A 144,179-nucleotide genomic window follows, 5' to 3' on the forward strand; every position below is an offset into this window, starting at 1 on the left:
TTCTATATATGAGAAATCAGTGTGTTGCTTACTTAGGTGGGTTCTCTTCTCCAGGGCTTTTCACAGACTATACCCAAGATGCCCACAAGTCAGGATAAAAGATGCCCTCAGGGCCTGTAATCATCTCAAAGCTTCAGTGGGTAAAAATCCACTTTCAAGCTCACCCAAGTGGTTGGTGTCAGGATGCTGTTCCTTATAGACTGTCACATTGAGGATTTGAGTTCCTAGTTGTCTCTTGGCTAGAGGTGACCCTTAGCTTCTTGTTATGTGAACATTTCCAACATGGTACTTATTTCAACAAAGCCTGCAAGTCAAGAAGCTATATTTATTTATTTGGCTGTGCTGGATCAAAGTTGTGGCTCACAGGCACTTCAATCTTCCTTGCAGCATATGGAATCATTTGGTTTTGGCATGCAAGCTCTTAGTTGTGGCATGCGGGATTTAGTTCCCTGACCGGGGATCAAGCCCGGGGCCCCTGCACTGGGAGCTTGGAGTCTTGGCCACCAGACAACTGTGGAAATCCCAGAAGTCACTTTTTGCCTATCTAATCTTGGAAATGTCATTCCATCATTTTTGCCATGTTCTTTCTGTTAGGAGCAAGTTACTAGGTCTTTCAGTTAGGAGCAAGTTACTAGATCTAGTCCATAGAAATGAAGATCAGGTGCCAGAGATTACTGGAGGCACTTTCAGAAGCTGCCTACTACATTATGAAAGAACATTAAACTGCTGAAATAAACTTGGGCCTCCCAAAGTCTCTCATGAATATCCTGAAACAGCCTACTTTGTTTTATTTGATGTCTTTATCATGAAGAAAGTAACAGTCTTTGGAAATCTTGTTCAGTAAACATTCATTGAATATCTACTATGTATCTGGCATAGCATAATGCTAGAGGAACAAAGATAAATGACATGTCTTCTGGCCTTAAGTTAAGGAAGAGAAGTATAAGCAAATTATTGCAATATTAACATTATAAGTGATAAAGGCCTGTACAGAATGCTCTGATTACAGGGAGAATAGGAAAGAGACATTTTGTCCTAGGTCACATCAGAAAGTAAAAAGGGTGCAGGAAGGTGCAGAGAAAAGTGAGAAGATTAGATACAGATTAAGACTATGTAGAAATTAATCTTACTGATCAGCAAAATACACAAATAACAAGATATTATTGTACTTCTAATTTTCTAGACTTTAAATAACTTTATGTCTATAGGGTATCAATCTGACAATAGAATGTATTCATTCTATTGAAATACATCTGATGCAAGTCAATGCATCATTTAAACATTCAGATCAGAAGACAATACTACAAAACCATTAAACCTGAAAGAGAGTTGACTGAGTAAATCTGACATTAATAAATATATGAAATTAAAATATATATATATTCTTCAACACCAGATGCCAAGCAATAGTTTACAGACATAACTGCACAGCAACATATACTTATAGATTTAATTTGAGACTTAAGATGCCACATTCACTCTCAAGGAAATTTGAGATTGTGAAATGAAATGGCGTTGCCAGTTTTTGACATGTAAGAACACGTCTAGCTCTGCAGGTACACAAAGGAATAAATTTTAGGACATGTTATGCCTAAAACTAATATATTACATAACCTAGAACAATTAAACCAATTATGGCTAATGTTTGGGAAACTTGTTTTATAAATGTCAGAATTAGACCAAAGCATATACTGTACTATATCACTAGCACCCAAGCCATCTAGAACCCACAGCTCAAGTAGGACATAGTCCACATAAGCATGCTCTTAACAACAGAACCACATCACTGCTTTTTGCCAGTTGCGCATAGTTTTTAGCTAGAAGTGTGGTTATCATCTGCTTTTGTCTACTTTCTAGAATTCTTTAGCTCTTTCCTATGTTGTAGAATGAAATATATCAATTAAGAAATTTCTGTTTCGATAACCAGAAAAGTAAAAGACACATTGAGAAGCTTTCCTGATACAAGATCGTGTCTTTAGCATAGCTCAGCTTGTAAAGAGGTTGAGGACTGAGACCTGAATTCAATCTTAATTCTGCACTAACTGGGTTTGCAATCTTGGGTATGTCACTTAACTCTTCTGTGGCCCAATTTTCTCATCTCATTATGGTGCTGAAAGGGTAAAAGGAGAGTGTAAATGGAAAAGGTTTTAGAAATTTATGAGTAGTAAAAGGAAAAAGAACTGGTACCAAATTTGACTCATCATCTAAATAATTATCATAAGTCTCTACTTCAAAAGAAAGTACTTGATATTCAAGATAACTGATACATTTATAGAAGAATCAGTCAAGTCGCTCAGTCATGTCTGACTCTGTGACCCCATAGACCGCAGCACACCAGACTTCCCTCTCCATCACCAACTCCCGGAGCTTGCTCAAACTCATGTCTATTGAGTCAGTGATGCCATCCAACCATCTCAACCTCTGCTGTCCCCTTCTTATCCTGGCTTCAATCTTTCCTAGCATCAGGCTCTTTTCCAATGAGTCAGTTCTTTGCATCAGGTGGACAAAGTATTAGAACTTCAGCTTCAGCATCATTCCTTCCAATGAATATTCAGGCCTGATTACCTTTAGGATTGACTGGTTTGATCTCCTTGCATTCCAGAGACTCTCAAGAATCTTCAACACCACAGTTAAGACGTTCATACCAATTTAAGACAATGGTGTGCCTTTTTCATCACAACCAGAGTTACAGTCTTTTATCCTCTTTTAAAAGGTTAGGTATTCTCTTAGAATGTGTTAACTTTTCAGATTTTTTTAAAATTTTATTTGTTTACTTATTTCTGGCTGCACTGGGTTTTCATCGGTGGGTGCATGCTTTTCTCTAGTTGTGGAGAGCCCCAGGGGCTACTCTCGAGTTGCGTGCTCGGCCTTCTCATTACGGGGGCTTCTCTTATTGTGGAGCACTCTCTGTTGACATGTGGGCCTCAGCAGCTGCGGCGCGCGGGCTCTGGAGCACAAGCTCAATAGTTGGGGTGCACGCCCAGGCTTAGTTGCTCCACGGCATGTGGGATCTTCCAGGACCAGGGATTGAACCCATGTCCCCTGCATTGGCAAGCAGATTCTTAACCACTGGACCATCAGGGAAATCCCTAACTTTTCAGATTTTAACATTTCAGAAAGGTGGCAGGAAAAAAACATCATAATGGAGAACAGAAAAATAATACCCATCAATAGTAATTTTTAAAATTATTGTACTTGGTGTTTTTTTTCTCTTAGACTTCATTTTTGGCCAAGTGGTACCTAGTACAAACATATCTTACTGATCTGCGTTTCAGTTTTCTATTCATTTGTTCCTCAATTTATCCACTGAATAAGTGTAAGTATTGCCTGAGGTCCTACCAGGTGCCAAGCAGTGTTCCAAGTGCTGAGGTTTCAAGCAGTGGTGAAGAGAACAGTCTGTGCTCTCAGTAAGTTAATGGGGGGATGAGGATAAATAAATATTAAAAGTGAATTATGCTACGTCTAACAATAAGTGCTAGGGAGAGAAAAAAAAAGCAGAGTAAAAGCTTCCAGAATGGGGGAGGCAAAGAGGGAGATTTTACAAATTTAGAGAGTGATCAAGGAGAACTCTCTAAAAAGAGGACATTTAAAGAGATCAGAGTGAAGCCAGGGTGCAAGCCTCGGAGATTTCTGGGTTAGATTATTCTGGGCAGAATTTTGCTGATGCATGGAGATAAGATGTGAAAGAGAGAGAGGAGTTAAACATAACTCTAAGGTGTTTGTTTTGAAAACACCCCAGGGGGAGCAAGTCTGGGGAAAAATCAAGAGCTCATTTTTTTTTTTATTGTTCTCAGTTTGAGATAACTTTTAGACAGACACCAAGAGAAGGAGTCACTAATGGGCAGTTAAGAATATAAGTCTGGAATTCAGGGGAAAGGTCCAGGCTGGAGAAAATACATTTGAGAGTTAGTAGATTATAGATGGAATCTAAAGCCATTAAAGGGGGAGTGATAACATCACCTGGGAAGTAAAGATAGAGATGAGGACACAGATCCTTTCTTTCATTATCCAGTTGCTCCTAGATAGCATACTAAATACTCTAAAATGAAGTGGAGAAGACAAGACCAGAGAATCCAGAAATAGTTCAAATTGTTTACATTCAGCAGATATTTATGAGCATCTGCTATTTGCCAGACTGCTAGTTGTTGGGTAGCAACATGGTAGCCAGGCATGGGCAGTGCCTTCCAGTAGCTCACATCCATCAAGATGACAGGAATAGAGATAAATCTGGGTACATGTTGACCAGCAATAAAGAGGAGTGGCAGCAAAGTAACAATGGAAGTACGAACTAATTCCAAGGTCTGAGAAGGAAAGGAAACTTCCTTTTAATCTCTCTCTCCTGCAAAGACAAAGCAGGCCAATGGGAACCCCAGCAACAAGATAACAGAAAACACAAATTAGAAAAGAAGAAAAAAGTAGGATCACAGGGAAGAAAAACATAAGGCAGAGATTGAATAGCGTCAACCTTAGCTATAAACTAGTTTATGAAAGTGAAAGTATAAGTCACTCAGTCATGTCTGACTCTTTGGGATGCCATGGACTGTACCTGGCCAGGTTCCTCTGTTTATGAAATTCTCCAGGCAAGAATACCAGAGTGGTTTGCCATGTCCTCCTTAAGGGGATCTTCCCAACCCAGGAATTGAAGCCAGGTCTCCTACATTACAGGCAGATTCTTTACCATCTGAGCTACCAGTTAACTAGCTTATACCTGGCCTATATTTTAATCAGAATTCAAATGTCCAGAGGCAAACAGGGGCTTACATTTTATTACAAAGGACAGGTTTCACTGAGTTGTACAAATACCTTCTCAGCATATATAGTATTTCATCTTTAAATCAAACAACACTCCTTAGAATGGTATGCTGGTGAAACTTTCAATCATATTTCTTAATTCAACTTCAGATGTTGTAACAATAGAAAAAAAATGTCCAATATTTCTCAATACTGAAGCAACCTTCTGATACAAATGGAAGTGTATGGTTGGAGGAGGTCTGGGATCACTGAAGGAAAAATGTTGCCAGAATTTAAAAAATAGAGAAAAGCAGGAGGAGGAAGAGGAGAAGGAATAAAACAGTCAACTATTACATGAAGGTAATTCAACGATCCCTTTCTGGGGGACTCCATGGATGCTTTATGGAACCAAGCAAGAGATACAGGGCTTTGTATGGCACCTACTTAGGTTCATTTTTGACAAGTTGGTTGTCAGGTTTGGAATGACTTCACCACAGGGTGTAGGACCCACCTTGGTCGGAAAGTTGAGTCTGACACTCACTAACATACTTTTCTTGAACCCTGGCATGGAGTCCTAGCCATTCTTTTGATTAAATATATATGTATAAAGCCACAGTTAAGTTGGAGAGCCATTTCTTGCAACTTTATCCATGAATGTGGTGGTGCAGATGGAGTAACTCATACTGAGGTCATGGTAGCCAGTTTACACTGCACGGCATAAGATGAGTTAGGTGAGGGCAGAAGTTCCTCCCTGAATTATATATGTATTGGGAGCCCTAAGTCTCTGGATAGGGAGAGAATGAGAACATGACCTTACTAGCTTAAGTTTGAGAGGAGTTAACAGTCTTGGGATCTATCTGACAGAGTTTTGGAGTGCAGGATCAGGAAATAGAAGTACCAGTGTGATGATGGTGAGGCAGGGATAAGAGCTCACATACTTATTAAAAACATATTTACTAAGCTCTTATTATATATCAGGACTGTAGTAATATCTGAGAATAAATAATGATCAAAATTCAATGCATAGTAAATTCCCTTCCAATAGACTTTGCAGTCTAAAGTAGGGGTCTTCAAAGTGGAGGTACAAGCACCCCACAGACTGAACAAGGCGTGGCAATCAGGAAGCTACAATGCACAGTGAAAAATGCTCTGATGGAAGCCCGGATACACAGACAATAGCTAAGGCGTGTCTGTCAAGAGCGTGTGAAAAGACACCCTTTGGGAGATAGGAATAAAATAATAAACTATATATTTACTTTTGCCTTAAAATGAGAAAAAAATTAACATTTAATGTATGACAACGGTTATATAAGTCCGTATGCATGCGTGCTAAGTCTCTTCAGTCGTGTCTGACTTGGTGCGACGCTATGGACTGTAAGCACGTCAGGCTCCTCCGTCCACGGGATTCTCCAGGCAAGAATACTGGAGTGGGGTGCCATGCCCTCCTCCAAGGGAATCTTTCCAAACCAAAGATTGAACTCAGGCCTCTTATGTCTCCTGCATTGGCAGATGGATTTTTTTACCACTAGCACCACCTGGGAAGCCCATATAAGTCCATGATTAAAAATAAATACAAATTTGGTGGCTCAGATAGTAAAGTATCTGCCTGCAATGCAGGAGACCTGGGTTCGATTCCTAGGTCAGGAAGATCCCCTGGAGAAGGAAATGGCAACCCACTCCAGTATTCTTGCCTGGAGAATTCCATGGACAGAGGAGCTGGGCAGGCTATAGTTCATGGGGTCTCAAAGAGTTGGACATGACTGAACCAACAACAGACATTTTGATAGTACGGGTTTAAAACATTTTATTGATAGGTAAACACAATAAAAACAATTCTGTGTGGTATAAAACTTGAGATTTTTGGAATATCAAGTTACATTTGAAAATTTTAAAACCTGGAAAGATAGATTCAGATAGGGTGACAGAGAGTTGAACCAGCTCTGGCCTTGAACTTCCAGCAGAAGAGTGAAAAGTAAGGGAGACATCTTTGCTCAACTCTTCTATGCCTCTGACAGATGCTTTTTCACATACCCCTTGACAGAAAGGTATTCATCAATTTATGTATCTTGGCTTCTGTCAAAGCAGCTTACCGTTCTGCACAGTAGCTGTTTCCCGACTGTATCATTTTACATGGGGAGGGAATTCTTGAAGTTTTTTACACCAAGCATAACATTGCAAACTGCAGTCAGTGTTTGTGGAGTACAATGGCAATCAGATATTTAAAAATCTTAGTTATTTTGTGTATGTTTACATTATCTAATTTGTGTATAGTTTCAATATCTTAATTCTTAAGGAAATGGGCAATGGGCAATGGCCCAGTGCCTGGAACACACCTGGAAAGTGATAAACATCACATTGTAAGTATGTAAAATAAATTTACCTGCATTAAATAGGTGGCTACGTCGGATCCATGGGCTTTGGGTAACAGAAATACAATTAGAGTGCACGGGGAGAAAGGTTTAATTTCTGAGACCTGACATGAAGAAAGCATAGGATACTAGGATGATGAAGGCCTTAAATTATCCAAATATCAATGAAAAACATTAAGGGTCTACTCATGCCCCGAACACAAAGCACTTTGTCTTATGTGCTTGTATTTGTCTAGTTGAAAAGATGTCACTTACTCCCTCACCTTATTTCCTACAAAAAGTCTTGAGAAATGGAGCTGGCAGTGATCACTAAGGCAGAATCAGGATCCCTAAGAAAAATCACGGTAAATCTACCAACAAGGAGTTAAGCTATAGCATCAGTTTCCAGCGGTTTTTTTGTTGCTGTCCTATTTCGTTAGCTCTAGTACTCTCCCTAGACATTTAACCTTTTCATCTAAAACCAAGAACTGGCTCCCTTCCTGAACCCGTGAGGAGGCAGCACCACAGTGGGCGTCTGCCGTCCAAACACAGCCACACAACCCTGCCAGGCCTGGCACTGAGAAAAACAGAGTTCAGGGCATCGGGAACTTCACCGGTGCTATTGCGCAGGCTCTGCGTTCCACGCAGGCTTATTAGGAAGAAAGCGGATAAAATTGTCCAGAGACACGTGAACCAGAGGGGACCAACCCGGACCACTGCTCTCCCTTGCATCGGATTCTGGAATTTACAATCACGAAAGTTCTATTGTTTCACGATTGGCTCCCAGGCCGCATGACATCATAGCGCTAGATTCGGCCTCCGGGCGGCGATTGGCTGGCCGCGCCATTGTGACGTCACGGTCAGCCCACGTTCTGATTGTAGATACCCGGCGCCTTCCTCTTCCCATCGCGGCTGCTCCTGCTGGCCGGTACCTCCCTCCAGCCTCCTCCCGGCTCGGCTGGTCCCCGGGCTCCGCCGCCACCGCCGCCTAGCCGCTTCTCCGAGCCGCCGCTGCGCTCGGCCTAAGAGGTAAGCGGGCGGCTCCGGAAAACTTCGGCTGGCCGCCGCTCGGCCATGACACCCGCGCCGGCGCGCGGCCGGCACCGAGGGATGCCACCCGGCTCTTGGGTTCTGAACCCGGTGCGCACGAGCGACTGCCGGCCCGGCCCGCGCTGCGCCCGCGTGGCGAAGGAGCCCGCCGGACCCGGGTCTCAGGGCGCGACGGCAGGCGCCCCGGCCGTTTCTGCGAGATGCTGTCTCACCTGTTTAGCGGTGGAAGCCGCCGGCAGGCAGTGTGCCCACTGACTGGCGCGGCGGGAACGCACCCGGCTCCCCTACGCGAGGCAGGACGGGTGGGCTCTGCGCTCGGGTTCACCCGCCCGGGTTAGATGAACGCGCGGCCGGAGATCCAGGGAAGAGCCCCGAGACCGATCGCGCTTCCTCGGAGAACAAAACCCCCGTGAGCCGGGAGAACCGCCGGGCGGTCGCGGCGTGGGTCGGTCCCCTCGGGCCTTTCGTTTTCTCTCTTGCCCTCCCGTCTCTGCCCCCGATCGGGAGGCGAGCCCGCTAGCCTCGGAACACTTTGGGTTTTATTAAAACCAGATAACTGTAGCCAGCGGTCCTCGGAGAGGATGAGGCCGGTGGGGAAGCGCGGGGGCGGGGACTCGGGAACAACCTGGGCTACTCTTGAGAGAATCGGGGCGCGAGGGCGGTGGGGTCGCGGGCTGGAGCGGCTCGCGGCCGGGTCGTGTCTGCTGCGAGTAGCAAGGAAAAGTCCTCTTTTACAGTTTAAACGCAGATAAGACTCGCCCCCCACCCTACCCCAGCGTTCGCAAGCCCGCCTTGGGGTGGAGGGAGTCGTGCCTGGAGCAAGACTTGTTCTTCAGAATTGTGTCTTGCCACCAAGCGTTCCATGCCTTTGCACTTTTAGGGTGATGGTTTCCCCTGCTCACGACTGTAGTTGAGCTCAGCTCTTGGCTTCTTGATTGCAAATTTGGATAATGCACTTGGCCCACTTTGGGGTGGGGGTGGGGAGTCCCGAATGGAAGAATCCAGTGCGTGACCTACGCACTGGGCTGCGGAACCTGGTGTTTCGACGGGAGAGTGGTGGGGAGCCTTAATTCTTTAATAGCGGGACCGGTGGCAGGAAGTGCTTTCTTTACTGGGTGGCACGGAAGAGCTCGCGTTGCTTGTTACGTTTTGTAACTTGTTTCCCTAACCACTCAGTAGATAACCTGTTGGTTGCACTTGTTTTGCTGTTGCTCAGACAACAGCACTTGGGGCCGAATCTAGAGATACGGACACAACCGGTTTGGCATTCGGTGGCTGTGGATGAACAGTTTAACTTTCCATCCGCGGTGAGGGGACAAGCGCATCACTGTTTCAGTCCGCTTGGATGCTGCCCGGGATTCTCCAGGGAAAGTTCAGTACTTGAAAGAGAAATGTCATTCGTGTCCCTCTTGCATTCTTACCCTAGATTGTAACTTCTCATCGACAGGAAGTTTTTCTGGACAGATTCTCTTTTTCGCATTTTCTTTTTTGTTTCTAACTGAAGACAAAAGGAGGAATGTTATTGATGGTAACTGATGACTAGTTTTACAGAATATAGAACAGAACTTAGCTGAAAGTGAAAGTGTATTACAATTTGATAGTCCGATTTTTTTTTTCAAGAAGAGAACCTCATTACTTCAGACTCTGTCCTCAGCTTCTTGACTCAATTTCGAAATCATTTCTGTTCAGGGTTTCATGTTGCAGAATTGTTAGGGATTCCATGAGATGATACAGTTGAAAGTGCCCAGCATGGGGGCTTGCCAAATAGTGCTTTGATAAATGTTTCTTCTTCACTTATTTTTCTTCTTGGGGGAGGGAAGTGAGGTTTAGGGGATGTGGCCAGGAATAAAGCTGGAGAATCTCAAATAACTGGGAAAATATTTAAAATTAGATTTTCACAGACACTAATTCCAGTATTCTAGCAAAGCTGCTTTTGAAAATGAGGTGAGTTATCTCTTTCCCTGGGATCAACTGAGCTTTTTCTTTGGGGGGAGGGGTGTCAGAATTCTTAATTTGGGGGTGTTTGCAAGGATCTCTTTGCCACTACCTCCTCATTTTCTCTCAGCATAACTGTTGATTGTCCTCCTGTTTGTAGAAGTGAGTATCAGTCCTTGGGTGTCTTATTTCCAACTTGAATTACAGAAATCACGGCAAAGCTGTTTTCCATCTTTTAGGGTGACTTTGATGCCTAAGTAGATAGTAGAGAGTATGAATGATGGTTTTACTTTTTACTCAGCCCCTTACTCAGCCACATTCTGTCCCTCTCCTCTAAGAAAATTTCTAATTATTTTTAAGCCCTCCTTTATGCCTACCAACTCGTTTGTTACTGATGGGAACAGTTACTGTTTCCATTAGTTACCCAGTGGGTTTTTCTTTGCATACATTCAGTTTGAGGTATTACTGATGTGGGCACCTTCCTATTAATAGTTGCTTTCCATAGATGATTCTTACAGCCTCCCTGTGGGAAGTGATATCCCCTACCTCTTTTATAAAGAATTGAGAACTGAGGCCTAGAGATGCCAGGTGACTTGTCCAAATCATGTAGATCTGCCTCCTGCAACTTACCTGCCCCGTCCTCTGGCCTTGTGCTGCTCGGATTTGTTCAGTGGGCTCTGCCCTTTATGTAACTCTGTTACTCTGTAACTTAAAAATCTAACCTCATGATTAAAGGTCCATCTTCAAGCCATCCACTATGAACAGTCTGCCATCTTTCACATCTGTAAAGTCTGTTCCTTCCTTTTAGCCCACATTTGATTCACTCTTTCTATTAGTTTATTGGCTTGTCAGTTACTGAGTGTGCACTGTGTGTGTGTCTTAGGGTTGTATACAAAGCTGAACAACACAGTTTCTGAAGTAGCTTATACTTTAATCCTTTTACACCTGAACTTAATCTGCACCTTATACTAGAAGGGGATCAGAAGCAGATTTCTGAGGGGGGGGTGCTTGTCTCACTGTATCTGGGAAAGCTTTATGGCAGAGCTTGCCAGGTCATCAGCGCCTCGCACTGCCCAGTTGGTTAGGATGCTTTTTGTGCAAGAGACAGAGAACCCAGTGCCAGATGGACTTAAATGACCACCTGACCTGAAAAGTCCCAAAGGCAGAACTTATGTTCTGTTTCTCTGAAGTCTTCTCAGATGTTTGTTAGGTCCATAGGCTGATCTTGCAAGATGACTGCCAGTTACAGTCTAGACCGCCTATTGCCATATTCACATATGGAAACTGCCACCACCTTCCAGAGAGTGTCCTTGGCCTTGATTTAGGCCTTGGTTACTTGAAGTAATAACTAGAAGAGTGGAAATCTGATATCCTGGGACCTATCCCAAACTGAGGAAGTGCATTTAAGTTTCACCTCACCTACCTGGCTGCTAAACTACACCTTCAGGGAAAGTCTCTGTGGATATAGGGGTGTGCCAGTATCGGCTATAAGGGCCACCAAGGATGTCAGGCCCCATCAAAGAGAGGATTGAATTAAATGAAATGAAACAGAACAGAATCCACATTTGAATTTCACCTTACCCATCATAGAGGAATCTTACAGGTGCACAGAGGACGGGCATTCTAGGAGAGAAAGTTTAAAGAGCAGACAAGTGCATCATTGGACATTAAAGCAAGTAGCCCAGATGCATGAAGCTGACAGGCAGAAGTGGGAAGAAAGGTTAGTATGACAAGTTGTTGATCATAACGGTTAACTTTTATTAAACTATTACTACGTGTCAGACTCTGCACTGAGCCCTTACATGGATTTTTCTCAAGTACTATTAGTTGGTACTCTAAGCATTCCCACTTTACAAGTGAGGAGATGGAGGCTCAGAAGTTTAGATGCTTGCCCAAGGTCACAAAGCATTCTAGCCTGGGTGGTCTTGACTTCCTAGGCTAGTGTCTTTCCTGAGATGTTGTCACAAGACCACTGAGACTTTTGGACTGGAAGGAGTGTATCATGAATGTTGTGCTCCAAGGACATGAGTGTTGTCAGAGTGCATGGGATGGATTGGTGAGGATGGACATGGGGCATATGTGGGTAGACTGGGAGGCTGTTGGAGCAGGCCAGGCAGCAGTGAGGCCTCACCTGGAGCCACGGCCATGAGCACACACTGGAGCAAGCTAATCGTTTGAGAATGTCTCTAGGAGAAGATCTATGCAACTTGAATACCAGCCGGATTGAGGGCCAGCAAGAGGAAGGGTGCTCTCAGGTGTGGGGGTTAGAAGAACTGCAGTGTCATAGAGGGAGGGAGAGGAGGCTTTGTACTCCAGTGGAAACATCTCAAGGGCCCATGATCCATCCAGACAGGGCCTTTCTCCCCCTCTGGTCCCCATTCCTCTTTGCAGCCAGTGTTTGTCTGCCACATTTGAAAGACGTGTTTCCACCACATCTCATCCATTTTCAGGCAGTTTTTCACCTTTTAACATACCTGGGTAGTGATGCAGCTTGTAATCAGTGGCATGGTAAAATCACACAAGCCCTCTTTCTCATTTTAATATTACTGAAATCAGGGTGCTTGTGGATGAGAAAAGGAAAGTCTCAGTACTGGTGAGCTCGTGGAGTCAGCTGCTGGCAGAGTAAGAACCAAGGCCTCTAGGTCCTCTCATCCACTGAATTACCTAAACTCACATAAAATGAACATTGCCTCGTAATACAGGATTATAGTAAAGCATACACATATTCCTTTGTTTATTGAAGCAGAAGTAATCTGAGAGGTTTGGAAGGTACAGTGGTTTGGGTAGGGTGCCCTGTCCTTGTATGGAACCCGGCTGCCCTGGTTTGTTATCCTAAACCTGCCTTCAACCTTAAATCAACTCTGGGCCTTGGTCCTTTATTTCAAACAGTTATACCAAGGTGAATTTCAGGATCCTTTCAGAATGAAAATTTTTTATTTTCGCTTTTGCAGAGAGCAAATCCTTTGCTTCTGTTTGATCAGGGATAGAGAATCAAAGTTGAAATCCTTTAGGTCTTTGAAAGGTAGATGTCAGAAATCAGGGATGGCAATTATAGTTTTCTCTTTAAGAAGTTAAACGTAACCGCTGGAGTTACTCCGGCCTAGCAGAGTTAGTTGTTCAGAAAGGTAGACCCTCCTCATGCTGGGGTTTGTGTCATAGAAGCGCCTTCCCACCCCACCCTGATTTCAACCCATAAATGTTACCATTACCAAGCCGCTTGGTTCCTTCTGGCATGTTTCCTCCATGAGGATACTTTTATTTGACTCGAATACATTTGCTTTTAAAATTGTGTGGCCCCTGGATTGAAAACAGTCATACTTGCTGAGGTTTTAGGAAGATTGAACCCTGTCCTCCCTGCCCGCTCCCCTTCTTGTCCCATTTGAGCACAGTGATGTGTGATAACTTCAGTGTTCCTTGTATCTTGTTAGACTTCAGTACCTTTTGTTTGATGTCTTCTTGCTGACTGGGGTTTAGAGAATAGTTTTTCACTTAAGATTTCTAGTGCTGGGACTCTCATGCTTTCTCTGATTAGAAAACTGTTTTCTTGAAACAACTGCAGCTTCAAATGACAATCCTGATACTAAGTTCACACTCTCTTGTGAGCACATGCTGGTTACAGGTTCCATCTCTATGTTACAGTTCTTCCCCCGTTGTCAACACTTGCACCCTGTCAGAGCTAACCTCTGATACGTGCATACTAAACAGACCTAATTAGAGCCACACTGCAGAGTTGGCCACTCTGGTCTTTATCTGAGTTATCCAGAACCCTGGAGTACCTGTTCCTTTTGTCTTGGCACGGCACATGCTCCTATAAAGTAATTGTTGTCAATTTCTCCTTCCCCAAAGAATAGTTCTCATGACACCAAATTCAATAATTATTCATTTGCTTCACTGGGAAGTTTCGCCATGTGCTGATGGCCCTTGGGGGTAGCGTTTAGGGTACCTCTGCTTCAGGCTTTGGCAGAAAAAGTACATTACCTTAATATTTATAGGCGCTGTTGACACTTGTATCTACCCTGTTTTTGAGCTGATATGTACCTCTGTGAAAATTTGAGTTTTCCTCTTACAAAACTTTGAAATGTTTACTATGGATCTAAAGTGCATTTATTAAAAGTATCTACTGCTGCTGCTGCTAAGTTGCTTCAGTCTTGTCCAACTCTGTGGACAAGATAGCAGCCCATAGATAGCAGCCCATGAGGCTCCCCCGTCCCTGGGATTCTGCAGGCAAGAACACTGGAGTGGGTTGCCATTTCCTTCTTCAATGCATAAAGTGAAAAGTGAAAGTGAAGTCGCCCAGTCATGTCTGACTCTTAGCGACCCCACGGACTGCAGCCTACCAGGCTCCTCCATCCATGGGATCTTCCAGGCAAGAGTACTGGAGTGGGTTGCCATTGCCTTCTCTGAAAAGCATCTACTACACACTTTTAAAAGTTAGCAAACCAGTAGGAAGGGGACTGAGAAGAGGCCTTTCAGGTTAGCAGCTGCAGGGAACCAGGGGTCCAGCTCTGCCCTGAGAGCCGGACAGGCATTGGTGGGCCAATCACTCCACCTCTTTGAGACTTCCGTGCCTACTTTGGGGCGGAGGGGCTGTTGAGACTATTAGTATTATACCTAAAAGTTAAGTAGGGGACTGACTGAATTTGATGAGCATCATTAAAAAAAAAAAAATCTCTCTATTGACTAGGACGTTCACTGAAGCATTGTCTATAATAGAAGATTGAGGATTGAGTCAGCTGAGTGATGTTCTTGAGAAGAATGAATGATGCTACAGTTGGGCAGTATAATACTTTGGGGCTTATGAAGAGGATGAGGCTGATCTGTGGGGTGCTAAATATACTACATGTTAGGTACTTTTCTAAGGTGCTTCACCTCCAAGGCCCCCCAATGAGGTCAGTACCCCCAGTTTTGCAGATGAGGAAATTAAGGCCCAGAAAGGTTAGGTGACTTGTTCAAGGCTTCCCAGCTAGCAGGTGGCAGAGGCAGGGTTCAGATCCAGCCTGGTCAAAGGCATCCAGCATCAGTTTCCTTGTCTGGCCCCGGGCCCACCTGGGTTTGATCTATAAGGTGTGTAAAACCTGAAGGGTGTGGGCTGGGAGGGAAGAGCACCCTCATCCTCTAGGGAGCCTCCAGATTGTTTTGCTTTCCCTTGGGTAGAGATGTACATCGTGTGTGTTTTGAGAACATCTAGGTCCTTCTGACACAGGCCTGATTAAAGGCTGCTTGTTCAGGTTATTGAGACTAACACCTTCCCCACCCCTTTAGTTCTCTTGGGATTCTTTCTCTTTTAGGACTTCTTAGTTTTCTTTCTGGGTGTGGCTCTAAGTACCATAATTCCTAAAATATGAGGATCACAAAATTCAGAGTGGTTTATATATTAGCATGGAATTTAACCAGGTGGTGAAATAACCGTTGGCTGTAGGGGAGATGATAGATAATTACTGGGTTGTGTTTGCTTTTGAATATACCACATTGTAGTAGGCTTTTTAAAGTACATTTTAACTCTGCCTGTTCCTCTTATCACCCTCCTCGCACCCTGCACCCGAACAATTATAAAATGTGGGAGTTTAGATTGAAATTTTTTTTATAAAAAAGAAATGTGTTTTCCTGTCATATCTTTATTTATGTTACACTGTTTGAATTAAAATCTAAGACCTTTTCTCTCGAGAGGGTGCATAACTTATCTTTGTTAATTATGTCCCTCCATTCTCTCTTCATTTCAGCTGAGGCTATAACACTGCCTTTGTATATTTTGTATGAATTATCTTGGAGAACATGGTAATTTATTTTGAATATTCAAGTAATCACATCAGATAAGAGGCTGCAGTCAGATTTAGAATTACAAGCAGCTGCTCACAGCAGCTGATGTTGCTTAAAAGCCTCTTAAATGTTTGTCTCCTGGCCACGTGCAATTGCAGTCTGATTTGTATATTAGAAATGGGGTTGAAGTAGAGCTCAGTCTCCTGAAGTCGGGTCTTTAAGGGACCAGTTAGAGACTTGCAGAGGATCACCTGTCCTCATCAGTGCAGCTGTTGATTGTCTGCAAGTCTGCTTCATCCAAGAAGGTGGTTGCCTTGTGAAACAGGTCAGAGCTTCTCCAAATAGCCCCTTAAATACAGTGTTTCGGGACTTCATGTCCTGGAGAATGCTTTATATACTGTGCTTGTTATGGCAGCTCCTTTCTGTTTGCTTTGCAAGACATGGTAGGTTTGGAAGAGGCTCAGTGACCCCAGAGGAAGGTGGCTCCAAATGCAGAGTGATGGTGGGTTCCCTATATCGGGCCCTGGTACAAAGCTCCATGCTTGAGTTTAACATCGTTTTGCAAATGGAACTGGCATGTTATAAAAGACTTCCAAAATTCAAAATGTAGGTGAATCGTTGCAAAGTACTGTTGGAAACCCAATCTCAGTGGGTGATTGCCTTGCCCACAGATTCACGTATCCACCTGCCCACCTGCTGTCCATCTCAGACATTTATTTCTAATCCACTTCTGTCTTCTGAGCTCCAGATTCATCAGAAGCTCCAACTTCTCATCAGCTGATTCACTTGGTCTCCCTCCAAACCTGTCTCCTGTCTGCCAGCGTGACCCGGAGATCCCCATCACCAGTTTGCCCAGGCCATCAGTGCCAGGGTCCTTCTCCCATCAACCACATCCTTCCTCCTTTCCTCCATCCGTCACTCGCCAAGTGTTGTCTATTCAGGCTCTGCTGTGTCTGCTGTCACCCTGCCTGCACAGCATGCCAGCCCTTGCAGGGTACCTGGTTTTCCCCGGCTCCTTCCTGCCTTTCTGTGTTCAGGTCCCAACCTGGCTGTCACTGAGATCTTCTGACATGTCAGTGGGATCCGTGCACTCCATACTGAAAGCTTCGCTTACTTTCACTTAGAGCCATCCTTGATCCCACTTCACTTCCTGCCTGCACCTCTCACTCTGAACACCCCACATCTCCCCACCCGTGCCCTGTCAGCTCCATCTCTGCTCTGCACCGTCTGTGTCCGGATGCTTCCCTGATTGCTCCCCACTGACAAAAACACACGAAAGCAAAGCCAGCTAAACAGAAAAGGCCCTGTTCCTTGTAAGTCAGACTCACACACCCTGGAATCTGATGCTATTTACTCAATTAGCTATTCCTACCCCTTCCGGCTCTTGTAACCTTGGTTATAGCCAGCTGACCTCTGTGTGTGTCAGCCTCCTCATCAGGGGAGGACAACTAGTGCTTTCCTCCCTTCTCTGCTCCAGGTCTGGCGTGTTCCCTGTGTATCCTTGGTACCTGTGTGCTGTCTGGCATGTGGTAGGTATCTGGCAGTTATTTGCATGAATGTTTCTCTCTCTGTGTACCTTTTGGGTATAATCAGCTCTGTAATCTGTGCGTATGGCTTTGTGAAGGTGAGTATGCCTCAGTAGCCTGAGAAGCTTGAGAGTTTGTAACACTGCACAGATGAGGAGCCCCCGCGGGGAAGCCAGCTCTGGGAGATAGCAGCCGTAGGGGGCTGGATTCCCTGCTTAGGGTTGCTGTACTCCCACCCAGGCTGAGGGAGTAGAGCAAATTGCGAAACGTCCCCCCGCCATCTGCCAGGAGCAGAGGATGCTGTTTCAGTGTGCTGTGTTAAAGGGCCTTGCTTATTTGCATGTTACCTTGTAGAGCTTTTAGGTGGAATAAGCCAGGGATTTATTGTGGCACTGTTTCCAAGGAAGGAAGAGAACCCACACTGGTGTCTAAGCACTCGGCTATTCCCTGGTCAAATAATGGTTGAAACTGACACTCTCTTTTTAAACTAATTTTGGTTGGCCTCAACACTGAGCCATGGAGAAGGAAATGGCAATCCACTCCAGTATTCTTGCCTGGAGAATCCCATGGACAGAAGAACCTGATGGGCTGCCATTTGCGGGGTCGCAAAGAGTCCGGCACGACTGAAGTGACTTAGCAGCAGCAGTACCAATGCTGAGCTGAGGTTAAGGCAGCCGGTGTAGGTTGGACGGAGCCTGTCTGCTTCAGTTGCCACGTGGTCATTGATTCATTCACTGACCATACGCACTTCCTCCCCATTGTGTTCTCTGCTGCCCTCTGCTCCAGTGCGAGGATCCTGCAGAGATGTATGACAGTACACCTACTGACAGATCGTAACCCAGTGGGAGAGGTGAGGTGTGAACTTCATGCAATAGATCGCTATTGGTGCTGTGGGTAGGGCTGTGTGTTGCCATTAGGTTTGAGTGCAAGTGACAGAGATCCCAAAATAATCACGGCCCCACTAATGGCATCTCAAAACAAGGTGTTACTTGTATTTTGCACAGAGGGCTGGGGAAAGGGTACGGGGTGACCAGCTGCAGGCTCCTAGCTCACTGTGTGTCGGGCTCAGAGGCAGCAGGATGGAGAAGGAGACAGAGTAGAAGGGGCCCAGGGTTCAGTTGTGTTTTCTCTTAAGGGATGTTCCCAGAAACCAACCCCCGACAGTGTCGCTTATGTCTCCCTTCCTGCTGCTAAGTCGCTTCAGTCGTGTCCGACTCTGTGTGACCCCATAGACGGCAGCCCACCAGGCTCCCCTGTCCCTGGGATTCTCCAGGCAAGAACACTGGAGTGGGTTGCCATTTCCTTCTCCAGTGCATGAAAGTGAAAGATGAAAGTGAAGTCGCTCAGTCGTGGCCGACTCTTCACGACCCCATGGACTGCAGCCTGCAGGCTCCTCCATCCATGGGATTTTCCAGGCAAGAGTACTGGAGTGGGGTGCCATTGCCTTCTCCGATGTCTCCCTTAGCCAGGACTTTAAACATACAGCCACACAAATCCGCAGACAGACTGAGAAATCTCGTCTTGATTCTGAGTGGCTGTGGGCAGCTCAGAGTCCTGCTGCTGTACCCGGAATCCTGGTGACCGCCCCCCGGCCTGTACTAGGGTGGATGAGAGTGACTGTGCTGCCCACGTGGAAGTTGGAGTCTGTGGAAGAGACCGACAGGGAACAGATACTGGTGCCATAGTGATGAGCACCGAGCACAGTGTGGGGTGCTGTGGGCAGACAGGAAGGGACCCCCTAAATCAGACCCAGGGGGCCGGGGAAGGGTGCCTGGAGACTGAGCAGACATCTGCCTGCTGGAGAGAGGAAGCAGGCATTCAGGCAGAGGCTGTAAGGCAGGAGGCAGGTAGCACATGAGGAACTGATTCTAAGGAGAAGCAAAGGAGGAAGCAGGGGCCTGAGGCCGCACTGAGGGATCTGAGCTTTGTCCTAAGAGCCTTTAACTGGTTTTGAGAGGAGTAATCTGGAAAGATGCTTTTTGGGAAGTGGGAAGCAACGCCAAGACCAGAGGCAGGGACCCTCCATCAGAAGGGAGTGCAGTAGTTCAGCTGACATGATGTTGACCTTGATTAGACAGTGGCTTTCGGGATCGAGGATTTCCTAGAACTGGGAGCAGATTTAGAAATAGTTTGGGCTGCTCTTCACCTGACAGCTGATGAAAGCAAGGCGGAGAGGTCAGATGGCGGGGCCGGGCCGCACAGTCAGCTGGCGGTGGCGCTGGGTCACCCCTCTGCCTGAACTCTCTGTGTCCCTGCCGAATGGCCAGCTGGGGCCACAGGGCTTTGTTGGGCGTCGGAGAGGGCAGGTGGTGTGTGAGCTGGAACGTGGCGTGCGTCTGCTGGGGCGAGCACGGTGCAGGCACTGGGAGCGGCGCTGGAGCGGGTGTGAAGCAGAAGTGGGTGAGCTGGGTGCTCCCAGTTCTGCAGGTTGAGATCAGTGGTAGGGGACTTCAGGGAGGTCGGGTAAGGTGAATCGCTCAGGAGTGTTTTGAAATCAAGGAAGGCTTCCCTGTAAGATTAAGTGGTTTAGGCTGAACTCTTTAAGCACTGGGAACCAATTAACATTTGGTATTGAAGGACTGACTTGAGCTTGACGGCACAGTCTGCATTTAATGTTGGCCATGCCCAGGGCCTCATATAAGGTGCTTGTGGTCAGCAGAATAAAGTCCCTCAAAGATGTGTCCCAGTTTCCCATCACTGTGACTATGTGGAGAATTAAGGCTACAGATGGAATTAAGGCTGCCAGCCAGCTGAAGTAGTGTCCTAGGTTATCCAAGTGGGCTCAGTGTAACCAACCCCCAAGGATCCTTAAGGGGCTTCCCTCGTGGCTCAGCTGGTAAAGAGTCCACGTGCAAGGCAGGAGACCTGGGTTCAATCCCTGGGTTGGGAAGATCCCGTGGAGAAGGGAAAGGTTACCCACTCTGGTATTCTGGCCTAGAGAATTCCATGGACTATACAGTCCATGGGGTCACAAAGAGTAGGACATGACTGAATGACTTTCACTTTCACTTTTCAAGGGTCCTTAAATGTGGAAGGAGGGGGGTGGGAAAGAATGAGAAGGCTGGGGTATGAGGAGACTGGGCCCAATGTTGCTGGCCTTCAGGACGGAGGAGGCAACTGTGAATGGAGCGATAGATCGCAGCCTGTAGAAGCTGGAAAAGGCCAGGAGAAGGATCCTCCCATAAAGCCTCCAAAAAGCAGCAATGCACATGCCTGGATTTTAGTCCAGTGAGACCCGTTTTGGACTTCTGACCTATAAGATACACTTGTGTTGTTAAAAGAACTTCTGGGGCTTCGTCGGTGGCTCAGACGGTAAAGAATCTGCCTGCAGTTCAGGAGACCCAGGTTCGATCCTTGGGTCATGAAGATCCCCTGGAGAAAGGAATGGCAACCTGCTGCAGTGTTCTTGCCTGGAGAATTCCATGGACGGAGGAGCCTGATGGGCTGCAGTCCATGGTGTCACACAACTGGACATGACTGAGCGACTAGTAACAACAACAAGCCACTAAGTTTGTGGTCCTTGGTTGCCTGACACAGCGGTCAGTGTGTGCTGAGTGAATGAGTTGTGCTTTAAGAGATCAGTGTGAAAGCTGTGTGTATTAGATGCATTGGATGCGGGGAGGTTCTGGAGGCCAAGGAGTTCATAGGAGGTGGTTCTGGCAAAGAGGTGATAGGACAGGACAGGGTGGGGGTAGGGTGACTGGAGTCATAGGGCTGGCCTGGGATCCGTGCAGGGGGGAGCGTGCTGTCAGGACTGGGTTCCTGGAAGGTGATTGGGCAAGAACAGAATCACCTGGACGGAGTCAGGAGGCAGGGAGGCTTGGCTTGTTGGGACTGAGGTGCAGACACACCATGTGTTTGTAGGTGGCACGAACATGTGGAAACAGCGCTTGAGTGTGGGGTTGGGGATACAGGACTGGGTGTCATTGGTCATGACTTATCTGTTTCCTTTCTTTAAATTTTTTTATGGTGAAGAAACTCAGCAGCTCTTTTGAAGGATTTAATAGCTCAGATTCCTTAACGTTAAGAAGTTTTTCCTAGTGTTTTTTGTCTACATTTTGTTTTCTGCCGCTTGAATTCTATGAACCTTTAAAAAAATTTTAGTAAATAAAAATGTTAATACTAAATTATTGTTTTAAAAAACTAGAAATAACATAATCATATGACCCTTGCATAGTTCACCTTGTGTCGCACGTCATCTTCCCAGAAGCCTCTGTGGCTCCCGTTGGTCTGTCACCCACCCAGTCACTAGTGGTCACATGGTTACTATCCCCGCCTCCAACACACACACCCTGGGTTCTGACCCTATCAGATCTCACCTGCTGAGCTGAGGAGCATGGAGCCTAAACAAAACTTGGCTTGTCCTAGCAAAAGGAAAATGGATGGTACTTGTTAGAACATTTCCACATCTTTTCCTTTTTGTATCAGTTTGCCACTGAACTGTATATACACTTGTTTTAGATTTGGTTACGTCCTGAAAGTTCTTGATTTCTGAATTCCTTTGTTCTTTATAATGAACTTGGTTGTAGTGATTGAAGTTACAGGTGTATTGACGTTAGAGGTGTCTTCCTGTAGCACCACACTCATTGCCTTCTTACCTGTCAATTGCTGCCGTCTTCCCTCTCTGATCACTGACCTTCTACTTGGTGGCAGTTGCACCATGTAATTTGCATTTACAAGTTTTCAGTGAAGATTGTACTAAATTCAACTTTGAAAAAAGTTTAAAGCCTATAAGATGAATTGACCAATAATGGTGGCGCTAGTGGTAAAGAATCCACCTGCCAGTGCAGGAGACACAAGAGACAGCGGGTTTGATCCCTGGGTCAGGAAGATGCCCTGGAGAAGGGCATGGCAACCTACTCCAGTATTCTTGCCTGGAGAATCCCATGGACAGAGGAGCCTGGCGGGCTACAGTTCACGGGGTCGCAGAGAGTCAGATATGACTGAAGTGAGTTACCATGCACAGTGTCCGTAAACCACATGTGAAGAAAATGAGTTTAATTTCAGGGAGTTCCACTTCATTCTCCAGAAAAGGAAATAAGATTATTTCCTCCTTATTCTTAGAATGAAGATCCCATTCTTTCTAAGTTAAAAGTAAACTTTCTCTTTCTTCCCTTTGCCCATTGATTTGGTTAAATAAGACTCGTGGGTGCTACCTCGTTCATTGTCTTTCACGTCACTTGGTTCCCTGGTAAGACAGAGCCCCCACAGTATCCGGGAAGTGTAAGCAAGAAAAGCAGAGGTAAGCCGCGTTGATCAGGAGGTGGGAGAGGACGTGCCCCTTCTTGACATTTCAGCTACCGTCCCCTCAAAACAGTCATACTGTTTCTTTTCTCTTGAAATCAAATTGTTTCCCTTAATGAGACGGTCAGCTTGGCATGCAGTCATTTTCTCTGATGTATTCCAATCTCAGAAAACAAACAGAAAGAACATTTTATAGAGGAACCTGCAAATAGCTCTTCTGTGGCCGTGACCTGCGGTGAATGCCCTGAGCTCTGGTCTGAAAGCCCTGGGTTTCTTCACAGACAGATGGGAGGGCGTGATGCACCTTAATAGCAACCGAGTGTTCAGTGGCACATGGATTTCGTTCTCTTGTTAGCACTGCTCTCTGTCAAAGGAAAAACGATGGCAGTTATGCTTGGAGCTCTGAAATGTCACTCTCAGATTCTTATTTTGAAGAGAAGGGCGCGTCCTGTAAATTTCTCCCTCTTAATCGTATTTATTCTGTCTGTCTCTGCTGACCTGCTTTTCTCCATTCAGTGGGGACCCTGCTTTCCTGTTGGTAATTACATTCCCCAGGTGATGGCAGGGGCGTACCTGCCACTTACACACCGTTTAGAGGAAGAAGAAAGTGAACCCTGGACAGGGAAGACAGGCTCCCTTGAGTAGGCTGGGAAACCTCCTGCATGAAGCTTCCTTGAGCCCATTAGCATCATGAATCAGAGAACTGAAGACCCGGTGACAACTGGACAACTGAGGTGATAGGCAAATGGAAAGTGTGGTTTTTTAAAAGATGTTTTGTTGTGGCAGAAAAATGCTGATTCTGAGCTCTCTCTTTCTCTCATATATATATGATACATATGTAAGTACTTAAGCACTTTAGCATCTGTATGCTGGCTGATGAGTTAATCCATTCTGTTTGTAGTACTACCTAATGTGACTTCACCACAGGATGCTTAGGTCTTCTTATTACTTAAAATTTTAGGTTTAGGTGACTGAGTTTCCATGAAGAGTATCTTCATTTGAAAGGAAAGTTAGTATTGTGCTAAAGAAACATTCAGAGTTTTTCACCCACATGCTAATATGAAAATCAGCCCAGCCTGCTATATACAGTCTGATTTACTGGGAAATTGGTAAGAACTTACTTCACAGAGTGCTTTAACTTATATATATTGTATGTTTTATTCATTATTGCTAGCTGGTGCTTTTTGAGGTATATTTGGGAATTTTGCATTTAAGTTGAGAAGCCAAATTTATAATGCCAGTTTAGAGATGAAACCTTACAGAGGAGGAGAAATGCTGTATGCAGTTTTTAATACAGCAGCTCTCAGACTTTTTGTTCTTAGGACTTGCACTTTTAAAAGTTGAGAAACTCGGAGAGCTTCTGTTTGTATGGGTTTTACCTGTTGACATCCATCCTATTAGACATTGATTTTGAAATCACTTTGGATCTCTGAAGGTCACCTTCATATGTGAACTTCATCGGGTATACTGGTTTTGGTCAATTTAAGGTCTGTAAGTACCATCCTTAGGTAGGGTAATATTTCAAAGTAAATTTATGTCCTCTGACAATGCTGGTTGCTTGCATAGATGCCATACTGGAGGACTGTCAGTTTTTAAAATAAAAATCCAGAGCAGAAAGGAGTAACTTAAGAAGGTCTCAGTGTGGTGTAAATACCTTTTTAGATGTTCACTTTATTTATTTTTTAAATCTCATTCTCTTTGCCATCTGTACATTATTGTATTTGGGCCTTCAGATTGGCTGTCTTTTGGAATAGTTGTAAAAACAGCTAATTTCTTTTGTGTTCATGTCTGTTTGATTGATACTTCTTAACTTTTTTTTTTTTTTTTTAATACTAATGATTTTGCTTACCCTCCGAGCTATCAGGGAAGCCAAGCGTCGCATCCTCACATCTCCACCTTGTTTTTTTAACCATTTAACCTTTACCACTTTCTTCTGTTACCAGAAGGTCCTTCTGGCCTTTTTGTATGTCTGATCATGTAGCGTTCTGCTTTGGGGAACTGTCCACACACATCGCCTGCCCTGTCCTTTACTCTGGGGACTTCTTTGAGGCTGTTTATACCCTCGGTTTCTGTGATGTCTTGAGTCTGGTGCCGCTGTAGAGGGAGCTGCTCGCTTCCACGTGCTCAGGTGTTTCTATGGGGTATGTTTCGCATTGTCCAGTATAGTAGTCACAAGTCACGGGTAGTAGTTACTACAGCACTTGGAAGCTAATGCAACAGAGGTTTTCCACTTACTTTTAATTTACCTTTAAATAGCCCTGTGTGGCTCCCGTCTCTCCAGAGGATACAACTCCCAGGGAATCTGAGCGCTTCCTTTTTACTGACTCATGCCTGCCTCCATCTTGACCTCAAGAGTTTCTTGCAAGTTCACCCATTCATTTTTATAGGAGTTTTGTGTATATCTTACCTGTCACTTTTAGAAGTGTTTTTTAGCATGTAGGTTTCAGCATCTGTAGACTGTTTTACCACCAGAAACAGAATTAAGAAAGCAAAGGCTGTTTGAAGTTGGCTGCTTTTTATGAAATCTTGAGACAGTTCTAGGTGGCGTTCAAGGGTAGAATAAAGTTAAGAGAAGGATTTTAGGTTGGGGAGGCTTGAACAGAGTTATCAGCTACTAAAAAATTGAAGATAAAGGGGGAAGCAGAGTTGAGCAGTCATTTCTTGAAGGAGGCAGGCAAGTAGGAGATGCTGCGCCTCCTTTTATGGATTGGAAGGGAAAGAGTAGCTTTTTTTTTTTTTTAAGTATTTGAATTTTTTTTGACACAAAAGTCATATAATATTAACTTTAAAAAAAAAAATGTTTTGGCCTCACAGCATGGAATGTGGGATCTTAGTTCCAGTTCCTGATCAGGGATCAAGCCTGCCTTGTGCCCCCTGCAGTGGAAGCGTACAGTCTTAACTATTGGACAGCCAGGAAAGCCCCTGAAATTAACCATTTTAAAGTGGACAATTCAGTGGCATGCAGGTCACCCACACTGTGGTACCCCAGCCACCTCTGTCTAATTCCAAATCATTTTCACCCCCCAGAGGAGACCCTGTGCCCATCAGCCATTCTCAGCCCTGCCCTTCCCCACCCCCAGCCTTTGGGCAACACTGATCTTTCTATCTTTAGACCCTGATACTGGGAAAGATTGAAGGCAGGAGGAGAAGGAGGTGACAGAGGATGAGTTGGTTGGATGGCACCACTGACTCGGTGGACATGAGTTTGAGCTGCTGTAAGGACAGGGAAGCCTGGCATGCTACAGTCCATGGGGTTGCAAAGAGTTGGACACAGTTGTGCAACTGAACAACAAAGTCTGCATATTTCATATAAAGCGGATCATACAATATGTAGCCTTTGACGTCTGTTTTCCTTCACTTGGCATAATTGGAGTTTCATCCACCTGTAGCAGGTAACAAGCACCTTGACATTTGAAGGAGAGAGAGTTTCAGGGAATGCATACCGACAAGCCTGAATCTCAGCAGAACATGTCAGTTCAGCTAGTTAGAGTGTCCAGATTAAGGCTCCACAGGGGCAGATGTGGCGGCAAGAGTATCTGTGGGATGGTTGACTGAAGACACACCCCAGGAGCCAGCACTGGGATGGAGGGGGCAGGCATCGAAGTTCTGGATCTGGTGATAGTAATCACCACCAGTGAATTGGCTGCCAGTGGGGTAAAGGGGGAAGAGTGGGTAGGGAGGAACCTCCCTTGAGAGGGGCAGGAGTGTCCTGTTTCTAACCGGGATAAATTTGGGAACATAAGTCAGAGCCCATCTGTAGCAAGGGACCGTCTTTCACATACAGACCGGGGCACTGTCCCGCCTGCTGCGTGAACCAGTGGACAGACCGCACTTCTGAGCCAGTGAGGTGGAAGCCATGTCTTCCCTTCCGAGCTGGGTGACGAAGCAGTTCTGCTGGCTTGGGGGCTTTTCACACACCCAGAAGCAGGGGATTGGAAAGCAGACCCAGCCTTTTTTGCTGCTGCCCTTTGATGAAGGTCTTAAAGCTGAGTCAGCTGCCCTGGTTGGTGTTGGGAGCAGTGATGGAGACCTCAGTGTTGCCAGCGGGGCCACGCAGAACCAGGCTGTCTTTGCCCAATGACATGAAGGTCAGAGGACTTTCAAATCTTCCCATCTTGTCCCCAGTCTGCTCTTGAGCCCAGCGACCATGCACCACTCATCCATCCCACCTTATTATGGGCCCAGCGCCAAGCTGTCCTCCATGTGAACCTTGCCCTTAAGGGCTGATCGCATCTGGGCAGTGATTCGAGTGCAAACAGAGGAGCTTCACCAAGCCTGGGGCTTTGGGGGAGAGGAGTCAGGGGAGATTTCTCTGAGTGAGGACTTTTATGTAGAGGTGAGTGTAGGGGTCCGAGGGGCAGGAGGCAGAGGGTACTTACCCTGCACAGGGCTTGCCTGCAGAAAGGACAAGGTGGCGGGAGGTGGGTGTGGTCGGGCCGTGGGCAGGGCAGGGCGGGGAGGGCAGGCTTGGGCTGGAAGCCGGGGTGAGCCAGTGATGCAGGGGCCCTAAGCAAATGAGGGGTTGTGGGTTGTCTGCAGAGAACAAGGTGCACAGTCGTTGAGAGGCTTCAGGCAGTAGTTGGCCTGCCGGTTTTGGTGGCTCTGGTGCAGTGCGGAGATAGGGGGCAGGGCGCGGCAGGAACAGGGTGGATAGCTGAGACTGGCCATCTGGGAGAGCCGGTGGAAGAACACGGTCTGGGGTGGTCGTGCGGCTGGGAGAGGTGGATGTGTGTGAGGCGCAGGGGGAAGCATCAGCGCACGCAGAGATGGTGGTGGTGCCCAGGTGCACCGCCGCTCACCCCCTGTATCCTTCCACGCCTCCTTGCATGCTGTGCTTCAGCTTGAAACAGCCATCCACATTCGGCCTCCTAGGTCTTTGACTTGTTAACCCTTAATAACCTGGCCCCATGCCACCTGTATGAAGTCTGCCCCGATTCCACCGAGAATCAATTCGTTTAACATTTACAGAGCGTTCACATGTTTCAGTATGCTTTAAATCATTGCTGTCAGCTTTCAGGTGAAGGCAGAATCATAGCCCATGTGACCGCTTCACCCTTCTCAGGGCGTCGCAGCCCCCTTTTCCCTCTGCTCTTGGATCGTGTCTTTGCTTTGGCATGAAGTGAGGCGAAGCGTTAATCACTCAGTTGTGTCCGACTCTTTGCGACCCCATGGTCTGTCCATGGAATTTTCCAGGCAAGAATACTAGAGTGGGTTGCCATATCCCTTCTCCTGGGGATCTTCCCGGCTCAGGGATCAAACCCGGGTCTGCTCCATTGCAGGCAGATTCTTTACCATCTGAGCTACCAGGGAAGCCCTTTTCCCAAATCCCTTGGCCTGACCACTCCCACTGCTCTTTTAAGGATGGGTCCTAGCTCCACTCCTCTGCGGACGTCTCCCTGGGTGCCCCAGCCCCAGATCTCTCCCTCCTCCCCTCTGTGCTCACCCCTTTGGTGCTGCTTCTCTTTTACCAGGCTCCTTGTGGTCTTAATTTTCTACATGTATGTGATTCCAGATAGACTGGACAGTTGTGGATTCCTCCCAGTCCCCTCCATCAAGAAGAGTGTATGTAAATGGCTGGGATGCTTGTCCAATCCACAGGGGGCTCCTATCCTCAGTTCCTGTGATAAATAAGATGTGGGCACTGGAATAGATAAGGTTTGACATTTGGATGTAAGTATCATGTGCCTGGTTTGTGATGCAGTAATGGCTATCTTAATCTAGAATTTGTTCTGAAGAGTAATACCCGAATGATTCTTCGGTGCTGTAGTTTTTCTCCATACATGGTTTTGTTCTTGAACAGGACCCTAAACCCCTGAGAGGTTGGTCAGGAGTAAATAGAGAGCGACACACATAGCATCCTGAAGGACCAGCTGGGCACCAACCTTCCTGACAGAAATCAACCCCCTGCTGGGATCTTTACCTTGGAAACTGGGCCTGGGGGCAGAACAGAGTCAGGAGACCTGGTAACCTTTAGCATAGTGCCTTTCTATCTTTTTCAAGGGAGTGGGGTTATTAGTGTCCAAAAAATAGTCCTTGGCCTCAGGTTAATCTGTACTCCCAGCCTTTGAGGGAAAGTGCTTATTTATGTAATATCCCACGGGCTCTCTCTGCTGTTTGCATGTCTCTGAAAGTTCTTCTGTGTCAAGCTATTTCCACTGTTTCTTGATCCTCTTCGTAGATGGAAACATGCTGATCTGACAATAGAGCATTCCTCAGCTTTTTCTCTTGGTCTAAGACTAGATCATTATCCCAAACTCATTGCTGTAGGTGTCTTTATTTTTTATATCTTCTACCTGCATATCCTTGTTCTAATAGACTGGACAGTTGTGGAGTCAAGCATATTTTTAATTGCATCAGTTGGTGTAATATCTAGAGATAGATCCATAACTGATTATATGTGTCGTTTTTGTTGTTTGTTGTTCTCCAGTCACTAAGTCTGGCTTCCCTTGTAGCTCAGTCAGTGTAGAATCTGCCTGCAATGCAGGAGACCTGGGTTCAATTCCTGGGTCAGGAAGATCCCCTGGAGAAGGAAATGGAAACCCACTCCAGTATTCTTGTCTGGAAAATCCCAAGGACACAGGAGCCTGGCAGGTTACAGTCTGTGGGGTCACAAGAGTCAGACATGGCTGAGCGACTAGGCACACACAGTCACTACGTTTGTGTCCAGTTCTTTGCAACCACATGAACTGCAGCGCGCCAGGCTTCTCTGTCCTTCACTATCTCCCAGAGTTTGCTCAAATTCATGTCCATTGAGCTGGTGATGCCATCCAGCCATCTCATCCTCTGTCGTCCCCTTCTCGTCCTGCCCTCGATCTTTCCCACCATCAGGGTCTTTTCCAGTGAGTCAGCTCTTCACATCAGGTGCCCAAAGTATTGGAGCTTCAGCTTCAGCGTCAGCGTCAGTCCTTCCAATGAACACCCAGGACTGATCTCCTTTAGGATGGACTGGTTGGATCTCTTTGCAGTCCAAGGGACTCTCAAGAGTCTTCTCCAACACCACAGTTCAAAAGCATCAATTCTTCGTTGCTCAGCCTTTTTTATGGTCCAGCTCACATCTGTACATGACTACTGGAAAAATATTTTAAAGAAATTTGAGGATTCATTACTCATCTTGGCTCTAGAAACCGACAAGGGCTGCACATGGTAGACACATTTCTCATTCCATATTATGTTATCCCTCAGGGCACTCAAACCAGACGTTTCCATGTGAGATTTTTTTCAGTCATAGCCTCACTGAAATTACTTTATCACTTTTATTTGCTTTTCTATCATTTCTAAGCAGGTTTGCTACGTAAGATTTAATAGGACCGCACTGATGCTGCGTGCAGGACACCAAACTTCTTTCTCGTTCATTTGAATGGGGAGGAAAAACAAAATCAGGTGTGTCGTAACCATGGGCCCAGTGACATTCTGCTTTGCACGCCTCTGTCTTGGTGGTTAGGATGCCTTGGGCATAAATCATTCCTTACAAAACCTTAGTTTGTTGCTTAGAACCCAACAGTGTGTTATACATATTTGAAGGTGGCTTTTGGATGCCCTTTTGTATTTTCCTTGCCAAGGTAAATTTAGTCTGATTTTAGTTTGAGCAGTAGTTAAGAGCTTAGTTTGTATCCTCTGAAGCAAGTACAGGCTCTGTCATCATGTATAGTACCCTCCAGTGTGTGAGCCTCCGTTTCCTCCTCTGTAAAATGGGCAAAAGACCCTTTACAATGTTACAAAAATTTGAAATAGGTGGTGCATGTCAGGGTGCCTGGAGTGACACTTAAACACAGTGAGTATTCAGTGTCAGTTACTACTCTCATGAACATCATTGTATTTTTTATTTTTAATGATCTTACCACCCTGATGGCGGGGATTCTCTAAAGGAAGAATATTATGATTTTTGTAACGAAATCCTCTTAACTCATTAGTGAGGCATTATAGTCTGTGATGATCCAAGGTTTGTTTGATCCTGGAACAAATCAGGCCAGAGTTAATGCTGTTTCATCCTATTAGACCTGGGGTAGCTTATCCCAGTGCCCGCCTGACATTTTGTGGGTCCAAGTTTTCTTTCACTGGGGCTTCGTTTTCCCCAAGGGTGGCCCCCTTATCGTCAGGAGGATTTTTACGATGCAAGTAGCAGTTGGTTGATTCTCAGTTGAAGCTTTGGGTTCAACTTTTTTGTTCTGGGTGTGGGTGAGAGGACTCCTTGGGGCTTCTCATTTGTATCCTGTGAAATGCATGGGGACTTTCTCTGTGAGCAAGTCAAGCTATTTTTCTGACTGCTGACTCAGTGCCTCCACATGGGGTTTGGAAAAAAAAAAAAAGCTGTATTATGATGCTTTTTACTGACAATAATACAAGTGACATAAACGGAATTGGTTGGCTTGGCTACTAATGAGCAAACAATGGCCTGTCCTCTCCAGAATGTTATATACACAGTTAAAAACCACCTGGAAGCACCATCTTACTTAAAGTTCTTAAACACAGAAAACATTTGGCTTTTTAAAAGCTAGTTTTATGAGCCTCTGTTACTAGAACTGGGTTTACTGATATTCTGTGGGGCTCCTTTGTGACTGGGTTTGTAGATTCTGTTTTTTAAGAAATAGCCCATGTCCCTAGGCAAAATAGATACTTAAACACTTGGTGTGTACTTTGTTAAATGCAAGATTACTATTGTGTGTGTAAGATGCATGCTTCCTTGGTTTAAAAATTATTAGCTAGACTGAATTCCTGGCCTTAAGGGGGGATCTTTGTGGAATGCAGACAAGTTCCATTTACTAATAACCTGTGTGAGTCGCTCAGTCATGTGCAACTCTTAGCAACCCCATGGATTGCAGCCCACCAGGCTCCTCTGTCCATGGGAATCTCCAGGCAAGAATACTGGAGTGGGTTGCCATTTCCTTCTCCAGGGAATCTTCCCGACCCAGGGATCGAACCTGGGTCCCTTGCACTGCAGGCAGATTCTTTACCAACTGAGCTACCAGGGAAGCCCAGAAAAACTTAAGTGACCAATTAAATACCAGCTTACATTCACAAATCAATCTTTCAGAAAGTGGATGATACACAGAATTTATTATTTTTCCTTTACAACCATTTGCCAGAAATGACTACATAGATATATTCTATGTTTCTTCAGCTATTGGGCTTTCTGTATGATTTATATTCTTAATAACATAGAACATGTTGTATCAGACTAAAAAAAACACCTCTTTTTCCTTCATAACATTACCTAGTCCTGGCCAGGATGCAGTTTTATAGACTACTCACAAATTCCCTGCAGGTGGGAACATTAATAGGTGAAAGTGTTTTGGAAAGAAATTTTGCAAGATATATTATATGAAGACTCTTTGACATAATTGGCCAACTTCTGGGAATCTCATTCAAGAAAATAATACACAATTAAAGTTTTATGTGCAAAGATGTTCATCACAATGTTATTTAAGAATGCTAAAGATTTGGAAACAGACTAAATGATTGATAATGGAATAATGAAAGCATTTATATAAACATTACTCCAAAGCTTAGATTAGATTTATGAAGAAAGTAATTGCTGCAGTGTTGAAATGCAAGATTATACAGGTATATGCTTTGTTAAAGCCCAGAAAAAAAGTGAAATATATTTGTATTTCATTTCTATATTTATTATGTAGTGTTAGTTCAGTCGCTTAGTCATGTCCGACTCTTTGTGACCCCATGGATCGCAGCACGCCAGGCTTCCCTGTCCATCACCAACTCCCAGAGCTTACTCAAACTCACATCCATCAAGTCGGTGATGCCATCCAACCATCTCATCCTCTGTCATCCCCTTCTCATCCCACCTTCAATCTTTCCCAGCATCAGGGTCTTTTGAAATGAGTCAGTTCTTCGCATCAGGAGGCCAGAGTATTGGAGTTTCAGCTTCAGCATCAGTCCTTCCAATGAATATTCAGGACTGATTTCCTTTAGGATCAACTGATTTGATCCCCTTGTAGTCCAAGGGACTCTCAAGAGTCTTCTCCAACACCATAGCTCTGTGCCAAATGCTATACACTAACCATTTCATCCAATTAGGTATTATTTACACTTCCATTTACAGGGAATACTTCAGGTGAGGTGATTGAGGCTTTCGGAGGTTGGCTTGCCCAAGGTCACTCTGTTTGTAAATGGCAGAAAGAGGGATGTAGATTTTGCCACACTCTCGGAGGCTTTTTGTTTCTACTTTAAAATAAACCCCTTCCCCCCACCCCGCCCCCCAAAAAAGCCCTCTTCGATTTTTTTCAAGTTTCTGCAATAAACATCCCTTTTTTATTTTTATTGTAACATAGAAACTAGAGTGATGGTTAAAAGAACAGCCTCTGGAGTCAGTCTACCTGCTATGGACGTGACCTTGGATAAAGGACTTAACTGCCCTCCGCCTCAGTGTACTCCCCTGTGAGAAGGGGATGTGGAAAATGCTGGTGGGGGTCAAGTGAGGCCATCCTCGTACAATTATAGCAGAACGACTGGCACATAGTAAGGACTGTTAGTTGCCATTAGTATCATCATGCTGCTCTTCAGAGAAAAGGACTTGAAAATAAGAAAAATCATTTGAAAAGGTGGGCTGGGCTGTCCTAAGTGGCTTTCAGATTCTTTTGGAGAGATGGGATGGGGGAGTAACTTTGGAAAACTTTTTCGTTAGCAGTCATTAGCACACCATTTACTGGAGCGAAATAGCAATTTGCTAAATAATTCAACCTCCCTCAAGTGTGTAATTCAGGTTAGAGCATAGCTGGCTTAGTGTTTTCTTAGCAAGAGCACAAATCCCTAAACACATGTGTGGCTTAGGTCCTAGCTTATTTAACCTTGAACTTCTTATACTTTACATGACAGACTCAGTGCCCAGTTCATCTTGCAGACTTTTCTTACAAGAGAACATGTCATTACAGAGAACGTTCACTAGTTTGCACTCAGTAACTCAGTGCACGGCCTGCCTCCTGACTCAGCAGGCACGATGGGTCTGTGATGAATATAATTAGTAGCTGACAGCACATTTCTAAGATCCTCAGAATTTCCCTATTTCCCTTCCCCCCACCCCTATGACTCTGTGCTCCCTGACTCATTGACTATCATGCCTGTGGGGTGCAGAGTCAGAACCCGTGGGTTTCCTCCTCTCCCTCACCTCGCCTTCCTGCCATCTCTCCTGTGGCCCCTGCCTGATTCCCTCCCCTGCCATGGCCTCACAGTGCCTCCATCTCCTGCGTGGACTATTGTGGCAGTCTTCTGACAGCCTTGATAATCACCCTCTTTCCAGCCTTCCACCCACCCCCAGTTTAAAAGCAAACACTAGCACTCTTACCTGCTTCTCCAACATAGGTTTTCACTTTCCTCTCTCCTCCTCCCATCCCATTTCCCACTGGCAAGCCTCACACGTGCCCCTGTGACCCACTGGTCCCTGCGTAGAATCTGCACATCCTTTGTCAGGGCATCTCCTTCAGCTTGTTAGTTACCTCTTCTCTCTCCCGTGAGACTCTGACTTCTCTGGAGGCGGCTGTACTGTCCTATGGTCCGTGTCCCAGTCCCTCCCAGAATGCCGTGAATGTATGTTTGATGATCATAAAAACAGCTGCCACGTGTGTCTTGACAGCTTGGAGTTGAATTGAGGTGCCCATGCATTGCCCCCAAGTGTCTCTTATAATCTCACAAGAATCCTGTGGGATGAAGGCATTATTGCACATGTTTATAGATCAATAAACTGAAGTCTGTACAGCCTACCGAAGATCATACTATAGTGTGAAAGTGTCAGAACCCAGAAGGTAATAACCCACATGACACACACATTTTGAGAGATTTTTTTCTTGTAGGACTAGTTGGCACTTCATTATCAGTTCAGTATTAGTTTAGGGCCCATCTGGAGATCTGTCAGCCGTTTACAGCTAGGGCTCCTAATTTGGGAATTGAGGGTTCCTAGGATGTGGGGAGACTCTCTCAGTTTTACCCAAACTCTCTGTCATCATTTTTTTTTTTTTAACTTTTGCTTTAATCATATTTTTACAATTGGAGTGGAATCCCCAAAAGGTCTAGAGCTACAAATATCACAATTTCTATGGAAAATAGAATTTTCCAAATGCCAGATGACTAGTTTATAAATTACATCTGGATCACAGGGCTGCCCAGCGTGGCACAGTGGTGAAGAATCCGCCTGCCTATTCAGAGGACGTAAAAGACAGACTGATCCCTGGTTTGGGAAGATCCTCTGGAGAAGGAAATAGCAACCCACTTCAGTTTTCTTGCCTGGAAAGTTCCATGAACAGTGGAGCCTGGCAGGCTACAGTCCATGGGGTCTCAGAGAGTTGGACACGACTGAGGATGCACGCAAGAACGTCAACTATCTGGAAGGATGCATGCAAGAACATCAACAATCTGGAACGCAGCCCTTTTGTAAAGTAGAGATTATGTGTTTTGATAACTTGAGGGAGTGACTGAATGAAAATGATTCACTTTAGAGGCTAGGTTTTTTAAAAGTAGCAATTTTCTTTAGACTCTGTAAACAGTCATTCCCTTTATCTCTTAAAACCACCTCTTTGTTATTACAGACAGAATGTTTGTGTGCCTCCATTCCACCCGCGCCCTCCCTTCCATGGTTCATATGTTGAAACCCTAACTCAGTGCAATGGTATTTGGAGATGAGGCCTTTGGGAAAGGTTTCAGTGAACTTTGACCTTGGTCTTGCCAGCCCCTCAAACTGTGAGAATTAAAGGTCTGTTGTTTAAACCACCTGTCTATAGTATTCTTGTTATAGCAGTCTGAGCTAACAAGACACACTCCCTTCCCTTCTCCAACCTGAGGGTATATATTAAATTGTTCATGTATATGAAGATCATCATTGGAGAAAGCCATAATACATTTTCAACATGTCACTGCTTCTGTAGTCCTATTAATTTTCTTCAAGTGCATTTATTTGGTTCTTTCTAGGAATATGTGATAATTTTCCCAGGTCAAAGTAGGATATCATGTATTCTTTTATATCTGTCCCTTCCCCCCCAGTTAAATGTCTTGTCTTGGAACATTTGTGTTTTTAACTGAGCTAAGATTGTTGAGTTCCAGCTAGACAATAGTTCGATTTCTGATCAACGGACCACATTGCCTATGTCTGCCTTTACCGTGATTCCTTAAACACATTTGATGCCCATGAAAGGCCTGTTGCTAAATAGTAATGTGTGCCATTTTACCGCCTAAATTCTTTTCTTGAAATTTCCTGATTGAGCTCTCCTGGAAAGATGTCTTGCAAGTTCTATACATAAATATGTTTTTCTCCTCCTTAACTGTGCCCTTGATTTTCACTTTCAGACCTCTTAGTGCCTCGCTTTCCATGTTCTGGCTGTAGGTGGGCACCTAATTGACTTCATGCTAATCCAATCACTGGCTTCTGAATCTTCATTTTGTTACAGCAAAATGACTTTTATGACAGCTTTGAGTTGAATGCTGTTACTTGGGGAGAATTGAAATGAAGGGAAAATCTTGTTCTTAGCCAGTCAGAATATTCAGTTACACTCATGTGACTTGCTGAAATACTTGGAGTTCCACTAAAATGGAATCACCTTAGGGCCTCATTCTCTGTATTTCACTTTTAATGGTCGCCAAGGGGGTTTTAAACACAGTGGCACAGTCGTTGAAAGTAGCACTTGGTGAAAAGAAAAGCTTTGCTCGGAAGAGATCTAATCTTGCTGGAGAATTTCCAGAGAGGGTTACAGAAGACCCCACAACCCTTGCTGGCCAGTGTCTGTGCTCTGGGCAGCTGTGGGTGTCGAAGCCTCCTTCCCATCCAGGGACACCAGGGCCCCCTGCAGGATAGGACTTGCCACCTACACCGCACACACCCAGGAAACTGGGATCCCAGAACGGTAGGACTCCTCCACTTGATAAAAGTGCTTCTTCACCGCTTTGTGCTTTTCACTGGATTGACAAGAAAATGGCTCCAGAGATAGAAGAAAGCAGTTTTTATTTTTCATAATGGAATAAGCTTTTCTTGATATTTTAATCAAAAAGCATCTAGAATGTGACAACTCGAAACTATATTGATACCTAAAGTTTTCTGTGTTCTGTGTAGGAGAATAGAAAATGGCACAGAAATAACGGAGGACATGAAGTTCGTATTTAAACCAGACAAGCATAATAGATTTACAGATGTATCCTAGTTACCTATGCCTGCTTTCATCCATGGTTCCGTTAGATTTGATGGGACGTTCAGAATTTGGACTCTAGAACCCTTCAGGATCACAGAATGCCCCCAAATCATCAAAGCTTTGATTTTATTTGGGAAGATTTTATTTGGTATGCTTGATGATTTTCCTACTCTCTGAAAACAAGCCTGTGTGAGAGGTATGGTCCCTTGAAGTTAGTCAGAACATTAGACTGGGGACTTTCCTGGCAGTCCAGTAGTTAAGACTCCATGCTTCCACGGCAGGGGGCATAGGTTCAATCCCTGCTCAGGGAACTAATATCCTATATGGCTAGAGGCACTGCCAAAAGAAAACATTAAACTGCTCAAATAGTACTCCCATCACCTGCGTAGTCTGGGTAAATCATGTTGGAAAACTAAATTAGACAGATATGAAAACTAAAATACTGGGAACTCTAACATTTAGGTGAAAGGTTAAGTTTTCATGAATGAGGTCATAATTCACACTGTTCCCTTCTGGCAGAAACTTTTAGGATGCCAGAAGGTCACAACTCTGTGTCAGTGGGTGGTGCAAGGGAGGTGTTTGAATTTTTTAAAACGTCAGTTGCTTACTGGGCTCACTTTTGTGGATCTTTTTTAAAAAATGTAATTTGTTATTTTGAGGTAATTTCAGGTTGATAAGCAGTTGTAAGAAATAACACAGAGATTCTAGATCCCAAGTATCCTTTACTTAATTCCTCCTCCCTGGGGGCATGGTGCAGAACTGTAGTCTGGTACCACAACTGGTTGCTGACATTGTTAGAGAAAAGAAGTAGAATGTTTCCATCCGCACATGTTGCCTTTTTAGCTTCTTTCCTGCCTTCACTCCATCTCTAACCCCTGGCAACCACTTATCTCTTTTCCATCTCTGTAATTTTGTCATTTCAAAATGTTATATAAGGGGGTTGGCTCCCCTCTCCACACACCCCCCCCCCACCCCTGCTCACATTAGCTCTCTGGGGATTCATCTGGGTTGTTACATGCATCAGCAATGTGTTCTTTTTGTTGCTGAGAAGTATTCCCTGATGTGGATGTACCCAGGGTTTGTTTAATTACCTTTTGAGGACCACCTTGGGTGTTTCTGATTTGGTGCTGTTACAGATAAAGCTGCTCTGAGCATTTATGTACAGGCTTTTGTGGGAGCGTCAGTCTTTTCCGTGGGATAAATGCCCGGGAGCTTCATTTTAATAACAACATACTGTTTAATTGTGTGCCTGTCCCATAATTTAGCAAATTTCTTTTAGATGGATATTTAAATTTAAAGGTCCCCCCCAATTTTTCTGCTGCTGCTATCACTGATGACAATCGTATAAGTAAATCCTAATGCACTTCTGCTTTTATTTTATTAGTATAAGGATTTCTACAAGTGAGCTTGAGAATGCAGAATTTTAAGGCTTTTTAAAAATATCTCTGTTTTTTTAATGTTTATTTTTAATTTTAAGTGCATCTAATTCCAGAGCATTGTCATTACCTCAAAAACCCCATACACATGGGCAGTTATTTCCCATCCTTCTCTCCCCAGCCCCTGGCAACCACTAATGCACTTTCTGTCTGTATGGATTTGCCTATTCTGGACATTGCCTACAAAATGGAATCGTATAATATGTGACCTTTTGTGTCCGACTTGTGTAATTTAGCGTAATGTTTTCAAGGTTCGTCTGTGTTGCAGCATGCATCGGTACTTCATTCCTTTTTACGAATGAAAAACATACAATACCGCCTTTTATTTATTCATCAGTTGGTGGAAATGGGGTTTCACCTTTTTGGTGAGGCTATGATAAATATCGCTGCTGTGAATATTTGTGTGCAGGTTTTTATGTGAACATCTGTTTTCATTTCTTCTGCGCTTACCTAGGAGTAGAATTACTGGGTCATATGGTAGCTCTGTGTTTCACTTTTTTAGGACCCACCAAGCTGTTTTCCACATCAGATGTATGATTTGACAGTCCCAAATGATGTATGCGTGTTCCAGTTTCTCCATGTCCTCACCGACAACTGTGTTTATGATTACAGCATTCTGGTGGGTGTTACATGGATCTTTTTAAAAGTGAAAGGACCAGAGCTATTGGCATGGTACTGCCTTGCTGACTGGTAGCCCCCTGACCTACCACGTAGGGGGATCCCTTGGGCACTGCTAATAGAGCACTTGCCAGTGGGGTCAGCAGGCTCTCTCTGGGCTTGTGTAGAGGAAGAGGAGACTGTGGCCCTGCCTACACCTCATGCCAGAGCACCTGACTTGGGTGCATATCTTCAAGGGCCCAGGAGGCTGGATGTGGTGAACCATTGCCTACTCATCCTCTGTGGACCCAATTGCAGAAACTCAGGCTGAAAATTTTCCTTGCTGGCTTTTATCATAACAGTAATTGTTTTACTTTTTTGCGGGAAAAAAGTCTTTCTTGGATCCTGTGAGATTAAAGGCTAGAAAGGCTTGTGGTTTTCATTTTCACTGGTGACATTTCAAAATTCATTGCAGATCACAAGCTGTCAAAATGATAGCTTTAAGAAGTACTTTTTAAAAAAAAGTCGGCTGTGTGGTGGTTTGCAGAGAGCACAAGATTCATACATAGTAGAGTAACTGACTCTTATCCTAATGTGCCTTTTTCTTTCCCTCATATTGAGTCCCAGGAAACCAAGTTCCAATAAACCAGGACACCTGGCTGCTTTAAGTCATATAAACCTGCAGATAACTAAATGGATCTGTTTGTTGTTTGGCCAGGTTACTCAAAGTCTCTGAACTTTAATTTCCTCATGTAGAAAATGGGGATAAGTCTCCACTGAGCCTTTGAAAATCTGGGTGTGTAATAGATAATAAATGTTAGATTCCTTGTCTGTCAAGCTTCAGACTAGCAATGAAAGTTTTATACTCTTTTCAAAACCAGATTCTGTGCTTTAGAGTATACAAGCCTTTTCATTTCCTTCCCAGTTCTAGTTAAATCAAGGTGTGTGTGTGTGTGTGTGTCTGTGTGTGTGTGTGTGTCTGTGTGTGTGTGTGTGTTAGGGCCATGTTTCTATTTGGTGCCTCAGTTGAGTGTGGTAACCAGAAGGAAAATCAGCAAGGGAAAGGGGAGTTGGCTTTGAAACACCCCCTCTAACCCCCACTGACCTGTTAGTTTACTCTATTGCCAAGTAACAGGTTACTGCAGAATTCAGCAGCTTAAAACAGCAGACATTTATTATCCCACACAGTCTCTGAGGGTCAGGAGGCCCAGAGAGGCTGAGCTGGGTGGTTCTGGCTCAAGCTCTGTGATGAGTTGGCTGTGGGGCCGCAGTCACCGGCAGGCCCAGGCCAGAGGGTCCACTTCCTTACTCATGGAGCGGTCATTGGGAGAGGCCTCGGTTTCTTTGTGCATACCCCCCGCCTCCGAGCAGAATGGCTCACAACAGGGCAGCTGGCACCCCCCGGAGCAGCTAGTCATCTGAGCAGCGTGCTGACCACAATGCCAGTCACAGTGGCTCTTATAACCTCATCCCAGAAGGGGCACACAATCCCTTTTGCTGTATTCCGCTGGTCACACCCACAGCCCCGGTCCAGTGCAGGAGGGGATCGCTGGGGACCATCTTAGGGGCTGCCTTCCGCAGATGCCAAGTTCATGTGAAGACACCTCAGTCCTCTAATCCAGGAAATGACACCGATCAGAAGTGTCTGAGTATAGGACTGACAATAATGGAGCCTGAGCCCACCACTCGGCCAGGGTCCAGATTCTTCCCATTTTCCACCTTGCGTCCTTCCAGGTAGTGTGTCTAGTCGGCTGAGGGCAGGTATGTGCGGTGAGTTCTGGCATTGGCAGCCACTCGGTGACACCTTTGTATTACCCAAATTAGTGTGACCAGGCACGTGGTTACTGAATCCATCCTGTGCCGAGAACAGCTGCTGGGGGTCACAGGCAGCAAGGCAGATGCTCCCTGGCTGAGCTTTGCAGACCTGGCCACCATTGACATCTATCAGCCTGGGAAGTGCTGGTTAAGGGCTTCCCTGGAGGCTCAGTGGTAAAGAATCCACCTGCCAGGAGAGTTGGGTTCAGTCCCTGGATCAGGATGACCCCCTGGAGGAGGAAATGACAACCCACTCCAGTATTCTTGCCTGGGAAATCCCATGGACTGAGGAGCCTGATGGGCTACAGTCCATGGGGTCGCAGAGAGTCGGACATGAACAACCACAACCACCAACTACTACCGGGGAGTATTCTTTATAACAGCATTCCAGAGTGGACAAGGATTTTACACTACTTAATATGTGCTGACTATATGGTATATATGCTACGTGATACTGTGTTTTTAAAATATAACTGATCTCTAACTTAATGGGCTTAGAGATGACCTCCCCACCCCATTCCCTGCTCCTGCTGGTAGAGCTAGAACAAACAGGGAGTTGTAACTTAGTTTGTAGGAATCAAAAACATTTTGTCCTTGACTACTATCCTAGTCTAGACTGTCATTGTAATATGTAATATGGATACTGTCGGCTGCAGATTTCATTAGTGTCCAAAAGCCCAGTTTATATACACAGAAGTGGTTCCCAGAGAAGGTTACTCATCAAAATTACCGAAGGAACTTAAAAAAAAAAAATTTCTCAGTGCCTTGACTACTAAATCATTTTCTAGAAGTGGGTCCCCGAAAAATTTGTTTTTTAAAGCTTCTAGGTGATTCTGAGATGTGGGTTTATTCATTCATGTTTTCAGCCAGGAATTAGCAGTCTGTCAGGCATAGCTCCAGGCTCTGAATATACAAATGAGAAGGCCAGAGGTTCTGCCCTTGAAGAGCTTGGAGTTTAATGGGGATTGTGAACAAATGAGCACATAATTACAGGGTGACTGACAGTCACAGCACTTTAAACGTCAGCCTGTAATTTTATCACTGATTAAGATAGTGAAAGTATTGATGGGCATCTGAAGATGAGGCCAAGGTGAATTGCCACCATTTTCCCACTGACTTCCCAAATAGGTCTTGTATCTTAGTCGCTCAGTTGTGTCCGACTCTTTGCAACCCCATGGACTAGCCCTCTAGGGTCCCCTGTCCGTGGAATTCTCCAGGCATGAATACTGGAGAGGGTTGCTATTCCCTTCTCCAGGGGATCTTCCCAGGCTGGGGATCAAACCCAGGTCTCTCGCATTGGCAGGCAGATTCTTTATCATCTGAGCCACCAGAAATTTCTAGGGTCTCTTATCCAACCATCATGGGTGAATACACTGCTTACCACTTTGTTTCAGGAGGGCAGAGGGATGTCCATCTCTGCCGTTTTCCTAGGAAGCATACACTGCTTAGCACACAGTAGGTGATTGTTAAATATCTGTTAACTTAGTGAGTCAGCTGCCTTTCCAGTGACTGGTGGCATGAAGGGCAGTCGTTCTCAGCATCACCGGGAACACAGAAATAAAATCAGTCACCAGACGACCTGATCCCGACGCTTGACCTTTTGCCTTGTCTCCCCGCAGCCTTGTGCGGATTGATGAGTTTCTGTTATCTAAGCTCCTCAGGGGAGCGGAGCTCTCCACCCATCTGCAGCAGTCCGGTCTGTATCCACCGGCAGGGGGTTTTCTGTGTCTAGATTTGCTTTGTCTTCTAAATGACAGTGTGCTTCAACCCAAGCCAAATGTCACCTGTCTTATTCTCCTGATTTCAAATGAAAATTAAGTCATCCAAGAGTAATTTTCTACAGTGAACCCTTCTCCAGATGCTTGTGGGGTAAGTGAGTTGGTGGGTGGGGTTTCTAGTAGGAGAAGAACTTTGATGATATTCTTTAGTTGTGAATAAGAATACCCCCTGGAAGCTACCAGAGGCCAAGGAGGGGGAGTCATTTGACATCTAACCTGGGCCTTGGAAAGAGCATAAAGACAGAATGGGGAGGAAGGACCACAGATGATTCATTTAAGAACAGAGCCCCTGGGTGATCCTCCACCGCTTTAAAAGAATGGAATATCCTTCTCCGGCAATGGTTAGAATAGTGCTTTTCGGTTAACTGGTGGCCAGTCAAGGAGCTGGAGACAATGGAGGGGGCTTCCCTTTTAACCTAATTTTTTTTTTAAATTTAAAAAAAGCTTTCATAGTTATTTACTTATCTGATTTAGATGGGTCTTAGTTGCCGCAGTCGGGATTTTTCTTTGCGGTGTGCCGGCTTCTCTAGCTGCCCCGTGGCATGTGGGATTATAGTTCCCTGACCAGGAATCGAACCCATGGCCCTGGCATTGGAAGGCAGATTCTTAACCACTGGACTACCAGGGAAGTACCTAACCTGTCTAATTTTTGTATAAGGGAATACTTGAGTGTGGCAGCACTTAGCTTCCCTTCGATTGTCCGTTGCACCAGAATGAGGGCCTCAGCCTTCAACCACATTGCTGACCTGCAGCTGGAGTTGGTGGTGCCCCAGCTTTGCAGTGATTTGTCTGAAGCCCAGACAGAGCCATGTCCTTTCTCCGTACACAGCCAGAGAAAACGACTCCATCAGAACATTAACAGGAGTTGGACGTGCCCTTAGAACAAGGGTAAGAAAGTATGAGAAACCTGTGGGGGAAGGAGGAAAGGCACAGATTCCTGAGTTGTCAGAGGGAGGAGGCCACTGTCGATGTGGCAGATAATTTCTTCCAAGCCAGGATGTAATCTGGAGTTAATACCTATTTAAGTGCCGGCTTTCTGAAGGGATTCTCTCATCAACTTGCTTTCCTATCTGGAAGTACTTGGATGTTTTTCCCCTTGAGGGTCTTTAGGATAGTTTTATATTTGAACATTTCTGAGCAGGTGTGGTTAGCTTCCTCCTCTCACTCCTGAGCTGATTTTCCAGCTGAGAAAAACCTTTGTAAAGTCAAGAAACAGTGTTGTGACTACCAAATTAAAGTACCATTTAATGTTTTGTGTTGTTGGCAGCGACCTGAACAGCATTCCCCTGCCTGCTTAACAGGAGTGGACTGTTAAGGGGGTGAATGGGTCGGAGAACAGAAAGCGGAGGGAGACTTCCTCCTGACCCCGGGGAGCTGGAAGCTTGGCTTAGCTGACTCATTTTTAGCTGGACCGTGAGATTCTAAATGAGTAAACAAGTAGAACAAGGCATGATGAGGAAGTTAACAGTAGTTAAGTGTCTGCCGAGAGCAGTGTGACTTGACTGATTTCTTACAGAAAAGGGAGCTTTCAAAGCAGACTAGCTGCTCCCTGGTACTACTGTCTTGGCAGCAAGAGAAACCAAGGCTTGACCCTGAAAATAAATCTTCACTGCTAAGCTTTAGAGTCACCAAGAAGCCTAGTTGTAGGTTTATGAAAATTAACCTCCTTTCCTATAGTAATTTTTAAAAATCTTGGTTATCTTTTGAAGCAGATTTACCTTAAGATCCTGGTACTTTTCGTGTGCTCAGCAGGTTTCTCGCTTTCTCCAGCTCCTGGTGTAAATGGCCAAGATGGTTAGCATTTGCACTCTAACTGAGACTCATAACTGCATCTCAAGAACCATGACGGGAGCAGCTCTCTTTAAGCCCAGCCACCTTCCCTTGTGGCCACCCCCTCCGCCTTATTTGCTCGCAGCTTGTTGTCCCTCTCCAGGGCCAAGTGGAAATCGAGGTGGGGGGCGGACTGGTTTGCTGGGAAACTTGTAGTATCTTATTTCAAGCCTCCAGCAAATTCTGTGTGATTCTGGATCATAGTGGGAAAAAAAAGCTTGTTTAGCCTCACACAGGTGACTCACCTGGCACTTCTTCTGGGCAGAGCTGACTCCTAGACAAATGGATCGTCCACAGGAGCCCGGCTCTCTTTAGGGGGTTCGGATTTTGGCCTTTTGTACTCTGCTATTTCCAGGTTTTTTATTTTCTGAGCTCTGGCAGTTTTGACACTTCTCCTGAAGTTAGGCCTGAGGATAACCTCAATCCTGAAATGCATAGTTGGTGTGCCAGGAACTTGCCCGGGGTCACAGGATTAATGCTCGATTTAGGTGAAGGTGCACTGAACTCTGTCGCATCCTGTTTTTAATACAGAGTAATTCCTAGCCCCAGTTAGTAATTTCTTTTCTTAGTGAGGCACGTACAGTGAGACACAATTGTAATACAGCCACATGGTTACCAGAATTTGGTAGTGGGAAGTAATGTTCAACAGTGTCTTTTGGAAAATGTGCGTAAAAGAGGGATTCTTCAAAATCTGTTCTAATGTACCCGCCTCTGTTTTCGACCCTTAGCGTGTTTTCCTTATCATCATTTTGTGTGTGTGGCCCTTGACCTGGTGAAGAACTTTTGGATACTGTCGTGGTTAGATTTTTTTTTTTTTTTCTTTAATGGATCCAACCCCTCCCCGTCATGACCTGTGGTTCTGGAAGCCCCTGTAGATTGGGTGGGTGCCAGGGACTCCTGGTTAAAGAGGGTGGGGAGGTGATGCTTGGCTTGGTGTCAGCATGGTCAGCCTCCTGGGAGGACTGACATCCCCTTTTCCCATCTCAGTGTGGGGAACCAGTCACATCAAAGAATGGCTTATTCTTTGCTGAGCTCAGGACCAGAGCTCCTCTCGCATGGGCCCAGTGCCTGGGCTTGGTCCCTGCCAGTACGATTGTCCAGAGCAGCTGTGTGCCTGCATGGCCCAGCTCGCCCAGAGCCACCAGTAGGATGACTCTGGTGGTGAAGTGACGTTCCCGGCCCACAAGTGGCTCAGAAGATGGGAATCTGCCGTGGGTGGGCGGGCCGCAGACCTGGCCGTGCACTTGGATTGTGCAAAGTGGGTCACGCCGTTCCCGTGATCCCCAATCACCAGGCAGAGTGTCAAGGGCTTGGCAGGGCCCCGTGCCTCTCCTGTTCTATTAGAAAAGTACAAAAGAGTACAGCTCAGCCCACAGGCCACTCAGCAAGTGCCCAGTTCATCCAGCGGGGCGGGCCGCCCAGCGGGAGGAGTTCACTCGCTGGGACCTTTTGTCCTGTTCTGCAGTGGCTGGGCAGCTGGGGAGCTCACTGTGAAGGGGATGTGGGGACAGGCTGTGAGCACGGCTAAGGTGCCGCCTCTCCTGCCAGCCTGTGGCCACATGCTCCCCATGCCTTGGAGTTGATTTCTGTGAACCCTGGTGGGCAGGAGGAGGGGGACAGATGTCTCTGGGCCACTGCCCCTAGCCGGCCCTTGAACTGGAGTGCCCTTTCTCTTTGCTCTGTGGTTACCTTCTGCAAGTGGCAACTTCATTTTCCAAAGGAAATTTTTGCTCCACGATCCCATCCCCTTTAGCGTGCTTTATTTTTTCATGCCAACATTTACTTTACATATTTTACGCGTGTGTGTTCCTGCCTCAGCCTGGAATTTTTGCCCCCAAGGGGCAATTATTATTTCCCACATGTTGCGGGTAGGAACATGGGAGGGACTTCTCTGGTGGCCCAGCAGTAAAGAATTCTCCTGCCAGTGCAGGAGATGCAAGTTCAGTCTTTGGGTCGGGAAGATCCCCTGGAGAAGGAAATGGGAACCCACTCCAGTATTCTTGCCTGGAGAATTCCATGGACAGAGGAGCCTGGAGGGCTACAGTCTGTGGGGTTGCAGGCGAGTTAGACACAACTGAGCGACTAAACAGCAACAGCAGCGGGTAGGTTAAATAACTCTTGTGGTCCAAGGTCATATTATAGTAAGTGGAGACAATGGGTTTCAAGCCCAGATTGTCTGATAAAGAGCCCACATGGAACCACGTAACCCCCTCCCAGCCTGTTGTGCTTCTCTGGTTGTGTAACTGCTGAGGGGCAAAGGTGGCGTGTCTAATTGTTCGCATTTGGTTGTGTGGGGAGCTGGTGCCTTCTTGGCTGAAAGGAGTCCGCCAGGTGACCTCCTGAGTCACCCCCAGGGAAGGACAGATGTTGGGCCAGAACACTAGTACCTGTGGCTTTCAAAATGTCACTGATGGCTACGCCTGCGCCTCCCACAACCAGGTTGGGTTGACTCAGTTGTTGTAACTATTAGAATCCATTAGGTAATTCCAAACTACTTTAAGGTAGTTATCCATGAAATTAGGCAAAGGATAAGACGTAGGCTTCAGTGTGGCCAGCCAAGGGAGAGATGTTGCATTAAACTGCTGGTTGATGAAACCAATTTTGCCTTTGCCCTTGGAAGGAAAAACACTTGTGGTTGTTTCTGTAATAGTAACGACCAAGACAGTTAAAAATGTGCCTCCTGACTTTCATATAGAACATATAGTAAATAAATGCACAGATGAAAAGATGCTTCGCTAACTTGTAAATGTAAATCTCAAATGGGGGGCAAGTAGTGAGTTGTAGAATCTTTGAAGATGGAGGTGGGTCTCTAACCACTGTTACGAGACAATCTCCAAGATGTCGTACTACACGTAGTACTCAGCGTACATGTTTTCCCAACTTTTTTCTTTTTGTGCTTACCTCAGTAAGAATGTAGTTTGCATCACACTCATAAATAATGGTGCAGTAACACTGAAGATTCATGGCAGCATTTATTCATCCTACCTAAGGACAGAGCACTCTGATTATGATGATTAGTTTGTTCTTTTTAATGTAAAGTTGGCTTGATCATGTATCGATATTAATGGGTTGCAACCAACAGTTACAGAAACTCTCATTCAGCAGAAACCTCCAGGAGTATATCCAAGAAATGGGACCAGTAAGCTCCTTCTGACAGTGGGTCTGAGGGGTTGTGTTGGAGCAGAATGATGAGATTTTTCTTACTGCCTCTTTTCATTTTAAATGTGTGAATTTTTTGCTGTGGATGTGAAGCATGCTAGGACAGTGATTAATAAAAACACCCTGCAGAGGAGCCATTTCCTCCCCATGGCAGTCCTGTTTGCCCTGACGGGCTTTCCTCCTGCCTGCTCTCTCTCCGTTTCTGTCCTTCTCCCCTCTGAGATGTCAGCTTCACAGAGAGAATTTTTATGGAGCTGAGAGAAGAAGCACAGAAAACTGGCGCTTATTTATGAATTCACGGGATTGTGTCTTTCCTTTTGCTTTTCCAGTGAGAACTTAGCATGTAAATTACTTTTGTGAGTTGAACAAAGTTGTTGTTTGAACATGAGGAACCTAACCTTGTCCAGAGTGTCTTCTCTGAAAAGAATTTGTTCTTGTTTTATGAAAAAAAAAAAAACTACAGAAAGCATTTTGAGTAGAGATTAATCAATGTCTCCTTTTCTTAATAGGCTTTAAAATGGAGCACTTCGATGCATCGCTTAGCACCTATTTCCGGGCATGGCTCGGCCCCCGAGGTAAGGTGGTTTTGAGTCTTGCTCTCCCATCCTTCCTGCCACTCCTTGTTATAGGCAACTTGTGAATATTGCATGAAGACAGTCTAGAAACCATGCTCATTTTCCAGTGATTAGATACCGGGGGCTTGGAGTCCTGAAGTCGTGAACAGGTGCAACGTCCCCTGACTGCTGGGGCAGAGACACAGGTGCTGGGAACCTCTGCTGACTTTAGTGAAGATCGGATTATGTTGCAAGCTTACAGCCTGAGCATGCCACAGATTTCACCACTGTTGGTGGCACGGATTGCTCAGTTCTTGTGAGTCTCCAGCTGAATCTGATTTTCAAAATACACTGCTGCAATAGGAGTTTAAAAGCCTTCCCCTTCTACAGTTTTATGGGCTTTCTAACATCTTTTTGTGGTGTGTCACGTCACTGGAGAAGTATATGTGCCTGAGCTCTCTTCTTACCTTCATCTTTCATTGTCCTTCAGGACAAGTAAGTCAGCTCCAAATAGTACACCTTCCTCTAATGTCAGCTGTAACATCTCACCTGTAAAGAGGGAACTTGGGAGGTTCACAGAACAGTTCATAGGAAAGCTCCCAGAGGGTTTTAAACAGCTAGAATCTCCATTTGACTCATGGTTTTTAAAATACAAAGGAAACGATAAAAGGAACTTCATCTGTTAGTCAGGCAGAGATGCAATAAGGCTTATGCCATCTGTGATAATAGTGAGGAAGTGGAGAAACGGGGTAACCTCTCTGGAGGGCAGTTGTGTTTTCTGTTGAAATTAAAATGCACATGCCCTTTGAATCAGCAGAGATGTGTATAAGGACGCTGCTTAGTGGCACTGCTTGTCAAAACTTGCTCCATGGGAAACAAGCTAAATTACTGTGTGGCCCTGGAAAAGAACAAGCCAGATCCATCTGTCTGTGCTCATGTTGGGATGATGCCTTCTTTCAGTGTTGTGGGATCAAAACTCTAATTTTAAATGGCTGAAACTGTAATAAAAATTATTAGCTTACATTGGAAGGACTGAAGCTCCAATACTTTGACCACCTGATGCAGAGAGCCAACTCATTGGAAAAGACCCTGATGCTGAGAATGACTGAGGGCAGGAGGAGAAGGGGATGACAAGATGAGATGGTTGGATGGCATCACTGACTCAGTGGACATGCGTTTGAGCTGTTGTAAGGACGGGGAAGCCTGGCGCACTGCAGTCCATGGGTTCACAGAGTCAGACACAACTTAACGACCGAACAACAGCAATGGTAACATCATCATGAGATCTGAGTTATTCTAGGGGCTCTATGATGTTACCCAAGGACCCTGTTCTTGTCATTCCCTCTTTCCTGCCTTACGTCCTCAGTGTGTCAGCAGCTCTGTGCTCAGGTCGGGCCCCCAATCTTTTGTGGTTGCAGATTGGCTGCTGAAGCTCCAGGCTGCACCTCCAGAGGAGGAAAAAAAGTCTAATCTTTTGCATGGTTTTAAGAACCAGAAAACCCTTCCCCAGAGCACCTCACAAACTGTCGTCTCCTCAGAGCTCAGGGGCCACAGTGGCTCCACATGCTCTCATCTGAACCAGTCCCCTGGGGGTGGGTTAGGGCTTCGTGATTGACTAGCCTCCCTAAGGATTTACCACCTGGGGTTGGGGCCGGCCACCCAGGAAACGGACTTCCCTGGTGGCTCAGACGGTAAAGCGTCTGTCTACAATGCAGGAGACCTGGGTTCAAGCCCCGGGTTGGGAAGATCCCCTGGAGAAGGAAATGGCAATCCACTCCAGTACTATTGCCTAGAAAATCCCATGGACAGAGGAGCCTGGTAGGCTACAGTCTATGGGGTCACAAAGAGTCAGATATGACTGAGCGACTTCACTTCACCCAGGAAATACTTGGATACTTGGTGACATAGGAAAATGAAGATCTGTTAGAAAATGAAATTTAATTAAAATAAATTTGCAAGATGCAAAACAGCTTTAAATAAAAGGAAATGGGAGGTTTTCGTAGGTGCAATCATTGTGTTTGTGTTGTTATGTACACATAAACATATATACGGTCTGATGTTAGTTGCTAAATAGGATCTTGTGTTCTTCTTAGGCCCAGAACTGAGAACATTAGGTGTTAAGAATCCTCTTGTTACTAATAAGTTCGCAGGGGCAGCCACTTCCCTAAAGGGCTTCTGAGAAGCACGATCAGTGAAACTACCATCACCACCACGCTAGCATCAGTGGGCAGAGGATGGAGGGAGTCTCCCTCTGAAGCCAAGAAAAAGAGACACTGGGAGAGTTTAGGGTGTCTGCCAGAAAGGAGACTGACAGTGGTTCCCCAAGTGGGCGTATGTTCTCCTTAAGCTGTGCTTGTCCTGCAAGGTCAAGGGAGAGGGCCCTGGAGAGAGAGTAGCAAGATAGCTGAGCCAGGTCAAAGAAAGGGCTGGTCCACTGTCCTTTTCCCCCTCCTTCCTGCCGAGGGGAGGGGAGGGGAGGCAGGAGGTCCTTCCTGCATCAGTAATGTCCTTGAATCAGTAATGCAGGTCTTCTCTCTCACGCTTCTGCTTTTCTCTTATCCGGTCGTTGCCGCTTCACTCTCACTTTTTAAAAAGTTATCGCTCCTGCTGCTGTTGACCATGGCATTCCACAGACGAGAATCAGAGACAATCTCTGAGCTGGCCAAGTGGCACGTTTTCTGAGTCTGCACATGCCAGAGAGACTGGCTGACACTGGGCTGACATGGCGAGCTTCGGAGCTCAAAGATTGCCACTTCTAGGGTTTCCTTGACCCATGCGTAATTCAGCAAGCCTGGTTAATCAATCCAGTTAGTGAAAATCTGAGCTTTCTCCTTATTTTCTTTAAGATTCTTAAGAACAGATTTTATAAAAGTCATTTTGCAAAGCCCCTGATAGTATGCACATTATTGTTTAGAACATGAATGCGAGCCTCGCCTTGAGCCTATGTATTGAAGACTCACAGTTCCTCTTCGAGTTGCTTTTCTGGCTTGGGAACATTGTGGTTAGAGAAAATGTTTTCATGTTCGAAGCACATTGTTATTATTTTTATATCTACTTTATTATCACTGAATGTTTTTTCTTTTACAATTTTCCAGATACTCGAGTAGAAGGATGGTTTCTTCTGGACAATTACGTCCCCACCTTGGTCTGCTCCATCCTGTACTTGCTAATCGTGTGGCTGGGACCAAAATATATGAAGACTAGGCAACCGTTCTCCTGCCAGGGGATTCTAGTGGTGTACAACCTCGGACTCACTCTGCTGTCTCTCTATATGTTCTTTGAGGTAAGTCAGAGGCTGACACGGCTTCCTCTTGCTTCAGGGTGCTTGGGTCACTGTCCTGAATCTCAGGCCTGAGTGGAGGCCAGTGGTGGGGTAGGGGAGGGGAGGGACGGGTACAGGAATGCGTTTTGAGGATGTTCTAAAATCGATTTTTCAAAACACTAGAGTTATTTGTACAAATGTGCCTTCTGGAATATCTAAAATAGAAGCCTTTGCTATTGATTCTTTTGTTATGTATGTTTTGTGTTACACTCAGAATTAAACATTTTCAGAAATGCTCTCATGCAAGCAAAATACAGAGTAGAAATTGAACAAAATGCAAAAAAACAGATCTGTGAGCATTTTATTAGGAAGCGTTTAATAAATGCCTGATTCTTATTGGGAGGTGGTCGGGGGAGGAAGTGGGCAGAGTCTGTGTCTGGTGTATTTGTGGTCAGCCCAGCCTCTCTCCATCTTGATCTGATCACTGTCAACAGCTTGGAGATTGAACAAGTTATTTTTATAAAAAGCTGAGAAGAGTAGATAGGTTAGTGTTTAGGGTTTGAATGGTCTGTGTAAGTTCAGGCCCGATTGTTTCTGCTATAAAACAAAGATGCTGAAAACCAAATTTGATGATCTCAAAGGCTTAAGTAAGAGTGGAAGATAACATCAGATCAGCACGTAAGCCTCCTGTTTTGACAGTACAGTCAGGCTTTAAAGTAGGAGAGGAAAGCTGTCTCTGGGATAAGCACGATTTATATGCATTTTAGGAGCAGAACTACACTGTTGAGGTTTATAGCATAAAACTACCCCTAAATCTCTGGGGCGGAGAATGACGCCATACATAAATACTTTCAAGTACTCCTGTTTAGATTGTTACCCTTTCAATGTGACTTTAATTCTCCAAGGAGAGGAAAAGGAGAGAAATTAATATGACTCTTACAGTGATTTCCCCACCAGCCTCGAGCTGTGAGGGGGTGTGTCTGACTGTGTGGGTATGTGCAGGGGTCTGTGATGCAGGGGCTGGTAGGAAGCCCTGTGTCTGATGGTCAGAGACACAGCCACAGAGGGAGGCCTGGGTCAGGTTCCCCCACGTAAATCTCATAAAGCAAGGTAAAGGTTTTATGATTAAGAATTTATAGATGCTGTTCTCATTGCTTTTGTGCCAACAGTCTGTGAAATGCTTACAACTCCTTTTTTTGCTTCTTTTCTGTCCTGTTCTAGAGTGAAAGCAGTTTAATTAGCCTCCGAGATGGAGACTGCGGGCCTGGAGGCAGGGGCAGTGACAGGCCTGGGCCCAGCCCTGTGCTCATCTCTGTGTTCCAGGGACAAAGCCGCAGTGAGCTGTCAGGTGTCTGAGTGAACCGCATACTATCCCATACTTGATAGATAAGAGAGCCATTTCCTTACGAAGGCTCCTATAGAGTTAATTATTACACGTAGCAATATTCTAGAGAAAAAGTATTTAAGACTATTAAATGTTATAGAACTTATGTTATCTGCCGTATATATTTCTCAAGCCCTAGTGATATAATCACAGCTTCATAATTTAACCTCTCAAACAGCTAATTCACTGGTAAAGAGGGGAGGAAAGTGCTGGGTAAATTGCTGCCAACTGCATGTGACTGAATTTGGGAGATCTATTAATAAGAGCATTGTAATAGGAAGTACCAATTTTTCCTCCGAGACAGCTTGGTGGAAACATTAGAAAATGTTGAGCAGTATCTAAGCCCTGAATATAGAGATGTAGGAAATATACAAAGGAGGTTAAATATGTTTAACTCACAACTTAGATAGAGAAGTAATGGATAAGGGGACAATAATCCTTAAATCAAGTTTATAAAAATAGAGCCAGAGCAGATATTTGCAAGTTGAAAATTAACCCTAGTATCCACATTAGATGATATTTACTTTGGATTATTTTGTCTGACTTTTTTTTTTCCTGTACTTACATAAACCCTTCAGGAATATCCTGATAACATATCTTTTGTCAACTTTTAAATTTCATTGTAGCTACTGGTTTTTCCCTTTTTTCTTTTCTTAGCACTTATAGTCCAGTGAATACTAAAACACAGGACAATTATGGAGTTTTATAACCGAACAAATTAAAGGGATCCTGGAGCCCACCTGGGCCCCTCACTTCAGGGAAATGTGCCAAGAGTTAGAGCCATTTAAAATGACCCGAAGAAGGAAAATAACCAAATGACTATCTTAAAACTGTGAAATTCATAGATTCACTCAGGTGGCTGCTCTGTCCTGACCTGGGGCTTTTCTGGTGTGTCGCCATGCTCTCCTCGCCTCTGGGCTCTTGTCACCAAAGCAAGGAGGATCTAATTGCGTGGTTTGTCGCAGTCCAGAGGGGAGCGTCCCGTGCAGGAATCGTAGGACTCAGCACTAGCAGGAAGCAGTCAGCACGTAGACCTTGAACTTGAATGAAGAGCAATGCTGGCTGCCTTCCTGTACCCCGTCCACTCAAACCCCCAAGACCAGGTTCTTCCTTTCTTTGGGTCTCATAAGGTATAGCTTATGCATTTGGTAGAAAGAAAATCAAAAGGAGAGACATGGCTTAAATTTTTTTTAATTAAATTTGTTTATTTTTAATTGAAGGATAATTGTGTTTGTTTCTGCCAAGCATCAACGTGAATTAGCCATAGGTATACCTATGGCTTTACTTCTAATTACCTCAGGAACTTGCTGTTTATTTCCGGGGAAAAGGTCACAGATCTCTGAATTAGAAGTAGTGTATGTTTGAACAACAGTTTGTTTTAGATTGGAATTAGGTATTGTCTGAGATCACAGTCAGTGGTAAAGGCTTGAAAAGAAAGTGTCAAGTTATAAAAGAGAAACAACTAATTTTGTATTACTTACTCAGCTTTGTAAAACTGTGTGCTCACCATAGACATAAAAATCTTGCAAGCCTTTCTACCCACCCTGCTCCCGAGGGGCAGGGCATGTTTCATCTGAATGGAAGCCCCACTGTGTTTTCAGATCATCCATATGTCTTTCCCCTCCCTCATCCCCAAGGTCAGAGAATCCCCACCCACCAGTACCAGATTGTGGCTTTTCCCTCCTTATTCAGGGCTGCACTGGATTCGGGTTTCCCCTGTTGTCCTCAGCCAGTAGAATAGCTCCTTAGTTAACATCTCAAACCCTCAGGTGGCTGCTCTGTCCTGACCTGGGACTTTTCTGGTATGTCGCCATGCTCTCCTCACCTCTGGGCTCTTGTCACCAAAGCCAGGAGGATCTAATTGCTTGGTTTGTCGCAGTCCAGAGGGGAGCGTCCCGTACAGGAATCGTAGGACTCAGCATTAGCAGCGGGAAGCAGAGTCAGCACGTAGACCTTGAACTTGAATGAAGAGCAATGCTGGCTGCCTTCCTGTACCCCGTCCACTCAAACCCCTAAGACCAGGTTCTTGCTTTCTAGGGGTCTCTGCCCCCTAGAAACTCCCAACTTCTTCAAACCCAAACCCGCCTCAGTTTGACAGTCCCTGTCTCATTTCTGAGGACCTGTCTCAAGGTCAATTCCTCTGTGTCCTCTTGAGGGCTTGGCTCTGAAGCAGTGATCCCAGCCCCTCCTGCCTCCTCGTGGTCCCAAGGAGCCTGAACCTTCTCCCCCATCGAGGTGTCCTGGGGGCATGCCCTCCAGCCTGTGTCCCTCACAGGCACCTCACTGGCTGTGGTTACAATGTTCCTTCCACATCTTTTTTTGTCCTCTTGTTAGCATGGCGCCAGCATTGAGACAGAAAAAAGCAAATGTTGGAACCATGTTTCATCAATACTTTAACAAAGAGAAATCACAGACTAAAAGCACGATTGTACTTTGAGTGTTAGTTTATTCCCTTGCAGTAAGAACTGTGTGTTGGTAAAGTAGTGTGAGAAAATTCAATAACATACAGCAAAGATTCAGAACATTTAAAATGTAATTTTTTTGTTTGCCAACTGGATCGGTGATCTAAATTGGCATAGATTCAGAACTTATTTTCTTTTCTTTCCTTTTTCAATTTTTACTTAGAATTGTAAGTTTGAAACTACTTCAGAATATGGAAAATAAAATCACAAATATTTCTCTAGGTACCTAACAAAGATTGACATTACTGGTTTGAATTTTTTGTTTAAAAAGAAAACATGACAAAAAGGCATCAGAAGTATAGCCCCTTCACAGCCCCTTCTTCTGAAGGGCATGTTTCTTTCCTGGCTATGTTTCTATACATTTTCCACATATGTATGTATATATGTGACAACTTATAGGCTATTTGGGGACAGGTTTTTTTTTTTTTAACTTACATGAGTGATGTATGGCTTATATATACTCTTTTTCAAGTATCTTTTTTCAGTCAGCATTATGTTTTGAGAAGATACTTTGATACTTTGAATCTTAGGGATTTCATTCATTAGTTTTAACTCCTCTTTATTACTTAACTGTTAGAATTTCTTAAGTCATTTGATCCATTTTTCTTTAGGTGGACATGTACGTTGTTTCCAATTAAACAGTGTTGAGATCCTTGAAGAATCATCTCCCAACACTATCTTTCTCCTTCACAGAAACTTCATTCTTGTTTTGCATTTTGTATTTTTTTTATATAGTACATAAGCACAGTTTTGTTATTTTCCTATTTATTCTCCTAGGCTGCGGTTCTCATGTGCTTTACTAGCTAGAAATAAATGTATATGTTGGCATTTGAGGTAAAGGGCTTTTGCAGTTAAGGAGGAATTAAAACGTACTTTTTTTCCTCTCTGATCAGAAACCTCCCCCCAAAACAAAAAACAATGCTGCATTGAATGTTCTTGGATGTGTCCCCTGTGCCAATGTGAGTGAGTGAGTGACTTTTGCCAGGCATACAGTTAGGAGTTAATGATTGAATCTTGACACTTTTAATGGGGAAATTTTAATCCATTTTCACTTAGTATGCTCATTATTATTTTAGAATGATATCTATCACCTTTTGTGTGTAAGTTTTCTTTGCTCTTTTGCTTTCTTTCCTGCTTTCTTTTGAACTTTTTTTTTTCATTTTGCTGATTTAAAAGCTACTTATTATGTTATTTAGTAGTTACTTGTAAATTTTCAACATGCACCTTTGACTTAATAAATTCTAAAGTGAATTGCTGTTTCTACTCCTGAACATTGCAAGGATCATAGATGATTTGGGCTTTGAGCCCCCATCATCCATGATATTGTTGTCAGGGTTTCATTCCGCCTCTTTCTGTGACCCTAAACAGTCATCATTACAGTCCATGCTTACTAATTTTTTTTTTTTTTTTTGGTAACTGTTCATCTGTAAAACCCATTCTTTGCTTTGAGCTTCAGTTTTCTTCTGAAGTAGTTCCTTTTCTGTGAAAGCTAAGCTCTTAGTCCCTGAGTATCACGTATGTGTGTGTATGCCTGAACATATTTTAGCAGGGCATAGAATTCTAAGTTAGCAGTTATTTTCCCCCAGCACGTTGCAGATTTATTCCAGAGAAGTCTGCTGCAGTCCCATTTTTTGTTTGTTTTGTAGGTAACCTTTTTCTTTCAAGATGTTTCTAAACTTGTGTTTAAGAATAAAAACAAAATGTACCTAAATAGTGGTTCACTCTTGTCTCAGGATTGTATGCATCCAAGCCAAGGATTCACATATTTCTTCGTTTTGGAAAGTCCGCAGGCGTTGTCTTCTCCGTTCTTCCTGCTCCTCCTCCATCAGTCCTGTCTGGAGCTCCTGTTAGACGTGTGCTGGACATTCTCACACCTGCGTACTCTCTCTCGAGTGTTTGGCATCTTTCTTTCTCTTCTGCATTCCTCTAATTCACTTGTACTCTCAGTTGGGTCTAATCTGCTATTTCACCCATTTCTAGCTTCAGTTACTATGCATCTTATATGTCTAAAAATTCACTGCTTGTTCTTTCTTCCACTCCATAACCGGGAAACTTTTTTTTTCATCCGTGGTTGGAGATAACTGGGTCTCCAACTTAACCATTTGCTGTATTGCTTTTTAAAATAGTCTTTAAAAAGTGTTCTTTCAGCTGTATCTGTGAGGTCATGCGTCTGGGATAATTATTATATCTATGTTAAACTTCTTTTTAAAAACAAAAACTGGATGGTTTGTTGGGTGTCCCACGTAAGCATCTGAAGCTGGTATCGGTGGGGTCATCTCAGGTAAATGTGTCTGCCCCAGAGAAGAGAGATTTTTTTTAAAGGACTGGAATATAAGCTCACTTCCTCTTTTCTGAGTTCTTTCTCAGGGAAGCAGCACCTTATATCAGGGCTTCCCTGGCGGCTCAGACGGTAAAGAATCTGCCTGCAATGTGGGAGACGCAGGTTTGATCCTTGAATTGGAAAGATCCCCTGGAGAAGGCAATGGCTACTCACTCCAGTATTCTTGACTGGAGAATTCCATGGACAGAGGAGCCTGGTGGGCTGTAGTCCATGGGGTCGCAAAGAGTCAGACACGACTGAGCAGTTAACGCGATACTCACCTTACAGATAGGCATCGGTGGTGCTGGAGCTCCTTTGCTGGTCCCTGTAGCGTTTGTGCATTAACAGTGGGGGTGATGGTCGTGCTTTAGTCCAGTTGGCTGCACTGTGAGAACAGAAGTCATTTTTTCATTTGAATCTTCTCATCAACACGTCCGGGACTTCTTTATAGGGAAGATGAAAGACATCGAGCATTTGACAGGACAGGTGTTTTATTTTCCAGCCTCTCTGTAATTGTGGAGTCAGTGCCGTCGACACGTCTCCCCAGGCACCTGCAGCACTGCCTCCCCGCCTCTGGCTTTGAAGGTCCTCAGTAGAGCTGCAGAGCAGTTGCTCTGGAAACATTATATTCTAAACAGCCTTGTTTTTCTTTCCCTTCAGGCTTTCCTAAAATAGCTAGGTTATTGTGGGAAAAACTGGATTTGGAAAAACACTTGAAAGACCTGGCGAGTAATTATTGCATCTTATTTAAAAATGATCTTGTTTACAAAAATATTTTGAAAACGACATTTAGTACTCTTCTGCTTTTGCCTCTTGAGCAGAAGTATAGAGAGGCTGAAATGTTGGTCAGGTTAATACTTACAAGAAAGGCCTGACTGTTGCCTCAAACACTTCTTACTCACAGTTCCCTGACAGCTGAAATTCCTTGCTCAGAAAGAAACCTCTCTTGAGGGGAAGCATCGCCTCAGTTACTTGCCCATCCATTCATCTGGCACTGCCCTAGAGAAGGATGCAGCCCAGACAGCCTCTGCCTGAGCTACATACCCAGGGGACTGGGAGGGAAGGCCTTTCAGTAGAGACGAAGCTTTGGCGTTGGTCCAGAGCCAGGCTAGACTCTTCTTAACTGACCTGCAGACCTTGTTAACCCGGCCTTGCAGCTACTGTTAACAAGGTGGTGGTGGGCTGTTCAGTCGCCGGTTGGGTTGTCCAACGCTCTGTGACCCCATGGACTATAGCCTGGCAGGCTCCTCTGTCCATGGGATTTCCATGAATCCTGGAGTGGGTTGTCATTTCCTTCTCCAGGGTTGCCATTTCCTTCTCCAGGGGATCTTCCTGACCCAGGGATCGAACCCGCATCTCCTGCATTGCAGGCAGATTCTTTACTGCTGACCCACCAGGGAAGCCCAGTATAACAAGGTACCAGTCTACAAATGCTCAGCTAAAGCAGACTCAGTTTGCAAAGCAGGCGTCAGTAGGTAAGCTGGAAATCTCTCTTTACACAGAGGGTGCTCTGCTGAGGCTTCTGTATACAGCAGGAACAGACCTAGTCACGAGCCTTCAAGTATTTGGGCAGGAAGAGCGGACACTTGTCTGGAATCACAGCAAAGACATATACAGTACCTGCCTGTGCCTGGTACTGGTCCCGCTCACTCAGTGTTCGTCACATGGTTACTGACATCCTGCAGAGGCAAAGTCCTGGTTGGACCTGGGATTCGAGTCTGAGATTTCAGGCCATTGCGCATCGCCTTCTCAGAACACTATCTCAGCTTGGGTTTTCTCTCCCAGCCACCAGCAGCCCCATAAAATACAAAATGAGTTTTTTTTGTGGGACGTGTGGAAGCAGCCTACCGGAAACCACCGCTCAGGAGACTGAACAGTGAGTGAAACAAAACTGCAACGTAAGAGAACAGGGCCCGAGGCTGGGGGAGAATGCCAGACATACCTGTGTCAGGCTGGTCTGAGGACGAGCTTTTTTTTTCTGCTTTGTTCTGAAGCCTCCTGTAGTGCACAGAGCCTGTCCTTATGACGTAACCAAGAATATTGCAGTCAGCTGTAACCCAGGGGTGTTCCTGGTCCTAAGTGGAAAAAAGCACATTTGGAGGTCACGGGTATGAACTTATCTTAACGGGCATCCTTCTGCTCTGGACAGGAGAGATGTGAAATTCAAACCCACATGCTTCAACTTGACCCTGTTCCATAATAGCACTGCTAAGATTGACCAGCTAAACCGTAGAGAAAAGGTACTTTTCATTTGGGAGTATTCATGGTTCATTTTATTTTTTTAATTTTTTTAGACTTTTTGTATTGGGGTATAGTTGATTAACAATGTTGTGATAGTTTCAGATGAACATCGAAGGGGTTCAACCATCCATATACATGTATCCATTCTTCCCCAAACTCCCTTTCCATCTAGGCTGCCACATAACATTGAGCAGAGTTCCGTGTGCTATACAGGAGGTCTTTGTGGTTATCCATTTTAAATATAGCAGTGTGCACATGTCCATCCCAAACTCCTTGACTATCTCTTTCCCCCCATCCTTCCCTCCTCCGACAACCACAAGTTCATTCTCTAAGTCTGTGAGTCTCTTTCTGCATTCTAAGTTGATTTGTATCATTTCATTTTAGATTCCACATGTAAGGGATGTCATGATATTTCTCCTTCTGTCTGACTAACTTTACTCAGTATGACAGTCTCTAGGTCTTCAGTTCAGTTCAGTCGCTCAGTCGTGTCCAACTCTTTGCTACCCCATGAATCGCAGCACGCCAGGCCTCCCTGTCCATTACCAACTCCTGGAGTTCACTCAGACTCACGTCCATCAAGTTGGTGATGCCATCCAGCCATCTCATCCTCTGTCGTCCCCTTCTCCTCCTGCCCCCAATCCCTCCCAGCATCAGAGTCTTTTCCAATGAGTCAGCTCTTCACATGAGGTGGCCAAAGTCCTGGAGTTTCAGCTTTAGCATCATTCCCTCCAAAGAAAACCCAGGGCTGATCTCCTTCAGAATGGACTGGTTGGATCTCCTTGCAGTCCAAGGGACTCTCAAGAGTCTTCTCCAACACCACAGTTCAAAAGCATCAATTCTTCAGCACTCAGCCTTCTTCACAGTCCAACTCTCACATCCATACATGACCACTGGAAAAACCATAGCCTTGACTAGACGGACCTTAGTTGGCAAAGTAATGTCTCTGCTTTTGAATATGCTATCTAGGTTGGTCATCACTTTCATTCCAAGAAGTAAGTGTCTTTTAATTTCATGGCTGTAGTCACCATATGCAGTGATTTTGGAGCCCCAAAAAATAAAGTCTGACACTGTTTCCTCATCTATTTCCCATGAAGTGATGGGACCAGATGCCATGATCTTCATTTTCTGAATGTTAAGCTTTAAGCCAGCTTTTTCACTCTCGTCTTTCACTTTCATCAAGAGGCTTTTTAGTTCCTCTTCACTTTCTGCTATAAGGGTGGTGTCATCTGCATACCTGAGGTTATTGATATTTCTTCCAGCAATATTGATTCCAGCTTGTGCTTCTTCCAGCGCAGCATTTCTCATGATGTACTCTGCATAGAAGTTAAATAAGCAAGGTGACAATATACAGCCTTGATGTACTCCTTTTCCAGTCTGTTGTTCCATGTCCAGTTCTAACTGTTGCTTCCTGACCTGCATAGATTTCTCTAGGTCTTATGGTTCATTTTAAACCAAACATCTGCTGAAGGTAAAGATCTAGTGAAAGGTCTGCTTTTCTATAAAATTCTTCATGGTTAGAGTATCTCCATTGTGTTCTTATTAAGGACTCAGAACAGACAAAGAAAGTCAGAGGAGCTCGGAAGTGCTGTTGGAGATTACATTTGAACCCAGAGTCAGGTTTTCTCGGGTGCTGGTCCCACCAGTGCCATCGAGAAGTTGAGTGACTTTGGACCACACACGTCACTACTCATGTTTCCTTAGTAAAAACATGAACTTGATCCAGGTCTAAAAAGTACACACTTGTACACACCCACAGGGACAGTCAAATCTGTGAAGACGTCAGCCTCACACGCTACCGGTGGTGGTGCTCATTTTTGCAAAGTCCCTCGGGTCCTAGGATGGTTGAATTTCAGCATGGTTAGTGTCTGTTCTCGTTACCTTTCATTCCGTTTCTGCTAGGATGGATATAACCACACAGCTCATGAACCTCTCATCACTAAAACCATTAGCCCCTTTTCAAAAGGGATCATCTTGCTGCTCTGAGATCTTGGGATGTCGGGTGCATGCCTGATAAGGGCCACACAGGATGACATTTTTCTTCTTAGTATTTCAGGTGACTTTGTTTTCTTAAGCTGCTGTGGCAGCGTTTCAGTAAGTGCCGTGGAAGTGGTTATCGTACTACAGGGTATGTGCCCTATTTGTGGTTAAATTGTGGTATTAGATGAGAAAAGTCATCTCTCACCCAGAAAATCAACTTGAAATGGTTCTCCATGAACTGCGTCATCCAGACCCAGCAGTGATGTTCCCCTCAGTTTTCTTCTTTGAAAAGATGCATGAAACCCCCTTTGCTTATTGAATTTGTCTCATAAGGAGAGAAGAAAGCTTCTAGCTGGGCTTTAATTATAGCTCTGCACGTGCTCCTGGCCTAATTGAAGTTTGCTTTACTCCAGAGAAGAGGAGCAGTGCTTTGCCGTGGTGCTGTGTGTGTCTTGGTTACTTGGGAAAAGCCAGATGTAGGGTGCCTGGCACTGCCTCGGTTGCTCTTGGAGTGGCCGGCGGGATCAAGGGCTGGGGAGGGTGGTGGCCAGCTGCTCGCTATGGCCTGCTTTTCCATTGGAGCACGGTCTTGCCCTCTCTAGGTGATGCTCAGAAGTCAAGGTTGAGCCCTGCTGCCCTCACTTCCAGTACCTCACCGCTGGCCCCGCCCCCTGGGTCCTCCCCCAGGCTGCAGTGTGCTGAACGTTCAGGGACAGACCAGAGTGGCTCTTGGGAGGAAGCCAGGCCTGGCAAGAGCATTGTCTTCTCTGAAGTACTCCTCGCAGGCTGGAGGGGAGGCCAGGCCTTGGCTCTGAGAGCCTCTGGGCGTTACTCAGACACACTGTTTGCTTCTGATGGGAACAGAGAGACCAGGGTCCTGATACCGGCCACTATTACAAAAGGTGGCAGAGAGGCTTAGATAAATCAGCTCGAACTCCAGTGCTCGATCCTCCTGTGTTAAGTCATCCTGCTCCCTGCCTCCCCACCTCCTTTTTTTTATCCTATCTCTTTTGAAGCCAAGGATATTCAAGAATTAAAACTTTCCATGTCCCCAGTAGGACATTTGATGAGGACTGATTTTCATCTTGTGAACAGAAGACTTTTTTTTTTTTCTTGCAAATAAAACAGCAGGTCTAGATTTAAGGGACAAGAAGCAGCACCTGGAACTCTGTGGTTAGTTGAGCAGATACTTGTTCAGCCTCTCTTGTGTGTGAGTCCTCCCTCTATGGGATTTTGTGGCTGAGGGAGCTGTAGCCAGGGCCGCCAAGAGCTTAAGACAGCAGAGCTTGAGACAGAGCCAGTGACACAGGGCTTAAAGGCCTCATGAGCAGATAGGTGTAAGTCATGGTAGGGTAGGCCCAGAGGCAGGAGACCGGGCTTGACCTGGAGTGCTCAAGGGAGCAGTCATGAAGAAAATAGAATTTTAGCTGACCTTTGAAGGATAGAGAAAATTTTGAGAGCTGGAGACAGAGAGCATTGCAGTTGAAAAGGATAAAGTAATGGTTGTTTGCAGCAGTTACTGTGCTTATCTTTTCTACCAGGCTGGGTGAGATAATCCTTCCACGCTTCATCTCATTAACTTCCCATGGCAACCTGAACAAGAGACAGTCTTTATCCTATTTGAGGAGTGAGGAAACTAAGACCTAAAGAGCTGCTGTCTGTTTTTGTGAATAAAGTTTTATTGGTTTCCTGTTTTATGGTATTTAAGTACACCGCTCTCCCCCCGCCCCTCCGCCATTGGTGATATGAAAGAACTACAAGTTTCTTTTTTTTTAAGTCTACCTTTATTTTGGGGCTTCCCAGGTGGTGCAGTGAAAGAATCTGCCAATTCAGGAGACTCAAGTTTGAACCCTGGGTCGGGAAGATCCCCTGGAGGAGGAAATGGCAACCCACTCCAGTATTCTTGCCTGGATAATCCCATGGACAGAGGAGCCTGGTGGGCTACAGACCTTGGGGTTGCAAAGAGCCAGATACTGCTGAGCACAAACACTAACTAACCTTTATTATTATTGTTTTTTAAAATTTCTTTGGTTGGGAGAGCTCTTCACGTGGCTTGAGGGCCACAGCATGCGGGATCTTAATTCCTGGGCCAGGGATTGAACTACATCGCCAGCTTTGCAAGGAGGAGTCTTAACCACTAGACCACCAGGGAAGTCCTTCAAGTTTCTGCTTTTAAGAGAAGGCTTCCGTGAACAAAGACCTTGCATTCTCTTCTGGTGTATTTGAAAACATTTGCCCCTTCTAACTGTCAAGGGGAGAAAAGGCACGTAATTAGAGCAGATGCCGAGAAGTGGTGTCGAGTTTGCGTTGAAGTTTCTACGCTCTCTCTACTCGCTGCTCCTGTGATCAGAAACATCAATTCAGGAAACAGCCCACTGGGCTCAAGGTGCATTGGGCAGGGGTGGGGTGGTGGGGGTGGTGGGTGCACTTTGTAGACGAGAAAGAGGTTTTGCCCTTGGATTATGTATCCCACCTGGGAGAGGATCACGCCTGTGAGCTGGGCTTTTTTGTCTCCATCCTTTAATCCAGTAGAGTTCCAAAAAGTTCTTTTTCCGTACCCTCCAGCCACAGAAGATAATTTATCAGTTTCCTTGTAGGACAGAAGGAAGGGGAGCAAAGAACAGAGCTGAGGTGACACCTCTCTCCCCTCAGGTTTCCACCCTAGCACAAGTGCTACACACACACACACACACACACTCTCTCTCTTTCTCTCTCTCTCTCTACTTTAGACTCAGGCTGTATCTCTTGATTGCTAGGACTTCTAATAGGTCTGTATGCAGTATGCTTAACTGGCATGACTTTAGAAAGGAAAGACCAGAAAGATAATACACCTTCCAATAAATTCTCTATGGGTCTGGTTTTTTCAAAATAGTAAGAGTTATAGCTTACATGTGACCTGTTTTCAAAGAATCTTAATGTAGTACTGTATTAGAACCTTTGAAAATAATTTAATCCAGCTTCCCCTTCTTAGAGTAAAACGTGATCAAGGACTAGGGGAATTTAGGTGACTTGCTAAAATCTGCTCCCTACTCCTGGATTATTTGCATTATAAAATGATGTGCTCTGAATCATTGTGCTTGTCTTTGGCCACAGAACTCGTGCTTTTTTCAGGTGCAGAAGATGACAATGCAAAGCAAAAATAACAGAAAGGAAGTTAGCAGAAGGAAAGTCAGATTGAAGCAGGGTCTTGAGTGTGAGCGCAGTGGCTACACCCACTGCTGGCTTCTGTCTCTGAGGTCAGACTGGATGGAAGTTGAATTGTTTGTCCTCAGACCCTTGCGATCAGCTGACATTCCCTGTATGCAGCCCCCGCCCCTAGTCATGCTCTGTGGGAGAACCTTGAGGTTCTCTTGGGTCTCAGGCACATCTTTCTCACAACACTGGTAGGCGAACTGTTTCTCACTGGTATCAGATAGTATGAAACCAGTGGCTCCCATTCCTGGTTGCACATTCTAGTTGCCTTGAGTGTGTTGTGAAAGGCCCCACAACGGCCTGGAGGAGGCCAGGCATTAGTCATTTTTAAAATTTCCCCCGGTGAGCCTGTCGTATAGCTGGGATGGGAACCACTGTTTAAAGCCAGTTCTAAAACATCAGTTGCCTCGAAAATCACCTAAACAGCCTGTTCTTACACCACGGAACTTCACGCCCAGCAATGTCTGGTTTGGTGGGTCTAGGGTTGGGCCCGAGATTCTGTATGTCTAGCAAATTCCTGGGTGCTTCTGGGAGAGGTTGCTGTTGGGTGGGAACCACACTTTATAAACCACAGTGTTAGATTCTCTGGGGTTTTGATTCTGACAGTCCAGCTGGGGCCATGGCATTTGCATGTCGCTTGAGTTCCCTTGTGATGCTCGTGCATCTGGACTGGAAACAGACCACGAACCACACACTGAGGCCCAGGGGCCGGTTCCTTGTGTGGGATCTACGGATGAGCTCAGGCATGAGGTAGACCACCTCTGATTTCTCCTCCTCTACCCCGCTGACCGCCAGAGGGAGGGCCACCAGGAACACTTGAGGACGCCAAAGCTTCAGAAGGAGGTGGTGAGCTGCAGTCTACATGGAGAAAGAGGCAGATCTCGTGGGTGTCTGTCTGGCTGGGATGCAGTGGGTAGACAGTGTGGACATGCACAGGGGCTCAGATCACACCTTCCCTCTGGAACAGGTCCTTAGGTCTTCCCCAGCAGGTTGACCTGGTGTGGCAGCTGAGGCCCCCACGGAGAGCTGGCGACCCTGCACTTTGCCCCCCACGTCAGGGTCCTCTGTGGCACCACAGTGCCCACTCTGCCGCAGATGAATTCTGCATTGTGGGCACAGCTCAGTTCTCAGAGGTCTGATCTGTGGATCTGCAGGTGACACAGAAAACAGTGAAGAGGCTGAGGCTGGACTCAGTTTCCCCAAGCTGGCAGCAGTGGTTCTCTAAGTGAGGGCTCTAGACCAGCCTCAGGTTCACCTGGGAACCCAGGAGAAATAGGAATTCTTGGGCCCCACCCCAGACCTGCTGGATGCCTATCCATCTGCCTTTCGACGTGTCCTTAACTTCATTCTGGACCTACGCATTCAGGTTTGAGAAAGCCAGTGGTTTCCCCCGAGGCTGTGGCAGGGCAGGACTCTGATCAGATCAGAGCAGGAGCCCACACATGTTTGGATTCCTCGGGCCTCAGGACTGGGGAGGTGCTTGTGACGGAGGGTTCTGAAGAAAGGCAGCGTGGCCAAGCAGGGCCTGTAGAGGTGGTTGCAGTGGCTCTGGGCCCGCCCTTCAGGAAATTGAGTTCCTAGGCTTTTGAATTCCCCCTGTCATCACGGTTTTCTTGCCCAGAGCACCCTTGACTCCACACAGCCCACAGTCTGCACGGATTCTCAAACGATGAAGTCTAATTGAATAGGGTGTTTCCTGGTTCTGATTTTGTTGGTGACTGGCTTTTCCTCTCTTTTCCTTTTTTCCCCAGTTAGTGACGGGAGTATGGGAAGGCCAGTACAACTTCTTCTGTCAGGGCACACGCAGTGGAGGAGAAGCGGACATGAAGGTACTGGCTCTTTGTTTTCTTAATAAAGAAATTGTACAAGAGACAAGATGGCCGTCCAGGTAATCCCTGTGGACATTCTTTAAAAAGAATTTTAAAAGCGGTGTGTGCCCATGGTCAGGGAAATTAAGCAGCCTGGAAAGTATAGGAGGGAAACGAAAGTCTCCCTGTCTGCAAAAGTGAGTCCTGTTAACAACTTCCGGGGAAGACAGAGTGCATGCGCTTGCCAGTATTTGCTCTCTGTTTACATAAACAGGTTCATCAGGTGATGTCTTTAGTCATCACCTCTGAGTGTGATCTGAGTGTGATCCAGCTTCCATACTGGAGTATTTTTCAGGGTTTTGTTGTTAATAAAAGGCTGCAGTCTACCCTCAGCCTGGCAGTTATTTCCTCAGAGCCCCCTGTATGGCCTTCCACTGGGCACAGCACAGCACTGGGCGGCCAGATTTCTTTCCCGCTCTGCCGTGTATCCTGCCGCCTGCGCCACGCCAGCCCCTGAAATCGGACGTGCCTTTCTTGTGGTTTTCCTCCTCTGATGGCTCCAGAGGGAACAGGCAGCCTACACGGATTTGTTAAAGAGTCATGAAGGGCATGAAGCCCTTGAGGAGCTTGCCCTTCACAACCCCCCACCCACCCCACCCCAGCCCCCCGGTGTTCTGGTCAAGGGCCCTGCAGAGAGGCCAGCTTCAGTGGGGCTAGTGGGGCGGTGAGGTCCCGGGGTGGGTGCACAACCCGGCAGGAGACACTGACGGCCCCTTCGTCCTAGATCATCCGTGTGCTCTGGTGGTACTACTTCTCCAAGCTGATCGAGTTCATGGACACCTTCTTCTTCATCCTCCGCAAGAACAACCACCAGATCACGGTCCTGCACGTGTACCACCACGCCAGCATGCTCAACATCTGGTGGTTCGTGATGAACTGGGTCCCCTGCGGCCACTGTGAGTCTGAACGTCTTTGGGGACAGGTGTGAGCAGAGAGGCTGAGTTGAAACTAAGGCTTTGAGAGGAAAGGTGCTGCTTCTGCAGGTTTCTAGGTCAGGCCTTTGACCGTGGTGTCCAGATTGCCTTTAATGACAGTCTGCATGGCCTGTGCACCCAGCAGGCTGACAGATCCTTTCTCTGGTTTGGGGTACATCCTGTGCTGATGTGGCAGAATAAGGGAAAAACCAGATTCGCAGCCTGGGGCACTTGAACAAATCTGGACAGAATTCTCTGTTCCAGCTTGTTCATCCTTGTTTCTGTACACATTTGGAAGGTGTTTGACGGGCAGGGACAGACCAGGAAGATGGAATCGCACCAAGGAGTGGGCTCCAGGGAACAAGCTTTCCCTGCAGTACTTCAGGGCATCTGCACATCCTCTGACATAGTGACCCTCACGTTCCTGAAGCGTGTTTAGCTGGGCAGCTTCTGGGACAAGCACCAACATTTGAAGTAAATTCTCTAAGCAGGATGTGCAAAGCTTGTGGTCTGGAAGTGTCCCATGAATTAGGTTGTCCCTGTCGGGTTCAGCCCAGGAGGGCTAATAAGTCCCAGTCAGAGTTCCTCATATCCATCACCAACAAACTTGATCCTCTCGGTCTGCTCACGTGTTCCCCCAGGATAGCACCACCCTTGATTAACTTGGCCCACCAGGATGCGCACCGTCAGAGGGATCTAGAACCAGCAAGAGCTTTCCAAGTACAGCTCCTTCCACTTTGGGAGAACCCTGAGACAGTAGCAGGGTTAGTAGAGCTCATGCCCCCTGGCTGTAGGTTATCTGACTTACCTTTCTAATAGAAACGGCACCTGCCCACATTTTAAAGTGTGTTAGTCACCCAGTTTTATCCAACTCTTTGTAACCCCAAGGACTGTAGCCTGCCAGGTTCCTCTGTCCATGGAGTTTCCCAGGCAAGAATACTGGAGCAGGTAGCCATTCCCTTTCCCAGGGCGATCTTCCTGGCCCAGGGATTGAACCTGGGTCTCCTGCATTGCAGACATTCTTTTACCGTCCGAGCTACCTGGAAAGCCCCAATGGAAGAAGGCTTTAAATGTCAGATCCCTCAGAATGACAAATGAGAACAACCAGAGAATGGATGTAACTCGTCCAAGGTCATACCCCCAGTTACTGTCATAGCCCAGCCTGACCACAGAGGGAAGAGAAAGCTGGTTGCTTTGCTTGGTAGCTGGCTATGGGGGCAGAGGACAGAGAGTCTGAAAAAAGACTGAGTGATTCTACTGGAAATGACAAATTGTGATATAACTAATGGGTCTCTCTTCTCTAAAGAACTGGGCTCTAGACTCTCTCTTACTGATAAGAATATATGGGCTCTGCACCACAGCCCTCCTCCCCAGACCTCAGCAAATGTGTAGAGACGGCCAGCTTTGAGCTTCCCACTGTTTGTGGCTGTCTTTCCTAAGGCTTCAGTGCAGTATCAGAGGCACCTGGGCAGCATCCTCTGGGAGTGGGTGGGGGCCTGGCAGCAAAGCCTTTACATGCCAGAGTGGGGTGGGTGGTTCCTGACACCTGGTTGGATGCCCACCTGGTAGCTGACCCTGGGCTTAAAGCCTCTTGACGGCTGCCTGACCAGATGGCAATTGACTTCTGGCCCCACGCCCAGCAGTGCCAGCTTGCTGCTGCAGTGTTTGCCTGTTCAAAACCATTTTTTTTTAATTTTTGAATTTAAAAAGAATCTTGGGTTTTGTTACCTGTCACATACAGTACACTGATGCATCCTCCTCGCCAATTCCCTCTTTCCCTACAGCTTACTTTGGCGCCACACTTAACAGCTTCATCCACGTCCTCATGTACTCGTACTATGGTCTGTCGTCCATCCCGTCCATGCGGCCGTACCTCTGGTGGAAGAAGTACATCACGCAGGGGCAGCTGGTGAGTAGTGCAGCCTCTTTCTGGCAGGACTCGCCGCCTGGGGGACACCGAGCTCTTCCTGGGCTGCCCTTGCTGCCCTCCTGGCGTCAGTGTTGTTGACTAGCTCCTGAGAGGTGCCTTTCCCATCCTCCCTCTCTCTCGATCCAGTTAAACACCTTGAAGTGAGCAGAGCGGGGAATTCATCCATTTCAGTCAATGGAGACAACATGCCGGTGGGCAGGCAGCTAGTTGAATTGGGGAACAAAGACTAAACCTAATCCTCAGACTGTTAAGTTCAGCCCTTTCTTCTTAGTTTGTGCACAGAACATCCATGTGTGTCCATGTTTTCTAATTATAATCCAAATCCAAGGTGCAGTCTGCGTACCTGTGTTGCCAGGAGTGCCAGGATTTGCTGGGAGGAGCCCAGGTCCAGGGTGTGCTAAGTCGCTTCAGTCATGTCCGACTCTTTGCAACCCTATGGACTGTAGCCCGCCAGACGAGCCCAGGATGCAGGTGTCGAGCGACCTCTCAGCCTGTATGGTGGCAGGGATGGCACTGCGGTGCCCCGGGTGGCAGCCCCCTTCCTGGGCCCACGTCCCAGCAGCTGTTTGCACTTGGTGGTTATTTCCCACCGTCCTTGTAAAAGCTTTCCTTGGTTGTCAGTCATGTCCGATTCTTTGTGACCCCATGGACTGTAGCCTACCAGGCTCCTCCCTCCATGGGATTCTCCAGGCAAGAGTCCTGGAGTGGGGTGCCATTTCCTTCTCCATGTCAGTATACTATAAAGCATTTTCCTCTCCCCTTGTGATTTCTTTCATAAACTGATTAATAATACTATCACTACTGTTCAAATGCTGACATTCCTTGAGCTTACCACGTGCTCATGTCAAGCAAGCAGTTTTATAGGGATTGTTCCAGTAGCCTGATTTTATGTTATTATCCCTACTTTATAGAGGAGGATGCGGAGGCAATAGGCCAGGGCTAGCTGACTTGTTGACATTAGATACTAAATTCTTAGCCCTGGTCTTGCCTTCTTAACACATTCTTTTCTAAGGAAACCAAGCTGATTTAGATCCTCTGTGTCAGTTGTGATTCTTCAATATTGAAAAATAACTATCTGGGGAAAAAAAAATTTAAGAAGACCTGAGCTGCTTCTGTGTTTGGTGTTTCATTAGCACCTCTTTGCCGGCTGCTGGACGATTCTTCTTATGTTGCCTCACCCACTTGTGAGGAAGGGTCACTGTTCTTCAGCCTCCTCATTACACATGAGAAGTGATGCCAGGGTTGACTTGCTGCACATAGTGTGGTTCTTCTGAAGCCAAATGTAGAGCAGGCTGGAGAGCTGGTCTCCTATTGACCTCTGCCCTTTGAGGTGGAAGATTGCCCCCAGTTTCCCTGTATTTATTCTATGCGCCACTTATAGTTACAACAGCAACAACAACAAAAAAAAACAGTTCCCTACATAGAAACACTGAGAGGTGGCCCGAAATCCCGTGGGCGGGGCCTCGTCCTCCACTCACTCCTTAAGGATGCCCGTCCAGCAGCTGTCCCTTATCTTAACCCCTTCTCGCCATTTCCCTGCTTCTCAAGATATACCTGTCAGAAATAATCTATGGAATTAGTGTTATATCCTAGGAAGAGAGTAAGTCTGTCTCCCAACCCCAGCCTTCACCAGATCAGAAGGTCCTCGGATAAGGATGGGGAAAGAGTCCCACGGGATTGCACATCCTGCAACGAGGTTCCTAGTCCCTCTAAACATACACTCCATGCCTATCTTTCCTGTATGAAGAATAAACAAAAAGTACTGTTGCATCTCCTGTACTGTATTCCTGAAGTGTGTGTTGGGTTTTTTAAAACGTTTTCTCTTTTTTCCTTCCTTCCAGCTTCATTGAGAGCTAATTCACATATAATACTGTATAAGTTTGCAGTGTACAGCATAAGGATTTTGATGTGTGTATGTTGTAAATCTACTCCCAGAACTTCCAAATATACAATGAAAGCCTTGCTGGCTATTCCCCGAGCTTTAGAGAAGGTGACTGCAGCAGTTGGAAAGGGAGGAGTGTGTACATAAGGTAAACACAGATGCATAAGAGGTTTGAGATACGTTTAGCAAATGCCTCATGATTTTGAAATGACCTCTGTACCTACAGAAAGGTTAGTAAGTGTTCATTCCCAAACTCAGGGGTGCAGGGTAGAGCGCCCGTTTGGCAGACACCTTGACCGTGGGCCATGACCGCATATTCAGCTATGTCTCCTCCCCACCCAGCTTCAGTTTGTGCTGACCATCATCCAGACCAGCTGTGGGGTCATCTGGCCGTGCACCTTCCCTCTCGGTTGGTTGTATTTCCAGATCGGATACATGATTTCTCTGATCGCCCTCTTCACAAACTTCTACATTCAGGTAAATCTCACTCTTCGGTGGTGATTGGGATTTGGGGTCCTTGCAGCCAAGGCCCTCGTTCATTCCTTTATTGAGGAGCCCCTGCCTTGGCGGGAGCAGGGTGGAGGTGGGGTCACTGCCACTGTGGAAGGTGCTGAAGTCTGGCCAGACCTTGGAGTTCTGGGGCTTTGGCACAAGCAGCTCCAGGTCCCTGTGGGAAAGCAGAGCTGTCTCGTTCTGCTTCCCTGGGGCTGCTGCAGACATGGCATAGGTGAGTCTCAATCTCAGTCTCTCAGCCCCACTGCCCTAAACACCAGGGCTAAATTAAATATCTGAAGAATTTTCCATTACAGTCCCCAGCTACAGATAGAAATCAGCCCTTTTTCCCAGTTTCCTTACACTTCCTCTCCCCACTGCTCAGGCTTGGGGGCGCAGATCGTTCCCAAGTGTATGATGTGGTGTAGGTTTCTGCCCATGGAAGGGTTTGTTCAGGGCTGATGCCTTGGGGGAACCTGACCTTGTGTGGTCACTGTTGACTCTCCTACTTCCCATTACCCCTGCATCTCGTGTGTCCCTGCTCTGTGAGCTGGGCCTGGCTCCGGGCAGGCACAGGGGCTGGGCAGGAGCAAAATAAGAGGCTCTGAGCAGAGGCAGGAAAGCCAGATCACATGCAGCAGCACCAACCCCCCTCCATGCCAGGGCGGGGGCTGCCCAGCACACTTGCGCCTCCCTGCGCCCCCTCCAGACAGACACCTTTTCCAGACATACCTGGGGTGGCGGCTCTGGGTTGCATCTTCCTCCTGCCTGGCTGGTAGCTCCTGCTGCACTTCAGGGCAATGACAGGGGAGGTTAAAGAAAAGATGGGGCCCAGCGAAGCTGAAGTCACACCTGTTTTGACTGCCATTCATGGCAGAGTGCTTTTGTAAGTAAAGGACCAAGACAGTTGCTAAAGCCATGAGACAGTTTTGAAGGCAGAGGATGTGACAGCGGGAGACAGCAGGGCAGAGCCAAGTGACGTGTAACTTGTATTTTCAGTCTAATTGTCAAATAACATCCATACCTCCACCCATGACTCAGTGAACGTACCCAGGCTGAGCCTCAGAAAATGAAAGAATGATTGAAACCAGTGGCAAAAAAAAAACCCAAAACATTTTCCAGGTCACTTGAGCACAGACATTGCTTCTTAATACGGTAGCACTGGTCCCCAGAGGCTCTAGCCCTGACATTAGGGATGTGGCCAGGCCCCACCTCCACCCCCGCCGTGGCTCCCATCTGCCCTTATGTGTTGCAGACCTACAACAAGAAGGGCGTCTCCCGGAGGAGAGAGCACCAAAAGGACCACCAGAACGGCTCCGTGGCCGCCGTGAATGGCCACACCAGCAGCTTCTCTTCCCTGGAGAACAATGTGAAGCCGAGGAAGCAGCGGAAGGACTGAGGTCCGAGGGCTGGCAGCCTCTGAACCACATCGTCTGATTGTAAGCACATCTGAGTTGTGCCCGATGCTCGTTAACAGCTGCTGTAACTAGTCAGCCTACAATAGTGTGACTCACGTAGGACCTCTTCCATCAGTTCCAAACCCCTAGAAAACGTAGACAGATTATCCAAGTAGGCATAAGATTTTTTAACATTTCTGGGCTCTCACCGACCCCTGCGCTAGACTGTGGAGGGCGTGTTATTGTAGTACAGGACACTGCTGTTGCCTTATTAGTTATAACATGATAGGTGCTGAATTGTGATTCACAATTTAACAACACTGTAATCCAAACTTTTTTTTTTTAACTGTAGATCATGCATGTGATTGTAAATTTGTATAATGTTGTTACAGTAGAGAAACACACATGCCTTAAAATTGAAAAAGCGGGGCCCAAAGCTTATTAGTTCAATTAGGGTATGTTTCAAGTTTTTATTCATTTCTAATAGCTCCGTTCAGAAAAATCAACAACCATGATTTATGAAACGTAACGTGTGACACAGGACTTCAGGTGACTTGTCCGTGTGAAATCGGCACCTTCAGTTTTTGTAATGTTGGCTTTAAATCAGGCAGGTTCAGATCTAGTGGAACAGTCAGTTTAACTTTTTAACAGATCTTATTTTTTTATTTTGAGTGCCACTATTAATAATGTAAAAAGGCAGGGAGGAGCTAAAGCAGTCTTGATGAAATTTGAATATATATTCTTTGTCTTCAAGATTTCAGGAAGTGTGTAGGATGAGTAGGCCGTTTTAAATTTCAGAAGTGTAAGTGTTTTTATACAAGAAACAAAGCCCATCTTGCTTTCCACTTAGAGAAGATATATACTTTTCAAGAGACATGACTGAATAGTTAGCCATTTGACGGAGGCCCCTAGATGAGCAGTGGGGGAACTGGTTGCCAGGGTCCAAATTTGGATTGATTTCTCTACTGCTATCTATCTGTTTTGACACAAACTTCCTTTGAAAATGTGCCTAGCTTACCATAATGAATGGGGAAGGGTGGGGTGAGAAGGAGCTTAGAAAAATTCAAGGTAAAATTAAACAGATAGCTGCAGCATGAGAAAACTAGAGAACTGAGTAGAGATGGTTTGGTTAATGTGAATCTAATAGCACCTGTAAGGTTTTTTTTCTCCTGCTCCAACTCTAAAGATTTGTTTAGAAATGCTTGTTTAAAAATAAGACTGCTTATCATAAAATCATGTCTCATACCCTAGAAGCAGTGGTCAAACAGAAAAAGACTGTTTTGTGTGTGTGTCATTTTAAAGTGTTGGAATTTAGCCTCTGAATACCTTCTCCACTGGAGGAAAAATACATTCATTGAACCACTCGTGACACATCTGAGAAGGTCATTGACAATGTATAAATGAATGGTTTGATATTTATGTAAATATCAGTTTATCATGCTTTAATTTTGCACATTCATATTACAGGGAGCCAGTTGGGTTCTCTTAATTAGTCTTGTGGGTTTACTGTTTGGAAGGAGTCACGGCATCTGTTTACATTTACCTTATCAAATCTAGAACGTGTATATTTGTAAATGTATGTCTTCCTAGGTACTAGTTTGAGAATGTCTTTACATATTTCAACACAAAAACTATAACATTCAATAGTGTGCTGTCAAAGTGTGCTTAAGCTCATCTGGATATACCCACAATGTTAAATAATGTCTAAAATTAATCATTAAAACATTTTTGATTACCTGTGCTTGGATTTACATTGTAAATATGCTGCTAATTCTGAAAGACTGGAGAAAAGCCCGCTTTCTTCACCATCTAGGAAGTCACCCAAAGAAATGATGTAAATAATTCAGTTTGGAAGGTTATACTGTGGCTCAGCTCACATTAGGAGGGATCCCCACATTGTTAGACATGGTGGCGGCTGCATCCCAGTTCCTTTCTCTAAGCCTTCCCTGGTTTCCATACTGAAGACCCCAGCTCTGAGCCCACTCCTTTTTCTTCCCTCCCTTCCCGTCCCCCTTCCTTTCCCCAAGCTGTTAGAATTACTTTCCTAGATCTAGACCAGAAGTCTGCACATCCTTTCTGGAAAGAGCCAGCTGCTACCTGTCTTAGGCTTTGCAGACCACACTGCTCAACCACCTTTTGTAGAGCTCAAAAGCAGCCTATTACACAAGTAATTACACAGATAATATGTAAATAGTGGGCCCTAGCCACGTTCCAGTAGAACTTTATTTGCAAAACAGAAGACCTGTGGCTGTAATTCTGTGACCCCCAGTTTAGAGTAACAAGGGCCCACCTCTGTCACTTTCTTTGCAAAAGACCATTTCATGTCCCAGGTCCTGCCCCACGCCACACACCCCCACCCCCCACACCTTCCCCAGTCTGACTTACTGAGTTCGTCCATACCCATCATAGAAGTGAGGAAATGAATAGCCTATCGTCCCTTCCTCCACTTCATACCACACGGTTACTAGTGCAGGCCTGACCCTGGCTTTGAGTGTGTTCTGGTTTGTCAATATCACCTTCAAAATGTCATCAGAAACTGAATTTAGTATTGGGAATATCATTTGAAAAGTGCAGAGGACTGTTGGGGTTTGGTGGTAATGATTACTTACATCCTTGTCCTTCCCCTCTGAGTCCAGAACAAATTGAAGACATCAAAACCAGACTGATGGAAATCAGCATAGTTTATCTGTCACTGAGGAGGCTGGCTGGTGACAAAGACCGCAGTAGGGCTCTCCGAATACCCTGTTGACATACCATGGTCCGCTCCAGCTCACTGGTGGTTGTGGCTGCCCTAGTCTGTTGGTGTGGTGATGAACTGATGATTAAGATGTTTTGAACATCAGCCCTGCAATTTACGCAGCTTTAGCTGCAAGCTCCCTTTCTATGTCAGGCTGTGCTCTGATTCCTATGATGCTCAATAGTATCTCCAACTTTAGCAACCAGAAAGTCACCCTCTTCCTTTTAGAGAAGTGAGTGGGTCAGAGGGCAGAGTAGGCCAGATGGTTTCCACCCTTTTCTCTCATCTGTATGGAAATGGAAGGGCAAGTTCACGCACCCGTATGGAAAAGGGAGGATTCCTGGTTACCCTTCTGAGCAGCTGTGCCATTTACAGGAAAGGCAGTGTAGCCTAGCGTGGGAAGCACCGCTTGGAGGCCACACTGCCTCGTTGGAATCCTATCTGTATGACCTTTAGGCAAATTGCTTTAACTTGGCCTCAGTGTTCCCATCTACCCGATTGGGATAAAGTCAGTACCTACCTTACAGGCTCATTACAAGGGTTAAATAGATGAACAAAGTATACACAGTTCTTGGAGCCACATCCAGCAAAGCATGAACTCTGTGTTATCTGTTACCTTCAGGCCATACCACTGGTCTCTAAAGATTAGCTGTTGTTTTACTGTTAGTTCCTTGACTAGTTGCTCTAACAATCCTATCAAAAAGGAGAGGAAGTTCTTGGGTAGGATACTTTGTTGAATCGAAAGAGTTGAAAAGTGGACTTCCCTGGTGGCTCAGTGGTAAAGAATCTGTCTTACAATGCAGGGAACGTGGGTTCAACCCCTGGTATAGGAAGATCCCAAGAGGTCTGCCTGCCCACAATGAAGATCCGATGCAGCCAAATAAAAATGATTTTTTTTTAATTTATAAAAGTTGAAAAGAAACCAGCAATTGTTGGGAGTACGACTGTATTATTCCAAATTTTGTCCGAGTTTTACATTACACTACTCTTTTGGAATTTCTGGAATCTGCTTTATTCCCTCTTGGGGAAATGGCAGGTTCATCAGTGTCTGGTCTGTCGCATCATTCCTGCAGAGCCCTGCTGATAGTTCTGTGATCCATCCACAGACATGGGTATCTTTCACGCGAACTGATTTTAAACAGATGTCTCACACTCTTCCCTTATCAGTCCAGGATTTCAAATACTAATAGCTTCTCTTCAGCATCAATTTGGAGAATAGTGCCCTCAGTGGAGATGGCAGAGCAGAATAGTGTTTGCCTCAGTTTGTTCTCTGCTCTCACTAATTCTCATTCCAGGCGTAGATTTAAAACTCATCTGTGTCGTCCTTGACGTTTTTATGAGCTTCGTTTTCTCTCTTTCCCAACGTATTTATGGCACTTACCCAAAGCGAGAAAGTTCCCAGGCTGACTTTCGCCATAGTTTGTGTGAGATGTTGCACCCAGCTTATGAAGACGTCTTGGAAGTTGTAGGAACAGGCAGAGTGGGCCCCCGTGACTGGTGATGCAGTGGTGACAGAGAGCCAATTGTGGTGGTCAGTGGGCATCCACTCTCTCAGATCATCCAAACCCTTCTGCCCAGTGCTCGCCATCTCCTGTGTCTCCCATGTGTGTGTTTTGTGTTGACCATCTGGTTCGCTGGGAGAACACCTAGTGCAGAGGACTGAGGGCTATTGGGCAAACAGGGATGTGTGAGAAACGCCAGTCCCCAGAGGAGCCATTTCTAGACTGGGATCAAACATACACAGAGATGACTCCCGCACAGGATGGTTTGTGGTGGGAGCATGACGTTGACAGGAGCCGTAAGAGACCCAGAAGAGAGAATCTTTCTAGCAAGGTGATTAAGAAGAGCTCGTCCAATCCGAGTCTTCAGAGATGACCTGGCTTTCAGTAGATGGTGGCTGAAAGTTGCTAGGGAGACAGCATTGCAAGTTCAGGAAACAAGTACGGAGAGACACAACACATTTCACAGAACTATTGCATGTGTGGGAGAAACAGCTTATTTTTAAAATAAGAGGTAAAGTGGGAGGAGAGTGTAATTTGGGTGTTCCCATTGATAAATGTGCAGAATGTTGCTCAGAGTTCCCAGGGCTCTTTCTCTGGAATTACGCCTTCCTTCCTTCCTAGTAATTAGCCTTAAAAGAACCATCGGTAGCCATGCCTCTTGCCCAGATGCCCACCTCCTCGTCTCCCTTTCAAGCAGAGCTAAGGAGGAACAAGAGGGTGATTACAACAAGAATTGGCACTTATGTCATAAAATGAAGGGAGTCATGCATGGGACTTCCCCGGTGGTCCAGTGGCTAAGACTGTGCTCTCAATGCAGGGGGCCCAGGTTCAATCCCTGGTCAGGGAACTAGATCCCACATGCCACAACTTTAAAAAAAAAAACATATACAACTAAGACCCACTGCAGCCAAATAAATAAATATTTAAAAAAAAACAACCTGAAGGGAATCATAGGAGGGAGCAGACTCAAAGAGTACTCGGACCTTCTGAAGAATTCCTCCAAACCAAAGACAGGGCTTTAGAGTCTAAAAACTTAGGTCATGGGCCTGATGTTTGGAGAATATATTTGAGAAAGAACTTACAGTATGTTTTAAATATATCTCAGTACAGAAAAGAATAGATGGGCAGTGGTGTAAATATGGCCCTTTATGAAAGGAGGTCAAGGATTCAAGTACCTGCCAAGTGTCCACACTGACCCAAGATCGAAGCACACGTGTCTTGTGTCCCAAGACCTGCAGTGGAATCAGTGATGAGGTTTCTGAAGATGCAGAGGCAGGAGAAGAGGAAAGTACAAAGTTCAGATTGAAAAAGAAAAGACGCACCGATGGAATAAAAGTGCCAGAAAGGGAGTGCGGTTGTAGATGCATCAGTTTCTCTTCCCGTCTGATGCTTCAGATCACTGAAGGCGCACAGCGTGGTTCAGGTGTTCTAGAAGGGAGTCAGGTGAGGGAGCACCGCTGTGATCTGCATGTCTGTGTCCCTGTAAAGTCCTGTGTTGAAACCTAAGGCGGTGGGATTGGGAATGAGGGTGGACCCCTTGTGATTGGGATGAGCGCCTTTTATAAAGGAAAGAGGCCCAGAGAGCTTGAGCATCCCTTATGCCAGGCGAGGTTATAGGGAGAAGACAACCAAATCTGCACCTTGGTCTCAGTCTTTCCAGCCTCAGAACTGCCAGCAAGTAACGTTTGCTGTCCTAACCCTGCTGGTCTGCGGTGGTGTCACAGCAGCACCAACCAGCTAAAACTTGTGCCCTGTACCTTGTGTCCACCGAGCATGAGACACACATGCTTTCCTCCTCATGTCAGGTACTGGCATCTATCATCCCCACTTTACAAATGAGGAAGCTCAGACCCAGAGAGCATCCGTGACCTGCCCGGGTAAGCATTACATCAGAGCTCTAATGGACCCACCTGTTCCAAGCTGATGCACTCACCCTGCAAGGAGCTGCCCAGAAGGCAGCCCCTCAGACCAGCTCCTAAAGCACAGGATTACAGCTGCGTTACTCCCATGCTGGCTGCTTCCCTTCCAACCAGGGTGATCGTTTAGCTCCATGCTACATTGGTGTGATTTTAAATTATTCGGAACATACACATTGTCTAGTGAGAGGTTTCACTTAATGGATTAGAGATTCTGGGAGAATTGTACAAAGATCCCCAAATATTAAACTATCTGATTTAAAACTATCTGATTTATGCTTATTATGTATATTTCTTCCTTCTGTGATGCCATTGAGTAAAGAAAACTGCCAAGTCCTAAAAGATAATACCAAATCATACCTATAAATTTTAATAAAAATTTTTGTCAGAAAAAAAATCACATTTTGCATTATTACTGTTTTTTAAAGAACTGACAATAGCATATATTTACTTAGATATCAATACAGCACTTATTTCATCAGCATTACCATAAAACTTTTGAGTCAGTTTCTCAGACACTGAAGACCATTCCAAATTGCTTTGGTCACTGGATGAGATGGCTGGATGGCATCACGGACTCGATGGACGTGGGTCTGAGTGAACTCCGGGAGATGGTGATGGACAGGGAGGCCTGGCGTGCTGCGATTCATGGGGTCACAAAGAGTCGGACACGACTGAGCGACTGAACTGAACTGAATAAGTAAATCCCGTCTCAGAAATATGCCCTTCCCCCCACCCTTACTGACGATCCAGCTCTGCTCCGGGCATTTTGCCAGTTGCTGGGGAAACAGCAATGAAAAGATAACCTCATTTTGGAAGAAAGACGAAAACAAGCAAACCGAATAATTACATATTATCGTGACTGTTCTGAAGGACACAAGCGGGGTACTGACCCTGAGAATATCTCGAGTGCTATTATACTTGAGATGGTGTTGAGGCATATGGAAGGATATTGGGGTGTCTGCCTATGTGTTTAAATTGGTGGTTCTTATTTTCATGAGCTGAATAAGAGATCACTGGAAGTTTCCCACATTCTCTCAGAAGCCATCTGGAAGGTCTTGATAGAGCTGTCTGTCCTCCACCTGAACGGTGGCTCTCGGCAGAGGGTGAGTGAGCTTCATGCTGGGCTCTGACACTTCCTTGAGCACCCGGGGTTCCTGCTGCTCTCCACGTGATTGGCAGGCTTCCACACTGATACCTTATCATTTCAGCCCTGCACCACACGATGAGCTCTTAGAGGACTCTTTTAAGTGACAAGGATCCAAATTTAAGCGACATCCAACTGAATGGTAGTACCAATGTCATCTGAGGACAAATGGGGCAATGGGTGATTTTCATGCCTGGCAGTGGCTCATGCTGCCTGGCAGCTGCCAGCATCCTTTAATGAGAAGAATAAAACAAATCTCCATTTCAGAAAATCTCAAATGGTGTGTGGGAGTGTGGGTGCGTGTATGGGTGGTAGAGGCTATGTTATAATCTCATTCCTTTCTGGGAGATGCAATATGGATTCTGAACAGCCCATTTGATTGTAAGACACTTGAGGACAGGAACTGTCTCTTTCTTGTGTCTAATCCCTGGTGTGTGCCTAGCGTAGCAACAGGCACAACAAACGTTCAGTGTTTTGATGAGTGAACGGAGGACTCAGAAAGGACTGGACAACATGGTGTACAGTAAGAAAAACAGGCTTTCAAACCAATTCGATCTGAGTTTACATTACATCATCTGTCATGGACTGAATGTGTGACCCCCAGAAATGCATATGTTGAAACCCTATTCCCGCTACCCCACGTGACGGTTTTAGGAGATGGGCTTTGGGAGGCGATTAAGATAAGATGAGGTCCTGAGGGTGGAATCCCCATTTATGGGAGTATTGCCCTTCTAAGAGTCACAGGAGAGCTCGCTTCTCTGCTTTCCGTCACATGGGGATGCTAGGAGAAGTTGGCAGCCTGCAGCCCCAAAGAGAGGGTCTCACCAGAACCTGGCCATGCTGGCACCTGATCTCAGACTTCCAGCTTCCAGAACTGTGAGAAAGACTTGTTTATCAGGAAGGAAAAGAGGTGGGGGAGGGTAAATTAGGAGGTTGGGGTTAGCAGATACACATTACTATCTATAAAACAGATAAGAAGGACTTTCCGTATAGCACAGGAAACTATATTTAATACCTTGTAATAACCTATAATGGAAAAGGATCTGGAAAAGAATAGATAACACGTATATGTTTAACTGGATCACTTTGCAGTACACTAGAAAGTAACAACATTGTAAATCAACTATACAGGTCAATTAAAAAAAAACTCACTAAATGCTCCCAGCTTGTTGGAACTCAAGGTGGTCACCACTGGGTTCAGGGCCTCCAGAGTGTGCAGTGAATGGCATTTGGAATACATGGTAGAGCTGACCAAGGTCCTCTCAGGATCACCAGCTTCCCTCTGCCTCAGGGCTACCTCCAAACAATTGCTCGCCAACAATAAAAACCTAGATCTTTCCCATGGCCTGTAGGATCTCCCTGACCTGCCAAACTCCCTCAGGCCTCCCGCCACACTCTTGCTCAGGTCTTCAGCCACACTCCTCTTCTCCGGTTCCCTCTCAGAGCCCTTACCTTTTTGAGGCCTCGTCCTTGCTGCTTCATCCAGATAAGCTATTTCTGTGACGTGATCTTGCCACCTTAAATGCCACTTCCCTAAATTTGGAGGCCTTCTCTAAGCAGTAGTTGTTGAGTTGCTCAGTCGTATCTGACTCTCTTCGGCCCCATGGACTGTAGCCCACCAGGCTTCTCTGTCCATGGGACTTTCCAGGCAAGAATACTGGAGTAGGTAGCCATCTCTTCTCCAGAAAATCTTTCCAACCCAGGGGTCAAACCCAGGTCTCCTGCATTGGCAGGCAGATTCTTTACCACTAAGCCAGCAGGGGAGTGCCCTTCCCTAAGTAGCAGCTCTAATATACCTCCCCCAGACCCTCCTCACACAGGCCTGTCTCTTAACTTGGCTTTATTTTCCCTTGTAAGAGTTTCATTGTTATGTATTTATTTTGTCTCCCACCTAGAAGACTGAGGGCTTTTTCTCTTGCCTGGCACATAGGAGAGTCTCAGATGTTTGAATAAATGACTTTGTGAATGAATGGACAGGAGATGATTAGCATGAAGGTCGCTCACACCATCTCTGAGTGGGGTGGGGGGCTGTAGTCATCTTGTCCTTCACAAGAAGGACACCATCCTGGAAGAGAATGTAAAAGAAGAATGTCTATATTTATGTATATGTGTAACTGAACCACTATGTTATATACCTGAAACTAACATGACATTGTAAATCAACTGTATTTCAATAAAAAAATTTTTTAAAGGCACTAACACGTATGTATGGAATCTAGAAAGATGGCACTGATTAATTTATTTGCAGGGCAGCAATGGAGAAACATATAGAACCAACCTATGGACACGGCGGGGAGAGGGGGAGGGAGAAGATGAGATGTATGGAGAAACCATCATGGGAACTTACAATACCATATGCAAAATAGATAGCCAATGGGAATTGCTGTATGACTCAGGAAACTCAAACGGGGCTCTGTAACACCCTAGAGGGGTGGAATGGGGAGGGAGACGAGAGGGAGGTTCAGGAGTGGGGGGACATGGGTGTACCTATGGCTGATTCTTGTTGATGATTGACAGAAAACTACAAAATTCTGTAAAGCAATTATCCTTCAATTAAAAAATAAAATTTTAAAATAAAGGTAAATAAAGGGGGAGGTCCCTGAGCTTAAACAAACGCAAAAAAACCCAAAAAGTTCAGGAAAAGAAAGGCATTGTGGTTATCAATAAGATATCTATGTCATCTCAGCAAAGTGGGCCCAAATGTATTTCGGAATCAAATATATGGTAAACAGTCAAATCCCACCACTGTTAAGAATAAATGAGCTGTCTGTTCTCTTATGAACTTAATGTATAAATTCTGCTGCTCTGTGCTGTTCAGATTTAGAAGTGAAGACAAAAATAATTGTGAAGGTGAAGGACGGCGCTGGAAACTATTTTTAGAAGCCTGCAACCCAAGAGATTCTTTTTTTTTTTTTTAATTTTAGAAGGTGTTCTGATGCTGCTGCTAAGTCACTTCAGTCATGTCCAACTCTGTGAGACCCCATAGACAGCACCCCACCAGGCTCTGCCATCCCTGGGATTCTCCAGGCAAGAACACTGGAGTGGGTTGCCATTTCCTTCTCCAATGCATGAAATTGAAAAGTGAAAGTGAAGTCACTCAGTCGTGTCGTGACCCCATGGACTGCAGCCTACCAGGCTTCTCCGTCCATGGGATTTTCTAGGCAAGAGTACTGGAGTGGGGTGCCATTGTCTTCTCCTAAAAGGTGCTCAGTTAGGCCTTATTTGATTTTATGACCTCTCTTCATCTGTTTCTTGAATTATAACTTGGAAATAATGATCAACCCAGTTGCTGTTGTTATTAGAACTCACCAACTAATAGTGCCTGATGAGAAGAAGATGTTAGCCTGGTCCAGCGAGAGAATGAGAGGAAACCCCAAGGTCACCCGTTGTTAATTACCCCTGGGCTTCCCGCCACTTGCCAGAGTGGCTCTGGCAGGGCAGTGGGCTGCACCCATAGGAAAACCAACCATACAGTGATTTGCCGAAGAGTTTTGTGCACCTGACTTCAGATACCGTGACAAGGATGCCTCAAGGACGTGCTGCTCTTAGAAATAATTTTTCAAGCACTGAGTTGAGACACAGAAAACATTCATCAACAGCCGGCGAGACCAGGAGGGCTGTGATGAGAGTCATCCCCACGAGGCAGGGACCAGGGGGAGCAGAGGCTGACAGCTGAAAGCAGTGGCAGCTACAGAGGAGTCTGACATGATGAATAGTGTGAAGGCCACATTAGGGAGCAGAAGTGAGAGCACACCAGAAGGAGGGGCCCTTTACAGAGGAGACACTCAAAAGCAGTGGCCTCACTTCTCTCCCTCGCCAACCGACAAAAGTCAAGCTAATGCCTAATACCTGTCTCTCTGTCCGCCCCCATTTTAAATTTTTGCAAACCAACACTCAGACAAATCACTGGGTGAAAACATCACTAGATTTTTATAAGATCAAGGATGTCCATTGTGGAAGTTTAAAAAAAAAAAAGTAACAATCTAAAAGTCCCTCCAATGGGCTAAATGAATTAGGTACATCATTCATAGGATAGTATGCAGTGGATCAAACGTGCTTTGAGAAAAACTGAATCTTGTGAGAAAAATGGTCATGGAAATGATAAATGAAAAAGCAAGTTATTAATCAGTTTATACCACATTTTTTTCAGTTTCTTAAAAGATGGTTCTAGGTGCCTGAAAAAAGATAGGATATCAAAATGTCAACAGCAATTATACTGTTATCATTGTTATAACAATTAAATAACAATTACACCTGAATGGGGAATTGCAGGTGGTTTTTATCTTCCCCTTGGTGTTTTTCTAAAATTTCCAGAGTTTCTGCAATAAACATTATTGGTAAAATGAGAAAGTCATTAAATTTTTTTTGACAGAATCAGTGTATCACCCAGAGATTCAAAGTATCTAACTAAAACGAGTGCTTTGCAACAAAAAAAAGGGTGGGGGGTGGGGTGGGGGGGGAGAAATCCTCCTTCCCCTTGAGGATGCTTCTTTTGATGTTTAAATTGTGATTTTATAGAAAAACATCTTGATTTTAGAGGCAGCAAGAAACTATTTGATCTTGCATGAGTCATTAGATAATTTCCAGTGAACTGACAGTCCCTACTGTGTTAGAAAGACCCAAGTTCAAGGTCCAGGTTCCTGAAAACCTGGGACATGACGGTCCTTCGCAGTTTCCCCACGTATAAACAGCATGCTTGCTTTTCTGTTCACCTCACAAGATTATTTTTGAGTCTCAACTCCTCACATTACATGGAAAGTAAGACAGGGCCATTCTCCCAGAAATGCAGTCAGGGCTTCTTGCAACATAAGGGATCTCTCACTGGAATGCCAGAGGGGAGGCTGGTTCAGAGAGAGAAATCCCTGCAGAGATAAGCCGTGAGTCACCCGGTGAGTCACGGAGGCCAACGGCAGAGGAGGCAGGACCCACCAAGGTCTGCGGCAGGAATGTAAGTTCAGCCTCTTCCCAAACAGCGTGGGCCTCACAGTAAATATTTTGGCTGCTGTACCATCTGGCAGTATCAGTTCTCAGCCAGCCTGGTTCTGAACATCTCTTCTGAGAGATTCTTGGCCATCTCAACAAATAAGGAGTGAATTGCTTTGTAGTTCTACTTAGCCAACACTCAGCTTCAGGGTCACAGGTTGGCAAACTGGTCAAGCCACCACCACTTGACATCAGCACCCTCAAATTTCCTGCCTTTATTCTTTCCCCATCTTCCCTTGACCTGTTTGGTTTCTCCATCTGCCCTGCTTTCCTGCCCACATTCCTGCCTACCTTCCCTCCTCCCCCCAGCCCTGGCTGCCCCCAGGCAGGTCCCTTCCTTCTTATCTAACTTCTCTCTGAAGTTGCACAGAGACCCATCACTCTTGCTTGAAGTCTTCCCAAAGCAAATGTTCTCCAGAAGAAAACAGCTGTTCATTCTGCTCGAGGGTGGCAATAATACACAGGAGAACTATACAAAAAAGTCTTGGTGATCTGGATAATCATGATGGTATGATCACTCACCTAGAGCCAAACATCCTGGAGGGTGAAGTCAAGTGGGCCTTAGGAAGCGTTACAATGAACAAGCATAGTAGAGGTGATGAAATTCCAAGTGAGTTATTTCAAATCCTAAAAGGTGATACTGTTAAGGTGCTGCATTCTATGCCAGCAAATTTGGAAAACTCAGCAGTGGCCACATAACTGGAAAATGTTAGTTTTCATTCCACCCCAAAGAAAATCAATGCCAAAGAATGTTCAAACTACCATACAATTGTGTTCATTTCACATGCTAACAAGGTAATGCTGAAAATCCTTCAAGCTAGGTTTCAACAATAAATGAACCAAAAACTTACAGATGTACAAGCTGGATTTAGAAAACACAGAGGAATCAGAGATCAAATGGCCAACATCAGTTGGATCATGGAAAAAGCAAAGGAATTCCACACACACACACACACACACAAAATCTACTTCTGCTTCATTGTTTACACTAAATCCTTTGACTGTGTGGATCACAATAAACTGGAAAATTCTTAGAGACGGGAATACCAGACCACCTTACGTACCTCTTGAGAAACCTGTATACAGGTCAAGAAGCAACAGTTAGAGTCTTACATGGAACAACTGACTAGCGCAAAATTGGGAAAGGAGTATGTCAAAGCTATATATCAACACACTGCTTACTTAATTTATATGCAGGGTAGACCATGCAAAATGGCTGGATGAATCACAAGCTGGAATCAAGATTGCTGGGAGAAATATCGATAACCTCAGATACGCTGATGATACCATTCTTATGGCAGAAAATAAAGAGAAACTAAAGAGCTTCTTTATGAGGGTGAAAGAAAGAGGAGAGTGAAAAAGCTGGCTTAAAACTCAGCATTCAAAAACTAAGATTATGGCATCTACTCCCATCATTTCATGGCAAATAGATGGGGGAGAAGTGGAAACAGTGGCAGATGTTATTTTCTTGGGCTCCAAAATTACTGGAGATGGTGACTGCAGCCATGAAATTTAAAGACACTTGTTCCTTAGAAGAAAGACTATTACAAACCTAGACAGTGTATTTAAAAGCAGAGATACCACTTTGCCAACAAAGTCAAAGCTATGGTTTTTCCAGTAATCATATACAGATGTGAGATTTGGACCATAAAAGACAGCTGAGGGCTGAAGAATTGATGTTTTTGAATTGTGGCAGTGGAGAAGACTCTTGAGAGTCCCTTGGACTGCAAGAAGATCAAACCAGTCAATCCTAAAGGAAATCAACCCTGAATATTCATTGCAAGGACTGATGCTGAAGCTGAAACTTCAATACACTGGCCACCTGATGTGAAGAACCAGATCATTAGAATAGACCCTGATGCTGGGAAGGATTTAGGGCAAGAGGAGAAAGGGGCAACAGAGGATAAGATGGTTGGATGGCATCACTGACTCAATGGACATGAGTTTGAGCAAACTCCAGGAGATAGTGAAGGACAGGGAAGCCTGGCATGCTGCAGTTCATGGGGTCACAGTCAGACTTGACTTAGCAACTGAACAAAAACATCCTGCTTGATGCAAGTGAATTTATCAGATGCTTTCCTGGAAGCAGGCTTCAGTTTAGAGAAACAAAAGAGGACGGAAGGTCCTGGGGCTGGTGATTGTGTACAAGAGTCTCAAAAAAAAAAAAAAAGAAAGGTTCAGAAAGGTGGGATCAAGGGTAAGCTTTCATTTTACGAAACCAGAGCCCTCTGTCTGCACTAACGCATCTCATCTCCTGGTCGGCTTAAAGATTGTGGGCAACCCTGGCTCTGTCCTTCCCTCTCACCCTCAGCCCCTCAAATGCTTCAAGAAGACATTGTTGGTGAACACAGAAGAGGTTAGGCAAGCATTTCTTTATGGCTCTGGGTATCTGGGTACAGAAATGACCCAGGGTCAGTCTCTGGGCCTGGCTCTGGACTGGGGTCCCCTCTGCACTGTTCCCCAGGCAGGGCCCTAACTGGACACCACAGGAATCCCAAAGGATGGAGCCTTGCAGAGGTTGAGACCAAGGCTCGCATTCCCGTAATCAAGCAAACTGCTGCTGTGGGGCCTCCTGATGGATTGCAGTTTCCTCTGTGCACGGCTTAGAGTCTCTGCCTCATATTTGGGTCAGAGCACCAGGAGGGGCACATGACTTGCTTTAAAATTAACCTCAAAACTCATTGTACAACAGCTCTCACTGTCGCCAAACGGAAGGCTTCCTGCAAGGATAAGCACAGCGTTTGTAATGAAGTCTGTCTGGAGGTGTCATCTGGGAGAAAACTCTTTCGGTTCACCAAGATTCAATGTTTCCACCTGTAAAATGGGGTAGCTTTGTGTGAAAGAATAGAAAGAAAAGGCAACAAAATAAAAATGGCCACTTCATTGAGATCCCCTCCCCCAAGCACCACCACCACATATACACACTCATACATACACACTCAAGACACATACTCACACATACCTACACATACATACATATAGATACACATACACTCACATATACACACTCATACACACACACAGTTATTGGGGTCATCAGCTGATAGAGGGAAAAACTCTAATTCCCAAAAGATAGGGCACAAGCAGAAAAGGAAAGAAATACCTTCTAAATCATGGCATCAGCAGTGTCCAGTGTTGACGTTCTGATAGCATAGCGAGCTCAAAGAATATATTTTAAGCCTTAAGAAAATAAACTTCTCTAAACTAACTGTGTCTCCTGGGACATACAGATAGTCTTCGCATGAATTCAAAATCAACAAAAAGAAACTCACAAGAAACCATCCTGACGGCTGTCCTTCTCCAAGAAAAGCTAGTTCCTCCAGATCTCTGATTCATCTTGGCAACATCTGCGAATAAACCCCGATGACCTAGAAGTTAAAGGGGTACAAAGAGCTATGTGTGTGCCTTAAATGTTTGTTTATAACAGGAAATGGTGTTCCCGTGATTTAGCATAATAGTTGGCTGTAATTTACACCGCACTTTGGGGTGGCAACAAAGAGCTTCGGGAGAGGGTGCTAAAAGAATTGGGCCTCTTTTTAAGTAAGGAGTTGTGGGGCGGGGGGGGGCGGCAGCGTGGGTGGAGAATATGTGACACTCAACAGGAGCCACCAGACGAGGGCCTTGTCTCCAGGACAGCTGGATGAACCAGGCAAGGAGGCTTCCCCGAATGCTTAAAGGACGACTTGGGAGTCAGTCAGAACTGGGTCCAAACCTAGCTTATAAGCCATGCAGCCTTTGGCAAGCTACTTTGCCTGTTTGAACCTCACTTTCCTCATCTGTAAAATGGGGATAATAAAAGCACATATCTTATGAGGCTTAAATGAGATAATGCTGGTTTAAAAAAATCTCTCTTTAGCACAGTGCCTGGCACATAACAGGCCAAAGAAATGTTCAACGTGATTAGTGATTATTGCAATGAGCCCTGATTTCCTGGGGCTGTCATGACAAATTACTACAAATGTGGTGACTTGAAACCATAGAAAGCATCCTCTCCCAGTGCTGGGGTCAGAAGTCTGAAGTCAGCAGGGTGGTGCTGCCTCTGCTGCTGTCTCCAGGGGAGAATTCTTTCTTGCTCAATCAGCTCCCGATGGCTGCCAGCTTTCCTTGGGTTGTGGTTGCATCACTCTAGCCTCTGGCCTCCCCACCTTCTCCCTCTGTCTGCTCTGTTTGTCTTATAAAGAACCTTTGTCCTCTCTTACCCCAGGACCTACAAGTGTTGGCAGCTGGCCTGACTGTGCTTCTTAGTCTCCATCTATAACACCGGGAAGCCTCTGCACTTACTGAGAGTTTTCTTGATTTAGAATGTCTTTCTCCGGACCTTTGTCAGAATACCTCCTCACTCATCCAAGAAGAGGATTAGCACTCCTGGTTTTCCAGGCTCATTGAAGGAAATTCACAGAATGCACACAGCAGACCATGGGTAGCTTTGGGGAACAGCATCTCTTAAACTCGGACCATCAGAACTTGAAACTCAGGAGCACCCTCAGTGGTCTGCCCTCACTCATAAAAGTGCACCGTATTATACAGAGTGTAGTAAGTCAAAAAGAAAAACACCAATACAGTATATTAACGCATATATATGGAATTTAGAAAGATGGTAACAACAACCCTATATTCGAGACAACAAAAGAGACATAACACACAGACTTTTGGAGTCTGTGGGAGAAGGCGAGGGTGGGATGATTTCAGAGACTAGCATTGAAACATGTATATTACCATATGTGAAACAGATGACCAGTCCAAGTTTGATGCATGAAACAGGGCAATAAAGCCGGTGCACTGGGACAACCCTGAGGGATGGGATGGGGAGGGAGGTGAGAGGGAGGATCGAGATGGGGACACATGAGCACCCGTGGCTGATTCATGTCAACGTGTGGCAAAAACCACCACAATATTGTGAAATAATTAGTCTTCAATTAAAACAAATTAATTAATTGTTTTAAGTGCACCACTTTCACTCACCTCTGCAGCCTCCTCATCACCTAGGTCCTAAAGTTATAAATGGACAGCCTCTTCTAGCCCTTTCCTTATTTCTAAACTACCTTTCACTCACTCCTACAGAATCATTGCCTTAGTTGCTGACCATGTGTTGTTTGAAACTCTAATTCTGCTGGTATACAGTTGAGGATCTATCCTGGTTGGAGGCTCCCCAGTGTCACATCTGAGTCCCAAGGTTTTCACGTGTGAAGGTCAGTCTCCTGGGACATGTGGGATGCAGTGGGAGGTGGAGCTTGGCTTCCCCACGATGGGGCAGCTGTTGGCTGGGCCCCCTGCTGAGAGAGGTCAGGGCTGCAGATCATATACCAGGTGGTCTCCTAGCCCTGCTCCTGACCAGCCCAGAGGGACACTCTTCTAATTCACCCACCAAGGATGCATTCTTTTTGATCTTGACAAACTCATCTGTGTCAGCTTGAGGTAGCCCATCTAGAGGCTTCCATTTAGAGCCTCCACTGTCCTTCTCTCCCACCTCTACAAACCTGGGGTCAGAAGGGGCTGGCATTTAGCCTAGATGAAGTAGAATAAGATAATAGCTCACAAGCTGCTTATACTGCAAACAAGCCTGTCACCTGCCCAGGTGAGTTGCCTTTTGAAACCTGTGCTTCCATAACAAATGAACAACAGCCAGAGTGCCACCCCTGAACAAATGATCCTGAGCTCTCCTGACCTGGAGGCCAACTTAGAGACCAATATGCACACCAGCTGGACGCCCCTGGAGGCTCCTACCAGCCCACGAGCTCCAGCCAGAGGTCCTGGGAAAGGCTCCCTCACAGAGTATACTGGCAGCCTAAGTTCTCTAAATGCGTTTTTTTTTTGTAATCTTTTATTCAGGGTAGAGTTGATTTCCACTGTTGTGTTACAGGTGTACAGCAAAGTGAGTAAGTTATGCATGTATAGATAGAGATCCACTTTTTAGATTATGTTCCCATATAGGCCTTTACAGGGTACTGAGTAGAGTTCCCTGGGCTATACAGTAGGTCCTTATTAGTTAGCTGCTTTTATATATAGTAATGTATATAAGTCAATCCCAATCTTCCAATTTATTATTCCCCACTTACCCTCTGGTAACCGTAAGTTTATTTTCTATATCTGTAAACCTATTTCTGTTTGGTAGATAAGTTCATTTGTACCCTTTCTTTTGGCTTCTACAAGTAAGTAATGTCATATGATATTTGTCTTCCTCTGTCTGGCTTACTTTGATGAGTATGATCATCTCTAGGTCTATTCATGTTGCTGCAAATAGCATCATTTTATTCTTTTTTTACGGCTGAGTAATATTTCACTGTAGGCTTCCCTGGTGGCTCAGGGGTAAAGAATCTGCCTGCTAATGCAGGAGATGCGAATTTGATCCTTGGATTGGGAAGATCCCCTGGAGGAGGACAAGGCAATCCACTCCGGTATTCTTGCCTGGAAAATTACAAGGACAGAGGAGTCTGGTGGGTGGCAGTCCATGGGGTCGCAGAGAGTGGGACATGACTGAGCGACTAAACAACAGCAACAATATTTCATTGTACATATGCAGGCTCTTGGGCTTCACCTACTGGCTTACCACTTCTCCCTTTCCCAGTCTACGCCAGTGGTTCTCCACTAGGGCACTGTTGCCCCCCGAGGGACATTTGGCAATGCCTGGGGACATTTTCGGTTATGACAACCTGAGGAAAGGGTGCTGCTAGCATCAGATGGGTAGAATGCAAGGACGCAGCCAACCTTCCTACAGCACAGTCCCAGATGCCAACAGTGCCAAGGCTGAGCTAGCCTCCTTGTACACCCTGCACTCGGATCCCTCTATTAGAGTTCAGTTCTTCCCATTTTACTGATCCTTGATGGACTGACATGTCAGCCACCCTTAGTCATAAGCCCACTCTCAACTTGGAAGTAAATGCCAGGTACCTTTCCATTCCACAGCCTGAAGCCACTAAACACAGTCAAGGCTGCCCTCATCTCCCTGGTTTCCTAAAAATTCTTTCAAATGCTGTCTGTGGCTCTGTGATGACTTCAGACCCTCCTCAGTGACCTTCCACCCCTAAAAGCCAAGCAAAGCTCTGCAAGGCTAACTTAATGCTATTAATAATACAGGCTTGCTTTGTAAATGGTGTGACTTTTAGATACTTAGTTCCATTTTGTGAAAGAGTTATTCACAGCAGAGGAAAAGTAATCTTACACTAAGCCTCCCCTCTGCTCAATGCTTCTAACACTGTTAACTAGCATTACCCTATTTTTATTAATGTTGTAACTTATCTTCTTTCTTGGATTTTTTTTTTCACATCAACTCTCCCTTCCTCTTTGTACCCCACAAATTAAGCCTAATTTCAAATTTTTTGTGACCTCCTTTAGTTTCTCAACCCATACTCTTCTGTAAACAATAGATTTCATCCATGTGGTAGGCAGAATAATGCCCACCCCCACCCCCCAACTCCCAAAAATGTCCACACACTCATCCCTGAACTTGTAACGCTTTACCTTACACGGCAAAGGGGACTCAGCAGATGTGGTTAAGTTAGGGACCTTGAGAGGGGGAGTAATCCTGCAGTGTCTCGCTGGGCCCAACCTAGACACGTGTAGTAATCACACAGTTCTTTAAAAGGGGAGACCCTCTCCCAGTTGTGGTCAGAGAGAAAGATGTGACAGAGAGCATAGTCACTGAGATGCAGTGTTGCTGGTTTTGAAAATGGAGGAAGGGAGCTACAAGCCAAGGAATGTGGGCAGCCTTTAGAAACTGGAAAATGCCCAAAGTGAATTCTCTTCCAGGGCCTCCAGAAAGGGACACGATCTTGCTGACAACTTTACTGAGTCCTGTAAGACCCATGTCAGAGCTATGACCTCTAGGACTAGAAGATAATTAAGTTTGTTATTATTTTTAAATTTATTGTATTTATTTGGCTGAGCTAAGCATATGGGATCTAATTCCCTGACCAGGGATGAAACCTAGGCCCACTGCACTGGGTGTGCAGAGTCTTAGCCACTGGACCACAAGGGAATTTCCTTGTTGTTGTTTTTAAGCCATGAAGTTTCTGGTGATTTTTAGGCAGCCATGGGAAACATTTGCCATCCTTCACACTCAGTAAGGTATTTTTTTCTTCTTAAAACTATTATTGACTTTTTTTTTTAATAGTTTTTTATTTTTTCAATTTTAAAATCTTTAATTCTTACTATTATTGACTTTTAAAAGACTCTTCTGGCTTAAGCCTTTTTCTTTCTTAAGCCTCCATCTCCCATTAGCAAAGATTTATCTAGATATCCCTCCCTAATGTTTCTAAGAGCTGTTGCAGATTTTTAGTTTGTTGGGATGCAGCCTAGTGACAGCCTACAGATCCCATTCTGCACATAAGGGCGGGAACTTCAATGCGGGCAAGCCCTTGTCAAATTCACGCAGTTTCTAGACCAATACCACATCCCACGTACTGACACACCAACTGCTCGTGTTTTCATTTCCTTCCCCTTAGAAAAAATAAGACTATTCCACTGGTTCAAGAGCATACTTGCTTCTTCTGCATCAGTTCAGTCCAGTTCAGTCACTCAGTCGTGTCTGACTCTTTGTGACCCCATGAATCGCAGCATGCCAGGCCTCCCTGTCCATCACCAACTCCCAGGGTCCACCCAAACCCACGTCCATCGAGTCGGTGATACCATCCAACCTCTGTTGTCCCCTTCTCCTCCTACCCTCAATCTTTCCCAGCATCAGGGTCTTTTCCAATGAGTCAGCTCTTCACATCAGGTGGCCAAAGTATTAGAGTTTCAGCTTCAGCATCATTCCTTCCAAAGAAAATCCAGGGCTGATCTCCTTCAGAATGGACTGGTTGGATCTCCTTGCAGTCCAAGGGACTCTCAAGAGTCTTCTCCAACACCACAGTTCAAAAGCATCAATTCTTCAGTAATCAGCATTCTTTATGGTCCAACTCTCACATCCATACATGACTACTGGAAAAACCATAGCCTTGACTAGACAGACCTTTGTTGGCAAAGTAATGTCTCTGCTTTTTAATATGCTGTCTAGGTTGGTCATAACTTTCCTTCCAAGGAGTAAGCGTTTTTTAATTTCATGGCTGCAGTCACCATCTACAGTGATTTTGGGACCAAAAAAATAAATAAATAAAGTCTGACACTGTTTCCACTGTTTCCCCACCTATTTGCCATGAAGTGATGGGACCAGATGCCATGATCTTCGTTTTCTGAATGTTGAGCTTTAAGCCAACTTTTTCACTCTCGTCTTTCACTTTCATCAAGAGGCTTCTTAGTTCCTTTTCACTTTCTTCTGCATAGGCGGGCTCTAAAAATAAACCTACCATTGATACTGTATAGATCACGGTTTCCTGGCAAAAGACCCATGGAAATTAGTTCAGGGAGATACTCCAGGAAAATTGTTTAAAGCTTCTGCTGTCAAATAGTTTGGGAAGCCCAACATGTTTAGCCTTGTCTTGGAAAATCAATATATGCATAAGCATAATAAAACTTGTAAAAAGAAACCAGTTCTAATCCTTTCGTATCTACCAGTTTACCCTTTCATATCACACCTGTTTACCTGCAATGAGAAATTCTCATATAGGGATACCCCCCTTTGGCCCTTCAGCTATTGCATAGTTGGTTTAACTCAGTATGTGGAATTGGCCTGAATACACAGTGTGGGATCCTTTGGGGGTCAAGCAAGTGAATGCTGAAACAGACTGCTGATTACCTTTTTTTCCTCATTTTATTGGGGTCAACAAGTATTGAACTAAAGCTATTTGATTTCTCAAGCTCCTTTGAAGTTAAGTGTGACCATAGACACAGTTCCAGCCGATGAGATGGGAACAGAGTCTATAGAGAGACTGCCAGAAAATCTCCCACATGCATATCCTCTTTATCTTTCATCTTCTTCCAGCCTAGAGTATAGAGGCAATACCTGGAGTTCCCACAGCCATCTTGTGACCATGAGGTCAATAGCCATTTACCAAGGGTGGCAGAGAAGAAAGTTAGCAAGAGCCTGAGCCCCTGATCATGTGGAATCATCTCACCAGCTTTGGACAGCTTCTGGCCTACTGGAGAATGTGAGAAAATAAGAAGCTGCTCCTGGGTTAAGCTTCTGTGGTCAAGTTTCTGTTCCATGTAGTCAAATGTCTTTCTAACTGAAATCAGGTTTCAATATTTATCTCTGAGTCTCATAGGATTTTGCTCTGTGAGTGTTGTGTTGGCTTTCTTTATGAAAGGCAATTAATTACTGGAGAGAGTATAAGAAGCTTACAAAGCAGTCCAGCACCAGCGTCAGGTCACCCAAGTCAGCGGTTTTCGAAGTGCACCTCAGATGGGCTGCATCAGCCCCACTTGGCCTCTTACTAACAGTGCACATTCTTAGGCCCCACCCCAGACCTATTGAGTCAGAGACTCTGGGGACAGGGCCCAGCAATCTATGTTTAGCAAGCCCTCTTGATGATTCCCTGGAGGTTCAGCCAGTAAAGAATCCACCTGAAATGCAGGAGACCCAGATTTGATCCCTGAGTTGAGAAGATCCCCTGAAGAAGGAAATGGCAACCCACTTCAGTAGTCTTGCCTGGGAAATTCCAGGGACAGAGGAGCCTGGTGGCCTATGGTCCACAGGGTCATAAGAGTCAGACATGACTGAGCGACTAAACCACCACCACTTGGCGATTCTCAGGTGCGCTGATCTTGAGAGTCCCTGACAAGTTAAATATGACAGCCTCAGTGCCTTCAGACCCAAGGCAGGAAACACTCTGAACAAAAGAATTGGGTCTGAACAGGAAGAGCCATGCCAACAACTAACAGAGCTCTCTGGGAAGAGGCGTCTTGTCGTGCCCTGACAACTCAAAGTGAGACAGAAGCAAAGATGATAACAAGAGAAAGCACCACCACTCGACAGTGAGGTTAATCGTGGTTCATGTCAAGGCTCCACGGGGCCCAGCTGCAATTTGGACAGGAAACCTTCACCTTACTTTCCTCAGTTGGTCACAGTTTGTTCTCTTGCCTCCAACTGTGGTCACAGGGCAACCAGATCAGAGGGCAGATAGGATTCACATTGCTGTTGTTGTTTAGCCTCTCAGTCATGTCTAACTCTTTGCAACTCCAAGGACTGCAGCACGCCAGGCTTCTCTGTCCTTCGCCATCAAGCTCAGCAATTTAAACTTTGCATACATATATGAAAGCAGGGGTGGGATGAGGGTGTGATTAGAAACAATCAGTGTGTCTGGAAATGTTGCCAAGATGTTTCAGGGTCTAAGATGAGATCACTCTAAACATGAAATCTCTAAACCCATTCTATGCCTGCTCTCCCCCTTCAGTTAAATAACCAACAATACCGATCACTCTGTTTCCCAAAGACGCATACTCTTGTTTAATGAGAATCCCAGGAGGCTGATCTTGGTGGTGGATGTTTGTTGAATTCTTGAAAGCAGAGGGGACAGGAAGTCCCTGTACTGTGAAACTTTCTGGACACAGAAGCAGTTGAGAGTTACTCAAAGTGGCAGCGGGCTAAGTCGCTTCAGTCACATCTGACTCATTATGACCCCCTGGACTGTAGCCCACCAGGCTTCTCTGTCCATAGGGATTCTCCAGGCAAGAATACAGGTGGCATGCTCTCCTCCGAGGGATCTTCCTAATCCAGGGATGGAAGCTGCATGTCTTATGTCTCCTGATTGGCAGGAGGGTTCTTTATCATTAGTACCACCTGGGAAGCCCAGAGCAGCAGGGGTGATGCTGAGAATTCAGCTCTGACACCAACGCCCAGGGTGCAGTGGAGATGATGTCAATCCCAGTTTCCCAACCAAACATATCCTGAGGCTTCAGTTTTGCTTGATACTGCTTGTTCCCAGACCTCCCTTGATTTCTGTGCATTTTACGAGCCTCAGTATGTGAGCCTCCTTTCTATTATGTGAGTTGCCCCAAATTCATCCAATAAATTCCCCCTTTTGCCTAAGTAAGGCAGAGTCATCTTCTAACGCTTGCAACCAAGAAGTGTGACTAATACATTATTACCATCTTTTTCAGCTGAAGAAACTGAGACGCAGAGGTTTATCTACTTCTGAAACATGTGGTGACTAACCAGCCTCCAGGACGGTCCAGATAATCCTCGCCTCTTGGGTATTCACACCTTTGTGTATTCTTCTCTCACCCTGAATCAGGACTGGTATGTAGGGCATGTCACAGGTAAGCCTGTTTACCTTAGCTGGCTGTTCCTTCTTGTGGAAACTACAATAAAAACTCCTGTCCCTGTGTTTTGTGGTCTCACAAGAGGAGGCAATCTAAACCAGAGCTGTCCATCCAAGCCACTTGCAAATTTGCCAAAGATAATACATGGTTGGTGTTTTTAAGTCGCTAAGTTTTGAGATAATTTGTTCCTCAGTAACAACTTATAGGAAGTGAGAGTGGAAACCAAGTCCTCGTGACTCTAAAGCTGGGGCTTTCCTCCTTGCTTCTCCTGGGGGCAGGCATAAGCTACAGTAAGATACTTTTGGTCTCTGATTCAAAACATAAGACAAAAGTTTTTACCTCACATGGCAAGAATTCAAGAGGTAGCGGGGTTCCAAGGTTGATTAAGCAACTCAGCTACATCACCAACTCATCAGCTACGACCCAGACGACTCGCCTAAATATCTATACGGCCATTCCACCCATCAGTTCAGCTTTCTCATCCCCATGGCATTGCATGCAGACATGACAACATGTGCTTTCCCAGAAGTCTCTCAACTGACCACCCCCATTGGTTAGAGCTGCAGTACTTGTCCTTGCCTGAACCAGTCACCAGTGAGGACAGAAGGAGACAGAAGTAGTGATTGGCTCTCAAGGGTTTCTGCTTGAGGATGAGAGACCTTTGGAGACCTTCACTAAGCTATCTGGGGTCTGGGCCACCCTTGAACAAAATCAGAGTTCTGGCAACAGGGAAGATGTTGCAGAAAGGTTGGAGTGGTGAATGACTTGGGTACATTATCTTCTATATAAGCGACCTTGGAGCCAGCTGCACAGCATCTTAGTTGCTGCACAGAGGATCTTTAGTTACAGCATGGGAGATCTAATTCCCTGGGAGTCTGGAGTTTTAGCCACTAGACCACCAGTGAAGTCCCTAATAACGGTTATTACACCCCTGGAAAAAATTTCTATGCCAAATACTATGCCATATCTATAACCTCATTTTCTGAAACACAGAATTGTTGGCTAAAATGTTCTAACAGTCCTTCATGTCTGTTTGGAAATAAGAACTATACTTGCTATTGAGACCTTGATTTTTAATGTTGTCTAATTAGACTTTCAAACGCCACCCTTAAAGCGTTTTATCTGGTGTTTACCAAAACAGGTCAAAAATCCAGCTAATAATATTGTCATCCACTTAAGTTGCTCTCCAATAAATTACATAGAAAGTTATTGAGAGTAATACCTTTCCAAGTGACAGGCGAAATTAGGGACTTCAAGTCTCCAGTTCAAGAGTTCATTGGACTCATTACTTCAAAGAGAGTGTAAATAAGCTTCCTGGGATGATCTTTCTAAAATAACTCTTCTCTCTTAACAGCTGACTTGCAGAACTGACTTTGTACTCAGATCCACATAATTGGGTGTGAAGGACTTAATGGGGTTGGGAGAATATTCCAAGTTTTATCTTCTTTGACGATTTTCACTCTTGGTTTCTTGTTGTTTGAAGAAGTCAAGGGGAAGCTTCATATGCCAACTGAGTGGGTCTTTTTTTCATCATTTTCTATAACTTCCTTTTACAAGATTCATTATGACTCTGGAACTGCGTTAACATCTGTCATAAGGGACTCTAATAAAAACCAAAGCTGGTAAGGTGGCTCTAGGGCACTCGTGTGTGTGTGTGTGTGTGTGTGTTTATTCAGGGTAGGCAGAGTTGGGAAGAAGATAAATTTGGAGTTCCAATTGGAACAAAAGAGGAGATTTAGTGTACACCCATAATTAATGTGCATCTTCATCGTTTTAGGTATTATTATCCCAAGTAGAATAATTTAAAGCATTCAATTCACAGGTTAAATAACTGATTCACAGATAAACAAAGGCAGTTTGTCAGTAACTATCATTACTTCCCCTACTAATTTTCAGGTTGCCAAATGACTATCAGGAAAAAGTTTTTAATCAAGCAGACTATGTAAGATTGATTTGACCTCACCCCACTCCACTACCCTTGCCTGGAAAATCCCATGGACAGAGGAGCCTCGTAGGTTGCAGTCCAGGGGGTCGCTGCAAGTCAGACACAACTGAGCGGCTTTACTTTCACTTTTCACTTTCATGCATTGGGAAAGGAAATGGCAACTCACTCCAGGGTTCTTGCCTGGAGATTCCCAGGGACAGGGGAGCCTGGTGGGCTGCCGCCTATGGGGTCACACAGAGTCGGACATGACTGAAGCAACTCAGCAGCAGCAGCAGCAGTAGCAGCAGTGTCTAGGCACATAAGTGAATGAGCAAAGGTGGGCTACAAACAAGATGAGCAACAAACCCTGATTAAACAATTCATTCACTGGGACTTTCCTGGTGGTCTTTGTGGTTAAGACTGTTGGCTCCCAATGCAGGGGGCTGGGTTCTACCCTTAGTCAGGGGACGAGATCTCATATCCTGCAGCTAAGATCTGCTGCTGCTGCTAAGTCACTTCAGTCGTGTCCGACTCTGTGCGACCCCAGAGATGGCAGCCTACCAGGCTCCCCCATCCCTGAGATTCTCCAGGCAAGACCACTAGAGTGGGTAACTAAGATCTAGAGCAGCCAAATAAACAAATATTTTTTAAAAATTCACTCATCAAATGTACAGCAGACACTTGCTTGAGACAGGAATTTTTGCTACTATAAAAGAAACTAAGCAGGGAAGGCAGACTCTTGATTCTGTCTAACACTTCTCACTTTTATGCACTGGAGAAGGAAATGGCAACCCACTCCAGTGTTCTTACCTGGAGAATCCCAGGGACCGGGATGCCTGGTGGGCTGCCGTCTCTGGGGATGCACAGAGTCGGACACGACTGAAGCCAGTTAGCAGCAACACTGTAGTAGAGCATGTATGGGAACATACTGGTGAGGTACCAATCCTGATTTGAGCAAAGAGATAGTCCAGGAAGAATCTCAGGAGGAGATGACATTGAGCTAAAGGTGGAGGGATGGGTCAGTGTTAGGCAGACATGGAGGTAAAGGGAGCAGGAAAAATAAAATCTTGGAGGCATGAGGGGGAGGGTGCAGGTTCCAGGACCTGAGAGTCAGTATCACAGAAGCACGGGGGGGGGGGGGGGGGGGGGGCGGGGGGGAGTGGGGAGGGAGGAGATGATGGGTGTGGGGGTCCAGGGGTTGGCTCCTGCAGAGCTGCATGTGCCTCACCAGACCAGACTGAATGCTGAGAGCAGTGAGAACTATTGAAGACATCACTTCAAGCAGATAAGATTTATTTATTTTAGATTTGTTTATGTATTTATTTGGTCGCTGAAGAAGGCTTTCTTATTTCTTCTTGCTGTTCTTTGGAACTCTGCATTTGGATGCTTATATCTTTCTTTTTCTCTTTTCCTTTTTGCCTCTCTCCTTTTCACAGATATTTGTAAGGCCTCCCCAGACAGCCATTTTGCTTTTTTGCATTTCTTTTCCATGGGGATGGTCTTGATCCCTGTCTCCTGTACAATGTCACAAACCTCATTCCATAGTTCATCAGGCACTCTATCTATCAGATCTAGACCCTTAAATCTATTTCTCACTTCCACTGTATAATCATAAGGGATTTGATTTAGGTCATACCTGAATGGTCTAGCAGTTTTCCCTACTTTCTTCAATTTAAGTCCGAATTTGGTAATAAGGAGTTCATGATCTGAGCCACAGTCAGCTTCCAGTCTTGTTTTTGCTGACTGTATAGAGCTTCTCCATCTTTGGCTGCAGAGAGTATAATCAATCTTATTTCAGTGTTGACCATCTGGTGATGTCCATGTGTAGAGTCTTCTCTTGTGTTGTTGGAAGAGGGTGTTTGCTATGACCAGTGCGTTTTCTTGGCAAAACTCTATTGTCTTTGCCCTGCTTCATTCCGCATTCCAAAGCCAAATTTGCCTCTTACTCCAGGTGTTTCTTCACTTCCTACTTTTGCATTCCAGTCCCCTATAATGAAAAGGACATCTTTTTTGGGTGTTAGTTCTAAAAGGTCTTGTAGGTCTTCATAAAACAGTTCAACTTCAGCTTCTTCAGCATTACTGGTTGGGGCATAGACTTGGATAACTGTGATATTGAATGGTTTGCCTTGGAGACGAACAGAGATCATTTTGTTGTTTTTGAGATTGCATCCAAGTACTGCATTTTGGACTCTTTAGTTGACCATGATGGCTACTCCATTTCTTCTGAGGGATTCCTGCCCACAGTAGTAGATATAATGGTCATCTGAGTTAAATTCACCCATTCCAGTCCATTTTAGTTCACTGATTCCTAGAATGTCAACGTTCACCCTTGCCATCTCTTGTTTCACCACTTCCAATTTGCCTTGATTCATGGACCTGACATTCCAGGTTCCTATGCAATATTGCTCTTTACAGCATCGGATCTTGCTTCTATCACCAGTCACATGCACAACTGGGTATTGTTTTTGTTTTGGCTCCATCCCTTCATTCTTTCTGGAGTTACTTCTCCATTGATCACCAGTAGCATATTGGGCACCTAATGACCTGGGGAGTTCCTCTTTTGGTATCCTATCATTTTGCATTTTTATGCTGTTCATGGAGTTCTCAAGGCAAGAATACTGAAGTGGCTTGCCATTCCCTTCTCCAGTGGACCACGTTCTGGGGAACATTTCATGCAAAGATGGGCTCGATAAAGGACAGAAATGGTATGGACCTAACAGAAGCAGAAGATATTAAGAAGAGGTGGCAAGAATACACAGAAGAACTGTACAAAAAAGATCTTCACGACCCAGATAATCATGATGATGTGATCACTCATCTAGAGCCAGATATCCTGGAATGTGAAGTCAAGTGGGCCTTAGAAAGCATCACTATGAACAAAGCTAGTGGAGGTGATGGAATTCCAGTTTAGCTCTTTCAAATCCTGAAAGATGATGCTGTGAAAGTGGTGCACTCAATATGCCAGCAAATTTGGAAAACTCAGCAGTGGCCACAGGACTGGAAAAGGTCAGTTTCATTCCAATCCCAAAGAAAGGCAACGCCAAAGAATGCTCAAACTACCACACAATTGCACTCATCTCACATGCTAGTAAAGTAATGCTCAAAATTCTCCAAGCCAGGCTTCAGCAATACGTGAACCATGAACTTCCAGATGTTCAAGCTGGTTTTAGAAAAGGCAGAGGAACCAGAGATCAAATTGCCAACATCCACTGGATCATGGAAAAAGCAAGAGAGTTCCAGAAAAACATCTATTTCTTCTTCATTGAATATGCCAAACCCTTTTCCACAAACAACTGTGGAAAATTCTGAAAGAGATGGGAATACCAGACCACCTGACCTGCCTCTTGAGAAATCTGTATGCAGGTCAGGAAGCAACAGTTAGAACTGGACATGGAACAACAGACTGGTTCCAAATAGGAAAAGGAGGACGTCAAGGCTGTAAATGGTCACCCTGCTTATTTAACTTATATGCAGAGTACATCATGAGAAACGCTGGACTGGAAGAAACACAAGCTGAAATCAAGATTGCCGGGAGAAATATCAATAACCTCAGATATGCAGATGACGCCACCCTTATGGCAGAAAGTGAAGAGGAACTAAAAAGCCTCTTGATGAAAGTGAAAGAAGAGAGTGGAAAATGTTGGCTTAAAGCTCAACATTCAGAAAACAAAGATCATGGTATCTGGTCCCATCACTTCATGGGAAATAGATCGGGAAACAGTGGAAACAGCGTCAGACTTTATTTTCTGGGGCTCCAAAATCACCACAGATGGTGACTGCAGCCATGAAATTAAAAGACGCTTACTCCTTGGAAGAAAAGTTATGACCAACCTAGATAGCATATTCAAAAGCAGAGACATTACTTTGCTGACTAAGGTCCATCTAGTCAAGGCTATGGTTTTTCCTGTGGTCATGTATTGATGTGAGAGTTGGACTGTGAAGAAGGCTGAGCGCTGAAGAATTGATGCTTTTGAACTGTGGTGTTGGAGAAGACTCTTGAGAGTCCCTTGGACTGCAAGGAGATCCAACCAGTCCATTCTGAAGGAGATAAACCCTGGGATTTCTTTGGAGGGAATGATGCTAAAGCTGAAACTCCAGTACTTTGGCCACCTCATGCGAAGAGTTGACTCATTGGAAAAGACTCTGATGCTGGGAGGGATTGAGGCCAGGAGGAGAAAGGGACGACCAAGGATGAGATGGCTGGATGGCATCACGGACTTGAAGGACATGAGTCTGAGTGAACTCTGGGAGATGGTGATGAACAGGGAGGCCTGGTGTGCTGCGATTCATGGGGTCGCAGAGAGTGGGACACGACTGAGCGACTGAACTGAACTGAATGTATTTATTTTGGGTTTACTGGCAGAGTAAGGAGGTTGGTGTTTGCCTGTGTGTGTTGAACTTGGTAAATACAAATACAGTACAAGGTACCCAAAATGGAAAGTGCCAACACACTATTGCAACATTCTCTTCATTCACATAGCACATGAGGATCAATATACTTGCACTGAATATTTCCTTCTTCTCTAACATGTGAGCAGAGTCACTGTTTTGTGAGAGAGGGCAAATGGAAGAGATGCCAAACTTCAATGACATTCTTTTTAAATTTCATTTCATTTTATTTTTGAGATTTCAAGTTCTGCTTTTTTATATTTTTAATTGCAGTATAATGTACATTATTAGTTTCGGGTGTGCACCATAGTAATTTGACACCTATATGCATGACGCATTGATCACCAGGCTAGGTTTAGTAACCATCTATCACCATACGAAGTTACTGCAGTGTTACTATGTTCCCCACAGGGTGTTACATCCCTGTGATTTATTTGTTTTACAAACGAAAGTGTGTACCTCTTCATCCTATTTCGCTCCTGTCACCACCCACTTCCCCTCTGGCAGCCACTAGTTTGTTCTCTGTATCTGAGTCTGTTTTGTCATGGCTTTTTGTTTTTTTAGATTCCACATATGAAATCATATAATATTTATCTTTCTCTGTTCAGTGACCTCTATTTGTCTCAAATATGGTTTCACCACTGATGCTTCATCCCAGCATTTCACACTGGCTGCCTCAGACTTTTTTCATCAAAGTCTTAACAATCATCCTGTCAATGTGACCTTAAAAATAAACTGTACAAAAGGTAGCTTTGGGGGACAATATGTCCATGGGGAAAAAAAACTCTGTCTCCGTTCTTCCCACCCATCTGTGCTTCTGCCTAAAGTCATTTGTATTTCAGAGCTTAACACCGTGTTCTTTACATCTTAGGTGCCAGTTATCACCTGCACGAGCCATACTAAAGAAACTGAGAAATCCCTCTTTTGACTTGACTCCTTGGAACCTTGTAAAGGATGAGTAGTAAGATTTCCTGTCAGATTCAGGCTTTATTTAAACTCTGCTTTAGTGCATACAAGGGCAAATTCTGTTTATTTAAAATTTTAATCATTACATATGAAGAACCACCATCACAGGACTCAGCACAACTTTAAAACACAACAGCTGATGTTAGCAAGATCACCAAATGTATCCATTTTTCGTTGCATTCAACCTCAAATATCACTTTTGATTTTCTTACTGGTCACCAGAGTCTTTAAAAATAAAATAAAGAAACAATACATTTTATCCAGTAAGTTGATATTAGGAACTGTTCATTACTCACATAGAGTGTGCTTTCATGTTGTAGGTATGAACATTCCCAAAATGTAACTATTTGTGTGTAGAGTCTTCTCTTAAGAAAATTTATCTGAAAGATGATCTTTTTTGATTTTGAACTCCATAACAGAAAATCCTAGTTCCCATTCTGAGAATTTTTTTTTTTTTTAAGATTAGTAAAGGGAATTTCCCAGCAGTACAGTGATTAGGGATATACAGTCTCACTGCCAAGGGCCTGGGTTTGATCCCTTGTCTGGGAACTAGGATCCTGTGGGCCTCGTGGTGAGGCAAAGGAAAAAAATAAAAAACATTAGTCAAGGATAACTTAACAAAAACAAACTACAGAATGAAGTTAGATTTTTTTTTAAGTATTTTGTAGATTTATAATTTAATATTGACTTCACCTGCCTCTGCATTTTCATGACTGGACTTCAAATATAATCAAAAGTTTATCTCACAAGGTTCTCCCAAACAAGCCACTGTTCTGCGAACCTAATGGAGATGATTTTAGTAAGAGGAGTGGAGGTGGAGGCAGAAGATGGAGAGCTAGGGGTGGGTGATATAAGGCAGACTGAAAAAGATGAAAAAAAGAAAAGTCTAATTTCTGTTTGGGTTGAAAGTACATTTTTGCTTCTTGCTTCCCCAGAAACAATTGGAAGAGGAAGCAGGGGTTAATGTTACGGAGTCACTAGGAGTTAATCACTCAGGGCACAGATGAAAGCAAGAAGGAATTCTAAAAATAATGCCTTCTTCAAAACTGAAGCTGTTGGCAAGAAGCAGGATGGGAGGGAGAGCTTATCACCTCAACTCCTCTGCCCTCTGCGGCTCACGCTCCCAGTTGAAATTGGGCACTTTCTAAGATGAGAGTTCACTCTGAGAAGGACAGAAGAACTGAGGACACCATCAGGTGAGCTTGGTGGCTCAAAAAGCGAAGTAGCAAACCCACACTTGTGTCGGGGGCTCCTCTGACCCCCTCAGCCGCGTGTGATCCGCAGAGGTAACTGGAAAGGAGGCAGCCGGCCAGAGCCGCGGTGGACGGCCATCCTCCTGGGCCGCTGCTCTGCCATCCTGCCCGCGGTCATCCTCTGGTATCAGTTGCTCTGGGAGGAGCAGGGGAGGGTTGCAAAGGCATTCATTTGTCTGTCCGTGTCCTTTCCATTTTCTGTGCCCTTTATGCAAAAGAAGCCCTGCAACAGCCCCACTTCCTCCTAAAAACTTGCCACCTCGCCCCACCCTGTGCCTTTCTACAAACCCTGAGAACTGTTTTACTCCACGTGGCGACCCCATGACAGGTGCTACATGGTAGAGCCCTTCCTTCTTTCTTCTCCTCCTTCCTCCGTCTTCCTGCCCTCAAATCGTCTTGGCCTTGTGCTAGATGCTAGAGGTACAAGGAAGACCGGGATGTTCCCTGCCCTCGAGTCCTTCTCAGTCCAGTGAAGGAGACAGAAACCGAGGTCTGAAAACTTTGACTAATGAAGCAGCATGTCACAAGAGTTCCAGCTCACATGAAAAGGAGAACTTACCTCTTTGGACTCATAATGAAGGCCTCCATGCTCAACACCACACACAAAACATTCTATGTACACAAGGATGAGTTCCATCAACAAACAGATTGATCATTTCAGAAAAGGCCATTGTGCCCAAACAGCAGCATTTCAGGTGCTGCCTCTTCTTTCTCCCACTTGCTAAAGGAAGGCCTTATCTGAAAGAATGTGTTCACCCACGACTAGAGAGGCTGTCCGAAGGATGTAGGCCTTTCTTAGCGAAAGATGTGCAGTACAGGTAAGAAGGCCCTTCCCTTGTCACAGGGCTCACTCCCAGCACTGTCACAAAGGAGCTCCTGAGGCAGATAGAGAGGCAAGGCCTGCCCAGCCAGGGCTGCCTCCTGGAGGGCCCAGGGCCCTGCAGGTCCGTGGCTGGTGGCCCAGCAGAAGCAGACATCAGGCCTTCTGGGAAATTCTTCCCTTGGTAGACAACAATGTTCCACTGCAGCTAGGCTTTTAGAGGGTGGTCACATAGCAACCGGGCTTCCCTGGTGGCAGTCGGCAAAGAATCTGCCTGCAGTGCAGGAGACCCAGGTTCCATCCCTGGGTTGGGAAGATCCCCTGGAGAAGGAAATGGCAACCCACTCCAGAACTCTTGCCTGGGAAATCCCAGAGGAGCCTGGCATGCTGCAGTCCATGGGATCACAAGATTTGGACATGACTTAGCAAATAAACCACAACCACCACCACCGCCACATGGTGGCACCCAGAATTCAAGTTGCAGGGCTGGACACCAGAGACCAGGAGAGGTACCAGAAGGGATGAGAAGCTTACAAGTTTACAGACAGCCTGGTCACACAAAGTCGGAGAAAGCATTAGGGACCTTTATTTATTTCCTTATGAACAACTCTCAAATCTTTCTGCTTTCAGCTGTTGCAAACTCAGCCCACCAACTTTGGACTCATAGGTCTCAGAAAAAAACAAGTCTTGAGTAAATACTACTTCACTTCTTGTCTTTAAACCCTACCCTACTGTGAACTGCCAGGCCCCTTCCTCTTTCCCCACAGATCTGAAAATGGGTCTTCATTTGATTTATTTAGACCGTGCCCCACTGCACATGAGATCTTAGTTCCCCAACCAGGGATTTAACCTGGGCCCTCTTCACTGGAAGTGTGGAGTCTTAACCACTGATCCACCAGGGAGGTCCCCTGAAAATGATTCTATAAACACAATTTGAAAACCACTGCCATGGTACAATATTGGAAAACATGTTCATGTGCTAAAGCTGAAACATCCATTCTATTTCAAAGGACGCCTCCTTGATGTTGTGGTTAGCTGCAGCTGTGTAACAAACTACCGAAAACATAGTGCTTGGAAACAAGGAGGATTTTATTTGCTCCCAGCACTGTCACTTACCAGCAGTGTCAATGTGAATGATTCTACTTAGCAGGAATTCAGGAAGCTCAGCACAGTACTTCTGCTGTATGTGGGGTCAGCTGGGGTCATCTAACGACTGGGCTGGGCTGACTGAGCTGGGCTGGAAGGTTCGACAAGGCTTCACTCACATGGCTGGTGCCTGGGTGCTCTGCCAAGTGGTGCCTCTCTATCCACATGCCTAACTTGAGCTTCCTCACAATATGGTGGTCTTAGAGGAGTCAGTCCTAAGTCCCTGATGGTTGGCCTCCGGGGAAAAACATTCCAAACTACAAAGGCAGGATCGGCAGATCTCTTAGGTCCAGCCTCAAAAGTTACACAGCTTCATGTCCGCTGTATTTCTGCCTGTCAAAACTAGTTACAGAACCAGCCCAGATTCAAAGGGAGGGTAGATAACTCTGCTCTCTGTGTGGGGGAAGGGCACAGAATTAGCAGCCACCTTTAACCTACCACAGTGAGGGCAGCCTTTCCAGATTTCCAGCTGAAGCCTCAGAGTCTGTTATGGTCGAGCCTTGCCCCTTGAATTTCTGTCTCATGACATTCATCATAAGTTAGCTATGTGATGAGCTGTCTCCCTCCTCAGGACCCTTGTGGCCAATGAGGGCAGGAATCTGTTAGACTAATCACCCTATACTCACTGCCTGGGGCAGAACTGATGCATTGCAGGCTTTCGGAAAATGTTCAGTGAATAGGATAAGCCATGATAAGGAAAATAGAAAATGCATACTTAGGGATACTTAGAACAGCACATTGTAGCTCATGTGATACAGTTCTGTCGGAAGAAACAAGATAAGATAGTGCTCTGGATCTTTGAAACACATCTTTTGGGGTACCGAATTTCTCATTAATCACCTAGAAACCTCATACTTCCTATCTCTTCCACTACGGAGGAAAAATCTGACATTCCATCTAAGTATATCTATATATGAATATTCTGGAATATCTATGTATTTTTTAATTGTGGAAAATTACACAAACGGAAAATTTACCATTGTGACCATTTTTAAGTACCTATTTTGATAGTGTTAAGTATCTTCACATTGTTGTGCAATCATCTCCACCATCCATCTCCAGAACTTTTTTCATCTCACACAACTGAAACTTTATACCCATTAAACAACAACTCCCTGTTTCCCCATCTCACCAGCCCCCATTTCATTTCCTGTCTCCTTATCTCTATTGTCATATAAGGGGATTCATATAATATATATTTTTTTAATGTCTGGCTTATTTCGCCGAGTATAATGTCTTTAAGTTTCATCCATTTTATAGTATGTGTTAGAATTTCCTCTTTTTTAAAGACTGAATGATTTTCATAACCATCTATATTTTAACCTGTTTTTTTTCTTCTAATTGTGAAATTAACAATATCTATCCTGCTGCTGCTGCTGCTGCTAAGTCGCTTCAGTCGTGTCCGACTCTGTGTGACCCCATAGACGGCAGCCCACCAGGCTCCCCTGTCCCCAGGATTCTCCAGGCGAGAACACTGGAGTGGGTTGCCATTTCCTCTTCCAATGCATGAAAGTGAAAAGTCAAAGTGAAATCTCTCAGTCGTGTCCAACTCCTAGTGACCCCAAGGACTACAGCCCACCAGGCTCCTCCATCCATGGGATTCTCCAGGCAAGAGTACTGGAGTGGGGTGCCATTGCCTTCTCCACTATATTTATCCTAAGAGGGTGTAAAAGAACGGCAGTGCTTCAAAACACTAAACTTTTCTGCCCATGCACATCAGGGAGATTTATTCTTTTTTTTTTTTTTTTTTGAAGTACAGTTGGTTTACATTATTGCTAGCTTTTGGTGTACAGCAAAGTGATTTAATTACATATGTGTATTCTTTTTTCAGATTCTTTTCCTTTATAGGTTATTACAAAATGTTAAGTATAGTTCCAATGCATTTTCATTATTCATCATCTCCTCCGGAAGATGTCGCTGGTCCTTGAAAATGGAAAGCCACATCTGGCCATTAGGCGGTTAGGTGATAGTTGCTCGGTTGCTCAGTCGTGTCTGACTTTTTGCGACCTCACAGACTGCAGCACGCCAGGCTTCCCTGTCCTTCACCATCTCCCGGAGTTTGCTCAAACTCATGTCCACTGAGTCGGTGATGCCATCCAAACATCTCGTCCTCTGTCATCCTCTGATAGATTTCCCTTCAAAGAATTCCTACTCGGTTACCCTGACAAAAGGTTGCTCAGACCCTGGACTGAGCATAGCCAGAGAATGGTGCCCCTGACATCTTCCTCTTAGCCTTTCAATCTCTTTTCCTCTTGTTATTTAACACAACCTCCCTACATCATGGGAGGAGGGGGAGGCCCTCCTCCCGTCTTTTACTACTAACCTGTTCCAGGAGTCTCTCTCCTGGGCAGTCACCTTGGAATTCAGTAATCCCTTTCTTACCCTGCAGACTCACCTGCCACGTCTCTTGTATTCTAGTTACTCTTCCCAGTAAACACCCAAATGTGAATAGGATTGAAAATGATATTTGTGAGTGGAAGATTTATAGCTCTTTTGTCCCCCCTTTCTGTTTTCCGAACTTTTTTTGAATTGATTACACATTTTATAATTTAAAATTAGTTTTTAAAAGTTAGGCCAAGTTTTTACCAGGTCAGCGATGCCATAATTCTACTCTCAGTTCAGTCTTTTATACCTAGCCTTCTTGATTTTTGCTGTTACTAAGCACCACCTGTGCTATTTGCCTAATAACTTAAAAAAAATTTTTTTATTGAAGTAGAATTGATTTACAATGTTATGTTAGTTTCTGGTATACAGCAAAATAATTATATATTTGTATGTATATATATATTCTTTTTCAGATTCTTTTTCATTATACATTATTGCAACATACTGAATATAGTTCCTTGTGCTATACAATAGAACCCTGTTGTTTGTCTATTTTGTATCTAGTAATGTGTATCCCTCTCCCACCTCCTATCCCCTTTGGTAACCATGTTTGTTTTTCTGTGTCTGTGAGTCTATTTCTGTTTTGTAAATAAGTTAATTCATATAGTATTTTAAATTCGACATATAAGGGATATCATATGGTATTTGCTTTTCTCTGTCTGGCTTACTTCACTAAATGCAATAATCTCTAAGTCCACCCATGTTGTATCTTTTTACAGTTGTATTGTATATTTACACCACATGCCTTTATCCATTCATCTGTTGATGGACATTTAGGTAGCTTTCACGTCTTAGCTATTGTAAATAGTGCTGCTATGAACACTGAGGTGCATGTATCTTTTTGAGTTGGAGTTTTCTCTGCAATCCCAGGAGTGGGGTTGCAGGTCTTATGGCAGCTTTATTTTTAGTTTTTTAAGGAACCCCATATTATTTTCAATAGTTATTTGCCTAATGACTTTTATTAAACCTATTTTTTACAGAGTTAAATAAATATATCCTAAAGGATAACTTTCAGTTCAGTTCAGTTCAGTTCAGTCGCTCAGTTGTGTCCGACTCTTTGCGACCCCATGATTAACAGCACATCAGGCCTCCCTGTCCATTACCAACTCCCAGAGTTCACTCAAATTACATCCATCGAGTCAGTGATGCCATCCAGCCATCTCATCCTCTGTCATCCCCTTTTCCTCCTGCCCCCAATCCCTCCCAGCATCAGAGTCTTTTCCAATGAGTCAACTCTTCTCATGAGGTGGGCAAAGTACTGGAGTTTCAGCTTTAGCATATTTCTTCCAAAGAACACCCATGTGACATCTTAAAATAGAAAACACATTTGGCACAAATATAAAGTAACCAGAAAAAAAATATATGGCAGAAATAAAACAATATTCTCAAATCAACTTTAAACCTTGCATGAGGGAAGCTGGGATCCTTTGTTAAAAGGGTGATTAGCAAGTGTTAGGGATCTTCTCCTAGGAGCATTGAGTCATTGTGAATTAGTACAATGGACCTCATATCTCTTGAGGGTTCATTTGCACTTTAATGAAGTAATCTTGGAGACTACACCTTGGCTGGAGGGAAAGACTTTCAAAGTTGTATTTCAGTTGTAGGGACTGATGGGGGTGGAAGAGGTCTGTGAGCACTGTTAGGCTAGATGGACTTGTCCAGAAAGTAATACCTGCTGTGCATGCTTGCTCAGTCACTCAGCAGTGTCTGACTCTGCAACCCCATGAACTGTAGCCCACCAGGCTCCTCTGTCCATAGGATTTTCCAGGCAAGAATACTGGAGTGGTTTGCCATTTCTTACTCCAGGGGATCTTTCCCGCCCAGAGATCAAACCCCAGTCTCCTGTGTCTCCTGCACTGGCAGGCAGATTCTTCGCCACCTGGGAAGCCCTTGGTGGCACTGAACTGTCTGGCCTGTGCCCAGGCCTCACAGGCAGGGATTAAGGTACAAAGATGATGGAGCATTCTACCAGGGCCTGACCATATCTCCTATACTCACAGATATTCAAGCAGACAAAAACATAGTTTGTTTCTGTGTGTTTTTTTTCCCTGCTGGGAACAATAATCACAGATAGCACAGAAGAAAACAAATGCAGAGCAACTGAGGGTCGTGGTGGTGGTGCTTTAGTCGCTCAGTCGTGTCCAGCTCTTGCGACCCCATGGACTGTAGCCTGCCAGGCTCCTCTGTCCATGAGATTCTCCAGGCAAGAATACTGCAGTGGGTTGCCATTTTCTTCTCCACGGAATCTTCCCTACCCAGGAATCGAACCCGGCTTCTGCATTGCAGGCAGATTCTTTACTGACTGAGCTACAGGGCAAGCCCTAACTGAGAGTAGAGCAGAGTGCGGCAGAAATGGACTTTCTGCAGAATTGTCTTTGCACCTTTTCCCTCTTCAGTTTAGTCTTCACTCATTGCTACAGTTGTCAAGTCAACTGCAAGTGAAGACCCAAATGCTAGATAAATCCATAAATATTAGGCTGTAGTAGAAAGACCTCTAGAGCTGGAAGTAGGAAACCTGAAATCCAACTCTCTTCCAACACTTCTTGGCCCTACGATCACCAAGACCCACATACCCATGGCTTACCATTAAATCTTCAAATCCCTCCCTCTTTATTTGAATAAATTAGGCTCTGAGGGTCCCTGTAAGATGAGAACGACATCTTATCCCCTCCGTGAAAGTCTGAGGACTAGCCAAATAATCCCTTGTACCCACAAGTTTGGGGGTCATAGAATCCCATGAAGTAGAGAAAATCAACTGTATACTTCTTGAGCATGAAGCAAATACAAGATATACGAGTGTCTGAGCAGCCAACAAAGACACATAGTTCTGTATAGATAGCCAACTACGCACAATAAGGATGATGAAGATGTGTAGTTTTTATTGAATATTCACTCCTCACAACAGCCCCCCATAAATTAGTTTTATTATTACCCCCGCTTTAAAGGTGTAGAAACCAAGGCACAGGGAATCCAGGTCAATTGCCCATAGCCTGTCACCCACATGCAGCAGAGATGCTTTTGAACAGACACCGTCTCTCTGTCTCAGGAGCTGTGCTCTTAGTGCTAAAGTCACATTACTTGGGAAAATAGGAGGAAGAAGATAGACAAACCACTGCCTTGCCCTCAGAGCCTTGCGGCCTAAAGGGATCGGCACAAATGCAAGCATGAAGCCAGGTAGAATGCAGAGGCAGATAGAGCTGTTAGGACAAAGGGTTCCTTCTGGATGGGAATTGTGGGCAGGAGTGAGGAGCAGCTGGCCCAGGCTTCCACATCTGTGTGGGGACTCCCTGGGGAGGGTCACACAAACAGAGCAGCACAACTCTCAAAGAGGACTTGGTCCCTTTCATGCCTGGCCTGCCACTTGCATTCTGACATCGATAGAACTTGGCATCACTAATAGGGACAGTAGGCAAGAGGCCCTGATGGGGTGGACCTGAAGCCCACTGCCTCTCCGAGGAAGAAGTCTTACTTCTGTTAAATCCATTAAACAAGGAAGCCAGAGACCAGAAGTAGCTTTAATGCCATGACGACCTTCATAAGCAAAGCAAAATCTAAGCCTGTGACCGCCTCAAGGTTATGAAACTGAAACGTAAGGACAACCAATGGCAAACTAGGCTTTAAGTTACAGCCAATCAATAATTTCCTTGCTCTGTTTCTGTCTTCTCTCTCTAAAAGTCTCTCCCAGCTCCCTTTGGTGAAGGACTCAAAGCCATTCCTGGTTTAACACTGCCCAATGTGGAATCAATTTTTGCTCAAACTCTTAAAAACTGTCATATGCCTCAATTTATTTTTTAACATGCCCAACAATCTAATGATTCCCTGAGAGCTAAGCTTACATGAAATGCAGGAAATAGAGGAGAAAGTTAAATGATGCCACATGGAAGCAAGATGGCAAAGCCAGAATATGGAAACATTCTACAGAAAAACAGAGGTGCTTTCTGTAAGTCAGTGACATGCAGGTCAAAGGAGAGGGGACTAGTCTGGGTGAAAACTCTAAAGAGCCATCACAACCTTGTGTAATATGGGCCCAAACTCTAAGAAACCAACTGGAAAAAGACATTTTTTATATAATCAAGGAAGTCTTACAAGGAGCAGTAGAATGGATTTGTTGTTTTTCAGTCACTAAGTCACATCCAACTCTTCGTGACCCCATGAGCCGCAGCCCGCCAGGCTTCCCTGTCCTTCACTATCTCCCAGAATTTGCTCAAATTCATGTCCACTGAGTCAATGATGCTAGCTGACCACCTCATCCTCTGCTGCTCCCTTCTCCTTTTGCCCTCAATCTTTCCCAGCCTCCGAATCTGGTCAAATGAGTTGACTCTTCATATCAGGTGGCCAAAATATTGGAGCTTCAGCTTCAGCATCAGTCCTTCCAATGAGAATTCAGGTTGATTTCCTTTAGGATTGCCCGGTTTGACCTCCTTGCAGTCTAAGGGACTCTCAAGTGTCTGCTTCAGTACCACAGTTCGAAAGCATAATACCAAGAAAAAGTTATTTAGTTAGGAGTGAATTTGGAACTGTGAAATGTCATGCTTTAGAGATCTGTCATGCTTTTAGGGATTTGATATGATTTCTAGCATCTTCTTTAAAATATTTTAGCAAGAAAGAAAAAAAAAGGGATAGCTATAGAAGACACAGCACAATTTTGACACTATTGAATTTCAAGGAATGGGTATGGGTAGGATTCCACTACTGAATTCTCTCTAATTTTATATATGTTTGAATATTCATAGCAAACTAAGGAGTACAGAGAAAACTGTCTGCAGATATTGATAACAGCCTTACTCATAATGGCCCCAAACTGGAAACAAACTAAATGTCCATCAACAGATGAATCAATAAACCAATAGCCATATAATGGAATAGTACTCAGCAATGGAAAGGAATAGACTGCTAACACATACAAGGTGGATGAATCACGAAAGCTATTTGCTCTATGATTCCATTTATAGAACACTCCGAAAAAGACTAAAGGGGCAGAAAGTTGAACAGTGGTTGACAGGGCCCAGGGTTGGAGGATGAGATTGACTACAAAGTGGCAAGGGGAATTGGGGGGGCAGGGGTGCATATCCTGGTGGAAGTTATCTGTATCTTGGTGGTTATGTAAGTTTATGCTGTGTGCTGTGCTAAGAAGCTTCAGTTGTATCCCATTCTGTGCTGCCCTGTGGAACTGTAGCCTGCCAGGTCCATGGGATTCTCCAGGCAAGAATACTGGAGTGGGTCACCATGCCCTCCTCCAGGGAATCTTCCTGACCCAGGGATCAAAGCTGCAATTCATAGGTCTCCTGCATTGGCACGCAGCTTCTTTACCATTAGTGCCACAGGAAGCCCATGTAATTGTATTCATTTGTCAAAATTCATAGACGTATGCATTGAAAAAAGGGTGAATTTTACTCTTAAGTAAAAATTATATTTTAATTAATCTGACCTTAAAAACAAACAATTAGAGTGAGACCAAGAGCTAAGGAGGAAAGGGAGGGAGGGAGGGAGGAAAAGAGCAGAGAGGGATCCTCTGCAGGCTTGGAGTCTGGAGATGGAGCAAAACTCCTTGCATACAGGGACCTGTGCAAGGTCAGAGTCATCTTGAGACCACTGTCTCCCTGGGACTGTTGCCACAGCCTTGGGGAGTAAAACAAAAGTATAAATCCTGCTTCTCTTTTCCCTTTGTGTTCACTGGGCCGTGATGCTTTTCCTCTGCTGTGGCCCCTTCTCCTCGCCTTATTCACACTCTTTTAGGAAGACAGTCCCTGCACTGGCTCAGTGCTGGCTGATGAAAGCAGTGCTGAGACATTTGATCTCACCTTGATTAAACTAGAACAGCCTGTTCAGGGTCTGGAACAAGCAGTGACCCAGAGGTTTTTGTTAGAGTCTGGCTGTATTGATCCAAGTAAATGAAAGAATAGATGAGTATTTTTACTGCCAGCCGTCTGGCTAAGAATGGATGGGGAAACATTCAGGAAGAGTTAAATAGAAAACAGTGATGTTTCCTTGCCAGTATCCTTTTCAGCTGGTGGGGAAATCATTTCAGATTTCCATTTTTGGCAAATATGTCCCATATGTCCCTAGGCTGGAGCCCAAGACCCTCCTCAGGACGCCTTCAGACAAGGAGAGTTGCCTAATCACAACCTGTTTGTGTGTCTGTGCTCGGGAGTTTGTGTGTCTGACTCTTTTGTGACCCCGTGAACTGTACCCCACCAGGCTCCTCTGTCCATGGGATCCTCCAGGCAAGAATACTGTAGTGGGCTGTCATTTCCTTCTCCAGAGGCTCTTCCCCACCCAAGAATGGAACCCAAGTCTCCAGCGTCACAGGCAGATTCTTTACCACTGAGCCATCTGGGAAGCCCCCTGTTTATTTCACCCTAAATTTTACAGTCCTAGGTCCTTTGCTGAGTTGTCATTTTTGTGAGATCAAAGTACATTTGCTTTAAGAGGTAAAAGCTACTATGAAGAAAATAAATAAGCTACAAGGATATATTGTACAGCATAGAGAATATAGCCAACATTTTATAACTATAAATGGAGTGTAATTTTTTTCTTTTTTTGGGTGCAGCTTGTGGGATCTTAGTTCCCCAACCAGAAATCCAACCTGGGCTCTTGGCAGTGAGAGCATGGAGCTCTAACCACTGGATTGCCAGGGGGTATAACTTTTAAAACTTGTGAATCACAAAGTTGTACACTGGAAACTTATATAATATTGTAACTCCAATACACCTCAAGAAAAAAATTAACAAAAATAAAAGAAATTCTCCTGCTAAAAAAAGTATGTTTGTGAACGATTGAAAGTTGATTGATTAGCAAAAAATAAACTATCTGATCATTTGTTGATGAAGTCTTATCTCTTATAATAAGAATTTTGGTGACCATCAAGAAATCAAGCTATTAGAATTTTAGAAAAACATTATTTTCTCATTGCATAACTCAAAATTTTATTTTTAAATTAAAAAAAATTGTTTACAATGTTGTGTTGGTTTCCATTGCACATCACAAATCAACATAATTATACATACATCCCCTCCCCTATTCCCATCTCTCCAGTTCATCACAGAGTGCCAGACTGGGCACTTTGTGCTACACAGCAACTTCTAGTCTAAATTTTATTCTTTAAAAATATATATATATATTTATATATTTACTTATTTAGTTTGACTGTGGCATGTGCAATCTAGTTCCCTGGTCAGGAATCAAACCTGGGCCCCCTGCATCGGGAGCTAGGAGTCTTAGCCACTGGACCATATGGCAAATCCCAAGTTTATTCTTCAAATATTAGAAGCATCTTCCATTCTGATAGTTGAAAGAATAAAAAATTAGAATGAAAAGTTTCTTTCCCACAGTTGTCCCCATTTTCCTAGCACCTCCTCCCTAAAAAGAGTTTCTTCTGTATTTCTCTAGGGACTTCAGTGCATATGAGTGTGAATATTTACTTACTCCACTTTTAAAATCTAAACTTTCCATTAAAGTATATGTCTGAAGGAAAATGTACACAAATGATAAATGATCAGCTCAATATTTTTTCTCAAAGCAAACATACTCATGTCCTTCTCGAACAAGAAAGAAAATTTCCTCAAACTCTCATGGTTCATGAGGCTCTTACCATGAGCCTCTTTGAAAAGAGATATTCAGGTCTTTTGCTCATTAAAAGGAAAAAAAAAAACCCACAGGACATTTATTTTTTTTTTACTGATTAGTGGTTCTTTACATTTCTGGCTATGTGTCCTTCATTAATTATGTGTATTGCAAATAACGTTTCCTCTCTGTGGCCTCCTTTTGATCCTTTTAATGGTGTCTTTGAATATACAGAGGTCCTTAGCTTTAATGTACTCCAGTTTGTAATTATTTTTTTTAACCAGGCCTCACAGCCTGCAGGATCCTAGGTCCCCGACAGGATCCAACATGGGCCTCCTGCATTGAAGCACCAAGTCCCAGTCACTGGACAGCCGGGGAATTCCCTACATTTTATTATTTTATGGTTACCATTTGTTGTTTCCTGTTTAAGGAATCTTTGCCTTCTGTAAACTCACAAAGACGTTTATCTATGTTTCCTATTAGCGCAGTTGTTTTACGTTGTCAGATTTCCAAGCCATTGAATTGGTCTTTGTGTATGTGGTAAGGTAGTGGTCCAGATTCTTTTTCTTTCCATTTGAATATCCTATTAACTTAGCACCGCGTTTTGAAAGGACTGTTTTCTCTACTATATACAGTAACACCTTCATTGTAAATTAGCCATCCAGACGTGTGCTTCTGGGCCCTAACCTGTTTTATTGGTCTGCTTGCCTTTCATTGCACCAAACGACCACACCGATTGAACTACTAGAGCTTCATAAGCCTTTTTTCCTCCAGATATATTGAGGTAGAATTGACAAATAAAATGATAAAATATTAAAGTGCACCAAGTAATGATTTGTTATGTGTGAAGATATTCCCCCATCAAGTTAGTTAGCACATCCATCACTTCTTATATGCATATTATTTACATACATAATAGTAAACATGTATAGTATAAATATAATAAACTCCATAAATGTGATTAGTTTTATGTTTACTCCTTCATGTATTCTTAAAAGACTCCTACCTATTTAAATACATTTATGTTTCTTAAACGTGTGGATTGTTTTAGGAACAAGTGGAATGATAATTATGAGCAAGTGTCCACTCCTAACTTTTCCTTTGCATTATTTTGGGAAATTCTGCTTTGATTTACAGAATTTGGCCTTCCTCATGGACTCCAAGAAATCGTATACTGCATGAGAGCCTTTGTCATGCCTTGAACATGAGAAGAACAGGAACACAGGAGACAGCCTTGGGAAAGCTGAGAACAACACTATTTACAGGAAGGAAAAAAGACTGAGGTCCTCAATTTCACTTTTCAAGCTAATAACCTGTGATCTGTGCAAGTTACTTACACTTTTAAAACACTGGCATCGTCACAATAGAAACTGAGGCATATTAAGATTCTGAAGAGTTTATTTGAGCAGAAGTGTGTTAGTTGCTCAGTCGTGTCCAACTCTTTGTGACCCCATGGACTGCAGCCCACCAGGCTCCTCTGTTCATAGGATTCTCCAGGCAAGAATACTGGAGTGGGTTGCCATTTCTTTCTCCAGGGCATCTTCCTAATCCAGGGACTGAACCTAGGTCTCTTCTGTCCGCTGCAGGCTGATTGCAGACCGATTATTATTTTGAGGAAAAACTGATTCAAATCAGGCGCACCAAATTGGACTTGGTTAGGACAGCTTTGTTGACAGGCACAGGGGAAAGACATACAGAGAAGGTGCAAAGCACAGAAGGAAATTGTGGGGATTGGCTGTAATTTACAGCCCTATTGACTGTTAGTGATGGTTTCCCTTTAGGCTTTGATTCTTAGACATTTCAGGCTTAGGTTTTGGTTTTCTTATTCAGTCCACTTCATTCCAAGGACCTCCACGTTTAATGAATGTTGTGGGTAAAATAGAGATAGCACATAATGTTCAATGTTGTTGAAAAATTAAGTACAAAACGAAGGCGAAATATCTAGCACATTGACATTCAGTTCATTCATTCAACACTCACTGAGAGGATTTTAGTTTCACTTGGAACTAAATAACTGATTTGAACAAAACAAAGATGTCTTGCCTTGTGGAGTGAGCATTGTAGTAACTGCATAATAAGTACATGGTAGAATACGTTGTGGAGAAGGCAATGGCAACCCACTCCAGTCTTCTTGCCTGGAGAATCCCATGGACAGAGGAGCCTAGGGGACTACAGTCCACAGGGTGGCAGAGAGCTGGACACGACTCAGCCACTGAACAACCACCACCATAATATTTTGCCAGTTACAGGGCAAGACCATACAAGAGTGCAAGGCTGAGGGAGCAAGAGGCCAGGCAGAGCACACTGCAAAGGCGACGTTCAAGCAGATTTGAAGGTGACAGAGGTTCCCATGCTACTGTCTAAGGAAAAGCATTTGAGGTGGAGGGAACAGTCAGTGCAAAGGCCACAGGTGGGAGCAACACAGTGTTGGCTCAGAAGCCGCAAGCAGGCCATGCGTTGTGCTGTGCAGGTTAGCTGGAGATAACCAGAGAAGAGATCAGAGAGGTGGGGGTGGGGAGGCAAGATCAAGCACAGCCTTGTCGGCCATTCAGGGACACTGGCTTTTCTTTCTCTCTGAAGTATGTGTCCGTATGCTCAGTCATGTCCAACTCTCTGCAACCCCCTAGACTACAGCCTACCCAGGCTTCTCTTCCATGGAATTTTCCAGGAAAGAATGATGGAATGAGTTGGCCATCTCCTACTGCAGGGGAACTTCCCAAATCAGGGATCAAGCCCAGGTCTCTCTCACCTCTGGCATTAGCTGCAAATTCTTTACCACTGCACCATGTGGGGCTTCTCTTCCGAAGCATACTTGATATAATCTGTTTTACAGGTATACAACATGGTGATTCACAATTTTTAAAGGTTATACTCTATTGATAGTTATTATAAAAAATCTCTGGCTTTTGCTCTGAATGAAACACCGAGCCAACACAGGGGTCTCTTGTGACTTCCATTTAACAGGAATTTTCTAGCCACTGGGTGGAGATAATATCTGATAAGGGTGGAAGAGAGGAAAACTGTAAGGAGGGTATTGCCATAATCTAGACAAGCTGATGAGATGGTGACACCTGTGAGAAATGGTCAGAGATACTAGAAAAGTCATAAATGGAAAGCCAACAGAATCTCCTGACCAAGTCTAGGTGGAAAAAAGAGGGCGATCAAAATAATGGCAAAGATTTAGGCTGAAAGGAAGGATGGGGTGACAGTAACAAAGGGAGGGAGGGCAGGCAGGGGATGGCGAGGACTGGATCTCACTCTGGACCGCTGCTTGGACTGGGATGTTGACTCTCTTAGATGCTCCCGTGGTGACGCCAAGTGGGCAGTGGGTAACAAAGCATGGCTCACAGAGGAGAGAGGCCTGAGTGGGGTATTTATTGGGAGTCATAAGCCTAACCTGAGTGTGGTATTGGAGAAGACTCTTGAGAGTCTCTTGGATAGCAAGAAGATCTGACCAGTTCATCCTAAAGGAAATCAGTCCTGAATATTCATTGGAAGGACTGATGCTGAAGCTGAAACTCCAAAACTTTGGCCACCTGATGCAAAGAACTGACTCTGATCCTGGAAAGATTGAAGGCAGGAGGAGAAGGGGACAACAGAGGAGGAGATGGTTGGATAGCATCACCAATTCAATGGACATGAGTTGAGTAAGCTCTGGGAGTTGGTGATGGACAGGGAATCCCGGCATGCTGCAGTCCATGGGGTCGCAAAGAGTTGGACACGATTGAGCGACTGAACTGAACTGAACTGAATAAGCCTGAGAATCAGCTTTAAGCTTTGAGACCAGAGAGGCAGGAACAGAGCGAGCAGGTCCTGGGACTCAGCGATAAGACGGGAAAAGAGGAACCGAGGGAGGAGACTATAAGGAAGCATCCAAGAGGCAGGAGAAAAATCCTGAGGGTGTGGTGTCTTGGAAGCCGAGTGAAAGGAGAGCTTTGAGGCTGAGAATCATCGCCCATGTCACAGGCTGTGCAGCAACCAGGTAAGATGAGGTGGGGATGCGTCACTGGGTTAGCTTCACAGAGGCTGTTTGTGACTGATGGGAGCACTTTCAGTGGAGTGATGGGGATGGTTTAAGAGAGATCCGGGGAAGAATCATGGCCTTAAAGTACAGATAGTTTGGGCAGAATTTTGGCTGTGGATGAGAGCAGTTACTGATGGGAACAGCGGGAAGGACAGGAAGAGGTTTCTTTCTTTTTATTCTTTCTAGGATTGGAGAAATTACAGGTTTTTGGTATGCAAATGGGAGCAATTTAGTAGACAGAAAAACTAATGGTGTCGAACTGGGTAGAAATAATAGGGTAAACATTCTGAGTACTGGAGAAGGGATGGGATTAAGTGGTTTTGGGTTGGAGCACAGAAGGTGAGGGGTCAGAAAATTCTTCCTAGAAAGAAGCAGATAGTAAATATTTCAGTATTTGTGGGTCCTCTGGTCTCTGTCTCAACTTTTCTGTTGTGGCTGTAAAGCCACTGTGGGTGGTACATAAATGAATGGGCATGGACTTGTTCCAATAAAACTTTGTTTCAGCTCATCAAAATTTTAACTTCATATACTATTCATATGTCACAAATATATTCTTCTTTGGATTCCCCCCTCCTCTGATCTTTTAAAAACAAATGGCAGGCTGTGCAGAAATGGGCAGTGGGCTGGATTTGGGCCACAGGCCAGAGTCTGCAGACCCTTAATCGATATAACTGGCAAGTGTAACCTAGATGGGTACAGAGAAATTGGACATAAGTGGTGAGGGGAATCTGAATTCTCTGGAGTGCTTCAATTTTCTCAGTGAAGTAGCACCCTGAGAATGAGGATGAGTGAGCAAATATAAACGATTTCAGGAGACAAACAAAGGCATAAAATATAGAGCGTGGATTGACCTGAAACATCTAAGTAGGACGCATCTTCCCACTGCACTGACCCCTTTTGAGGTTAGCGTCTTGCATCTGAAGTCAAAGCTGTTCAAGGAGGCTGAGTGTCTCCGCTGCCACGACGCAGAATTGTCACAAAGTTGGGCTCAGCAAACTGGTTCTGCTATTGAAGTGTCAGGTAGGAGGAGGCCAAGGTTGAGAGTTATTGCATAAGAGAGTGTTTATAATGATTGTAGGAATAAGAGAGATTTATTAAACAATAATACAGGATACCCAATTAAATCTGAATTTCAAATAAAGAACAAATCATTTTTAGTGTAAGCCTTTCCGGTGATTAGGAGAGGGAGAGAGACTATAAAGCAGTCAAAGGGGCTTTGCAAACTGGGGCATCAGTGGATTGAGGTCTCCTTTGGGAAAGGACGTTGGGGAGGGGTACCAGAGAGGACCAGGCAGAGTCAAACAGCTGCCCTGGAGATCCCAGCAGGGGCAGCCACTGGTGACGACAAGGGTTAGGGTTCAACCACTGGAGAAGAGAGTGCCACTGGGTGGAGGAGATCACTGGCGGTAAGCCATTCAAGGAACTAGCTGCTCAGAGGGACTGAAGGTAGTGATAGTATCAGTAGTGCCAAGGATGACAGATAATTCACACTCATCATCTGTTCAGCACTGTGTGGGGACATGAAATAAAAATTAGTCAGGGTTCCAGTTCAGGGTGACCTAGAAAAGTCATTTAGAGCTATATCAGGGGTCCTTGAATGTGATGCTAAGAATTTAGGACCACTCATTTATCTTCTTATTTTTTAATTTTTAAAATATATATTTGGCTGCACTAGATCTTAACTGGGGGCATGTGAATTCTTAGCTGTGGCATGTAGGATCTAGTTCCCTGACCAGGGATCACACCTGGTCTTCCTGCATTGAAATCTTAGAGTCTTAGCCACTGGAAAACCAAGGAAGACCCAGGACTGCTGGTTTAACAGTGCCTCCCTTTCCGGGTGAAGAAAAGTAGTGAATCAATGAAATCACTACACCTCACTCGATTTGATATACCTGAATGTGAAAGTGTTTTACATACATGGAACACATGCTATGGTATGTAAATAAGGGTTGGGTTAGCTGAAGCTTTTTTTTTTTTTTTAAGCTTTTATAATCTTCTGATTATTTTTAAATGAAAGCAATTTAGAAAATACCTCAAGGACTTTTTTTTTTTTTTTTTTTGGCCTGGAACAAGTGAGTAAAATTAGACTGAATAAAAAGAGAAAGGTTGATCCCTTAAAATATGCACTGGACGCTTGCATGGGCGCTGCAGGGTGGGCTTAAGGAGGAGTCTGGGAGGAGCCAGCGAGGAGGGTCGTGACCTGAACCGGGTGTAAGTTCTGACCTTCCAAAAGAGGGAAAGTCAAAGTGAAAGTGAAGTTGCTCAGCCGTGTCCGACTCTTTGCGGCCTCATGGACACCAGGCTCCTCCGTCCATGGGATTTTCTAGTCAAGAGTACTGGAGTGGGTTGCCGCTTCCTTCTCCATCCAGAAGAGGGAAGAGGCACACAAACGTTTCCTGCGAAATCACGTCCCTCCCTGGCCCACTTCAGCGTGCACTCCCCACTCCCCTTCTCCATCAACATCCACGTTGTCACTAAGATCTGGAAACAAACAACTCCAAGGAGACACAGAGGGCCTTTCAAGTTTTCAAAATACAGTCCACTGGGCAATGCTGGCTAAGATGTGTGGCCACCTCAGAAGAAGTGAGCTCTTGCTATCCAATCAGAAATGAAAAATGCTTCGGTTCTTATGATTACAATAGAGTAAGTCCAGGAAAACACGACAGGGTCAGTGGAGAAGCAACAAACCCACAGCAACTATAGAAATCCTCCCTGGGGGCTGGCGGGGATGGCAGAGCGGGACAGGAGACAGACTAGGTGATCGTGAAAGACTCTAACCCACCTCTGGAGGCTAAGTTCCCAGGGAGCAGTGGGGGGAGGTCTGTGCACAGCCTGTCCCCAATTTCCAGAGCAGCTCCTGGCAAAGAGGAGATGAATAAACACTTGTGGAGTCAATAAATGAGTACAGAAGAAGGAAGGAAAACCTGGAGAAGCTCCTTGGCTGCCTTTGGCCTTGGGCAAATTAATTTGCATCTCTGAGCCTCAGTTTCCTCCACCTCCACACCTTTTGCAATAGCACTGAACTTTGAGGAGCAGTGATTCTTGCTATTACTGAAAGGGAAAGAGGTGAGGAATCATCTTCGCCTGGTAGGAACATAATTTTATTTTATTTTATCATTTTTTTAAATATTTTATTTTATTTTTGATTTTTTAAATTTTTACTTTACTTTACTTTACAATACTGTATTGGTTTTGCCATACATTGACATGAATCCACCACGGGTGTATACAAGCTCCCAATCCTGAACCCCCCTCCCCCCTCCCACCCCATATCATCTCTCTGGATCATCCCCGTACACCAGCCCCAAGCATCCTGTATCCTGTATCGAACATAGACTGGCACTTCGTTTCTTACATGATAGTATACATGTTTCAATGCCATTCTCCCAAATCACCCCACCCTCTCCCTCTCCCTCAGAGTCCAAAAGTCCGTTCTATACATCTGTGTCTCTTCTGCTGTCTCGCATACAGGGTCATCATTACCATCTTTCTAAATTCCGTATATATGTGTCTGTATACTGTATTGGTGTTTTTCTTTCTGGCTTACTTTACTCTGTATAATCGGCTCCAGTTTCATCCGGAACATAATTTTAGAAATAACTTGAAAATTTTTAAGGGGGCCAGTGCTTTAACTACATTTTTGGGAAATCTGGGACTTTTCTGGAGGTCCAGTCGTTAAGACTCTGAGCTTTCACTGCAGGGGGCATGGATTCAATCCCTGGTGCGGAACTAAGACCCCATGCCACACGATGCAGACAAAAAAAAAAATTTTTTTTTTAAATTGGGAACTCCTGAAACTTAGAAGAAAAATATCCAAGTAAAGGTGAAAAATTACTTTCTAGTCTATGTCAATTCATATAGAAGACAGTTACATACAATATCTGCAGAAAATCCCTGGGAACAGATAACATCCTAGGAAAAAACATGATATGTAAATGGATAAACAGCAGCATGTAAATAGGGACCAGGGCTTCAACCCCAGATTCAGGCTTATGTATCTTGGAACGTGAAGGGCAAATTTCTAGAGGGAGTCTCATCTCCCACGCAGAACCCAGATCTTCTCAGCAATAGTGAAATCTAGATTTGGAGCCAGAGTTAAACACCTCCTAAGACAGTCCAATTCATTTTGAATTAGCCAAAGTTTTTTCCTTCCAAAAAATTAGTCTCTAGCAATTCCCACCTCCCTACCCCACCCTTGCTTTGCCACTAGCTCTGACCTCTGAAGCCTCCAGAGGAAATAGAGGCCAGCCAGAAGGACAGGGCATCGTGTCCTTCTGACCATTGTTACTGCTTCTCGCAGCTGTGCATGCAGGGGACACTCCAGAAGTGTTCACTGCATTAAACCTGGCCTTGCCTTTTCTCACAGTGACATCTAACAGATGAAACAGCCCTGGTCTCCATCACTACGACATCAGGACTGCTGTTGCCCTCTGAGATGTCAGCTGCAAGCATTGATCTCAAAACCCTTTGGGAAGATAGGTGTCTGCTCGGATTAATTCAGTCAGTCAAGAAGCATCTGTTGAGGTCTTACTATGTGCCAGGCCCTGTTGTACGTGCTGGGAGCCTATCTCCTAAAAAAATAGGCAGGTCACCCTCGTACCTTCTGTGTGAGAAAACAGAATGCATAAGGAATATCAGATCTTCCAAAGAATGATAAGTGCTAAGGGAAAAAATGGAAGCCGGTAAGAGGCATTAGGAGTGTTGAATGGAAGGTGTGGTGGTTCCAGTGTAAGCAGGATAACCACTCCTTAGGGAGCGTGGCAGGCTGTGTGAAGTCCTGCAGGGCCAGCCTGTGTGGTGGGCAGGAGCAGAGTGAGTTTAGGGGAGAAGGGGGACCCCAGAGATGCTGTCAGGGAGATGGAGAGGAGGGCTGCAGGAGCCCCCAACCACACAGGGCTACCGAGCACTTGATATGTGGCTACGACCCACTCCATTTCAAAGACTTTGAATGGAAGCAAGAATGTGAACTTTCTCAATTTTTACATGGATCCCACGCTGAAATGGTAATATTGTGGAGATACTGTGTTAAATAAAACATACTACTACAGTCCTGTCACTTGTTTCCTTTTACTTTTTAATCATGGTTGCCAGGGAACTTAAACTCCACATGTGACTCCTATTCTGTTCCTGCTGGTTGGGGTTGGTTTGGGGTCTTGCACACCCTTCTAAGAACTTTGGCTTGTATTCCAGTTGAAATGAGGATCCCTTGGAGAGTTTAGAGCAGAAGAGTGACATGGTCGGGCTTTTTACAAAAGATTCCCTCCAGCTACTGTACTGAGATTAAATCGCAGGAGGTCGCTCATGGAAGAGGAAGCCCCCGTTAGGAGGCCGTGGCCACGATACAGGGGAGATGCTGGTGGCTTAGCCCAGGGGTAGCAGTGGAGGTGATGAGATGTGGTTGGAACTGGATGTATTTTGAAGGTAGCGCTTACCAGGATTTCCTGCAGGATTAGATGTGGGATGCGACGCAGTAGAAGGAGCCACAGGTGCCAGCAATGATTTTGGCCTGTGGGAGCTGGAAGGATGGGGCTGCCACTACCTGAGCGAGGAAGAGCATGGGCAGAGCAGGAGATTGTAAGGATGCCCATGAGTTTAAGAATAAGGGACTGGGGAGAAAAAGCGGAATCAGAAAAGGACTAAGAAGGGAGGAGGCAGAAGGTGGTGACCTGGAGCCAAAAGGAAGAACGTGTCTCCAGGGAAAGCAAAGACATCAGCGTGTCCCTTGCCCCGAGAGGCAGAGTTGAGAACAGAGAGCGGACCATTGGATTTAAGTGATGGAGGTCAAGAGATTTTTCGGAATAATCTGACCAAAAGCCTGATAGCAGTGGGTTTGCCTGAGAATGACAGGAAAGGCTTTGGACACAGCAAGCATGGAAAACTCCAGGAATTTTACTGGAAAAGGGAGGAGAGAGATGAGGCATAGCTGACAGGTACTTGGGGCCAGAGAGGGATTCTAAATTTTGATGGGGTCAATAACAACAGGTATGGGTGCTACTGAGAATAACACAGTAGAGAGGAAAACTGATGACGCAGGGTAAACGTGGACCACTGCTGGCTTCCGGTTTCCCTGGAGATGAGGAGGGATTCCATCCAGGGCACAGGCAGACTTGCCTGTAGGAACCAGGGCAGTTCCTCTTCACTGTAAGCATGTGGATGCTGGTGGGGACCTGGTGAAGGGCCTCTTCCAGCTGCTTCATTTGGTCAGTGAAGTGGGAAGCAAACCCATCAACAGCTGGAGGTCTTGCAGAGTGAGTTCAAAGTGCAAAATAGGCATCCAGGAGAGGGCTAGAGGCAATGAACTGGAAACAGAGGCTGATAAGGGTCCCCATGGTACTGACGGGTGTGAGTTTAAAGCGAGACCAGTCAGCACGGCAGTGCGTTTTCTCTAGCCGCTTTCCACCGCAAAGGGCCAGAAGTAGCCTACACCCAAGGCTGCGGCACCTGCCGAGCTTCCCTGGAGCTTCCCTGGTAGCTCATACGGTAAAGAATTTGCCTGCAATGCAGAAGACTCGGGTTCGATCCCTGGGTAAGGAAGATCCCCTGGAGGTATTCTGACCTGGAGGATTCCAAGGACAGAGGAGCCAGGCGGGCTACAGTCCATGGGGTCGCAAACAGTTGGACACGACTGAGCATCTAAAGCTTCACACACATAGATTTGACCCTTCCAAACAAATATTTGCTGAATGGCCTCTGTAATCACAGCAGTAACGTTAATAAAACTGCTTTTGCGCGGAGAACCGCCAACTCACCCGCCTCTCAGGTGAGGCGGCGTGCTCTTGCACTGCCTCCCTGTGGCCCTGGCGGGAACTGCGGCTGCTGAGGCACAAGATGAAACAGTGCTGCCGCCTCCTGGCAAATTTCTGCTACTGCAAATACGCCAAGACCACATCTACAATGATTTTCTCACTGCCCTGGGCTGGTGAGCACTAGAAACAAGGGCCCGACCAAAGGCTAATCCTGGATGGCCAGGTCATCCCCTCCATTTTCCATTCTCATTCTCAGTACGGAGCAAAGTAATCCCTACTAAAGGACTCTCCTTTCCTGGGAAGGTTTCCATCTTAGCAGACAACTTTAAATATCCAATACCCCTCAGGAGCCAAGGCAATTAGTCATTGAATTTCAAGCATCTGTGGAAAGATCAATGCAAGAAATACTTTAGATGCAAAAATTTGCATTGTGGCTTCTCCCTTGCACACTGTCTTATAGATGGAATATTACTCATTTTGTTCTCTTCGACTTTTGGTTTAACTCTCCGGTTAGTAGGTTTTGCTAATTTTACTTTCCTCCTTGTTATGTATTTTTCATTTGATTGTTATAGTTACAGTTTTCTGAGTCCTTTCTTGCTTTCTGATGTTCTTTTTTTCCATGGTATTTTGCTTGTTCCATCCTCAAGGACTTTAATGTCATAGTTGCCTCATTTTCTTGCACTGTTCTCCCTCCAGGGCTTGACTAGGGTGGATTGGTTGGTTTGAAATCTCTCTCTTTCATGTTTGGGGCTTTTGCCAAATGTGCAGCCATCCTTGACTATCATATTGAAAAGTGAGGCCACTTTTTAAAAAGCTGATTTGATGTTCTACACATATGGGTTAAACTTGTTGACTGGTCGGTTCTTTTTTATGGGGCTGGTCATTTTTATTATGGAACCCTGAAACATTTGCACTTCTTTTTTTCTGAGGCTGTTAGATTTCTACACAAAAAAGAGGGTCATTCATCTGTTATAGCCAGAGTGGTATCCAAGCATAGATAGGCTTTGCGGTTGAACTTCTGAGGGCAGGGTGGGGAAAAGGGCTGTGATCCTGACAATTACTTTGTAGACATTAATTGTGTTAATTTCAGCCTGGTGCTCATCCCAGTTTTCCCTTGTTCTTTGTGTCCCCAAATTTCAAACTTCTTCAAATCCAAAGCTTTGGTTATTTAGTTTCCCAAGAGAACAGATCTCGGCTGTCTTACTGGTGGTGGCAGGGGGCGATTATTGTCTGATGAGTGCCTGGGGGACAATGACCCAGCTGGTCAGTACTCAGACACTCAGCTAATGCTTTCCCTCCTGAAAGTCTTGCCGACCCTGGTCCCTAGGGTCTCCAGGCCCTGAGCCTGTGAACCAGTTGGCTTTCTTTTCTTCCAGATCCACCTCCACTTAGGTTGGAATGTCTCCCCTTCCTAGGTTAGTTTCCCTGATGTCTATTTTGTGTCCCCAAAATTCATGGAAATCTCTCTTCTACTGTGTCCTCTTTTTTTTGTTTGTTTTTTTTCAAATTTGTATTCTAACTCCATTTAAAATTCTTTTGCAGCTACTAGTCGTTTTGAGGAAGGTGGGGATATTAGTGTCTATGGGGCATCTACCATTTTTAAACAGAAGGTTTTGGGGGTTTGAAAGATATTTATTTCATTGCCCCAGGTCTTACTTGCAGCTTATGGGATCTTTAGTTGCAGCGAGGGAACTCTTAGCTGTAGCGTGTGCAATCTAGCTCCCTGACCACAGATCAAACCCAGGCCCCCTGCACTGGAAGGCAGATTCTTAACCTCTATACCACCAGGAAGTCCTCTAAACAGAAGTTTTAAATGGGCAAGTTTTGAAGAGACAGAGGGAAAAGTACAGAGGATGGGGGAATTGTCTGGAAAGAGGGCTCAGATGGCGCCTGGTAGGGCTGGGCACGTGGGACAGCTTGACGGGACTGAGCTCCTGGGCAGAGCTGAGACAGGTCTGATCCAAAAGTTGCAGAGAGGAGACCAGAGGAGCCTGGAGCACATGGGGGCAGTGAACATGAGCATTTCATAGCTTTGCTCTAGGGGGTCCTGCTTGGGCCAAACCATCATACATGTGATCAACTTTATGCCAACCTTTTCTAAGCTAAGCATGAGCGTCCAGGAGCAAGGCTCTTCCTACCCAACCTATTCAACTCTACCCTCTTCTGTCGTGTTTTTCTGAGTCCCTCCCATTATTGCAGCGTCTCTAACAGAACTTGGTATTATTTCACTATTATCTAAATGTGAGCAGGCCTGATCTCACAGACCTATCTTCATATTTAAAAAGGAGTTATAAACAAACAACAGGGGCTTCCCTGATCACTCACAGTTGGTAAAGAATACACCTGCAATGCAGGAGACCCTGGTTCAATTTCTGGGTCAGAAAGATCCCCTGGAGAAGGGGTAGGCTACCCACTCCAGTATTCTTGGGCTTCCTTTGTGGCTCAGCTGGTAAAGAATCTGCCTGCAATGTAGGAGACCTGGGTTCGATCCCTGGGATGGGAAGATCCCCTAGAGAAGGGAACGGCTACCCACTCCAATATTCTGGCCTGGAGATTTCCCTGACTGTATAGTCCATGGGGTCCCAAAGAGTTGGAAACAACTGAGCGACTTTCACCTATAAACAACAAGGTCCTACAATACAGCCAAGAGAACTATATTCACTACCCTGTGATAAGCCATAATGGAAAAGAATATTTTTGTAAAAAAAGAATGTATGTACACATATAAAAGTGAAAGTGAAGTCGCTCAGTCAAGTCTGACTCTTTGTGATCCCACCGACTGTAGCCTACCAGGCTCTTCTGTCCATGGGATTTTCCAAGCAAGATTACTGGTTTGGGTTGCCATTTCTTTCTCCAGGGGATCTTCCCAACTCAGGGAACAAACCTGGTCTCCAGCATTTCAGAAAGACTCTTTACCATCTGAGCCACCAGGGAATCCCTTTATGTATACATATATGTGTAACTGAATCACTTTGCTATAAACCAGTAATTAATACAACACTGTAAATCAACTATACTACAATAAAAAATTTAAAATAAAAATAACAATAAAAATAGGGTTCACTGTCATGGAAAACTGTCACATAAAATATTAAGGTTAGAAGGACCTTACACTGTCTAGCTTATACTTCTGTGCCTCGTGGTGGAACTGTACTCAGGAAGTGACTTGAAATGGTCATCACGACTACCGACAGGCCACATGGACAAAGAGACAGGGCTGAAGCTGGTGCTGTAAAACCTCTGGAGGAGTTCCCTGTACCACGTTGCCTGGTGGTGAGCTGATGGCTGAAGCTCTCAGCTTCTCCACCTACAAAATTGCACAAGTAAACGCCCTGCTCATCTTATAAGACGGTTGTAAAGTCATATGTTGTAATTCAGATCAAAATAGATCATTAACAGCACACTACATTTTGTATTCAAAGATAAGGTAATGGAATTTGCTAGGAATTTTGCTACAAAGTATGTGGAATGTGCCGTACCTTCAATCCTTCTTTAAATTCAGTACATTCCCTGATCTTATGAAACTTACAATTCAGTAATATCTCTTTAGAGAAGGGAAAAGAACAAAGGCAGAAGCCTGACTTTTTTTAAACACTGGAATTTGCTTCTCAAATTAGAGATAATTCAGAGCATACTTCTCTGACCCACGTCTGCTGCTGTTAGCTCAGTTTTGCTCTTTTCTTGACTGAAGCTGAGTTTCTCTACCCTGTATACAAAGGCTTGAAAAGCTTAAATGCAGCGAAAACATCCCAAGTGACCATTGGTGGATGGATGGATAAACCCAGTGGGGTATATACATACAATGGAATATTATTCAGCCTTAAAAAGAAAAGAAATTCTCACACATGAGAACATAAGTGAACCTGAGGCTTTTCTTCTAAGTGAAATAAGCCAGTCACAAAAAGACAAACACTGTATGAGTCCAGTTACATGAGGTGCTTAGTCCATTCATACAGACAGAAAGTAGAATGGTATTTATCAGGACCTGGAGGGGAAGGGGAGTTATCATTCAACAGGTATGGAGTTTCAATTTTGCAAGATGAAAAGTCTTTTGGAGATGGATGGTGGCAATGTTTGCAAAGTGTGAACATACTTCATGCCACTGAACTGCATGATTAAACATGGTTAAACCAGTTGACCAAATAGTCTCATCTTTTTCATTTATATGCAAAAGAAATCGTTTTAAGTAACTTTTTAAACAGCAAGATGATAAAAATGGTATGAGTGTAACCTAAACTTTCTCCTCACGGTGTGACCTTGTATACTTATCTTATTCCTTATCATTGAGTCTCAGGGCAGGATCTAGTTTCCAGGGCAGACCCAGCAAGGGGAGGCATGTCCATGGCCCGATAGCTCACTCATCCGTCACTGTCCTCCGTCCTGCAGGACAAGCGCTCTTAAACTTTCAGGGTTCCTTTTTTTCCTGCAAATTTTGGAGCAAAGTTTTGTTTCTGTTTTTGTCTGCCTCTAACGCTGGGACCCCAGGAGGTGGGGCAACAGCCCTCCTCTCCAATCCTCATGCCTCGTCCTGCACCCACCCATCCAAGGAGCGCCCCTCACGCGTGCCTTGCTGACCAACCACCCCTCCCGACCCCACTTGGGACCTGGGCCTCAAATTTCCATGTCAGGGTGAAACAAGGGTGTAAATATTTAAATTTTTATACCTGTGGTAAGACAAGAAGTGTAGTGCTCGCTTCGGCAGCACATATACTAAAATTGGAACGATACAGAGAAGATTAGCATGGCCCCTGCGCAAGGATGACACACAAATTCGTGAAGCGTTCCATATTTTTGATTCATGTCAATGTATGGCAAAACCAATACAGTATTGTAAAGTAAAATAAAGTTAAAAAAAAAAAAGACAAGAAGTGTAGCTAATGCTGTTTTCTATGGTGATACGGGTGTATGTTTTGATAACAGCTATTACAGGCTCAGTATTGTAAGCAGTACGGCAGGCCACTGCCCGCTACAGGCTTGTTAACGCAGAGAGAACTGAACTAAAGCAGTTGTTGATTTTATAACAACAACGACAAGAATGGTTAAAATGGTAAATGTTATGCTACGTATATTTTGCAATTTTTTTTTTTTAAATGGGAAAAATAAAGGCGCTTCAGTGCATTGTAAGTGTGTAAATCCATTAGCATGTCCAGAATTGAAATCAGAAGAGGGGACTTCCCTAGTGGTCCAGTGGTTAAAAATCTGCCTTGCAATGCAGAAGACACAAGTACGATCCCTGATAGGGAACGAAGGTCCCACATGCCAAGGAGCTCTGAGCTTGAGCACCACAGCTAGAGAGTCTATGCGCCGCAGCAGGAAGACCCATGGCAGCCAAATAAGTAAATAATTTATTTTAAAGTATCAGAAAAGAAGTTTTAAAAAATCAGATGCTCATGCCTCTATAGTCTTACACATCTGCCACACAACAGAAGGCATTCAAGTCTACTCGTCAGGCTGGTTGAATTGCCATGGATTTCTACATACCAAGTTGCAAGTGATTTCAGTGAATTGTTCTCAAGATTGAGATTTCTGGATGAAGTTTGAAGGCATTATAAGAAAGATGACTCAAATAGCTTTCAATGCTACTAAGTTTCAAGTATTAGAGAAAAGGAAAGAGTTACAGGGACTCACTTTTAAAATGAGTCCATTTCAGCAAGTCCTGTTTCCTGACTTCTAAATGACCAGGATGGCCGGTAAATGTCAGCCCTTCCATTAGCCAGGACCTTGGGCAATTGTCTGGGCCAGTCTGTATCTTCAGGCAGCTAAGATATCATCATCCCATTTTGCAGATGTAGCAATCCTTGTGCCCAGAGAGGCAAAGAAATTCGTGTCAAGTCACACAAAAAGTGGAGGTGTGGTCTGTGTCCAGGACTCAGGGGTCCCGTCTTTCTGAACCTGTGCTTATTTCTGCTCCATCATGCTCTGTTTTACGTAACTTCTCTGTGTGCCCACCACATTCTAGAGTGAAAATATTGTGTGTGTGTCCGTCACTCAGTCATGTCTGACTCTTTGAGACCCCATGGACTGTAGCCCACCAGGCTCCTCTGTCCATGGAATTCTCCAGGCTGGAGTGGGTTGCCATGCCCTTCTCCAGGGGATCTTCCGGACCTGAGAACTGAACCCAGGTCTTCCACCTTGCAGGCAGATTCTTTACTGCAGTGTTTGGCTACCTGGGAAGGTGAAAATGTTATCCTTTCTAATTATTGTGTAAAAAAGTCTTTGGGTGTCCCAGGCTGTTGCTTATCTGAGAAAAGGTGAATGGTTATCTGGATTCAGAGACTAAAGACAAGAATCTGAGTCTGTGATGTTGCATGAATTGGTTAACCTCTCTAAATCTGATTCCTTATCTGTTAAAATATATGCTCAATTCAAAGTGTTTTTGTCAAGTGGGATTTGTTGGTGCATGTGTTTTTTATAACATAAAGAAAAAGAGTTTTCAAAGAGTGGTCCAGAAAGACCTGGGGTTTTCCCAGGAAGGGTTCAAAGAACAAAACCATTTTCACGATAAAACTAAGCTCTTACTTGCCTTTCTTCACTGAAAATTTCTCACAAGTATTCAGTGGGGTTCTCAGGGGTTACATGGCAGATGGTTTTGTAACAGCCTGAATGTGGGAGCAGAAATGAGATGGCCAGCTGTCTCCGATTAGGTTAGATAGTAAAGACACTGGCAAAAATGGTAACGTTGTGACTGTGATTCTCAATTTTTTGTTTCGAATATACAGTTATTTTCATTAAAATGTTATTTCTGTTAAAATACAATGAGTTTATTCAATGGACATCACCAATTCAATGGACATGAATTTGGGCAAACTTCAGGAGATGATGAGGGACAGGGAAGCCTGGCCTGCTGCAATCCCTGGGGTCTCAAAGAGTTGAACATGACTTGGCAACTGAACAACAACACAACATAATGGGTTATTACTGTTAATTGAGATAAATTAATAAATATTTCAAAAAATTTTCAGTTCTAATTTTAATATGATAAATTTGACAGACATAGCCACATACACAAAAGCTCTTTAAAATTTTTTTAAATTTCATTTGGAAGATAATTGCTTTACAGTGTTAGTTTCTGCTGTATGACAACATGAATCAGCTATAAATACATATATATCCCCTCTCTCTTGAACCTCTGTACCACCAGTACCTCTCCACTCCACCCCTCTAGGATATCAGAGAGCACCAAGCTGAGCACGAAAGCTCTTTGAGGGTCTCAATTTTTCAGAATGAAAAATGTCTTGAGATCCAAAATTCGGAGAACTACTACTACAAAGTCCCGTAGAAATAGTAGAATTTTTACTTTATATCATTGGCCTTTAAAGGAAAAAATGTATCACATGATTAAAAGATGCATGCCTTTGATGGAAAATTTAGAGAATTATAGATAAATATGAAGAAGGAAACAGTATCAATAATTCCATAATACAAAGAACTGTTGTCGTTTTTTTTTTTTGTACTTTTCTCCTCATCCTTTAATTGTGAATATCTAACCTGTGATTTTGCCAGGCTTCAGAATTTAAATTGGGCAGCTCGAAGAGTTTTAGGCGGTTATTTGCTGGCCCTCGGACACACCTGCAGGATTTTGACTCCTCCCCAATCATCTGATTCCTTCAAGGGGTGTCTTGTGTGTTCTCATTACTGACTCTTGGGTTATCATTTGTCCATCTTATCCTTCCTCTCTTGCTCTGCCCACACTGGAGCTGGGGCAGCTAAGATCTGCACAACCCACCACCTCCTTCCAGGTCCAGTGTCTTCATTTTCTCGGGGTGCCCTGCCTGATATGTGCAGGACCTCTGGGGACACAGAAGGAGGGACCGAGCATGCTGGAATTGGTCCTGGATGCCAAAAAGCCTTGCTGTGAGCGAGGTCTCCCTCCTCCAGCGGTGTATGTCCTAAGGGCAGTTAATGGAGTGCAGTTTTCCTAAAGGTATCTTTTTCCTCAACATCTCCTTTAAAAAAAAATGTTTTTTGGGTTTTTTTTTGATGTGGACCCTTTTTAAGGTCTTTATGCAATTTGTTAAAATACTGGTTTTGCTTTATACTTTTGCTTTTTATACTTTTTTTTACTTTAAAATACTGCTTTTGGGTTTTGGCCATGAGGCATGTAGAATCTTAGCTCCCCAGCCAGGGATCAAACCTGCAGCCCCTGCCTTGGAAGGGGAAGTCTTAACCACTAAAGCCGGGAAAGTCCTGACATCTCCCTTTAACTCCCGCGCACTTCCTAGTCCTGAGTTAGGAGCCCCCGGAGAGTCAGAGGGGCAGTTTACACAGTGAATACTGAATGTCACCAGAAACAGTTTCCCTGAGGTGGTCAGGGTTCAGAACTTTAAAGCTTAGTATTTTATAGCAACACTTATCAAACTTTTGGGTCTCAGGACCACTTTTCTTAAAAATTAATGAGAGCCTCAGAGAGCTTATGTGTATGTATATCTGTCAATATTTACCACGTTAGAAATTATTAGGTTGGTGCAAAAGTAATTATGGTTTCAGACCCTGAATTTTAAATCATAAATAGGCTCAAATACTTCTCTATTAATCAAAATAGGAACCATGGCAATCAATACATTTTTGCCAATGAGAAATGTTTATTCCTGAAGTATAAAAAGCTGTGTTTCGGGATCTGACAAACACTTGGAAGTCATTTCTGTGTCCTGCTGACTGTGGAAGCAGTTTCCCTGCCAAAAGTTGTGGAGATGCTTAAAGAAGTGACAGTCAGTTGGTGAGAGGTCAAGTGAACGTAGCAGATGGGGCAAAACTTTATAGCAAAATTTGTTCAACTTTTGAAGTGCTGGTTGCGCAACGTGCGGTTAGGCCTTGCAGTTTTTGATGCATCTCGTCTATTTGCTGAGCATACTTCTCAGATGTTATGGTTTCTCTGGGATTCAGAAAGCTGTAGTGGATCAAAGGGCCAGCAGACCACCAAACAGCGACCAGGACTCTTATTTTGGTGCAAATTTTGGCTTTGGGAAGTGCTTTGGAGCTTCTCCTCCATCCAACCAATGAGCTGGTCGTCACTAATCGTCGTATAAAATCCGTTTTTGTTGCACAACACAATCTAATCAAGAAATGGTTCTTGTTGTTACATAGAACAAGCGAAGATGACACTTCAAAACAAGAATCTTTTCGATTTGTGGTCACTTGATGAGGCAGCCACTCACTGAGCTTTTTCACGTTTCCAATGTGCTTCAAATGCCACACAACCATAGGATGGTTGATGCTGAATTCTTGGGAAACTTCTTGTGTAGTTGTAAGTGGATCAGCTTTGATGATCCTCTCAGTTGGTCGTTCTCAACTTCCAATGGCTGGCCACTGCGCTCCTCGTCTTCAAGGCTCTAGCCTCCTTTGCAAAACTTCTTGAATTACCAGTGCACTGTACGTATATTAGCAATTCCTGGGCCAAATGCATTATTGGTGTTACGAGTTGTCTCTGCTGCTTTATGACCCACTTTGAACTCCAATAAGAAAATCTCTCAAATTTGCTTTTTGTCTAACATCATTTCCATAATCTAAAATACATAGAAAATAAATAGCAAGCAAAAATTCATTATAAAAAACATAAAGCAAGAAGTGTGCATTAAAATGATATGTAATGTAACCACATTTATTTAAGAAATTATCCCAATATCAAATGGCAAAGTTCAGCAATGCAAAACTGAAATTACTTGAGCACCAACCTAATAAAGCAGAGATAATTTTGAAATATTTACTAATTTTTCGAAAATAACTGTAATAACTCATTACATTTTAACAGAAATCTTATTTTTGTGAAAATAAAATCATGTTTTTCTGAACAGAACTATAAAAATTTTATTTTTTGTGAAAAAAGTGTGGTACCCCATTCCTTCGTGGAAATGGTGGAATCATGTCCCTGCTTTGTTTAATCTGTGGTTCTTAAATTATTTTTTAAAAGTTGGTGTTCATTTCCTAATTTGCAAAATTGTTGACGAAACAGAATAGTTTTCTCAGTCCTGTCATTACCCACATTGTTATCAACCTGTAGGGCATCCACTTCTCTTGCCTTTGAGACAAAAGACAACAAAACATTTATAGGCAATTGGAAACAATCCACCACTATGAATTTGAGAGCTTGTTTGGTTTTGATTTTTTCTATTTGGGAGGGGATTGACATTGGGTTTGTGCTTGTGATTTTGATATATATATGTTAGTTATTGTTTCTATTGGCAAAACAGTTCTCAAGCCTCATAGTTAAGTAAATATTTAAAAATTTCATAATGTTTTCCAAAAAGCACCAAGACAGCCAACTGTGGTTCTAAGCAGCTGACCATGTTTGTCTTGTCTGCCCAGAGATTGGAAAGAGAATGCTAAGCCTCTTCTTTCTCAGAAGAGATACAGCTCAGAATCTGCTTTAAGTTGATGCAGGTTCTTTTTAGAACTGAGGTACTTAGACACAACTGGGAGATTCTCCATGAATCACAAATGGCTTAAAGGTTGAGAAATTCTAGAGGAAAAACCCCAAGTTCAGTTTTACACAGCACAGAAAGTGATGGCTGAGAGGTCGCTCGGTTACCTGCTTGAAACTTTCGTGTGTTACCTAAGTGTCTCATTGGGTGGATGATGGCTGTTCTCTATGTCCTGCATGTTGACTCAGGTGAGACATTACCAAGCATTTTCTGATTTTAAGGGGTATCAGGTAAGTGCCTTTGGGTGCTTACCTTTAGAAGCATAAATAAAAAGGAGAGTGGTTTATTTTGAAGTCTGGGCCAAGTTCAGGCTTACTTAGATGGGAGATGTGTTAGTAGGTCTCTAATAATTACAAGTTGGAGCCATTCGTCTCAAAGGGGAAAGAGTGTAGGTAGTCTTTGAGGATCACATAATTGGAAAGGAGAGGCTGGAGCTGGCTTCAGGCTTGTCTGTGTCCAGGTCTCGCTCCTATTCCTTTGCCTGCCTCTCTCTTCTGCTTCTTGCTCCCTTGTTTGTTTCATCTCTCAGACCTGTCATATGGCCACAAATGTGGCCACAGCAGCTCTGAGGTCAGGCTTGCAATTTGGCATCTGAAATGAAAAAAACAATACATCCACCTCTGATTTGGAAAATTCCAGGGAAGAACTGCATAAGTCAGACTGGGTCCCATGCCAGAAGGGACAGAAATTCTGATAAACAGCCTTGAGGGAGGAAAGAAATATTCTTTAAAATGATAAGGTAAGGAAGCAGTGGAATATTTTTTTTTTTAACATTTTAAACTTTTTGGCCACACCATGGAGCATGTAGGATCTGAGTTCCCTTACAAGGGATCGAACCCTTAGCCCCTGCCTTGGAAACATGGAGTCTTCACCACTGGACCATCATTGAAGTCCCCAGAATCTGTGGAATCTTGATGCCAGGAGGGGCTGGGGTGTCAGACAGGCTTACTCTGTCAGAAAGGAAATGCCTTTTAATGTCCTTCTTCTCTGATTGATTTCTTCTGTGACCAGGGTCAGTTTGCTGATGCAAAGAGATTGGTTACTTAACAATCTTATAAAGATCAAGATACTTAACATTTCTGTGCCTGTTTCCTCCTAGCAATATAGCCTAATGATACTGTATCTCAGGAGGTGGCTGTGAAGACTACAGAATAACGCCTGCCTCCCAGGAATGCTTTAAGGACCAGTGCTTAGCATGGCCCCTGATATATAGTAAGTGTTTGGTCAGGGAAAGCTGTCATGATTACTGTTGTTATTAATAACAATGCCAGAGATCCAATTAGGAGAGTTTGGGCAAGACTGTGGGGCATGGCCTTGAGAAAGCAGAAATGTCATCACTTATCTGGGACAAATGGTCAGTGCTCAACCCGAGTGTGGAGACGGAGCGCCTTGATTCACTCAGTTCACCCTGTGTCAGAGTAGGGCTGGTTTTGTGGACAAGGATGGATCTGCTGTTGAGGCTGGTATTCCAGTAGATCTTTCTGTAAAGAGGAAGAGAGTAGAAGATACCAACTTCACCTTGAGGGAGTTAGCACCTTAGTGGGGAGCCAGAACCAACACTCATGAACAGTTAAAGCAACAATATGTACTGTAGTATTACGATTGTGCAAAGTTAAGACCTGCATTTGGTGATGTATGTAGGAAAACAACAGTCTGAAAGGACATGGGCAACATATAACCTGTGGGAGTCTCTAGGAACTTGAGAACATGAGGTGATTTTGTTTTTTTAAGATTATCAATTTGGGACTTCCCTGGTGGTCCAGTGGCTTAAGACACTGAGCTTCAACTGTAGGGGCATGAGTTCAGTCCCTGGTCAGGAAACTAAAATTCCTCACGCTGCATAGCTCAGTCAAAAAATAGGAGAAAAGAGAGATTATGATTTTGTAACTAAGGGGAAAAGGTGCTGGTTTAAAGTGATGTAAGACAGCTTACAACCCAGTTAAGAGTTCTGGAATACCACTGAAGTGAGAAATCCTGTGTTCTAGATTTGTTGTGGGAAGGTGTCATAACGGGTGGCATTTGGGGAGCTCCTGAGGGTTGGGTGGGGTGCATCTGTATGGAGGGGAGAAGACACCCTAGCAAGGAACCCTGAGCAACTGGACGATCATGGCATGTGCAATTATCACCTCATTTCCTCTCAGCTCTACGTCCACTGTTTGTCCTGCTTCCTGGTTCTGGAGCTAGACCCCAGGACATTTCTCTTTGGCCAGCTGGCACAATGCCAGGCTTTGTCATGCTACACCTGTTTGGGGGATAGAGAAAGATCCTGACCAAAGAGGGTCTACAAAGAGCACACCAAGATTAACCAAATAAAATACAAGAAAATCATGCAGGGTCTTAACTCCAGATGGGGAGGAATTTCTTAATGAACCGAAACATCTTTCCAACATTGCTGAAGGTCTCCCAGGGCATAACACAGCCAGTGAGGCTGCCCCCAGCATCTTGCCTTCCAGCTTACCGATTCCTTCCTCCGATGACCTGGACCCTCTTCCAGGTACTGACTTCTCAGGAGGCTGAGCACACATACTTCTCATACCATTTTGCCTTTGCCCATGGTGTCGCCACTATCTAGGGCTAAGTCTTATTCCTTGACACCTTCAAATGGTTTGTCCTTCAAAAGGCTGATCAGGCATCCTGTTGGTGGAAGAAGATTCCCCTGAGTCTCCTCCCTCCAGCTTAGTACCTTCCCCTCTACATCCTTCCAGACTACTTCTTTTCCATGCGTTATGTCATCTTAAGCTCAGTGTCTTCTCATCTTTTCCACTTCTACACTTCTTCGGGGCCTTAACGCTTCCTTAAATCTCCAGAGACTAGCAGACTGCTTGGAACACATCAGGTGAGCTGAACCAACGTGGGCTGCACCCTGACTGCTTAGGACACTTTTGAAGAAAGGATTATATTATTCTTTGCAATTAAAACACTCAGAATTCATGGGGCATTCATCCTTGTCAGGGGCAGGATGGCATTTTAGTGATTTTAGTAGCTTGGGAGGTGTCAGCTAAGCAACATCTTGTCGTTGTTGTTCAGCTGCTAAACATCCATTCCAATGAATTCCACCACTATGACATATCTTGCTGGCTGTCTGTCTTCTCTCTTCTGTACACATGCTGAGGTAAATGGTGAAAGAATTAGAATTCAACCGTTACTCAGTGTGCCTTGGGCCCAAACTTTGAAATTACAAGAAAGAAAACATCTGGACTTCCTCATGAGAATCTTAGCAATGTCCATTTCTGTTAAAACGCCTTTTTTGACATGAACAAGGGGAATGTTCATAAGCGTACCATAGAATATTCATCACATTGCTGGCATTCTGGGAAGAATTGGGCTGGGTAAGTGGCTCCCGGGTCACTCTTACCTATCCCAAGCTGAGAGCATCTAGATTTTGATTGGATTATTGCCAGAGCTCATTAGCATAGTGTACCTTGACCTGGATTAGGGAACAGCAGTCTCTGCGTAGAAAATGACCAGAACTTGCTGGGACCTGAATCAGAGAGGAGATTTTTCTGAAGCAGTTTTGTCTCCATCTCCAGAAGTCAGAGGTGAGGAAACCATTACAAAGTTTCAGTTGGAAGATAAATAAATTATGGGGATATAATATACAGCATTAAGAATATAGTCAATAATTTTGTAATAATTGCATGGTAACAGATAGTAGCTTGTCTTTTCGTGATGACAATGTGTTTTACACTTGAGGCTAATCTAATATTGTAAGTCAATTTATATATTAAAAAAAAAATGTAACAAGGCCAGAAATCCTAAGGAGAGACAAACGTCAGGGCGGTGACAATGGTCACCGCATTTCTGCTGGGTTTTCATTTGTTCTGCTTGGTCTTCTGTAGAAATGGTGAGACATGAGCCCACTTTGGCCCAAGTGGCTTTCAAAAAAGAGTCTGGACAAATGGTTTTTAATCCTGAGGAAAACGGAATTTGCTTGTTTATGTTTCAAAGGCTGCAAACCATCTTTTCTTCTTCCTTGTTTTAGCCTTAGTGCTCAGAGAAATATTAAGTTCATGTTCATTTGGCAAAAATTCATATCAGAAAAAATCAGAAAAGCAAGGTAGTTTTTCTGCACAAGATTTTTTATTTCCTTTTCCTTAATTTAAAAACAAAAGAATTATACGGACATTGCTTAGGCTTAAGGCAATATCTTCAACTGTTTTGAAATATGATTCTTGTTATTCTAATATACTTTTTTTTTAAGTCTGAATTAAAGTCAATCTGTGGCATCATTTATTCTGTAACTTAGGGTTTCTTTCCCAAACAGAATTTGATTTAAACTCAATGGATATTTAATCTTGCACATCAGTGTTTGAATTGGGGTACTGAAGTTTCATCTTTTTGGATGACTAGGTTGTAGGTGAGTGTGGGTAGGTATGTTAGGGAGGGAAAAGACTCCTATTAACTTGCTATTTAGTGGCCAAGAGCTTCATTTACACATTCAGGTTAACAGTCATCTATATCTATGCACTTTACTTCAGTACATCTCAGTGACTGACAAGTATTAGGGTTACATAAAGCTAAATTACTGAGGAACAGAGTACACGGGACTCTGTAAGATTGAGACTATTGAACTAACTTGTGGTTTGAGTGACTCTTAAGTGGTTCTATGTAACATCATTACGGCTTTAGAGCACCAAGGCATGGAAATGTCACACATGTAAACATGTCTTACTTCATATTCTACTAGCAAGTGCATGCCATCTCAGAATGATTGGTTTTTCCCCCCCCTCAGAGTTGAACACTTTAAATATCTTTCCTTCTTTTTACTTTTTTTGGGGGAGGGGAGGGTAAGTTCCTTTTATAGATATGAATTTGAGCAAACTTCGGGAGATGATGGAAGACAGAGGAGCCTGGTGTGCTACAGTCCAAGGGGTTGCAAAGAGTTAGACACGACTAAGTCACCGAAAAACAAATCCCCTTT

At 44.6% G+C, this 144,179-nt stretch overlaps 1 protein-coding gene and 1 non-coding gene across 3 annotated transcripts; both read left to right on the forward strand.

Annotated features, from left to right (window-relative positions):
- Positions 1-7,989: 7,989 nt before the first annotated feature.
- Positions 7,990-74,887, forward strand: ELOVL5 (ELOVL fatty acid elongase 5). Of its 2 annotated transcripts, none has more exons than XM_052648837.1 (8): positions 7,990-8,108; positions 47,839-47,904; positions 50,979-51,166; positions 66,473-66,550; positions 67,314-67,485; positions 69,288-69,412; positions 71,658-71,792; positions 73,063-74,887. In XM_052648837.1, the coding sequence occupies exons 2-8, from the start codon at positions 47,847-47,849 to the stop codon at positions 73,204-73,206; spliced, it is 900 nt and encodes a 299-aa protein (XP_052504797.1). In that variant the 5' UTR covers positions 7,990-8,108; positions 47,839-47,846; the 3' UTR covers positions 73,207-74,887. The 2 variants fall into 2 exon arrangements, with proteins under 2 accessions (XP_052504797.1, XP_052504799.1); XM_052648839.1 differs by having other exon boundaries at positions 73,078-74,887.
- Positions 74,888-133,526: 58,639 nt separating this feature from the next.
- On the forward strand, positions 133,527-133,633 carry LOC128057125 (U6 spliceosomal RNA). The gene has a single exon (XR_008200298.1). It is a non-coding gene; the product is annotated as a U6 spliceosomal RNA (small nuclear RNA).
- The last annotated feature ends 10,546 nt before the right edge of the window (positions 133,634-144,179 follow it).

The sequence above is a fragment of the Budorcas taxicolor genome, chromosome 11 (assembly GCF_023091745.1).
Source record: "Budorcas taxicolor isolate Tak-1 chromosome 11, Takin1.1, whole genome shotgun sequence".
NCBI lineage: Eukaryota > Metazoa > Chordata > Mammalia > Artiodactyla > Bovidae > Budorcas > Budorcas taxicolor.

What these genes read in the sequence shown, in the direction of transcription:
- ELOVL5 (XM_052648837.1), top strand. Translation starts at nt 47,847, where the DNA reads ATGGAGCACTTCGATGCATCGCTTAGCACCTATTTCCGGGCATGGCTC. An exon ending in CTCTCTATATGTTCTTTGAG is followed by an intron (nt 51,167 to 66,472) that starts GTAAGTCAGAGG and finishes TTTTTTCCCCAG; the next exon opens with TTAGTGACGGGAGTATGGGA. An exon ending in CTGGGTCCCCTGCGGCCACT is followed by an intron (nt 67,486 to 69,287) that starts GTGAGTCTGAAC and finishes CTTTCCCTACAG; the next exon opens with CTTACTTTGGCGCCACACTT.